This window comes from Myxine glutinosa, chromosome 10 (assembly GCF_964187855.1).
Source record: "Myxine glutinosa chromosome 10, kmMyxGlut1.1, whole genome shotgun sequence".
Classification (NCBI taxonomy): Eukaryota; Metazoa; Chordata; class Myxini; order Myxiniformes; family Myxinidae; genus Myxine; species Myxine glutinosa.
In genome coordinates, this window is record NC_136270.1 from 88,619,086 (window position 1) to 88,763,264 (window position 144,179).

The 144,179-nt window shown below is 45.4% G+C and overlaps 4 protein-coding genes across 7 annotated transcripts in view; 2 read left to right on the forward strand and 2 right to left on the reverse strand.

Moving 5' to 3' along the window:
* Window positions 1-13,966, forward strand: part of LOC137434004 (LIM and SH3 domain protein 1) — a 24,920-nt gene extending 10,954 nt beyond the window's left edge. For both annotated transcript variants that reach the window (XM_078785848.1, XM_068126585.2), the window contains 4 exons: window positions 1,117-1,224; window positions 6,051-6,186; window positions 6,499-6,569; window positions 12,657-13,966. In XM_078785848.1, the coding sequence (XP_078641974.1) occupies window positions 1,117-1,224; window positions 6,051-6,186; window positions 6,499-6,569; window positions 12,657-12,830 (489 nt within the window). In that variant the 3' untranslated portion in view covers window positions 12,831-13,966. The remainder of the gene's footprint in view (window positions 1-1,116; window positions 1,225-6,050; window positions 6,187-6,498; window positions 6,570-12,656) is intronic.
* Window positions 13,967-32,492: 18,526 nt separating this feature from the next.
* On the forward strand, window positions 32,493-113,548 carry NSUN6 (NOP2/Sun RNA methyltransferase 6). Of its 3 annotated transcripts, none has more exons than XM_068126583.2 (11): window positions 32,493-32,560; window positions 33,558-33,674; window positions 39,451-39,539; window positions 67,552-67,661; window positions 68,104-68,260; window positions 69,375-69,453; window positions 70,360-70,479; window positions 86,901-87,060; window positions 101,128-101,273; window positions 104,561-104,686; window positions 113,230-113,548. In XM_068126583.2, exons 2-11 carry the CDS (start codon window positions 33,558-33,560, stop codon window positions 113,443-113,445), a joined length of 1,320 nt encoding a protein of 439 aa, XP_067982684.1. In that variant the 5' UTR covers window positions 32,493-32,560; the 3' UTR covers window positions 113,446-113,548. The 3 variants fall into 3 exon arrangements, with proteins under 3 accessions (XP_067982684.1, XP_067982682.1, XP_067982683.1); XM_068126581.2 differs by lacking the exon at window positions 32,493-32,560 and adding an exon at window positions 33,139-33,285; XM_068126582.2 differs by lacking the exon at window positions 32,493-32,560 and adding an exon at window positions 33,178-33,469.
* Window positions 42,026-44,037, reverse strand: LOC144894113 (uncharacterized). The gene is made up of 3 exons (XM_078786198.1): window positions 43,990-44,037; window positions 43,140-43,754; window positions 42,026-43,001 (listed from the first exon to the last, which is right to left on the reverse strand). The coding sequence occupies exons 1-3, from the start codon at window positions 44,035-44,037 to the stop codon at window positions 42,153-42,155; spliced, it is 1,512 nt and encodes a 503-aa protein (XP_078642324.1). The 3' UTR covers window positions 42,026-42,152.
* Window positions 113,549-118,832: 5,284 nt separating the features above from the next.
* LOC137434002 (vasoactive intestinal polypeptide receptor 2) overlaps window positions 118,833-144,179 on the reverse strand; it is a 156,202-nt gene continuing 130,855 nt past the window's right edge. The window contains exons 7-14 of the mRNA XM_078785849.1: window positions 139,656-139,806; window positions 138,275-138,335; window positions 134,732-134,804; window positions 133,115-133,206; window positions 127,260-127,377; window positions 127,129-127,170; window positions 122,009-122,661; window positions 118,833-119,271 (exon numbers count right to left, since the gene is read on the reverse strand). Of these exons, the coding sequence (XP_078641975.1) occupies window positions 122,530-122,661; window positions 127,129-127,170; window positions 127,260-127,377; window positions 133,115-133,206; window positions 134,732-134,804; window positions 138,275-138,335; window positions 139,656-139,806 (669 nt within the window). The 3' untranslated portion in view covers window positions 118,833-119,271; window positions 122,009-122,529. The remainder of the gene's footprint in view (window positions 119,272-122,008; window positions 122,662-127,128; window positions 127,171-127,259; window positions 127,378-133,114; window positions 133,207-134,731; window positions 134,805-138,274; window positions 138,336-139,655; window positions 139,807-144,179) is intronic.

Genomic DNA, 144,179 nt, shown 5'->3' on the forward strand with positions numbered 1-144,179 from the left:
CTCCACTTCTCCCGTTTGTGGAACTGCCTTCCGGATGTGGTTCAGTCTCCCTCTTCTCTTGCAGGACTTCAAGTTTGCAGTATACCAGCATGTCATGCCATCCCCCATCCCTACCCACAATCTTTGCAACCGCCATTTACCCTTCACAACCCACCACTGCTATTTGCAGAGTACTGTGTTTATTCCCATTCTCTCTCTCTCTCCTTTTCTTGCTTGCTCATCACCCTGTTTTTGTCCAACAGTGGGCATGCTAGAACCCTGGTGTTGGGCTAGCGGCTAGGGTGCCAGCTTAGGATCCTAGGATCCTGGGTTCGAATCCCGGTCGATCGCTGAATTAACGCCAGGGGGGTTGACTCAGCCTGTCATCCTTCCGAGGTCGGCTAATTGAGGACCAGTTCACTGGTAATTCCCTGTTTGTCGTTAAAGGCGGCAAAAAGGGTTGGCGTCAGGAAGGGCATCCGGCCGTAAAACATTGCTTCAAAAAGGGGACCGAAAAACAACAACAACCACGGTTCCCGAAAAAGGCCAACCCCCGCTTGCGGGGAAAAATGGCCTCTAAAGGTGGTTTTTTTTTTTTAGTGGGCATGCTGCCTCCACCATGAGATTGTTGCTTTTTTAAATCTTCTATCACCTCACTCTTTCATAAGGCCAGATATTGTATTTAAAAATGAATACATAAAACAGCTGCCATTTTCCAAAGACGAGTTGCAGAATGTTGATGGGATTTTTATTTATTTATTTATTTTTTGCTCACCCTCACCAAATCTTCAGCATTGTTGTATGTTCCTCAATCAATCTATTGCACTGTGCAACACCAGAACAGAAGCTGATAGTTAAATGAATTCCAGATGAGACAAATCAGACGAGTCATTTTGGTTGATATGTTTCTAACATTGTTTGAAAGCACTGAGAAAAACGGATGAAAATTTTAATGCATCCCAATAAAACGTATATTAGTGGTGTGTCGTTGTTGGGTTGTGGTTTTATTGTCATGTGGGTTTTGTGCAACTTTTGGGAACTGAAGCACCGAAAAATGTTATTTTGAACTATTTTACCCATGTCATATGGTCAGTGAGTGTGAGCTAACTACTTGCCTGCAATTGTTGTACATACCAGGTAAAGTACAAGGAGCAATTTGAGAAGGAAAGAGGAAAATGTTCCAATGCCATAAGTGAGACTCCAGAGATGGAGAGGATGAAGAAGGTCCAGGAACAAATCAGTAATGTAAGTTGTTGCGAATGAAAGATGTAAATGTAGCCTTGTGTTGTTTATGTCAAGTATCATGTGGGCATCGACTTAAATTTGAGTACGGTGAGGACACCTTGTCCGGTGAGGACAAGATGCAGTAGGTTCATATCTAGCTGAAGGAGTAGCTGTTTTTAAAGATTTATTTTGGATTTTGTCACTATAGGATTGCTGATCCTATAGTGACAAAACGGAATTTTATTGGAAAAACGAAGGTGATGGCAAGGGGTAAAGCATGTGGTGAGGTGGAAAGAACTGGGTAATGGCCATGTGTTGTGTGCAGGAAGGGTGTCGGAGTGAACTCCATTCAATGTACAATGTGCGCTGAGTGGGTTCATCAAAAATGTAGTGGTCTGAGAGGGTCATTAACCAGTGTGGCAGCTACATTCAAGTGTAAGGTGTGCACAGAGGGAGCTGCAAATGGAGGAAATGTTGAGTTGGATCTTGGAGACGTGAAAACATTTTGTGTTTTTTGTGAAATGTGAAAACATTTTGCTACCTAGGAGACGTGCTGAATGGAGAAGGTGGATCAGACTCCAACGGTTGCTAGAGTGAGATGTGCATGGAAGAAGTTTCGGGAACTGAGTGGCGTGCTGACGAGGAGGGGAGTGTCGTTGAAGCTGAACGGAAAGGTGTATGCTGCATGTGTGAGAAGTGTTATGATTTATGGGAGCGAGACATGGGTAATGAACGTAGAGCAGCAACGAAACCTGGAAAGGGTGGAAATGTGAATGCTTCGGTGGATGGATGTGTGGAGTATCGTTGAGAGAGAGAGAGGAAGACAAATGATGAATTGCAAAAGATGATGGGAATAGAGCCTGTGATGGATGCTGTGAAGAGAAACAGGTTGAGATGGTTTGGTCATGTCTTGAGGAAGGATGAAAGTGACTGGTTGAGAATAGTGATGGAAATGAATGTAGAAGGAAGTAGAGGACGGGGAAGACCGAGAAAGACTTTGCTAAAGGTGGTGGAAGAAGAAATGCGGGCAAGGGGGTTAACTAGGGGAGATGCAGAAAATAGGGGACTGTTGTTGAGTTGACTTGTTGAGAAAAACACCAAGTTGACTGTGCAGGGTAATTATTCGATGAATACCATCTGGTTTTTTGTTTTTTTTAGGATCGTGTTGAGGCTCATGGAGAAGCTAGAGCAGAATGGATCAGGACGTAGCAGAACAAAACGAACAGTAGAAAGAGAGGGGGCAGAAATGCACCTATGATAGGGCTGAGGGACAAAATGGAGAGAGACTTGTATAAATAATGGATGTGGGGAAGAATCAGAGCAAGGGGAGAACACGGGGTGAACAACATTGATACAGCCGCAGACTCTCAATCACATATGTGAAAGGATAAACTGGAAACTCGGAATGAGTTGGGCTTGAGAAAAGGAGGGGGTGGTTTAAAGTGGGTAGAAAAGATAATGTGGGGAGGGTGTTCTGAGATGGTGGTGAACAGCTCTATTGAAGCATGGAAGGACGAATGAGATTTAAATGACCACAGGTGGGAAAAATGGGAATAAGAGTAGCGAGTCAGGATTTTGGGTGTATCACCAGAAGGAGATTAGTGGCGCACCACAATCACCGTGAAGAGATTTGGGAAGATACACTACATGACCAAAAGTATGCGGACACACCTAATTAGTGGATTCGGCTGTTTCAGCCACACCCATTGCTGACAGGTATATATAATCAAGCACACAGCCATGCAATCTCCATAGACAAACATTGGCAGTAGAATGGGCCAAACTGAAGAGCTCAGTGACTTTCAACGTGGCACGTTCATGGGATGCCACCTTTCCAAGAAGTCAGTTAGTCAAATTTCTGCCCTGCTAGAGTTGCCCCGGTCAACTGCAAGTGCTGTTATTGTGAAGTAGAAATGTCTCGGAGCAACAACAGCTCAGCTGCGAAGTGGTAGGCCATACAAGCTCACAGAACGGGACTGCCGAGTGCATCAGGCCCGCAAGGGTACCCCCCGCTCTAGCAGGGAAAATGGCCTTAAAATGCCTGTTGTTGTTGTTGTTGTGGTTGTTGTTTAGGGTCACTATAGGTTATCGGCAAGAAAGCCGGCAAGGAAAGCAAAATCGGCTTCTGGGTTTAAATGTAACGATGAGGAAACGAGAATGGGCCGATGAGGGGTTTAACTGTACTGTTTAAAAAAAAATTAACAGAAGAAACTTGGAACCCTCAACGGACCCCGGGCCCCGAGGCAGCAAACCCCCCACCCCGCCCTCTTAACCCTCCTCAACACCCCTGCCCAATTTCCCTGCAATTGGTTTCTTTTAAAGGAGGCGGGAGGTACGAAAGGGGTGATAGGAAATGTGGTGTTGAGTTTTGGATATAGATGGCACATCAGGTTTGCTGATATGTTATCTACTGGGAGGATGAAAATGTATGGTTGAAAGAAAATCTCCAATTTTGGAACTTTTATCAGAGGGAAGAGAATATAAAGAAATAGCACTTTCTTTTTGGCAGGGTTTTTATTTTATATTTTTCTAATCTAATCTCATTTTGTCTTCTGTCTCCTGTTCATCGTTTATAAATAGGCTTGGTACAATTCGATTTTTATTTTATTTTATAATTTTTACAGATAAAACTGATTTATTTTTGACCAATGATTTTCATTTTTATTGATTTACTTTTTCAGGATCACATAAAAATTGCAGTGCGAATACTTCTCTTATTATTGCCATTTCACCACCCACAAAAATACATAACTGCATACAGTAAACCCTCGTCCAACGTGGGTCTTCGCGATGCGGATTTGTTTATACGTTTGGGAATACATTAGATGCTTGTCTCTCGAACGTGCATAAAACTTAATTACACGAGTTTGAATGTGGCGCTGTGACCACATCATGCGCAGAGGTGACATCTCCCACCATCTTCTCCCACCTGTGCTATTTTCAGTTTGCATAACACAGTGGTCGAGTGAACTCATGCACAGGAGATTTATTTGACTGTTATTTAGTCGCATACAGTATGGGACCGGAACGTCAAGCCTCCAAGTGGCACTGGAGTGAAGAAATCCCATAATGTTGTGACATAAGCAGAGGAAATTGTGATTATAGACAAGTTGTGTTGCATCGGTCAGCTATGAGTGCAGCTTCAGTCGCCCATGGGTATCATGTGAACGAGTCCACCATTCGTTCAAGTGAAGATTAAATCCACACTAGTGTGAACGCTTCCACGCCTGTAAGTGCACAGGTGTTTCACGTTCCCAGGAGAAATCTTCTCATTGAAAAGATGGAGAGGTTATTGCTTATTGAGTGTGTGGATCAATTGAACAACAAGGGTTCGGTGGATGACGGTGTGCCAATGTGAGAGCAGAGCACGTAACCTATATGAACACGTGATCGCCATTGAAGGTTCAAGAAATGTTAGATGATCTTCTGGCCTCAAACAATTGAATTCCCCACCCTACAAATTGTGTGCGTGTGTGTGTTCATGTTCGTGTTCCACGGCCACATTCCCCTATCCCCATTTATCCCATAAGGTATTAAGCTTGTGCAACATGGTTTTGCCGAACGTGCCGTTTTCTAGGAACGTAATTAACCCCGGTGTTGGACGAGGGTTTACTGTATGCTCTCTCTCAACCCCATGTACACACTGTACACTGAATGAACTGCCATAGAGATGCCTGTATTCTATAAAGACAGATGCAAGTACCTGATTCACACATTGCATTTTTTAATACATTGTTGGACCTATAATAAGTTGTTGACCATAATTTTATTGCATACCCTTTCTACAAATTAATCCATTTAACAATGGAATTGGTTTTTTTGTCGGTCTATGAGTGTGATCTGTGATCAGTAATCGATGTGTATTGACATTTACCATTGGAAAATTGAATCCTGCTAAGCCTGTTTCTAAAGTGAATGAATCCAATCAAAGTGGATGGTATTACTTGCTTTATTTTCTCATCTGGCTGCATTAGACATGCTTTCACAACTGATGTCATGTGAAATTCAATCGCGTAAAGTGTCTTTCAGAGGAACGGTCTTTGAGACTAATATCTCGAAAATCAAGAATCAGAGGAACTGTCTTTGAGACTCATGTCTCAAAAATCAAGAATCACAGGAATGGTCTTTGAGAATCATGTCTCAAAAATCAAGAATCACAGGAATGGTCTTTGAGAATCATGTCTCAAAAATCAAGAATCACAGGAATGGTCTTTGAGACTAATGTCTCAAAAATCAAGAATCACAGGAATGGTCTTTGAGACTAATGTCTCAAAAATCAAGAATCACAGGAATGGTCTTTGAGACTAATATCTCAAAAATCAAGAATCGGAGGAACGGTCTTTGAGACTAATATCTCAAAAATCAAGAATCACAGGAATGGTCTTTGAGACTAATATCTCAAAAATCAAGAATCATAGGAATGGTCTTTGAGACTAATATCTCAAAAATCAAGAATCACAGGAATGGTCTTTGAGACTAATATCTCAAAAATCAAGAATCAGAGGAACGGTCTTTGAGACTAATATCGTTAAAATCAAGAATTTTTTTAACCTAAATAAACGTTTCATTTTTGCAATGGCAGGGAAAATTAATCTAAAAACATTCCTTACCAGAATGCTACAACAAGTCTTTGAGAAATAAGTGCTCTTGTCTAACAGATAGACATTTTAAACAAATTCTGTGGAGCTGGTGAATGAAACCAAATATGCATATCTTTTTTGGTGATGGGGTTCAACACTGTCCAACATTCTCTGCTTTGGATTCTTTCATTTGATTTTTTTTTTTTCTTATATGGAAATGTAACATTCATGCTTTGAGCAATAGTAAACACTGCCATATATGCACAGATAAAATACCATGAAGACTTTGAAAAAAGCAAGAAGAAGCTTGGAGGGTTGTCCTTAGATGATCCTAGTATGGACAGTATGCACGGTTACCAGCATTCAAGAGATAGTGCTGGGTATGACAAGGTTCAGGACTCTGGTGAGTTCTTCCAACTTTGCAATGCTGTTTTTGTGAAAAAACTGTTTGCATTTCAGGTTTAGATGCCCATGCATGGTTGTTCATGTGCTCTCCTTTTGTCTTCCTTTCCTTATCAATTGTGCCTTGTTTAGGTATCCTCGTTAACTGAGTAAGCTTGTTTTCGGGTGCATTTTGTTAACTAGGTGCATGAGTACACGTCACAAATAGCTGCATGGCATGCATCTTCACACGTGTGCTGTGTTGCACAATTTTGATGCCTTGTACTTTTATCAGTAATGACGTGTGTGACTTGTGCTGATGTGTGCCAATCAGGGTATTATCAAGGAGAGCCACACCACCACATCCCAACTTCACCTGTACGACAGCAAGCTTCAACTCCAAAGGTGTGGCCCATACAATTTTAACGAAGTGCAGCCTGCATTGTGATGTAGTCTTTCTGGCTGTGAACTGAATGGCAGAAGAAAGATGTTGGTTAGCAGCAGCTGTCCTTGGGTTGAGGATATGAATTGTATACGCACTTGTAGTTGAATAATAACTATTTAGCCTGGCTCAGAAGAAGCAAAAATAATTGGACGAGGACTATCAATTTTGATTTTTCCTTTCAGAAGGTACCGTAGTTCCACTTTGGAAATTGTCACCCTCAGTCATTTTTCCTTCTTCCTCCTTGATGAAGACTCGTTTCTCCACTTCTGGCTGAGCAAAATGACCCATTTGCTGCACCCTCCTTTTGACCCTGCGCTTGCGAAGCAAAACTCGAGATTAAGCAATGTACAATATTCCTGTATGACCGTACAAAAATCAAGGATGCATCCGTACATATGTACGTATGTTTTACATGCGTACGTGCGTGTCTGCATTTATTATGTCATTTTCTTGGCAACCGTTGATGTGATTGACGCAAAGGCTTCACCAGAGGAGTGCCGCCTCCTGTATATATATTTTAGTCATAATTATGCTGTCATAGGCCACGTGGTGCTGTTGTGGCCAAAAAATATTGGCACCCATGCACTTTTTTCAAATGCACAATTTCTTCCAGAAAATTGTTGAAATTAAAATAAATCTTTTGGTGTCCGTATATGTATTTCTTTGGTTTGCAGTGGAACAAAACAAAAAAAGCTGAAAAGATTACTAAATCTTAGCTTATTCCACAAGGAAATCCTAAAATGGCCTGGACAATATTATTGACACCTTTTAGAAGTTGCTAGAATGGCCTCTAAAGGTGGTTTTTAGAAGTTGCTAGAAATAATTATATTTCAAGCAGGTGATTCTCCTTTACTTTGGAATTGAACTCATGTGGTGAGTTGCAGGTGCCTGCAATATAAAAATCACTCGTTCAACCAGTTTGAATAGAGGAAAGGAAGCATTCTGCTGTTTTGTGCTACTGTGTGTACTGCAATGAGCATGGAGAAAAGAAAGAAAACAAGAGAATTGTCTGAGGAGATCAGACACAAGATTGTAGCCAAGCATGGACAATCTCAAGGCTACAAGTCCATCTCCAGATACCATGATGTTCCTGTGTCCACCGTACGCAATGTTATCAGGAAGTTTAAGGCCCATGACACTGTAGCCAACCTCCCTGGACGTGGCCGCAAGAGAAAACGTGATCGAAGTTTGCAGACAAGGATTGTTCGAGTGGTGGAGAAAGCACCTCGATCACTTGCCAAACAGATTCAAGCTGACCTTCAGACAAAAGGTACGACAGTTTCAACTCGCACCATCTGTCACCAACTCAATGAAAGGGGGTTCTATGGTTAGAGACCCAGGAGGACCCCACTGCTGAGAGAAAGACAAAAGAAAGCTGACTCGAGTTTTCGAAAACACACCTGAACAAGCCAAAATCCTTCTGGGAGAATTCCTGTGGACAGATGAGACCAAATTAGAGCTTTTTGGTAAAACACATAATCTCTATGTTTATAGAAAACAAAATGAAGCCTTCAAAAAAAATAACACCTTCCCTACAGTTAAACATGAAGGAGCTTGAGTGATGTTTTGGGGTTGCTGTGCTGACTGGCACTGAGTACCTTGAATGTGTGCATGGCCTCATGAAATCAGGAGATTACCAAGGCATTTTGGAGCACAATGTTGAACCCAGTGTCAGAAAGCTGGGTCTCGGTCGAAGGTCATGGGTCTTGCAGAAGGACAATGACCCCAAACACACTTCAAAAAGCACCCAGGAATAGTTCAAGACAAAACGCTGGACTGTTCTGAAGTGGCCAGCAATGAGTCAAGATCTAAATCCCATTGAACACCTGTGGGGAGATCTGAAAACAGCAATTGGGAGAAGGCACCCTTCAAATCTGGGATAACTGGAGCAGTTTGCACAAGAATAGAGATGTAGGAAGCTCATTCATGGCTTTAGGAAGAGCTTGACTGCAGTTATTTTGTCCAAAGGCTGTGTGTGCTACCAAATATGAAGTCTCGGGTGTCAATAATTTTATCAATGCCATTTCTTTTTATTTTCTGATTTTAAAAGGATGTATTCAGTTTTGAATCAAAAACAAAGGTTCTGTAATATTAACAGTGATATCAAGAATTGTGGAGATCAAATACTTTTTTGTCAATTTCAACTTATTTTTAGAGAAAATTGTGTTATTTGAAAAAGTACAAGGGTGACAATATTTTTGGCCACGACTGTATGGATGCCATAGACTGTATGGATGCCATCTTGGAAAAAATTTGCACCTCTTTATCTCCGAAACCACTCGATGGAAAAAAAATTGAAACGTGGCTCATTGCGAAGTACTCTCCATGGGGAATAAGATATGTTAATGATGATGGCATCAGTGCCTTCGTTATAACGTCATTATTCGACAAGTATAACACTTGATCTGGTCAGTATGAAAAAAAAATTATCTAACTGTTGCTCTGATGGACATGAAATTTTCACCATACAAGCGCCTTCTCCTGTATAATTTTTTTAAAATAATTATGACGGCATAGGTCACGTGGTACAGGCACCATCCTGGAAAAAAACGTTGCACCACTATATCTCCGAAACCGCTCCATGGAAACAAAAATTAAACAAATGGGAATAAGTTCCGCATACATGGGAATAAATTCTGCATGCATGGGAATAATTTTCATAAACAATAAAGCATGGGAATAAGTGTTAACGAGGACGTACGTCATTGGTGCCTTATTTATGACGTCAGAATTCAAAAAGTACAACGCTTCGTCCAATCGGTTTGAAATTTATTGTGTGAACTACGCAACAATTATATTAGAGAATGTAAATGTATGATGTCATCCGTCACGTGGTCTGGTAGCCATATTGGATGAAAGGGTGGGGGAAGCCTTTTTTTATTTTCTTGTTGAGTTGACTTGTTGAGAAAAACACCAAGTTGACTGTGCAGGGTAAGTATTTGATGAATACCATCGTTTTTTAAATTTATTTAGGATAGTGTCGAGGCTCATGGAGAAGCTAGAGCAGAATGGATCAGGACGTAGCAGTACAAAAGGAACAGTAGAAAGACGGGGCAGAAACGTACCTATGAATATACCTTAGCATATAGAGGAAGAGAGAGTTGGGATGGGTGATTGCCTGCTCACCTGTCAAGAGTCAAGAGACTGCTCCTTGCCAGACTGTACAACACACTGCTAAGAGCTGGGAGCAGAGGGGAAGTCGCAGTCAGAGAGGTACTCCTGAACGAGGTACTCCAGAGGGTTGACACTGTTACTGAACGTGAAGGGGAGTTGATGGTTGTGTGCAGGCAAACTGGACTGGACGTCGCAGGAGGGGTGAAATTAATGGTTGTTGAAGGCACGGAGGAAAGTCGTGCTGTAGCTTTGGGGGAGGAAGAGGACAGCGACTGACGATGCACCAAGCATTTGTGAGTTACACAGGTTTGGGAAGGAAACCGTGTGAAGAAGAGGCAAAGGAATAGATTGTGATGAAGAACACCTGGGTATTCCTGTCAGAGAAATAAGAAAAGTTTGGCATTTTAAAATGTTATTCAAAACTTTTTTAAGTTAGAAGCAAATTCATTCAATTAAAAGGAATGGTACTTCAATCGGGAGGTATTGAGAAAGGAAGACAAGAAGAATGAACAAAGGAAGGAAATTCTGGCAGAAAGAGTTCATGATTTATTGGAGTGAAATTTTTTTTTTTTTGAAGTGAGTAGGATGAGATGAAGTTGAGGCGAGTGATTGGACAACACGTGAGATAAAGAAAGTGGAACAAGGCTTGCAGCATCAGAGCAGAGGTAGAATTTGCATGTGCACTAGCGAGGCCTTGGCTAGTAGGCCAGACAGTCACATGGACACAAGTTCGACAATCCACCACAACAAGTTATGGTTAAATCAGAAAATTGGACATAAAACTCCAACAGCAACACAGGGACGAAAATATGACAGAAAGACACGATGGATCTGTTCTGGAAAACTTAGCTTTGATGAACTGGAAGCAGGCACTGCATTAACCAACGTCCAACGTGCTCAGACCCAGAGCTGGAAGCAGGCACTGCATGTGCCAACGTCCAACGCGCTCAGACCCAGAACTGCAAGCGGGCACTGGAATGAGCCAACGTCCAATGCACTTAGACCCAGAACTGGAAGCGGGCACTGCATGAGCCAATGACCAACATACTCAGACCCAGAACTGGAAGCAGGCACTGCATTAACCAACGTCCAATGCGCTCAGACCCAGAGCTGGAAGCAGGCACTACATGAGCCAACGACCAACACACTCAGACCCAGAACTGGAAGCAGGCACTGCATGTGCCAACGTCCAACGCGCTCAGACCCAGAACTGGAAGCGGGCACTGCATGAGCCAACGACCAACATGCTCAGACCAAGAACTGGAAGCAGGCACTTCATTAACCAACGTCCAACACACTCAGACCCAGAGCTGGAAGCAGGCACTGCATGTGCCAACGTCCAATGCACTTAGACCCAGAACTGGAAGCGGGCACTGCATGAGCCAACGTCCAATGCGCTCAGACCCAGAGCTGGAAGTGACTTGTTCGAAGCAACCGTTTGTAAATATGCCCAATCTGGACTGCTCCTTGCCAAACTGTTTCAATAACCAGGAGAGCTCCCTCACTGTTTTTTGTTTATTTTACCATTAATACCAGCCAGTCCGAAGATTACTGTGACTTTTAAAAGTACAATACTATTATTTCTACAACTATTACTACGAACAAGCCTGTGGGCCTTAGCCCGACTATTGGTTCACGAGTTATCAAGTGACCACTATATTCGTCCTGTGTGTTGTCTGTGTGTGTATCTTTTCTGTCCGCATCATAACTACCCGATGATATCCGATGTTGATGAAACTTGGGTGGGAGGTTGATATCTGTTTCAATAACCAAGATCTAGTTGTGTCCTGCCTAGAGTGGGCGTATTGCGCCCATTGTGGGCGGAGCCCTGCCCGAAAAAGATGTCTTTTTAGGGGGTAATCGAGTTCAAGCTACATCTTCTCCGATGGGTTTGGTGGAATCTGACAGGGGTTTCGATATTTGGTTAGGCCAATGACATGTGTCTAGCCCCACAGAGCTCAATTTTTCATTTTTCATTTTCTTTTTTTTCTTTTTTCATTTCATTTTTCACCGAATTTTCGGTATTGTGTAGCTAACTAACCTCATAACTGATTATACATTATTTTCTATCTCATTTCAAGGTCAGTAACCTTCGTTTTGACATTTCCGTGCCTGGCCTGTCCGGGCCTGTTTCGGTTATAGTCCGTCCTTTGTCATTGAATACCGCTTGCTCATGAACCATCGTCGTCTCCTGACTTGTTATTTTATTTTATTTTTTTTATTGATTATTATTACTACTTGTAATACAACTACGACTAAGTCTTACTTAATGGCCCTAATTCCAACTCATCACTTATTGTAGGATCGGCCACATGAGTTCTTTCAGCAAAGCCCTCTATCCAGAGCATCCTCGTTTGCCTTTTTGGGGTTATCTCCCACTTTAGTTACTACCTAATGCTTTTCCTGTGTAAGACATACCTGTCCTTCCCCTTTTTTAATCTCCTCCTCTTTAATGGTCACAATTATTCCCACGTTATTATGGGATTGACCGGTGGAAGATTGGCCCAAGTCTTTCACGAACTGGCTCGCCAGGCCTGCCGTTTGACTAAAGTTTGGGCAAGAATTTGGGATTTGGTCATTGTGCTGACGATAGCTCACTTACTCTTCACGGAAGACACAGTGAGATCTGTAACATCCACCAACTAATGTTGACAGGATGCCCGTTTAACGTAAATCTGAGGGACGGCACACAGATTGATGAATCTCCCTGCCTATGAAACACAGGGGTGACAGTTTATAGCTGGCCCAAGATTCAAACGCAAACTAGACAGCTTAGAGGTGAGTGTACATAATCTCAAGGCCTTCCTGCCAACCCCTTTTTTTAACCCTTACCAGTAATAAATTCAACTTGGATGTTGTTGATGCTAAAATATTACTTTTGTTTCCTGTGCTTCTTCAATTCTGTGCTGTGTTGTTTTGTTTGTCATCTCCAGAACCTCTACCAGGCTCTTTATGATTACGATGCTGCAGACAGAGATGAAGTGTCCTTCAGGGTAGGCGATGTGATCATGGAAGTGACAGCAATCGATCAGGGTTGGATGTATGGAACGGTACAGAGGACCATGCAGATGGGAATGCTGCCTGCAAACTATGTCGAGCCTGTGTAGGGAGTTTTCTGTAGTTTTATTTGTTACACATCTGCTGAAAGACAAAAAAACCGCCTCAACATTGTGCTTTAATCCACCTCAACTATTCCACTGTTTGTCCATTCTTCATAGAATTCTCTCATTAGTTGTGCAAAGGTGCATTTTTTTGTTTGTTTTTTTTTTGTTCACGTAATCACTTAAGATACTTAACATTCTTGTATTAAATACTAAAACGTATAGATAATAGTCTTTGATTTCTGTTGCTTGTACTCACTATGCGAAAAATATATAAGATGCATTATTATGCAAAATTGTGCGCCATTTAGTTATCGCAAACCTGTTGCTAAGAACCTTTTGCCGGTTTGTATGTGTGCATTGGCTCCTGGAAAAGTTGAACATGGTAGCAACAACTGGTGTGGGAATGTCACTCAGGCTAAACATGACACTGGTTTGCAGTATTTTAGCAAGAGGGTAGCGATGCTCGTGCATCGGGCCAATTGTCGAAGAAACAAGACTGAGCATTTAAGAATGCAGACCCGTGCCGGGGTATATAAATTAAAGTAGATGTGAGATTGAACCATTTATCTTGGTGTATACACATCCCTGGTGTTGGGCTAGCGGCTCGGGTGCCGGCTTAGGATCCTAGGATCCTGGGTTCGAATCCCGGTCGATTGTCGATTGCTGAATTAACGCCAGGGGGGTTGACTCAGCCTGTCATCCTTCCGAGGTCGGCTAATTTGAGTACCAGTTCACTGGTAATTCCCTGTTTGTCGTTAAAGGCGGCAAAAAGGGTTGGCGTCAGGAAGGGCATCCGGCCGTAAAACATTGCTTCAAAAAGGGGACCGAAAAACAACAACAACCACGGTGCCCGAAAAAGGCCAACCCCCGCCTTGCGGGGAAAAATGGCCTCTAAAGGTGGTTTTTTTATACACATCCACACACACTCGTAGAGCCTCTCCCTGTGCTTATGAAAGGGGTGAGATTAATAACAGATCTGCTGATGGTTGCCATGCAAACGCCACAGCCAGCCATTGCCTTACTTACAGTGCTGGCCCAATGGAGTTGTTTTGTTGCAGTATTTTTTTTTCTTCAAATCTTTCAGTCATGTGCTTTGTTTTGGATGGTGATGTCGAATTAATAAAGTGGGTGAAAATGGTTCTAATTGTACAATTGTATTACCTTCTACCATTGATGATATGTAAATTGCTGATTGATTATATTTTCTATCACTTGCTGCTTCTTCGTTTCCATCTCGATGCGTTGCTCTCAAAGTTGGGTGTTGGGTGGCCTGTTTGGCATTTCCTTTTGAGCACATGATGTTGGGATCCCAAATGTTTATTTGCCCCTTAGTCACTGTGGAAGAAATATAATGGATTACCCTTTACTGTGTGCCAATGGCTGCTTTATGGAGCACGCTCCGATATTCAGTGTCCATGTAGCTGGTACTTGGAATCGGTGTTTCAACCACTTGGATTTTGTGCATACAAGTACTTTTTTTTTGGCATAAAGTACAAAAGGTGCACACAAGTAACTTTAACACAAGAGACCATTTGGCTCATCTTGCCTATGATGTATCACACCCTATTTATCCAATCTATTTGTTTAATGACTCTTGCGGAGAGAGAGCAGGGGAGGTGTGGGGAGGAGAATGGAGAGACAGGACATCACCTTGTGATATATACAGGGTTAAAAGCAAACTGTAAATGGAATAAGAAAGCATGATTTAAAAAGTTTTTGTAATTGTTCATGTTAATATATTTTCATTTCAGATGCTGAAACTGATTGAAAATGGTGACAGTTGAAGAAAAGGCTGACTGTGTTATGGATAGCAGAAGTCAATTACAGCTGTGAGAAGCAAATTCACTGCTCAATACAGGAAAGATGCACCACATAGGAACTACATTAGCAATTGTATGAAAAAAAAAAAATTGGACTAGTGAATGACAAATCATGATCTAGGAGGCCTCGCATCAGCATGGAGACTGGTCGTCATCCAGGAAGCATTTGAACGGAGTCCACAAAAGGTGAACTAAAAGTCACGTCATCAAATTCAAATTGCATGAACACGTTTACCAGATTCAGGTAGTTCAAATGTTACAGGAAGATGGACTACCATGTAAGGTTGGATTTTTGTGAACAGACCAAATCAAAAATCCACAATTCCCCTGGGTTTCTTGATGCGTTGACATTTTCCACATCAGTGGCAAAATCAATCTCCACAATTGTCGCATTTTAAGGGGCAGATATACCTCAAGTGTCTGACAACATGAAAGAGATTGAATGAGAGCCAAATATCTGTCTGGTGTGCCCTGAGGGTCATGCGTCTTCCTGTTCTGTTTCTTTTTGAATAAGTAACAGTCAATGGTGAAGAATCACTTTAAAAATTCTACTAGCTGGATCTGGATCCGAATCTTCAAAATTGAATCGATTCTTCCTTGTCACACACAATCTGTCCACAAAGTTTCGTCCAAATCCATCCATAACTTTTTGAAATATCCCGCTATGTATCGTTTTTTGCCCTTTCTCCCAATGGTGAAGAATCACTTTTTAAAATTCTCGTAGCCGAATCCGGATCTTCACCAAAATCTAATAATTTCGTCCTTGTCACATTTCATCTCTGCCAAGTTTTGTCCTAAAACGTCCACAACTTAAGATATTTTGTTCACAGACAAACAGACAGGGGTGAAAACATAACCTGCATCCACCTTTGGTGGCAGAGGTAATTACCAAACCTTTGTTTTTGATTCAGAACTTAATATATCCTTTTAAATCAGAAAAAAAAGAAATGGCATTGACAAAATTATTGACACCCTCGACTTAATATTTGGTAGCACAGCCTTTCGACAAAATAACTGCAGTCAAGTGCTTCCTATAGCCATGAATGAGATTCCTCCACCTCTCTACTGACAGTTTGGCCCACTCCGCTTGTGCAAACTGCTCCAGTTCTCCCATATTTAAAGGTTTCCTTCTCCCAACTGCTGTTTTCAGATCTTCCCACAGGTGTTCAATGGGATTTAGATCTGGACTCATTGCTGGCCACTTCAGAACAGTCCAGCGTTTTCTCTTGAACCATTCCTGGGTGCTTTTTGAAGTGTGTTTGGGGTCATTGTCCTGCTGCAAGACCCATGACATTTGATGGAGACCCAGCTTTCTGACACTGGGTTCCACATTGTGCTCCAAAATGCCTTGGTAATCTCATGATTTCATGATGCCATGCACACATTCAAGGTACTCGGTGCCAGAGGCAGCACAGCAATCCCAAAACATCACTGAACTTCTTTCATGTTGGACACTAGGGAAGGTGTTATTTTCTTCAAAAGCTTCATTTTGTTTTCTGTAAACATAGAGATGATGTGCTTTACCAAAAAAGCTCTGATTTGGTCTCATCTGTCCACAGGACATTCTCCCAGAAGGATTTTTGGCTTGTTCAGGTGTGTTTTGGCAAACTCCAGTCAGGCTTTCTTATGTGTCTCTCTCAGCAGTGGGCTCCTCCTGTGTCTCCCACCATAGAAGCCCCTTGAAGCAGGTTTTCTCTTGTGGCCACGTCCAGAGAGGTTGGCTACAGTGTCATGGATCTTAAACTTCCTGATAACATTGTGTATGGTGGACGCAAGAACATCATGGTATCTGGAGGTGGACTTGTAGCCTTGAGATTGTCCATGCTTGGCTACAATCTTGTGCATGACCTCCTCAGACAATTCTCTGGTATTCTTTCTTTTCTCCATGCTCATTGCGGTACGCACAGTGACACAAAACAGCAGAATGACTCCTTTTCTCGATTCAAACTGGTTGAATGAGTGGTTTTTATATTGCATGTACCTGCAACTCACCACAGGTGAGTTCAATTCTAAAGTAAAGGAGAATCACCTGCTTGAAATCTAATTATTTCTAACAACTTCTAAAAGGTTCCAATAATATTGTCCGGGCCATTTTAGGATTTCTGTGTGGAATAAGCTAATATTTAGTCATTTTTCAGCTTTTTTTGTTTTGTTCCATTGCAAACCAAATAAATACATATGTGGATACCAAAATATTTTTAATTTCAACAATTTTCTGGAAGAAATGGTGAATTATTTGAAAAAAGTGCAAGGGTGCCAATATTTTTGGCCACGACTATGTATGTGTAAGGCCTTGCTCTACAGCATAGGGGTGGATGACCAGGTCAAAATCACTTTTTTTTTTTTTCAAACACAGTGGTCAGTTTTGACAACAGGTGACAAAATTGACCATTGTATTCAAACAAATTTTTATTATAATCAGAGTGACAAGAGATTTCCAAATTGGAGACATATGTGGAGATGGTGGTATTTGTAAGTAGTTTGTAGCTTGATATAGTTTGGGAATTATATGATGATACATAGAGATTCTGGAAACAAAAATGTATTTTTCTCTGAATTACATAAACATCTGGTCAACATCATCTGGGCATCTGGTCATAAACATCAAATCTGTTTCTGGTGTTTGTTCCCCCTCCATCCCTTCCCTTACCTCAAATGGCTACACAGCTGACACTGCACGTGAGAAAGCCGAAAGTCTCAACTCTGTGTTTGCCTCAAAATCTTGTGTCCCAAACCCATCTCTCTCTGTTCCCACCTTACCCAGTCGAACCCAGCTGCTCCTGGACTCTGTGTCCTTCTCTCCTGACAAGGTGGAGAAGTTTCTGTCAAACCTTGACTGATTCTGAAACTGGACCAGACAGCATCAGCCCACGAATCCTAAAATCCTGCTCTGCCGCTCGATCTCACCCTCTCTCTTTTGTCTTCGCCCTCTTTTGCTCAAGTTCATCTGCCATCATCTTGGAAATCAGCAAACATTACCGCTTTACACAAAAAGGTGCAAAAACAGATCCTTGCAACTACAGACCAATCAGCCTGCTCCAAATTATCAGCAAAGTCATGGAATCCATCATTGCTTCAGATATCAAATCCTTCCTCTTCTCCAATGGCTTGATCTCTGATCATCAATTTGGAATCAGACCAGGTCATTCTACTCTGGACATGCTGCTTCTGCTGTCTCAACAATGGATGGAGGTCCTCAATGCCAAACAGGAAATCAGAGCTGTCTCCCTTGACATATCGCGTGCCTTCGATACGGTCTGGCACTCAGCTCTGTTCACAAAACTCTCCTCCGATGGTATCCATGGAAATCGCCACGCATGGCTTGCGGACTTCCTCTTCGGTTTTAGTCGATGTGTGGCCCTGAATGGATTTCTCTCATCTCCCCTTCCTGTTCAGACTGGAGTTCCCCAAGGCAGTGTTCTGGGCCCTGTGCTTTTTCTGGTCTTCATCAATGATCTCTCTGACTCAGAGAGGATTTTCCAATCTCTTTCCTGATGACTCCACTCTCTGCTGCTCCATTCCTCATCCCTCAGATCGGCAGTGTGCAGCCACCTCGCTCTCTGCAGACCTGGACAAAATCAGACTGGTCAAACAAGTGGAACATGTCTTTCAATCCTGACAAATCTCACACTCTCACTATGTCTCTCCGAAAAGACCGACTGGACAACCCTCCCATCTACTTTCTCAACAATCCTCTCCAAGAGGTTCTGTCTCGAGCTTTTGGGTCTCACTATCTGCCATGATCTTTACTGGGAAAACCAGATTTCCAAGCTGGCCTCCAAAGCCAGTCGCCGACTGGGCATCCTCCGTCGTGCAAAGTCCTTCCTTGGCACACCTGAGCTCCTCACCACATACAAGGCTTTCATCCGCAGCTCAATGGAATACTGTTCTCTCCTCTGGGCCGGTGCTCCTGCCTCACACCTAGCTCGGCTTCACGCTGTTGAAACCAAAGCTTTCAGAATCATTTGAATCTCCCGCGATGAAGTTAACTCCAAGGGCCTTTCACTCACTCACCTCAGGCAGGTTGGTGGTCTTTGTCTTCTACCGACTCCTCTCCGGCCTAGCTCTCTGTGCTCTGTCCCCCAAATATTCCTACAGGTCGCACAAGATCTGCCAGCAACCCTCTTATGGTTAAACTGCCAAAATCAAGACTCTATGCTCACCTTCACTCTTTCATTCCTCTTTTTTCCCGCCTCTGGAACAAACTCCCTCACTCTCTTCAATCCCACTCCTCCCTCCAGGTCTTTAAAACAGCTGTTCACCACCATCTCTTATCATCCCCCATCCAAAATCTTGATCTTTTCTACCCCCGCTAATTCACCCCAGATCCACTCTTTTGAAATTCCAACTTCTTTCCTGGAAGTCCTTGCAGTGTCCATGCCTTTTATACCTCTTCCACCACGCCTCCTCCCCCCAAGCTCCTCCCACAGATCTCTCGATGTCCCTGCTCTCAAATGTTGTGTTTGTATCCTTCCCCCTCTCTCCCCATCTTGTCTACCGGTCCCCTTATTATATGGTTTATGTGTCTGTTTGACTTTTTGTTTGATTAATGTTAGCTCTTTCACGAGCCTCGATCTTGTATACAAAAAAAAAACATGGAACGTTATAATTTTTGCCAAATTGGAATGATTTATTAAATGTTAACACATCAACAGTTTGGGAACATTTATATTAAAGTGTAGAAAATTAAATTTCTCTTTACTGGCAACGAATTAGATAAGAGTGGAAGAGATATCAATAACCTGAAAATGACACTGTTCTGTCAATACCGGTATTGTGGTGATGTTGATGTTCCGAATCACCTATGACAGACGGTACTATGTGACTATGTCACACCCTTTGTTGCCTCGGCCACTGTCACTGAATGCCTGGTTATTTAGTCCACAATCTGTCCAGACAGATTGCAACAAGTTTCAGCATTAGAGCCGCATGCTGGAGTGCATACCTATCTCGATACATAGCACTAGCAGTTAGCTCAATGGTGCCTGGTCTGACATCCACAGGAGCTTCTCTCAATATAGGCCTTTGGAATTGGTGGGATTTGAGTGCACATTATGGCCAGCCAAGTTGGACCCGTTGACCAACCTCCACACACGGATGGATCCTCAGTGACCACAACTGGAATACTTGATTGTAGCCAAATTTTGGCTTGGTAGTTTGGCCAGTGTAACTGGAGTGAGTCATCTGTTGGGGGATTGTTGTTGAGGGATCGGAGTCATCTGTTTATCATTTCAAAAGATTTCTTGCCTTTGGCAAACACATCACACCTACCCTTGTTCACACCCATAAATGGATCTGGTGCATTATATAAGCGACAAACGAACTCCTCTATCTGTTCAAAGCTTCGATCTTGACCTTGGAGTCTATCCATCTGGCAGGTGTGGATGCTCAACATACACTTTTAAAGCTGCCTTTTCCTGCCAGATACACCGGTCGCCATCTAGCATAGTTTGTTTGATCGTACGCTATCCATGGAAGCATTGCTGCCAAAGCATCCAAATGAAGCTGCCAGTTTCTTCTCTCCATTTGTTCTAATAGTAAGGGAAACATATGAAAATCTGTTAACTAAATTGTTACCAAAAAATTTCTTCACCAATATGTTTGTAAAGGTGTGTAATAACATGTGTTAAAATGTTGAAGGTCAACTCCCGTGGGAAACCCAGAAAAAAGCTGTTGAATTCGGGTACCGAAAAATTATTTTCGAGAATTTTTATTTTTTTTAATCGGCCCTTAAGTAACTTATGAGGGGTCAAATAAGGGTTTTTCATGATTCTGAGTTGATTGTTAACATTTATATTTCACCACAGACACTCCTTTGTGGAAAAATAATTTCTAAATATATCTCATTTTCTACTTTGCAGGACATGGAGTCTAGCAATATGGATGAAGACGTTACTCCACCTGTGCTCAATTGCTTCATCTGTGCACGCTCGGATACACCAGCTGAAAGGCTCATACAGGCAACTCCAAAGGGATACTCAACTTTATTGAAACAAGCAGAAACTGTCGAAAATGTTACTGTTGTGGAACGTATGAAGGAGGCTCAAAAGGAAGGAAAACTGAGGTACCACCAGAAGTGTAAAAATGATCTGTACAACAACTTTGTTGCAACCACCAAGAAGTCAGCTCAAGCATCAAAGGCAGAGAAAGAGTCATCAAAGTTGAAGAGAAGACGCACTACTTGTGAGTTCAGTTCATCAACTGGCTGCAGTTCTAGAAGATCACAGTCAGTTGACCTCCTGTATAAGGATGTATGCATTCTTTGCAACCAACCAGCCCAGCTCTACAAAAATAATCCAGCACAAGCTAGAAAGAAATAGAGTGCCAGATAATTTGACTGCAGATACACTGAAGGCAAGCTTGCTGAAGACAGCACGGAGTCGCGGGGATGACTGGGGCACTGAAGTCACTGGACGCCTGGAAGGGATCAACGACTTGGTAGCAGAAGAAACACTGTACCATTTGCGATGCAAACTTATGTTTGCGAGAGGTTACAGTTTGTCCAAGACTGATGAGGAAGGAAAAAGGAAGAGAGGACAGAGGAGTATTGATGAGGAGCGAGAGGCAGTTTTTATTGAATTCTGCGAATGGTTAGACTCAGAATTAGAGCATGGGGTAATGAACATGGACCAAGTCCATGAAAAGCTGCAGGAGTTTGATCAGTCACCAGAGAAGAGCCTTTCTTATTCAAAGCATTGGCTAAAGATAAAACTTCTAGAGAAATACGAAGACACCTTGTATTTCACAACACAGGAAAGAAGGGCAGATGTACTCTGTCTCAAAGATGGCACCGACAATATTCTGCGAGAGCATCATGCTAATCTTGACCATGGAGATGAGAAGACTCAGATCATAAAGACGGCACTCAAGTTCATATCCAATGATATTGCCTTGATTGATTTAGGTCCAAAGTCATACCCCACCACACACAGTATGACTGACATCGATAGTCAGCTGACACTTGTTCCTGCAAGCCTTCAGATGTTCTTGAGACCGATTGTCAAGACAGACGAAAGAGTTGCCGTTTGGGGGCAGAATTTTATTAAGGCCTGTCGACCTCGGTCTGGAGTATTGCCACACCAAATGGGGCTTGCCATACAACTTGATCATAGATTTGGGTCAAAATGGATGCTCAACAAGTTCTGGGATACACTGAGTCTTACACGGAGACACAAAACTACAAATACTGCTTCCTTAATAGTAGGAGTGGAGATGATGTTCCAGATACTTCTGGCACTCTTGACACCATTGTGGAGGAAACCGATGAACAGATCAATGATGAGGTTGCGGTTGATGCTGCGCTTGAGGATCAATCAGTGATGACAGCCAAAGTGCCAGCCAGTGAAAGTGAATTGTCAAGTAATGATCAGGTGGTCTTTATGGAGGTTGGGGAAACAAACAATGCAGTCACTCAGTTTGTTGGAGACAATATAGATTTAAACATTGTCTCTATTCACGGAAACACTCCCTTTCACTCAATGGGTTGGATCGAATGGGTTGCAAGAAGAATGGGGTCACGTGCATCTCGGCCTGTGGAGTCTGTAATGGCATTACATGCAGAAACTGCAGTCATGATGTTGTTGAGTCTGAAGAAGACATAGACAATGACTGTTGAAACTTCTGACATTGTGAATGAGAAATAACTCGAGTATTATATATGTATGTGAAATAAAAGCTACTTTGTGTGTAAATGTAAAAATGAAAATATAAATGTTAACAATCAACTCAGAATCATGAAAAACCCTTATTTGACCCCTCATAAGTTATTTAAGGGCCGATTTAAAAAAATAAAAATTCTCGAAAATAATTTTTTGGTACCCGAATTCAACAGCTTTTTTTCTGGGTTTCCCACGGGAGTTGAACTTCAACATTTTAACACATGTTATTACACACCTTTACAAACATATTGGTGAAGAAATTTTTTGGTAACAATTTAGTTAACAGATTTGTGAAATATCTCATAAAATGCCCTTACTATAAAGGGATTTGCGAGTGGTTCGTGAAGATGTCTCGCCAGATTTTTCACCACCATCACATGTTATTGATTTGGAACTGTTTCTTTCTCAGTCTGATCAAGCGATTTGCAGAAGTCAAGTTACCGTAACAAGTGTTCTGAAAAATGGACACAGGTTGACTCCCATTGTATTTCAGAAATATTCATCAGATGTTCCAGAAGAACTGCTGAATCAGTGTCTCCTCATTTTCTTCTCGTCTCAATAACTTTTATAGAAATTCGAGCTTTTCATGCAGATGAACCAATCCTTAGGGTTTTCCCTACCTTTTTGCCCTGACAAAACAGGCAGAGGGTGAGATCTAACCAATATGTATACCGCTTCCGCTTCGACACCTTTACCTGCTTCACTCCAGGGCAGCAGTGGCGGATTAACCAATGGGCATCCTGGGCACGTGCCCAGGGCCCCGAGATTGAGGGGAAAATATATTTGCTATTAAGTATTAAAATGTTCAATAACCAGATCCACCACTATAATATTGTTGCGGTTCTCTACGCCGCCCTACTTCCCCTTACAGTCTTTTATGGGCTTGGCGGAACCGAGACTTGAGACGTCCATCTCGGACACACGCGGAGTAGGGTTTCGGGACCACTTCTCGCTCATACCTAATTCCCCGCGCTGCCCTGGGAGCGAGGAAACAAGCCTCGCACGAACCACGTGTGGTTTGAGTACGCCGAGCGGATTGCGTACACGTGGTCCGCGCAGTTATCTAGAGGTTGGAACCCGATTAGAGCGGTTGTGCTCGTGCCACGCTTAGTCAAATGAGGAAACCACAGGAACGATCGAATCAGGAAGAAAGGAAGAACAAAGGGTTTAATTATTTCCCACACGTATATACAAGGTTCAGGGACGCAGAGACACAGAGTAGCCTTAAACAGTCGTAACTAAATTCCCAGACAACAGGCCCGTCTCACTCTCACACAAGGAATTGCAGATGGGTAGGTGTTCCCCACGCGTCGATGTGGTCGTCCAGAGATGGTCCACATCCGGCTCTCCACGGCCCCGGCACGTCCCACGAAGATGGTGGCAGGTGAAGGCAGGGACTCTTGACGCGTCTCCCGAACAAAGCAGATGATGGGGCGGAACAGCAAAGGGCGGACTTTAGCGCGGCTGGCGATTACTCAGCCGTTCTCATTCACGCGTCTCAAAATGCACTGTATTCGGTTTATAAGCGCGTCTGGCTGCGCCCGCGTATATGTACAGTTCTCACACACGGCCAACTCCTCTTTCCATACACTCCGAGCTGGTTAGCGTGCGCGTTCTCGTGCAAGTTCTTTATAACGATCCTCTCTCGCGAGTCCTCAAGTTCATCAACTGCCACGAGTCCTTTGCATCGGTGTTCCCGTGCTAGTCCTATGTTCAACAGCTTTCACCGCTCATCAAATCCTGTTTGCCGTAAGTCCTCTCTCTTTGCTGCAGTCCTGTTGAGGGCTTTGCGCAGCGGGTCTTATAGCTACGCCCCCCGAACCTTCAGGAACTCACTCGACCCTTCTCACCATGCCCTGTGATGCAACGCCGCCGTCACCACCTCCGAGCTCTGATTGGCGGCTCGTGCTTACCGTCATCGCTTCTGCCGCTCTGCCTCGGTCCTCCTGACCTTCCCAGCCTGCCTCGTGTTAACTCGCCAAAAATGAACCAACGTTAACGCAAAAGGGATTGAGGCTACGGACGTAGGATTGTCGGTGACAGTAGGGCCTATTTTCTCCTGGCTCTTACTCAACGCAGAACTAACGATGGAAAGGAACTAAGCTTACAAATACTAAGACATAGGTATACTATCGCGAGGCTACATGTTGCTTGTGTGACTAACTATGGGGGGCAAATTTAACCTTTATTCGACTCACTTGACAGACTCAAAACCGCAACAATATGAAACGCTTCATTTTATATCCGTCAATCGCTTATCGCGCCAGCATACGGTAGCTCATCATTCATTTAAAAATGACAGGTTGTTGTGCCACCTGATTCGATATACCAATCGATCAGGGAAGGGATTCAACATGTATTGAATAGCAGACACTCAATAACGTCAATCGCGGGCAGAGCACAGATAATATATCCGACATGGTATCCACTCACCACAGCTCTATGATATGGAGGAACAACCGGCCGGTGAGAGTGTGTTTGCTGATGAGGCAATACGGCCGCCATATTGGGACTCCCAACGGTGGAAAGTTGCATAATAAGCAACGTGGAAAAAAATCACAGAACAGCATATTTTTAAATAAAGTGTGAGTTTTAATTTTTATAGGGCTTTTCATGTTGTGGTGATTACCCAGAGCATGTTTTTAAATAAAGTGTGAGTTTTAATTTTTATAGGGCTTTTCATGTTGTGGTGATTACCCAGAGCATGTTTTTAAATAACGTGAGTTTTAATTTTTATAGGACTTTTCATGTTGTGGTGATTACCCAGAGCATGTTTTTAAATAAAGTGTGAGTTTTAATTTTTATAGGGCTTTTCATGTTGTGGTGATTACCCAGAGCATGTTTTTAAATAAAGTGTGAGTTTTAATTTTTATACGGCTTTTCATGTTGTGGTGATTACCCAGAGCATGTTTTCAAATAAAGTGTGAGTTTTAATTTTTATAGGGCTTTTCATGTTGTGGTGATTACCCAGAGCATGTTTTTAAATAAAGTGTGAGTTTTAATTTTTATAGGGCTTTTCATGTTGTGGTGATTACCCAGAGCATGTTTTTAAATAAAGTGTGAGTGTTAATATTGTTACGGTCCACGGATAAGATGTTGTTTGCCGAGCGGAGGCGCGGAGGCGCCGCGGCCGAACAGTTTTTCCCGACTCACCCGATCCCCTGAACGTTGGCCAGATCGCGCCACAGCTATTCAATGAGGGAAAAGACAAAGACGACACGGATGTGAAGAAGAGGAAGACGAAGGCAAAAAGGTTTGAAATACGATTACTATTTATTACTATTTACAGGCTCAAAGAAACCAAGGAGAAGGAAAGATAAGAAAATAATATAGACAGAGGGACGGACCAGAAGGACACAGTGAAAATCGCTAGCTTATCGATGCAGTCTTAATTAATTACCCAGGGACAAAACAAACAGAACAAACTCACGTACACCAAAAGGATGGAAAGGCAGGACTGGCGGGAGGTGGATGGCTGGAGGGAGAGGAAGGTCTGGAGCTGGCTGGAGCTTGATCCCACACGGGACGTCGGGCTGGACCTCGACGGCCGCCGATGCCACCGATCCTGTCGTGTGCGCGGGGTAACGGGTCGGAGCTGCTTGGTGGAGCCAAGCCAACGCTGCTGGTGGGGGGTCTGGCGTGACGGGTTCTCTCTCCCTCTCTCACTAACTCCAGGACTCTTTCTCTCTTGCTTAATCCAATCACTCCTCACCACCGCCAACTCAACGCAACCACTGACCACCACTGACGACCAACCCCCGCTCTGACCAAAACCACACAACTCAGCTCTCTCCAACTTCTTGCGCGCGCGCCTTTATAGCGCCTCCGGCGATTAAGCCGCCGGCCTTCAGGACACGCCCATTGGTGTGCTCACCTTGGCCCTGGTTGGTCGCGTGACCCTCTGGCTCCGCCCTTGATGACGACGGGCGGGCACGCCTTTCTTCCCCGACCCGGGCACATGTTCAATGGTGGTTTTGGAGCGAAAACAACCCACAGCTGTAACAAACTGGCAAACTGCCCAGTGCAGTTGGCAATGGAGACTTGGAGGGGATGTAGCTGGAAATTGAGGCTTGGCAATGGAAGTTTTGGGAGTGGGAATGGGGAATGAAAGGAATCTATCTATTTCACTTGGTGCAATGGAGTGTCATTTTAATGGAAGACAAGGCCTTACCCTGATACACATAATAAGGAAATAAACTACTGAACAAGGGTATTATAGTGTCCTTCAATGTATGCTTTATGGAATTAACTACCGGAACGCCCTTTGACCTTTATACACACTGGAGCAAGGAGGGCTCAGACTAAAGCATATTTCACAACAATTTACTATATAATACAACACAATCAAAAAAATACAATCCTCATATCCGCAACAATATTTTCTTATTGGGCTTTTCATGTTGTGGTGATTACCCAGAGCATGTTTTTAAATAAAGTGAGTTTTAATTTTTATAGGGCTTTTCATGTTGTGGTGATTAACCAGAGCATGTTTTTAAATAAAGTGAGTTTTAATTTTTATAGGGCTTTTCATGTTGTGGTGATTACCCAGAGCATGTTTTTAAATAAAGTGTGAGTTTTAATTTTTATAGGGCTTTTCATGTTGTGGTGATTAACCAGAGCATGTTTTTAAATAAAGTGAGTTTTAATTTTTATAGGGCTTTTCATGTTGTGGTGATTAACCAGAGCATGTTTTTAAATAAAGTGAGTTTTAATTTTTATAGGGCTTTTCATGTTGTGGTGATTAACCAGAGCATGTTTTTAAATAAAGTGTGAGTTTTAATTTTTATAGGACTTTTCATGTTGTGGTGATTAACCAGAGCATGTTTTTAAATAAAGTGTGAGTTTTAATTTTTATAGGGCTTTTCATGTTGTGGTGATTAACCAGAGCATGTTTTTAAATAAAGTGAGTTTTAATTTTTATAGGGCTTTTCATGTTGTGCTGATTACCCAGAGCATGTTTTTAAATAAAGTGTGAGTGTTAATATTTTCTTATTGGGCTTTTCATGGTGTGGTGATTACCAACATGGCAGCCGATGACTTCAGTGTTTTCAGCAAACCAATGATCCAGTTATATTTAGATGTGTGAATCCACTTCATATCCAGACGTGTACAATCAAGTCATTATTTACCACTTTATAATCATCATTGGCCAATTTTTTTATGGTAATCAATTGCAGTCAGATTTTATAATTGGCCCAGCACTTGACAGACTCAAAACCGCAACAATATGAAACGCTTCATTTTATATCCGTCAATCGCTTATCGCGCAAGCATACGGTAGCTCATCATTCATTTAAAAATGACAGGTTGTTGTGCCACCTGATTCGATATACCAATCGATCAGGGAAGGGATTCAACATGTATTGAATAGCAGACACTCAATAACGTCAATCGCGGGCAGAGCACAGATAATATATCCGACATGGTATCCACTCACCACAGCTCTATGATATGGAGGAACAACCGGCCGATGAGAGTGTGTTTGCTGATGAGGCAATACGGCCGCCATATTGGGACTCCCAACGGTGGAAAGTTGCATAATAAGCAACGTGGAAAAAAATCACAGAACAGCATATTTTTAAATAAAGTGTGAGTTTTAATTTTTATAGGGCTTTTCATGTTGTGGTGATTACCCAGAGCATGTTTTTAAATAAAGTGTGAGTTTTAATTTTTATAGGACTTTTCATGTTGTGGTGATTACCCAGAGCATGTTTTTAAATAAAGTGTGAGTTTTAATTTTTATAGGGCTTTTCATGTTGTGGTGATTACCCAGAGCATGTTTTTAAATAAAGTGAGTTTTAATTTTTATAGGACTTTTCATGTTGTGGTGATTACCCAGAGCATGTTTTTAAATAAAGTGAGTTTTAATTTTTATAGGGCTTTTCATGTTGTGGTGATTACCCAGAGCATGTTTTTAAATAAAGTGAGTTTTAATTTTTATAGGGCTTTTCATGTTGTGGTGATTACCCAGAGCATGTTTTTAAATAAAGTGAGTTTTAATTTTTATAGGGCTTTTCATGTTGTGGTGATTACCCAGAGCATGTTTTTAAATAAAGTGAGTTTTAATTTTTATAGGACTTTTCATGTTGTGGTGATTACCCAGAGCATGTTTTTAAATAAAGTGAGTTTTAATTTTTATAGGGCTTTTCATGTTGTGGTGATTACCCAGAGCATGTTTTTAAATAAAGTGAGTTTTAATTTTTATAGGACTTTTCATGTTGTGGTGATTACCCAGAGCATGTTTTTAAATAAAGTGAGTTTTAATTTTTATAGGGCTTTTCATGTTGTGGTGATTAACCAGAGCATGTTTTTAAATAAAGTGTGAGTTTTAATTTTTATAGGACTTTTCATGTTGTGGTGATTACCCAGAGCATGTTTTTAAATAAAGTGTGAGTTTTAATTTTTATAGGACTTTTCATGTTGTGGTGATTACCCAGAGCATGTTTTTAAATAAAGTGAGTTTTAATTTTTATAGGACTTTTCATGTTGTGGTGATTACCCAGAGCATGTTTTTAAATAAAGTGTGAGTTTTAATTTTTATAGGACTTTTCATGTTGTGGTGATTACCCAGAGCATGTTTTTAAATAAAGTGTGAGTTTTAATTTTTATAGGGCTTTTCATGTTGTGGTGATTACCCAGAGCATGTTTTTAAATAAAGTGAGTTTTAATTTTTATAGGACTTTTCATGTTGTGGTGATTACCCAGAGCATGTTTTTAAATAAAGTGAGTTTTCATTTTTATAGGGCTTTTCATGTTGTGGTGATTAACCAGAGCATGTTTTTAAATAAAGTGTGAGTTTTAATTTTTATAGGACTTTTCATGTTGTGGTGATTACCCAGAGCATGTTTTTAAATAAAGTGAGTTTTAATTTTTATAGGACTTTTCATGTTGTGGTGATTACCCAGAGCATGTTTTTAAATAAAGTGTGAGTTTTAATTTTTATAGGGCTTTTCATGTTGTGGTGATTACCCAGAGCATGTTTTTAAATAAAGTGAGTTTTAATTTTTATAGGACTTTTCATGTTGTGGTGATTACCCAGAGCATGTTTTTAAATAAAGTGAGTTTTAATTTTTATAGGGCTTTTCATGTTGTGGTGATTACCCAGAGCATGTTTTTAAATAAAGTGAGTTTTAATTTTTATAGGGCTTTTCATGTTGTGGTGATTACCCAGAGCATGTTTTTAAATAAAGTGAGTTTTAATTTTTATAGGACTTTTCATGTTGTGGTGATTACCCAGAGCATGTTTTTAAATAAAGTGTGAGTTTTAATTTTTATAGGACTTTTCATGTTGTGGTGATTACCCAGAGCATGTTTTTAAATAAAGTGTGAGTTTTAATTTTTATAGGACTTTTCATGTTGTGGTGATTACCCAGAGCATGTTTTTAAATAAAGTGAGTTTTAATTTTTATAGGACTTTTCATGTTGTGGTGATTACCCAGAGCATGTTTTCAAATAAAGTGTGAGTTTTAATTTTTATAGGACTTTTCATGTTGTGGTGATTACCCAGAGCATGTTTTTAAATAAAGTGAGTTTTAATTTTTATAGGACTTTTCATGTTGTGGTGATTACCCAGAGCATGTTTTTAAATAAAGTGAGTTTTAATTTTTATAGGGCTTTTCATGTTGTGGTGATTACCCAGAGCATGTTTTCAAATAAAGTGTGAGTTTTAATTTTTATAGGACTTTTCATGTTGTGGTGATTACCCAGAGCATGTTTTTAAATAAAGTGAGTTTTAATTTTTATAGGACTTTTCATGTTGTGGTGATTACCCAGAGCATGTTTTCAAATAAAGTGTGAGTTTTAATTTTTATAGGGCTTTTCATGTTGTGGTGATTACCCAGAGCATGTTTTCAAATAAAGTGTGAGTTTTAATTTTTATAGGACTTTTCATGTTGTGGTGGATTACCCAGAGCATGTTTTTAAATAAAGTGTGAGTGTTAATATTGTTACGGTCCACGGATAAGTATTAACAGACAGTATTAACAGACAAAGCAATCACAAGTATGTCGGCAAAAAACAAACATTTTATAAACTCATGTTCTAATATGCAAATGACTTGCAACGTCATTGGTCAGATGCCAGTTTCCGTTAGAATCCACAAGCATTTAAAAAACATAGGGGCAATACCCCTGGCGCTCACCTGGCAGAATAAACAGTATACTGCACCGACTAAAGGTATTTTAAACCAATTTCAATGGTTGTTGGAAGACAGGGCAGCATGTAGAATCATACTAACATAATCATAACACTTTAAACAAACAAAGAAAAAAACACCTATTTTGGGGGGCAACCCCCTCCCACCCCGTATACCTCCTCAGACCCTAATTTTTCGAATGCCTTGAACAAACATTGGTACATCACGGGTGATGAAGGTTGTGGTGAAGTTTCATTGAAATTGCGTGTGTCGTTTCTGAGAAGAAAGCAAATACGTATTATGGGAGGCAACCCCCCTGCAAACCCCCAAAGGGGCAGATTTTTTAAAATGCTTTGAACAAGCTTTGGTACATCATGGGTGGTGAAGGTTGTGGTCCAGTTTCATCGAAATGGTGTGTGTAGTTTCAGAGGAAAAAGCAAGTTCCTATTTTGGGGGGTCAAACCTGGACCCACTTTGACCCCAGTAAACACCCTTCGACCGTAAAAAAATTTATGCCGTTAACAAACTTTAGTCACATCATAACAACAAATTGTGCCAAATTCGGTCGCAATCCCATCAGCGGTTTAGGAGAAGAAGTTGCAAATGTTTAAACTATAGAGGAATATTTTAAGGAGAAAGAGAAACGACAAACGATGGTGACAGCTTTGCGTTCGACAAACATGGCTGCTGGATCACCGACATCAAAAAAAGCAAGGACCAATGAGGTGGTGGACAGACAATACCTGCCAAACCATAACATGTGGTGGATGGTCTTGTACTACTTCAACATAATGTGGATTAGCATCACTCCAGAAGTAAACATTGTGTGGAGATAACTCAGGTAAACAGCACACTCATCACTAAACATAACCTTTGACCTTTTTGGAATTGTATCAAAGTGCTGCAGCATTCTGTCACGAGCTGTCAACCTTTTTTCATGATCTGCATCTGATAATTCACAATTGATAGTTGGTTTATATGGTTTCATATGAAGGTCTTCTTTCATTGTGTGACGTAACGATGAATAGGAAACACCCAAATGGGTACCGGCTTTCCAAAACGCTCCTTGAAGTCTTCTTGCACCTGTTTCATCATCCTGATTGTGTTTCTCCTCTTGTGGTACCACACCACTGCTATGAGCCACTCTTCCACCGTAAATGGACTGGTGTCCGCCATATTGGTTTAATGTATTATTTGTATTATCTGAAAAAAGAAAACAATATAAAACGTGTTATAAACAAATGTTGTATGAGCAGCTACAACCGTGGCCTTAGACTTATGACTCATCCTGGAGGTATTAATGCATTTTTATGCATGTGTGTTTTTGGGGATGATGTGACCTAAATTGTTTTTTGTGCCCAGGACCCAGAAAATCTTAATCTGCCTCTGCAGAGCGGCCATCTTCTGTAGGGCTATCTTCTATTCAATGTGAATCTCTGAAGATGAAAAGGTATTGTTAACGTGTTTAATTGAACATAAACGTTCAGGAATAGAGAATTATTCAGATTTGTCCACTTGTTATGTTGGGGACACTTCATTCCTTTCCTGAAATTAACACTTTTAACTTTGAAAAGTGAAATCGAGAAAAATAGGATTTTGCCTTTCAAATTCCTACACACAAGAGATGTGCTCAATCTAATGCGGCTACAGCACAGACATTTTTTTTTTTAAGCATGCGAATTGTAGATGAAATGGTGATTGAAAATAAAAAATTGTCATTTTTGACCATATATGGTGAAAACTTATACTCAGTCCAAAAATATGCAAATTTGAGCTCGGCACCCACTGCAGTTGTGTAGTTAAAGTGTACATTACCATGTAGCTCAGCATGGTATTCCGAAGATATTTGGCATGGTTGGCAGCTTCTAACAAAAAATGCCATGCTACATGCTTTTTTGGCCCGTTGGCCTGGCCGGCTGCAAAGCGAGCGCTCGACGTAACGGTTGATATGGAACACGTGGCTTGGCAAGCGATAGCAAGCTTATTGGTAACCAGCAAAAAGCCCGTCGAATATGATGGGTTGGAGCAGTTTATTCGACGGTGCAGCCTCGTGAGCGTGTCAAAGTATGAAGCCTTGGCCTAGTGTCAGGTGACCTCATTACCTCCGCTTCGCCAACAAAGGTGGATGGAGGTTATGTTTTCACTCCTGTCTGTTTCGTTTGTTTGTGAACAAAATATCTCAAAAATTTGTGGACGGGTTCGGACGAAATTTGGCGGAGATGTAGCGTATGAGACAAGGACGAAATGATTAGATTTTGATGAAGATCCGGATTCGGATCCGGCTACGAGAATTTTTAAAGTGATTCTTCACCATTGGGAGATATGGAGGTATGCTCTCTACTGTCGTACTGAGTGACGTGCTGGTGTCTACTTTATGCTTTCTCCATATGAATGTACATACTTGATTCATCGCCTATCGACTATCGCCTATAAATGTCACGTTTGCAGCTATATTTCTTGAAATTAAATATTGTTCACTATGACATACGATTTTAGTTTATTGTACTTTATAATATATCCTGTAAAACGTGAGATTTTACGTCGGTCAAATGTGGCGCTGTAGGCGGCGGTTTCCAATAAGCGGTGTTTTCTAAATGGCCCTGTTTAGATTCTAGTTTAGCGTGACGTCACCGTCTTGATCCGATTCGGAAATTAAATTTAAACTAACGTACGTAATTTGAATATTATTTATGTTTAACAGAAATAATTGTTAAAATAGTATTTAAAACTACCACCTGAGACAGGACAGGACGGACAGTGTGGTTATGGCGCTTTCTTTGTCGTCGCAGTTTCTACTACAGCCATCCGTGAAACAGCGTTTGCAGGAGCAATTTCCTAGTCCAGAGGTGAAATCACAGGACATTTGTCATGTGTATAGATTGATTTGTTTACAGATCTACTGGAATCTTAATGTACTGCGCTCCTATAAATAACTGGCGATTCTTTTAAATTATGAGCCAGTCCTTAATGAAGACCACTCTGGTGCTCAACCTCATACCTGGTTGTCCTCTTACCATCTCTGCTCTGCAGGTTGTCATCATTATTTGTGATTTGGATTATTCCAACTAGGTATAGTTTATATACAGTATATATATTTTGATGGTTTGTTTTACTGTAGATGCTCGAGGCATTACTATGTACGTTGCCACTACCTCCTTCAATGACTTGTGTGCGGGTAGCTGCAGGACACACACACTGCCAAGCTGCTGCCACTTTGCAGGAACACCTGCGCCAGGTAACAACATGGCCATCCTATTTCATTTCTATACAGAAGCTAAGACTCATGAAAGAGCTTGATCGCATGAGCTGGAATGGCATTTACACTGATAATATGCAATATCGTATTTAAACAACTGTGGAGCAACTTTAATGAGAATTTAGATGTTTTATATAATTATGGGGACAACATGATAGAGTGGAGGTCCACCACCCAGGTCAAAAATCCCATAGAGACCAGTAGGACAATTATTTGGGTCTCTATTGGAAATCTCGGTTTCTTTTGCTTTGTACAGGAACCACTAAAGTTTCCAGTAAAGATCAAACCAGATTCCGTTGAAACCAATAGAAACCATTAGATGCAACTGGTCTGAAACCCATATAAATCAATAGGAACCTTTAAGTTCAACTGTTCCTGTAGAAACCATTAGAGTTAATTGGTCTGAAAACCCATAGACCAACCAATATCATTTAATTCTATTTTGGTATGACCGAGTTGTTTTGGACAGAGGAACTGGGTCTGATTCCTGATCTGGGAATGAACTTTTCCCACATATGTCGATTGGTTATTTTCATTCCTGTTCATTTATATATTGGTCCCCATTTGGTCCCATTGACCTACCGGTTTTATTTTGGTATTTTCTACTGGTCCGGTATTTCACTTTCCTTACTCTTCACACTCTTCCCAGTTTAATAGATCCTACTGGTCCAATCTCCTATGGAATTTGCCCTTTTGGTTTTCTATGAGATTTTCGACCTGGGCATGCTGAAGGAATGAAGGGAAGAGTGTGATTGGACCAGATTCTGGGAGACAATGCTCTTGGTGAGAGAAAACTGTGACAAGTGGAAAGATTGTATTTGGGGAGAGGAACAATCAAGGTGCGGCCTTATGTTCCATTGGGATGAAAAGGATAAGTGAAGTGAACAATCAAGGTTCTGGCAGGAATTTTTTTGCGCAGCAATAGTGTATGGTGCTCATATTTGAACTATCTAGCCTGGGGTCATTTCCCAACAAGAGTATAAACTTTCATCCTGGTGTTTTACAGCTAACTATAAATGGTCACACTGGTGTCACTGTGGCGGACACGAAAGCCCACTGGCGTGGTGACATCATTCCGCGCACCAAGTGGGCGGCGGCCACGCCCCAGGGGTAGGCGTGGCCTGAGGATATACACGGGGCGCGCAGCCCGGAGCGCGCTAGTGTTACAGTGAGCTCCTGAAATAAAGACGCTTATAAGTTACCGCTTGTCCGCTTCCTCCTTGCTCGCAAGCAGCGCGCGTAACGCCACGCTTTACTGGTGACCCTCGACGTTGGATCTGCTGGAGCGATCCTTCCACACACGACGCCATTGCCATGGCCAACTTCATCAAACTTCCCGAATTTTGGGAGGCCCAGGCCGAAGTCTGGTTCGTCCAAGCCGAAGCCCAATTTCAGCTTCGGCGCCTCACCGGCGACGACACGCGCTACTGCCACGTCGTCGCCTCCCTCGGGCCCGGCACGGCCGCTCGAGTTGTGTCCGTCCTTCGCCACCCACCGGACGGCCACAAGTACGAGGCACTCAAGCGGCTACTCCTAGCCACGTTCGGCCTCACGGACGACGCACGGGCCGACCGCCTCCTGGATCTCCCCGAGCTCGGCGACACGCGCCCGTCGGTCCGAATGGACCATATGCTGTCACTGTTGGGCGACGAAGCCCCCGGTTCTCTATTCCGGGCGCTTTTCCGTCGCCAACTTCCAGCGCAGGTTCGCCTCGCGTTGGCCGGGACCGTGCTAACGGAACCCCGAGCATTGGCAGCCGAGGCAGACAGGTACTTTACGGCCGTCACGGACCTCGAGGCTGATGCTGCTGATGATGCTGATCCACAGCATCAGCTTACACAGCATACGCAGCATGCTGATACGCACCTCGTGACCGCCGCCACGCCCCGCCCACCGCCGCGGCGAAAACCGCCACCGCGGGGAAACCCGCCAACTCCACCGGCCTGGCGGAGCCAGCCGCGCTCCTCCAGCTCCACCACCTGGTGCTGGTTCCACGCCAAGTTCGGCCACGAGGCTCGGCAGTGTCATCCGCCATGCTCCTTCAACAGGTCGGGAAACGCCCGGGCCGGCGCTCAATAGTGGCGATGAGCGCCGGCCGTTCGAGCAGCCTGCTGTTCAAAACGGACACCTTATCCGGGCGCCGTTACCTGTGCGACACGGGAGCGCAGGTGAGTGTCGTTCCCGCCGGTACGTCAGACAAGCACGCCGCGGGCGGGGGCACCGCGCTGCTTGCCGCGAACGGGACGCCCATCCGTACGTACGGAAAACGCTGCCTCTCTCTGCGGTTCGGAGGGCAGGTTTTCCGATGGACGTTCGTCACCGCCGACGTGCCCATGGCACTGCTTGGCGCGGACTTCTTGTGCGCTAATGGGCTCCTGGTCGACGTAAAGCGCAGACGTCTTGTCCAGGCCGAGACGTTCAGCTCGCTCGCTTGTGTGCTGCCCAGCTCGTCGAGCAGCTCAACGAGCGGCTTGCCAAGCGGGTTGGTTCCGGCCACGTTGATCTGTATGCTTCCGGCAGCGGACGCATTCACCCGCCTCCTCGCCGGCTTCCCGGCCCTCACGCGGCCCACCTTCTCGGCGGGGGCCATCAAGCACGGGGTGGCCCATCACATCCCCACCGTCGGGCCACCGGTCTATGCCCGGGCACGCCGCCTCGAGCCGACGAAGCTGGCGGTGGCAAAAGCGGAGTTCGCTACCCTGGAGCGACTCGGCATCGTTCGGCGCTCGGAGAGTGCTTGGGCGTCGCCGCTGCACATCGTGCCGAAGCCCGGCGGGGGATGGCGACCGTGCGGGGACTATCGCCGTCTCAATGACGCCACCACTCCCGACCGCTACCCCGTCCCCCACATTCAGGACTTTTCCGCCTGTTTGGCGGGCATGTCCTTATTCTCAAAGGTGGACCTCATACGCGGCTACCATCAGGTCCCCGTCAGGCCGGAGGACGTCCCGAAGACGGCGGTCATCACGCCATTCGGACTCTTCGAGTTCCTGCGGATGCCCTTCGGTCTGAAGAATGCGGCTCAGGCGTTCCAGCGACTGATGGACAGCGTCCTGCGCGACTTGGATTTTGTCTACGTCTACCTGGACGATATCCTCGTCGCCAGCGCGTCCCGCGAAGAGCACCTACGCCACCTCCGCACGCTCTTCGAACGCCTGGGGCAGCATGGCCTGATTGTGAACCCCGCAAAGTGCCGGTTCGGCGTCGCCGTAATCGATTTTCTGGGGCACCGTGTCACCAGGCACGGAGCCGTCCCCCTGCCGGCCAAGGTGGAGGCGGTGAAGGGGTTTCCGCGCCCCCACACGATCAGAGGGCTGCAGGAGTTCCTGGGCATGGTGAACTTTTACCATCGGTTCCTGCCCCGTATCGCCCAGCTCCTGCGCCCCCTGCACGAAGCTCTCCGAGGTAAGCCGGGCAAAGGCGACGTTACCTGGACCGAGCAGATGGACACGGCGTTCACGGGCGCGAAGCTCGCCTTGGCTAACGCCACCATGCTCGCGCACCCGGCGCCCGATGCACCGATCGCCCTCACCACCGACGCCTCGGACTACGCGGTGGGCGCGGTGCACGAGCAATGGGTGCGTGGAGCTTGGCAACCGCTGGCGTTCTTTAGCCGGCAGCTTCGCCCGCCCGAACGCCGTTACAGTACCTTCGACCGCGAGTTGCTCGGGCTTCACTTGGCGGTCAGGCACTTCCGCCATCTGCTCGAGGGCCGTGCGTTCACGGCCTTCGTCGACCACAAGCCGCTGATCTTCGCGATGGGCAAGGTCACCGAGCCGTGGTCGGCCCGGCAGCAGCGTCGCCTCTCGGCCGTGTCCGAGTACACGACGGACATCCGGCACGTCGCGGGGAAGGACAACCCGGTGGCGGATTGCCTTTCCCGGGCCGTCGCCCACGCAGTCCATCTCGGCATCGACTATGCCCGGATGGCAGCGGACCAGGCCGCTGACCCCGACGTCCAGGCCTTGCGGACCGCCGTCACGGGCCTCCGCGTCACCGAGGTGCCATTCGACGGCGCGGGCGCGGCCTTCTTGTGCGACGTCTCCCTCGGGCGGCCTCGCCCCATCGTGCCCGCGGGCTGGCAGCGCCAGGTGTTTGACGCCATCCACGGCCTGTCCCACCCGGGCGCGAGGGCCTCCCAAAGGTTGATCGCCGACAAGTTCGTCTGGCATGGCCTCCGGAAGGCGGTCCGCGGCTGGGCCAGGACGTGCCTCGCGTGCCAGCGCGCCAAGGTGCACCGGCACCCCCAGGCCCGGTTGGCCCCGTTCACGGTGCCGGAACGCCGGTTTGACCACGTCCACGTGGACTTGGTGGGACCTCTGCCCCCCTCGCGGGGTTTCACCCACGTCCTCACCATGGTGGACCGCACCACCCGGTGGCCGGAGGCCGTGCCCTTGGTGTCGACGACGGCGGCGGACGTCGCGCAGGCTTTCATCGCCACCTGGGTCGCCCGGTTCGGCGCCCCCTCAGACATCTCGTCCGACCGCGGCACCCAGTTCACCTCGGAGCTCTGGGGGCGGTCGCGCAGGGGCTCGGGGTCCGGCTGCACCGAACCACGGCCTACCACCCCCAGGCTAACGGCCTGTGTGAGCGATTTCACCGCTCATTGAAGGCCGTGCTCCGGGCCACCCTCCGCGACGGCGGCTGGGTCGACAGGCTCCCCTGGGTCCTGCTGGGCCTCCGGACGGCGCCCAAGGAGGACCTGCGCGCATCCGCGGCGGAGTTGGTCTTCGGGCAACCGCTGCGGGTGCCGGGCGAGTTCCTCCCCGACTCCACGGCACCATGGTCCGCGGCACAGCAGCGCTCCGCTCTGCAAGAGACCGCCCAGAGGTTCGCCCCGGTGCCAACGGCATGCCACGGGCACCCACCGACGCACGTCGCCCCGGAGCTTCGCACGGCGGAGTACGTCTTCGTCCGCCACGATGCCCACCGGACACCACTGCGGCCCCCGTACGACGGGCCTTTCCGCGTGCTGGAGACCGGGGCGAAGCACTTCACCCTGGATATCGGCGGTACTCCTGACCGCGTTTCTGTAGACCGCCTCAAGCCGGCCCACCTCGACGTGGACCATTCACCGCCAGTGGCCCGACCCCCGCGTCGGGGCCGCCCCCCTGCGGGCGGACCCCCAGCACCGCCCAGCCACGCCGCCCCCCGGTCCTACACCCATCCCAGGGGCAGCCAGGGGCATCCCACCTGGCATCCCTGCACCCCGGACGCCGCCGATCGCCAGGGGGCTGGTGGCCTCATCCGTCATCCGTCTGCCCCGCAAACTGGCCCTCCAGGTGCGTGGGAATTCTGGGGGGGGCGCGTGTGGCGGACACGAAAGCCCACTGGCGTGGTGACATCATTCCGCGCACCAAGTGGGCGGCAGCCACGCCCGAGGGGTAGGCGTGGCCTGAGGATATACACGGGGCGCGCAGCCCGGAGCGCGCTAGTGTTACAGTGAGCTCCTGAAATAAAGACGCTTATAAGTTACCGCTTGTGCGCTTCCTCCTTGCTCGCAAGCAGCGCGCGTAACGCCGCGCTTTATCACCATGATAAAGTAAGTGTGTGCAATATCACCCTTATTAAAGAAATTAGAAACCACGTTAAAATAATTTGATGGCATTTAAAAGATACTGGTACCGCTGGTACCGCTTTGCGGGGAAAAATGGCCTCTAAAGGTGTTTTTTTTTTTTTTTAAGATACATTTGAGAAAACAGAATCTATTCACATTTTCTACCACACAAAATGAGTCAATGAATTTTGTGTGCAGTCTGCAGCTTTTGATAATGCACGGGATTGTGCAACGATGGACCACCCACAACTTCCCGATGTCCTCCTTGTTCCTGTTCTTGGGCCGAGGTAGGTTGTGCAATATGTTTGCTACTCCCTGATGACATCTATCCACCGGCCAACTTCCACTACTGTCTTAAGTTGTGCCGGTTGAGGAACCATGGTAAACTTTACAAGCAGCTAAGCAACAAATGAAATGCCAAAGTACCTGGATTGGTCAGGTGGCAATGGAAGAGTGAATGGAGGTAAGGTTAGCAAGAATTTGAATAATATTGCTGGCAATAAGGTAGCATGAGATGCTGGTAAACTCCTCTCTTGAAGGATTTGATAAAACAGCATGATTGGACCGACTCAGGAAGGCAATTCTACAGTTGAGAGAGAACTGGATTGAAGAAGTGGAATTGAGTGGAAACACCTCGATTTAGAGACGGTGATAAAGGTTTGGTTTGACAAGGTAGCCTAGAGGTACGTACCCTCATCTCGAAGCTGTCTAACCTGGGAATGAATCCCAACCCAGCTATAAACTGTCATCATGGTGGTTCACAGGCAAGGTGATTCATCAGTATGTGCCATCCCTCAGATGGATGTTAAACTGTGTGTCCCATTTTCTGATATTAGGTGGTTGACCAGCCTGGTGTTGACTTAACGTTAAGGTGCTTGGCATAAGATCTTAGGCTTAGGTTCTTGAGTTTGAGCCCTTGTCGTGCTGTTGAAATAACAGCAGATGGGTTGACTCAGCCTGTCATCCCTCTGAGGTCGGCAAAATGAGTACCAGCTCACTGGTAACAGGGGCACTGCATCAGCAGCACAGGTGCGCTTCTAGAAATGATGCAACCTGCAGCCACTGGCTGCATTATGAAACAACAAGAAGTTGGTGGACGTTAGAGATCTCAGAGTGTCCTTCGCAAAGAGGAGGTGAGCTATCGCCGGCACCCTGGCTAAATCACAAATTCCTGCACACTCAGTCGAGTGTCCTGCATCAGAGTGGTGACATATTTCGGATTGTAACCCTAGCCAATGAAATTCATTTGGGAAAACCGGCACTGTATGGAGCATGGTGATAATGATGATGATAAAAAAATTTGTGTCAAACGTCAGGCCCGGCTAGCCAGTTCCTGAAAGAGTTGGACCACAAACCTTCCCTGGCTGACCTTATAGGAAGGTGGGAATAATTGTGGTCGTAAAGAATAAGAAGAACAAGAAGTAGTAGTAGTCATCGTAGTGGTCGTAGAAAAAAAGGAAAGTTACATTGAATGCACCAGAGTGTATAAGATAGAGTATAATTTAATCATATTCTGGCAAAAAAAACTTTTTTAAACCTCCTGCCACATTTTTACGGCATAGCCCATCGGGCAGAGCCGTCTAGAACAGTGTTTGTCCGTCTGTATGTGTGTATATATGTATGTATGTCCCCTCAAACGTATACCAATTAGAGCTGAGAATCTAGTCACATGACAGGGTGATGTGATTACGTCTGATGTCATTACGGTGGTGTGGCAGCTGACTCTCCACACTCCGCCATTTTAATATACTAGGGCATGCCCGTACTATATATATATCTAAAATTATATCCCCCCCCCTCTATTTACATGAAATGGTTTGGTCCATTCGCAAAGCCAAAGCGAACGGCTTGCGAGTACGGTGACAATCCCCCCCCCTCTATTTACATGAAATGGTTTGGTCCATTCGCAAAGCCAAAGTGAACGGCTTGCGAGTACGGTAGAACCCCCCCCCCCCCCCCCCCTCTATTTACATGAAATGGTTTGGTCCATTCGCAAAGCCAAAGCGAACGGCGAACGGCTAAATCGCCATAGCTCGGTAACTACTTGTCCGATTAATATGAAACCTTGAAAAGGCACATCCTCAGGTCCCCAGCAATATACCTGGCAAGTTTCAAGTATATCGGACCCGTGGTTGTCGAGAAACAGCGGTCACAGACACACAGACACACAGACACACACACATACACACACACATACACACAGAGATTACTGGAATTATAGATAGATATGCCGTTCAAGCAGAACACATTGTCGAACCCATCATATATATAACAATCGCCATGCTCTGCCTTTAGGCTGGTTAATTTTTTTTTCCTGTTTATCATCACTTTTTTTCAAAAAAGTGGGTAGGGAGGGAGGGGTTTTTTTTTGTTTTTTTTCAGAGTGAAATTTTAATTATAGTCTAGTAGGAAGACTAGGTCCCCCTGCACCCCCCGGAGATATACTTCTAATCAGTGTTTCTAGATTGGAAAAAATGTGTAGAAAATGACTAGCTATGGCCCCAAGCTGAAAAAATGTCCCACATACCATTTTTATGCAAATTACTGCTGCCATTATCAAAAAAACGATTTTTGACATATCTCAGCCAATATTGCAGATAATTGAAAAATGAAGGTGTCTAGACCCATGTTTTGAAGGGCATAGATCATGATAGAACTATTCATAACATGATTACATGTGTCTATGGTATACTAGTATGCTAATTAGTGCTTTATTTACAAAATAATCACAGTTTTACGAAATAATAGACTCATATTAAGGTCCGTCTACACAGACGTTAACACAAAGTTTTATTTTTCTAAATATTACAACTGTCAAAATAGTCCTAGCACTCAATGTGACCACTCTTCTCTTGCTTGTTTTAGATAAACATCATTAGCATTAGTGATTCTACACTGAGTCAGTCATCATCATTTTCATCGAAATCGTCAGAGTCAAACTCTTCTTCTCCTTCCTCTTCCTCCTCCTCTTCGTGCTCTCCTGTGTTCAGAAGATCCACCAGTGAGGTTGGTAGGATGGGACCACTGGACCACATTGGTTTCAACAGTCCTTCATCAGTCCTTATCCATCCTTGCTCCTCATAAGGTTTTGGCTTTTCGATGATAGGTTGATCGGCTCTTTTGTACAATGCTACGCGGTGGTTCACACGCTGGATGTGCGGCTTCAGGGCAGACTGGCATGGAGGAAGGCGAGCCAGATCAACCTTGGACTTGGATGTGAGGGTCTTGTCCTCTCCCACCATTTTTCGTAGCAGCTTGGCACGGACAATGTCCACTGATGACTCGCGACTCTGGCCGTACATCACACAGGTGAATTTTTCTAACTGCCTCTCCACCTCAGGGTTGGCATCCCAGTTGTCACCCAGTTCACCGAATGCCCTGTGAAACCTGGGATTCTTCTCCAGCTTTTTCAAGGGCCCGACTTTTCCCTTCCCTTTGAAGGCACTGGTGCAGTCTTCTCCGCTGAACACATAGTACCCCAGGAGAGTGGCACAGTAGTCCTCTCCCAGGGATTCTGCCAGCTCAGAGACGTTGACAAGTTGGCGATGCTTCCCTGACCCTGTATCCAGGTACACCGTCAGCTTGATGTTGTGGGCATGGTGGAGCAGGATCAGGAGGATGTCTGTGTCCGGTGTTCTGACTACAGCGTTCTTGTATCCGATGGTAGCAGCATGATGGAGGTACAGAACCACCCTGGTATCAGTCTCTTCCTGGTTGCTGTAGATCGTGGGGAGTTCACGTACCTCGACCTGAAACACAAAAAGGCACCGCATTTCAATCACCAGTCACTGCCAGTTTCAGATCTAGACAAACATCACAGGTAATCACCTTTTTTTCAGGAAAAATTACAAATTGAATCGCCATTCACGAAGGGCTTTCAATTTTACCTTGCCATTCGTTGAGGCAAGTTGGTGGGCCTTCCCCTCCACGATCAGCACAGCCATCTCTGTTCTCTCCAGCCTGGTAGCTGCCTCTTGTCCACTCCACACTTTCAGAAGAAGCTGGCACATCTGCTTTTTGTTGTCGTCATTTGCAAGGAACATTTTGAAGTCATATGGCTTCCTGGTTGCTGGTCCAGCCAGAATGATCTTCTCTGAGCTGCCCCGCCTCAGCCTTTCCTGCGCTTTGATTGACTCAGGATGGTAACTGTCAGTGGAGAACAGAAAGTGCTGCTTGGCCACCATCTGATCAAGCACCTGCAAGCATATCTCACCACATGTTGGGGGAAGGTTGGCAAGGGTATGCAGCAGCGCCATTCCATCCTGGATGAACAGGGCATCCTTGGGGTATTGCAGATCTTGTGGTGTGGTGTCCTCTAAAAGGTAGTGCAGAATGGAGGCTTTGTTGGTTTTGCAGAAGAACCCATCTGGTGTCCCAAGGCTAGGAGGCACTGGCATCAGGCAGTACTTCATGAGTTCTCCCAGGTCTAATGGCTCATCTTGACTCTGAGACTTGACAAGGAGCAGGAATGCAAGGTTGCTTTGCTCCTGATACTGGATGACCTGGAATGATAAATGGTGATTGGTTGATATGTACTACAGGAAGGACTACAGGTGAAAATTATTCATGTGCTATAAATTGGCATATTTACAATCTTTACATTGTTCATTGATGTGCACTGTCTTTAATAAACAAATTTGGAGTTCAATCTTGTATCTCAATATAGCATGTACAGGACGCCATTTAAAAATACAACATAAAATACAAAAGCACTTGGGTATTGGATTACATCCTTACCTTGCCCTGTGAGGATGTTAGTGTGATCTTCTTGTTACTAGCCTCCATGGTCTTGAGTTTCTTTCTCTTGATTGGGTTGAAGAAGCTCTCTGAGTTGAATGCCTTTTCATGGGCGGCTGACATGCAAGCCTGCTCCTTTGGTGCTTCGGCTCTGTGAATCGCACGCTCATAGTTGTAGAATGCTGTGCGGAAAGCTTTAAAACATGACGGATGGTGTTTGGCCTCACATGCAAAGAGGTCTTTGTTTTTCACCTTTCGATGGAGTCGATAGAGACCCATTTTCTCAGCCCGTGTTTCGATTTGCTCCCATGCATTTTCTTTGTTTTTAAAGGATGGGAAGGTTGTAGGCCTCTCAGTATTGCGATGAGCATCTTTGGTCTCAACTTTCTCACAAAATATACACTCTGGCGGGAAGATGGGTTCAGCAGAACCTCCTGGTTTACGAGGAGAGTGATGCCATGATGAGGTTGATGGCCCTGGTTCTGTATCATCTCCCAGACGATGAAAGTGGCGGACAAAGTGCTTATAACACTTGCTGTGATATCCTACTCTTTCTAGGTCATCAGGAAGAGTTGCCGGGATCTGATCACATACTGATTGCATACGACATGGGGAGTCATGCGGTTGGTTGAGACGTCTATCCCGGATCTTTTGAAGCAGTTGCAGTTTTTCTGAAGCAGATCCTTTAATTTTACGGAGGGGCGTGAAATCCCCATGATCAGACATGGATGGTACATGAAGGATGCATGTAGGAGGAGAGCTTTGGGCTGCAGGTTCTACACTCCGTTTTCTTTTGGGCATGCTTGCTGTCGATGTCTACCATCACTGTTAAATGACAAATAAGAAATCACGAATGATGTTAAAAGTGCCTGTGAAAGGAGGCTCTGAGTTTTCAGTGAGGTAACAGAGGTTCTGAGTCATGTTCTACACTAGGGTACTTTTTAGCTGACTAAACCATGTTTAGTGGCATCAAAAGTGCTAATAGCTAAAACATCTAAATTCTTCCACACTAACGTTAGCTATCTAGGCCAATGAAACATTGTGCTAAGTTACTGTAGCTAGCTCAGCTGTCGTGCCTCTTTCTGGTTCAATTCATATACAGAAGTCAACAGATATGTCTCATGTTTGGCATTAACAAAAGTTTAAGTTACACCGACATTAGGAACATACTGTACATAGATGAGGCTAGCTTTAACGTTAGCTAACATGGTGCTAGCTGGCTCAGCTGTTATTCTGCCTGTTTATGATTTCATGCAGAAACTGAAGTCAAGAGTGTGAGTAACATTATAGTTAGCATCTTACCTGGCTAGATTGGAGGATGAATACCAAGAACAACACACAGATGGAATGGAAGACTGAACTTTCAACTGAGGTATTCAATAACATCAACGTTACCAATTGATACGAGCGCGCGACATTACCAATTGATACGAGCGCGCGAGCGCACATGTTACATGGATGGAAATGTAAAATGGCAGCTATAGCAGCACTAATTTGGATCTCTAGTCTGTCATTTCTGCACTGTGATTGGATAACATAAAAAAATATGTTTGGGAGTTAACAGCAGGAGTTGGTAGATTTTACGTGGGCTGGGTGAGAAACCTTTAAATAAGCAAGTGAAAATCTCTCGCAATACAAAGTCAATGGTGGGAAGAAAAGTTGAGTGGTACCAATGTTACTGCCAATGTCCCGCCCCTATGCAAGACTCAGGAGCATCTTGTTGACATTTAACCTTGAAAATACCTGGGTTTAGACCCCTTATGTACCATGTTAAGTTATCTGCAGTATTAACGTATCCTTATCATTTGTAAAACTGATTATTTTGTAATTACAGCATTAATATGCATACTAGTATACCATAGACACATGTAATCATGTTATGAATAGTTCTATCATGATCTATGCCCTTCAAAACATGGGTCTAGACACCTTCATTTTTCAATTATCTGCAATATTGGCTGAGATATGTCAAAAATCGTTTTTTTGATAATGGCAGCAGTAATTTGCATAAAAATGGTATGTGGGACATTTTTTCAGCTTGGGGCCATAGCTAGTCATTTTCTACACATTTTTTCCAATCTAGAAACACTGATTAGAAGTATATCTCCGGGGGGTGCAGGGGGACCTAGTCTTCCTACTAGACATGAGCCAAGGGGGTTGGTCGGTACCATACAGATGGAGTAAGGCTCATTGTGATTTTTAGCAAGATATATGTCCCTAGATATGAAAAAAAAGTGATAGCAGTGTATAACTTCGGCCATCTCTGTGTTATCACCCGAAATATTATTATACGCCTGCTTTGCTTCGCCAAAAAATGTGATATTTGCTAAAATTGGAATAAATATGTTTTTAAGGACCACAGAGTGCCAATAATTTGCATACTGGATGCCAACTAATATAGTAATAGAAATATAGAACATTTGTGGGGGTTATTTATCAAAATATTGATATAATGACAAAAAATATGTTAAATTTAGTGAAAAAGTGGTCGAAATCGCTTCGAGTTCAGAATTCACATTGTACATTTTTGTCAATATTTCAAAAATGAAAACTCCCAGAGTAACATTTGACCCCTCAAAATCTTCGCAAGGAACCACTGCATTGGAATATATCATTACTTTGTAATATGGTGGTTGTTTGGGGCACATATTTTGGCAAAGTTCAAAATATGTTCAACCATACCCCCTAATTTTGATATTTTGGAACGAAACATAGCTTTTGAACATTTTAGGTTTATTCGTCTACTACTTTTGGTATCTCAGTGTAATTTTTGGTATTAGCTAGTATCCTAAAGTAGGTTTGTAACATCAGCTACATTATATTTCACAATGTATGCAAACTTGCTCCACACTCTAGGTTTATCATGATCTCTCGAACAAATACGATCTCGATCTCGATCTCGGCACTCGGTGGTCCTTAAAAACATATTTATTCCAATTTTAGCAAATATCACATTTTTTGGCGAAGCGAAGCAGGCGTATAATAATATTTCGGGTGATAACACAGAGATGGCCGAGAGTTATACACTGCTATCACTTTTTTTTCATATCTAGGGACATATATCTTGCTAAAAATCACAATGAGCCTTACTCCATCTGTATGGTACCGACCGGTCAATTTGGGGGGTCTGGCTCATAGCCTAAATGGATTATTCAACGCACAATATGTTTTTTTCTTAAATATACTTGATCGGACATACATGATGAATCATGTTATGATTTCTAAACTAGTAAACCTTCGTATGTACGCATTGATACGATTCAAATAAAGAAAATAAAGAAACCTATGTCACATTGAGTTCTGTTTACTTTTAATATTTGCTGATTTAGGAGTCGCGGAAGGCGAGAGAACGAGGCCATTCGTAGGGTTCGAAGATGGTTTATTGTAACAGCAAGATCCAGCACACTAAACTCGAACGGAAGTCAGCACGCTTATATAAAGCCAAAAGCCCTCTTCGGAGGGCGTGGCTCCGGCAACCGCACGTGCGTCACGTCCGCACAACCACAAGTCCAACAGGCCCGTGCACGTGTATTATGCCCAAATAAGGTAATCACATAAGGTAACCGCCACATGTGGTTACCTGCACATAAGGTAACCGCCACACTGATACATATAACAATGGTAGTCCAAAACGTCGGCTTTTAAGAATAATGTCCGGTTGCCATGTATCTATCAGCAGCTATTGCCATAGCATTCATACATATTTGACTGGAATTCCTCGCCACGAAATATCACTTCATGGTACCGATACATGCATATTGAGCAGTTTGGTAGAAATGGAAGAGGACATTAACTACATCAAAAGGATGTCTGGTTCGCGTTTATACATCTATATATCAGCAGCTACTGCTATTATAGCACTCATAGATGTATCTATATATCAGCAGCTACTGCTATTATAGCACTCATAGATGTATCTATCTATCAGCAGCTACTGCTATTATAGCACTCATAGATGTATCTATCTATCAGCAGCTACTGCTATTATAGCACTCATAGATGTATCTATCTATCAGCAGCGACTGCTATTATAGCACTCATACATGTTGAGTGGAGTTCAACACCAAGAGAATGTTGGTTGCCGTTTATTCATGTATCTATCATCACCTACTACTACATGTAGTGCAGCGCTCGTTTCATTTTTGACTAGAAATCCACAGCAATAATTATCACGTAAGGCTCTCCCGTTTGCCGATGATATTTGGCTTCTCCTTCAGAATACCAACTACTTCTTGAACTTCCGAGTGGGCCGCTTCTCGGCAGTACGACTCTTACTGCAGGTACTGCATATAGGATATGACTCATCTGTGGTACTCAGCTCCTCAAGACAGCCACAGAAATAGCACACATCTTCATAGCCAGCCGTGTAGTATGGCTTCTCTGTCGCATCGTTGCATGTGAGATTGGCTTTGGCGTAGACATTATTGAAGACGTTTGCCTCATTGGTCTCCTGCAGATCGGCGAAGTTCGACCACATGTAACTTGGCTCAGACAGTACGCGAGCACATACAAAATTCGAACCTGTTCCACTGAGCGGGAACGGATTTTACTGACTTCGCGAGCAAAAAAATAAAATAAATTTTTTAGGGGCGGACGACTTTTATGGGGCGGGCGTCGATGATTAACAGGAATTTTTTTTTAACCAGCCTTACGTTTTTCATTCAGTGTGAAACAAACAAACCAATTGTTAAAATTATCATCAAATATCGAAAGCATCAGCGTTACGTCTCTTCCAACAATCCTGTACGTATAGGCCTTAGGCGTTATGACTCATCTTCATTTTCGTAATAATCTATATTATATTAGCTGTAGGTGATTCTGGCTGTCTGTCTGTCTGTCCGGGGGTGTGGCTTACTCCGTTTAGAGAGTAGCTCTACCAATTCTGGGAGAGGCTTCATAAACAAATATCCACCATTTTATTAACTCTCATAGCTTTGAGGCCTGTTTAGTTAGGCCCGTGCTGTCTTGCTCTCTCTCACAGTTTTATTTCAACTCTAATTCGATATATCCTTTCATTTTTCACAGTCGCTAACATAGTTTTAGACTCGGTGGAAAAAAAATGGTAAGAAAATTCGATGAAAGTTTCTGTTTATAGAATGAAATGAATTCTCCTAGGCCTGTAATTTCAAGGCCATTGAGTCTCTCTCACGCCTTTATCTCCAATCTAACTCACCATCTGATTTAATTTGTATCGATGGTTTTAGACTCAGCAATAATTGAGAACATTCATGCACACACGGGAAAATGCAGAGATATATTTTTAAAAATCGCGCCACAATGTATCATACACCGCCTAAAATAACAGACGGGGAAAATGTCGACATATATTAAAAATTCGCTTTTTCTTTTCCATTAAGATATATTACTTTTACGTTTGAAGACAGTCGTCACAAAAACATCAACATTGATGCCGACATATATTTCTTCGTTCTTATTTCATTCAACATTATTATCCGGAAGTAAAGGTTCACGTTTTCATTTCACGTGTGCACGTACAATTTAAAGAAGATTATTTGAAATCTTTGATTTAAAAAACGTCATTTTGTATTCTGCAACGAAAAGAGTAACATTGGTTTTCCCGGGAGAGATAGGTGTTATGTGATGTTCTTATACACCACCCAAAAGACGTGTGTGTGTGTGTGTGTGTGTGTGTGTGTGTGTGTGTGTGTGTGTGTGTGTGTGTGTGTGTGTGTGTGTGTGTGTGTGTGTGTGTGTGTGTGTGTGTGCGTGTGTGCAAGCACATGCATTCACATGTTATCAGAAGTAAATATATTGTGTAGATTACATCATATTGTGGATCTGATAAAGTGCCTGTAACCATTTTGTAAAATTGAATTTGCAGCAACTAAATGAAGATGTCCAAATGTCACACGTCCATGCCCGTGGGATTCCCACGGGTGACCCCACTAGTAATAATAATAATATAGTAAATATAACCATAACACTTAATTTAATCCCAATGTCATGAATGGAAGGTTAATGAATTGAAGCGGTGTATGGTTCATGATCAATGATGAGCATTGTTCGGCACTAATATTAATAACCGAGGAAGTAAGGAATTAACCTCGGCTTTTTGATAGTAATATCATTTTCGAAATAATGATAATGTAATGTTAATATTATAGTAAATCGAATCGTAACATTAATCCCTTCGTAGTGACTGCAAACTTACTGGAAGTTAAAATATATCATGTTCTGCTTATTAAAGAAGCGGCAGTTTTGTGTCCGTTACGTCATTACGTCTATGATGTCATTATGATGGCTGCTCCACCGATCGATATTTAAATTTACAAGTAGGCCTACACCCGCTCACTGTTTCAGACGCTCGTATAAAAGGACACGGAGCCGTTAGTAGTTCGAGCAATCCATGTTCCGCGTCCGGCACTCCCGGCCCGGAGGTGACTCCGGAAGTACATGTGCACAGTACACTGGGCGGTGTTATCAACACAAGCTAACACCTGTAACATCTCCCTTTTTTAACATTACTAATATCATGTGATGCAATCTATTCTACCAAAATTTCGAAAAGAGATGTAAACTGGTATCACAACATAACAATATTCTGGCTAAATTATAACATAGGATTATGCCAGGAGCTGAACATTTCCACCAATCAATGACATCAAATCAATAACTAAATGTCCTTGCTGTTACTTGTAACAGTTCACAGATCAAGTCTGTTTGGGGGTTTTGACAGTCTTCCACTGCGGGAGAAAACAGGGCTCCTGTGTGAGAGAGGCTCTTTGACCATCGCCGGTGTTGAGGGTGTGCTGCAGGTCCTCCCTGCTGGTGTGCTCACTCTCACCAAATTCTTCTTAGCATTGCAGCCCTCAGGCTCAATGGAAGTTTTGTCTTCACTTTGCACATCCGGTCTTGTGATGCTCTGGTTGTGCCTTTCCTCTGCTAGCAAATCTGAGGGCTGTCCATAACAGGGAGGTGGTGCTGACTCAGCTACTCTCAGGTCCACGCGATTGCGGCGATACAGGGCACCCTCCACATCCACGAGATAGGAGCGTGGGGCAACCTGTTGCACGCAGGTTCCTATTTTCCAGCGACCAGTTCGGTCTCCAGGCAGTGGTTTCATACGGATGCACTCACCAACTTTTAGTTCAGGTAAGTCTCTGGCTGACCTGTCATAGCCGAGCTTGGATATCTGCTTTTTTTTGACGCAGTTTCTCCAAAACACCTGGCACCACACAAGGCTCGAGCAACTTGTCGGTCACAGGTAAAGGTGTTTTCAGCCTTCTTGACATCAAGCGCTGCGCTGGGCTGCTGTCCATGCCCTCAGTTGGTGTGTTCCTCCACTGGAGTATGGCCTTCCAGGGGTCATTGCCATCACATGTAGCTTTCTTGCACAGGTTCTTTACGATTTTGACGGCAGACTCAGCTTTGCCATTGGCTTTTGGGTGTCGTGGAGAGGATGTGAGATGCTCGAATTCCCATTCGATGGTAAAGCGTCTAAATTGCTCGCCTGCAAATTGAGGCCCATTGTCAGAGATTACACGGTCCGGTTGACCGTGACGTGCGAATTGTGCCTTGCATCGCCGGATTGTTGTCTCAGCAGACAGGTCTGGGAGCAGCTCAATTTCCCAGAAGTCAGAATAGTGATCAACCATCAGAAGGAAGTCTTTCCCAAAGTACTTGAATAAGTCCATGCTGATGATCTGCCAGGGCCGTGTGGGCAACTCGTGCGACATCATCGTCTCCTTTTGCTGCTCATGTGCATATTCATTGCACACGGAACATTTACTGACAAAGTCTTTGATCTCTGCTTGCATGTTTGGCCAGAAGAGAGTATCGCGTGCTTGCCTGTAGCATGCTTCCCCTCCAATGTGGCTGGAGTGGATTCGTGCCAGCATCTCTGGGCGCAAAGACTTCGGTATGATAACTCTCTGACCTTTCAACAGCACACCATTCTGCACACTGATTTCATCTCTGCATAGCCAATAATCTCTAACAGCAAGAGATGTCTCCTCTCTCTGGTCAGGCCACCCGGCCAAGACAACAGCTTTTAGTGCTTGCAGGTATTCGTCTCTGTCTGTGTGCTGTCTGATCTGAAGCAGGCGTCGATCAGTGACGTTCAGGTAATCTACCCTATTGATCTGCTCCACATCATACTGCTCCTGCTGCATGCTACAAACTGTGTGTCGCTCATGTTCCACATTGGAAGTACTGACCGCTGCTGTTGCCCTGCTGAGCATGTCGCTGATATACATTTTAGGCCCAGGCTTGTACACAACCCTGAGGCTGTAGTTCTGGAGTGTGAGCAGCATGCTCTGGAGTCGCTTAGGTGCGCTTCGGAGAGGCTTGCTGAAAATGGCAATGAGCGGCTTGTGATCAGTCTCTGCCGTGATCACTTCCCGGCCATACAGATAGTGATGGAAGCGTTGACAGGCAAACACTATGCTCAGGCATTCTTTTTCGATTTGTGCATAGTTTTGTTCCGTCAGCGTTAGCGCCCTTGATGCAAATGCAACCGGTTGTCCCTCTTGCATGAGACAGCACCCCAGTCCATTTTGGCTTGAGTCACTTTGTATAGTGATTGGCTTTGAGATGTCATAGTACCTCAATACAGGCATCATGGTGACCAGGCGCTTTATTTCCTGCACTGCAGCATCGTGTTTCGGTAGCCAATGCCATATCGCATCCTTGTCCAGCAGTCTCCTCAATGGCTCACAAACCTCAGAAAGGTGTGGCATGAATTTGGCAAGGTAGGTCACAAAGCCAATGAAACGCTGGACCGCCTTCCCACCTGTGGGTGTGACATTTCCAGAATGGCTCTCACCTTTTCAGGATCAGCCGTCAGGCCATTTGAAGACAGTACATGTCCATGGAAACGCACCTTTGCTACCTTGAACTGCAGCTTCTTCAGGCCAAGTCTTAGTTTAACGTGCCTGCAGCGGTCCATCAGCGCCAGTAACTTTGCATCATGGTCATTATCTGCCTCGTCATCTGTATCCCCGCAGCCAACAATGAGGATGTCATCTGCAATGGGCTCTACTCCATCTAGCCCAGCCAATAGCTCATGCTGCTTGCGTTGGTACACCTCTGGTGCTACGGAGACTCCAAAAGGCAGTTTGAGCCACCGTTTCCTGCCCCAGGGAGTCCAAAATGTTGTCATGTAACTGCTCTTCTCGTCTAGCTTGCATTGTAAAAAGGCATCACGTGCATCTACCAGTGTGAATACCCGTGCCTTTGGTAATTTGTATAAGACATCTTCAAGTGTTGGCATGAGGTAGTGAGATCTTCGCAGTGCTTGGTTCAAAAACTTTGGATCTATGCAAATTCTCAGCTTCTCAGGCTTTTTTACTCTGACCATGTTACTTATCCAGTCTGTCGGATCGGTCACAGTGGTAATGTGCCCATCTGCCTCATGTCTGTCCAGCTGTGCCTTCACGGCGGACTTCATGGCCACGGGTACATTGCGTGGAGAGCACTGGACTGGACGGATTTTGGCGTCCAGTTCAAAATGTATTTCTCCTGGAACTGACTATTGGCCCATTGAAAACATCGTTGTACATGCTTATGAGCTGTTGTTTGGTCAAAGGCCCAGTTAGGTGGTGCTCCATTTTGTGCAGTTCAGCAGGGACAGTGAAGTGCATCAGTCCCAAGCGTTCACATGTGGAGCCTGACAACAGGGGTTTCTGACTGACCTCCACAATTTCAAACTCAAGCTTGTGTGTTCGTCCACGTATTACACACTTTGTCTTGAAAAGTCCCAGTGACTTCAACAACTCGCCAGAATACAACTTCAGTCTCGTGTTACTTGGTAAGAGTCGCGCTTTCGGTGCGAGATTCATCTTGTCTTTACAGCTCATTACGTTGCACGTTGCCCCAGAGTCAAGCTGGCATTGCTGTAACTTGGTATGCAGTTGTAGTGTGATGAACCATTTTTTCCGTCTCGACCTCAAAGCACCGATGCACTCCCTTGTGTAAATGAAATTGCCACTGTTATCATCTTCCTCTTCAGATTCAGTATTTTCCACCTTGTGCAGCTGCCCTGCTGCAGGCCTTCTCGTGCTCTTAAAGCATACTTTGGCAAAGTGATTAGCCGTGCCACATAACCTGCATGCCTTACCATAGGCTGGACAGTGTTATCGTCCTCGTCTGTGTGCATTGCCACAGTATTTACATGTAGCCCGGTCGTCTGTCGACATGCTGGGAGGGGGGGTCGTTTTGCCTTGTCGTTTTTGGAGGGCCGGTCCTGCTGCACTGTTGCCTCGCTGTGACATTGACACTGTCGATCAGTGGCTTTGCCTGCTCCATTGTTTTCATCCGCATGTCCGTGAGCTCCGCTGCCCGGCATGTCTCGATGGCTGTGTTCAGGGTTAAATCCCGTTCCCTCAGGAGGCGACGGCGTGTACTCTCATTAGCAATGCCGAGAACGATTTTGTCTCTAATCAGCTCGTCCTTCAATAAGCCATATTCACAAGATGCCGCTTTCTCTCTGAGACGCATAACAAAATTGTCAATCGATTCTCCCTCTTCTTGCTTACAGCTGCCGAACATGTATCGTTCAAAAATCACGTTTCTTGCCGGCTTGAAGTACGTCTCCAACGCAATTAGTATGGCCGACACGTCTTTCTCCTGCTCGGCTGTGAGATGCAAGTTGTGCTTATAAATATGACGACATTCGCTGCCCATCACCATTCTCAGTTGCCGCTTGCACTTCCTCTGGCTTCTCATTCAGACCGGTTGTGAGTAGATAATCCTCAAATTCTGCTCTAAAATTGTCCCAATTACTGCTCCAGTCACCACTCATTTTCATCGTGTCCGGGGGTGGAATGTTGGCAGCCATGTTGATCAAGGCCTATGCCCGAGGCGTTTCAGCACAGCACGTTGCGGCGGGAGATCACAGTTATTCACTCACTTTTGTACACGCGGTGGTGCTTGAAGGAGTCCGTTATGGGGTAACTTGCATCAAGCCACTTCTGTCACCATGTTTCAGACGCTCGTATAAAAGGACACGGAGCCGTTAGTAGTTCGAGCAATCCATGTTCCACGTCCGGCACTCCCGGCCCAGAGGTGACTCCGGAAGTACATGTGCACAGTACACTGGGCAGTGTTATCAACACAAGCTAACACCTGTAACACTCACTATGGGAGCTGCAGAAAGGGCCATTCCTCTTTGGGGTATATAGATTACAGTCGATGTATGGTCGGGTCTCAAGAACATTGGGTGTGTGTTCATTTACCAAGTTTCTTGTGGAGAGATCACCAAGTTCTTTAAGCATTCGAGCAAGCCCTGCATTCAAAACCGTTAAGGAACGGCTGGCTTGGCAAGTGCTAGCTAGCTGCTTGGTAAATGAGCACACCTCCAAACCTTGTGGGGCATATAGATTACAGTGGATCTTCGCTCAATTCTGCAAGTAAAACGTACCTCGTGGATGTCGAGATTCCTCCAAATTTCTTTGTTTAATGTTATAAACAGCATTAGTGACTGTTTGAAAAGCTAATAATATGTGTTTGTGGTTTATAATATTTTACAAGCCCGGCTACGCCACTGTTAAACTTTTGGTCTTGTTTTTACCTGTGACATGTTGCAGGTCTACAATGGAGTTGTGGTGTTGTTGTTGTTGTTGGGGGTTGATTTTTGAAATGTGCACCCATTGGTAGAACAGCACCCGGACTACACCCACATATATCTCTTAACTCCACCCAGCATAGCACAGAGACGAAATGATATGGCCGCCGCCATCATGGTTTTCGAGTGGGCCGAACACATTAGGCCCCTAGGCCTCTGCTGATTAATACACTGCCCGGGTTTGTAATCTGGTAAAGGGTTGGTCAAGCCCGTCGGAACGCACTCAGAATGCAGGTGCATCAGAACACACTGTAATCAAGCGTTACGTTACGTTACACGATGAAGCGTTAAGTTATTCAAATTACTAAAAAATAGCGTTATATAATTTTTGAATGGCCCCATATCGGCGTTAATCAATCCATGAACGTGTGACGGATTAGCTCAGTCTGATATAACCGTGGGGCAGGTTGATTATGGATGAGCAGTGTCGAGTTAATTATTTAATAGCGCATTAAATGCACGTTTTTCAATCGGCCCGTTAACAGAATTTGTCACAGTTTGTGACCACAGTGCGATAACTCTTTATATTTTGAAAGTCTATACTTGCTTACTTTCTACTACCTCTGCCCCGTTACCCCCCCCCCCCCCACACCACCCCACCCCCTCACCCCACCCCTCCCCCTCACCCCATTCCTCCCCCCCTCACCGCACCCCGCCCTCCCCCCCCTCACCGCACCCCCCCCCCCCCCCCTCTATCTCCCTCTTCTCAGCATAGTAAAATGTGAGTACGTCTATTAAGTACATAATGTAACATAATTTATTAACCCTTTGAACCCTAGTGTCGGTTTACCAGCTGCCATTCAAACATCCATATACTCTGACCGGCCACCACAAACAAGCAAGCCTTGGGGAAAAAATTTTACTTGCGAAAATCGAATATTTTTGATCATGTATATTGGTTGGTCTTGTGTGTTATTCTGTCTGTTTGTCTGTCTGTCAGTCATCTACAGGTCACAATTTTCAACCGATTTTCACAAAACTTCACCAAACGATTGCGTTGGTCATAAGCAAGAAGCCTATTCTTTTTGGGGGCAAAAGGTCAATAGGTCAACAGAGGCCAAAGGTCATCAACTTTGTCAACTTTCTAAAATCTTCAATTTGCATCCAATTAACTTTGAATCTGAATAGGATTTGCATATCTGGTCACTGAATTCAATCACCAACTATTTTTGAGGTCAACATAGGCCCAATTTCTAAAATCCTCAATTTTCATCCGAATGATCAACATTTTTAGAGGATTTGCATATATGGTCACTGAATTCAACCGTCAACAAAGGCCAAAAGGTCAACATAGGCCTGATTTCTAAAATTCTCAAATTTCATCCAATTAACTTGAAATTTGAAGAGGATTTGCATATCTGGTCACTTAATTCAACCCCCAACTATTTTTGAGGTCAACATAGGCCAAAAGGTCAACATAGGCCGAATTTCTAAAATCCTCAATTTTCATCTGATTGACTTGAAAATTTAAGAGGATTTGCATACCAGGTCACTGAATTCAAGCACCAATTCTTTTTGAGGTCATCATAGGTCAACAACTTATTTTAGGGATTTCGCAATATCATGCTATGCACGACATCTTTCTTTTTTATTTATTTTCATGGTCTAAGGCTCGTAATGGAGCTCATTTATACATGGTCTAAGGCTATTTTTTTCTTGTTTACAAACATACCATGACCAACCTCCTGAGAAATTAGGGTCTCCGTTATATTACACCTAATCTTTGATCTGCGTCACCGCTAATTGCCCAGGAAGTGCGAGTGCGAGTGTGGCTTTGATGGAATTCTTATTCATCGGAAAACCACGCAATAGCTGCTGGTTTTACTGGCAGCACCCCAAAGTAGAGTGAATGAATATGAATGATCGTTTTTAAGGCCATTTTCCCCGCAAGAGCGGGGGTTAGCCTTGCGGGCCCCATGACAATCATGGTTCCCTGTTTGAGGCAATGATTTTATGGCCGGATGCCCTTCCTGACGCCAACCCTTGGTCACGCTCTTACAATGCGCAGGGATACGGTGTACCTATTCTAAACTGGGGTACACACCGTGATCATTCATCCCAACAAGCTGGTACTCAAATTTGCCGACCTCGGAAGGATGACAGGCTGAGTCAACCCCCCTGGCACTAATTCAGCGATCGACCGGGATTCGAACCCAGGATCCTAGGATCCCAAGCCTGCACCCTAACCGCTAAGCCAACACCAAGCTTTTGGCAATAAACTCAAAAAGATGAAAGTAAGACAGTCTATGATTCAAAATATCATGTATTTGTAATTACAGGGCGAGAAAAACATTTCTGCACATAGAAAACCAATATAAAACAAATTTCAACTTTTCAGTATTTTTCTCCAGGGATCCCATGGTGAGGAGCCAAAAGTCCAAGGAGCTCAGGGTTGAAAATGTTAAAATTATCACCAAATTTTATGCTTATCCAAAGTGTGGTTAAACAGCCAGTTATACTATATCTCCATGTTTGCAAAGCTTGAGAGTTGAGACCAATCTTTTCCATTGTCACGTCGTAAGGAACAATTGCTATGACATATTGAATTTGCTTGTTTTTTTGTTTTTTTTTTTTCCTTTTTTGCTGCACAAGAACGAGTCTCATGAAAGAGTGGAAATCCAGGAGCATTTCAATAGAGTGGGAAGGTTTTATGATGCTGCACTTGACCAGTCACTAAGCAAATTCCATTCAGCCTATAGTGGGGATTACAGAGGCCTGTGAAATGCTTTGTCGAACTTGTTAGATACTGAGCTTGAGCTGGCTTGCTGAACTCTTCACCACCGTGGGTGCTAAAGTGGTGGAACTCGCCATTATAGCCAATAATTTTGGTGCTATAATGGCGGAAATCCCCACTATAGTCCAATTTCTCGTTTACCTAAGGCATGCAACATCCGCATGAGAAGATCTGGTCATCAATAGGCGTTTTCTTGTTCGTTGAATCCATCCGTTGTTGACAGTTCAGTTTTATTGCATTCAAGTGAGTCACTGTTGATTATACGGCCATATGAGGTTGTCTGCAATGACTGGTAGATGTTGTGCCAACAGAAGGCGTACCACACGCTACTCCATCAGATATGTATTGCTTTAACATCAGTTAGCAGCACAAGTATCTCTGCGAACAATCTTCACCTCATACCTCATACAAATTTTCCAGTTCAAAATAAAGGTTATATCACTTTATTTCCTTTTTCCGTTTCACCATTATCTGAGCGATACTGTCAGCATGATTCGATGTTCAAAACCTGCACCATTTGGCAATTATGATTCCAGGATGCTTTGCTGCAAAGTGAATGCTGGAACTCTGTTTGAGAAAGAGACCGATCACTTATGTGGTCTAAAATCAAGTGTGGACCACCTCCTTCTGGCGTCTTGGTAACACCTACACTATTGTGCGTAGGAGGTGGGCAATATCATAAAATGACCCTGCTCCGTACGTAGCATCATTGCCACTCTTGCAGTGAGCCTTAGTAGATCTTGACCAAGGCTGTCATCCAGTTGCAGTTGATCTGCCTTTTCACACAGCGTTAGTGGGCAGAGTGCAGATGAGATGTTGTTTGATCATCCAAACGATGACAGATGTGGGCTTGAGATGGAAAGTACATCGATGGAGACGTTCGGACCATTGTGTCCAAGTGGTCCATAGCCCATGCCAGAAACAACCAGCGGAGTCATGGAGGCCCAGTGTAGAAAAGGCAAGGACATCCGCTTACAACCCCACACTGGTCAGCAGTCCCATTCAGGACTTGGTTCCTTGGCAGTCGATGGAGTAATGACATCCAGTCCAAGCATCCGGTAGGAGTTGCAGGTAACATGTTGTCATGCCAATGGGAGAAACGCCCTTGACTGTTGACATAAATTCCCATTTGGCTGCTGCAGCGACCGGATGTTCCAGGCACTAAACTGAAGCAGGTGGTCACTTTTAGCTCATGCATAACAGTGTGGTTCAGACTAATGGTCACATGAGTTCCCCGTGGTGATGGTGAACATAATTTCTCCAAATCTTCCAGAGGCTGGTACTTTTGCCATACTTCGGAGGGAGGTGTATGCCAAAATTAACCCCGTCTTTGGCCAGATTTACTACTCATAGCTCTTCCCAAAGCAGTTATCACTTAATTTCTTTAAATGTGAGCTGGTCTCTTTCAGATTCAGATAATGCATTCAGCCATATCTGAATCTGCTCTCAACACACTCTGAAACAGGTAGAGTGAGTACACCTTAACATTAAGTTACCATGCTCTAACTGATCATGTTTATCTTATTACAGCTTCATATTCAACAGTTTGCTGTTTTCCTTTAAAACATTCAAAGATTATATTTTCATATATATCACAAAGACATAAGGTCCAAAATCAGATGTATATTTAAAACAGGACTATAAATAGCTTTTAACGTGCTCTCAGGTTGACATTTTGAGAAGAAAATAAAGTCAGTCCTTTACAATTTTGGGTTTGTTTATAATGACAAAACACCAGATGTTTAACAGCTCAGATATCTCTAACCTTCTGATTCATTATTTGACAATTTAAAATTATGTGGTCCTCGTAATACAAGTCAACGAGGAACTAAATCACTATCTTAACTTATATATCAACAATTTTCCTGTTATTATTACTAAACAGGTATAAAAATGAGTACTTCATATATCTCACAAATGCTTAACTCATGCATTTAAAATATGGATGATCAAAAATTCATTTAATAATAGGTAAATATGGTTAAAATCACAAACAGGACTACCTAGCCCCAATCAACTATACATGATCTATTTATTTATTAGTATTTACACAGGACTGCAAATGAGAGATATGTATGTCTTTCCATCACAAAGGCAACTCTTGAGTCAACCGGAGTCTGAGTTATACTCTTAAATTCCTTTAAATGTAATATATATATATATGCGCATCCTTAACCCTTTGAGTACGGATGACGTCCAGTGCCGCAACCCGTGAAAAAGTTTTGTGCCCGGATGACGTTGCTACACGTCATCGACTACACCTTTAAATAGATCGTCAGTACGTGGTTGCATTCCCGTACCAAAATGCCAAATTAATCCCGTGCCGGGGGTATTTTTATCATAAATAAATCCCGTACTCAAAGGGTTAATAATATAATTAATCCTTTTTCTACAAGATTCTTATACTACAGCATAGTATTGTTAAGATTCATCAAATAACTGAACTATTTCTATCTCATTAACAATACATCGGAGTTTGTTGTCATGATAATGCATTTTATCAATTAAGAGGACGAGGGACAGGTTTAAATTGGAATGCCTGTTTACCTAGAAGAAGTTTACCTAGAAGTAACTCGCTTACCTAGAAGTTTTATATACTTATACAAGCTAAGAGAGGAGGCAGGGGAGGATTAACTTTTTTTAGGACATTAGGTTTGATGGTTTTTTTTGTTCCTGACAGGACAATCAATGGGTATGGCTCTGGGCCTCTCACTTTCACATCACAGACGGATTGGTGGTCCCTGTCTTCTACCACCTCCGTTCTGGTCTTGCACCCTCTGCCCTATTGCTGCTTTGTCCCCTTCCCCGTCCCCCTCTCCCCCACTCCAGGTTTCTGCAGGGCGTATGCTGTCTACCAGTAACCCCCTTCTGGTGAAACTCCCAAAATCAAGAATCACTGCTCACCTCCACTCATTTGTTCCTCTCCCCCCCTGCCCCCCTCCCCATACTCCCGCCTTCCTCTTGCCACTTCCCACTTTTTCTCATCTGGAGAATATCTCGGGCACCTTTTGAGCTAGGAAGCTGATATTTGGACAAGACGGTGATCAAATAATTTGTCTATAAAGTGTATTTTTGATTTATTGATTAATGGATTAATTATTTTATTTTCGATAAATTAATTAATTACTTTTCAAAAAGTTACATATTCGGATGAAACAGTGGTGGTTTAGGTATGGTATTGGCCAATTCATTAAGAAATTAAATATTTTGTGATTATTATTTATTTATTTTAATTACACAATCAATTAATCAATCAATTATTGGTTCTCTCAATTTTTGTCATACCGCCTGATGCCTTATTGTTTGTTTGTCTGTTTGTCTGTCTGTTTGTGAACAGGTCATCTCAAAATGTTATTGATGGATTCCAACAAAATTTGGTTGAGAGGTTGGGGATATGGCATCGACAAAATGATTAGATTTTGGTAAAGATCCGGATGGGGATCTAAGCATTTTTAAGTGATTCGTCACCATTGAAAGATAGGAAAAACATGATATAGAGCACGATATCGCAAAAAAGTTGTTGATGGATTCGGACAAAACTTGGTGGACATGTTGGGTGTGTGATGAGGAAGAATTGATTCAATTTTGGGGAAGATTTGAATCTGGATCAGAGACTTTTTAAATTATTAAGTGATTCTTCACCAATGTGTGATAGGGCCAAAAAGGATATACAGGATGATATTTCAAAAAGTTGTTCATGACTTTGGACAAAACTTGGTGGTTGAGTTGGGTAAGTGACAAGAACAAGCCGATTAGATTTTGATTCAGGTCCGAATCCAGATCTGGCCCATACAAAACGTAAACTATTCAGCCTGGCGGTGATATACCCTCAACTCAGTGCCGTTATAGTTACCTCCGCCACCAAAGGTTTTCTCAACAATCCTCTCGAAGAAGTTCTGTCACTCAAGCTTTTGGGCCTCACTATCTGCCATGATCTTTCCTGGTAAAATCACATTTCCAAGCTGGCCTCCAAAGCCAGTCGCCAACTGGGCATCTTCCGTCGAGTGAAGTCCTTCCTTGGCACACTTGAGCTCCTCACCACATACAAAGCTTTCATCCGCAGCTCAATGGAATACTTCTCTCCACTCTGGGCCAGTGCTCCTGCCTCACACCTAGCTTTGCTTCACGCTGATGAAACCAAAGCTTTCAGAATCATTGGAATTTCCCGCGATGAAGCTAATTCCGAGGGCCTTTCACTCACTCACCGCAGGCAGGTTGGTGGGCTTTCTTTCTTCAACCGACTCCTCTCCGGCCTAGCTCCCCCAGCTCTGTCTGTGCTCTGTCCCCCAAATATTCCTACAGGTCGCACAAGATCTGCCAGCAACCCTCTTCTGGTGAAACTGCCAAAATCAAAACTCTCTGCTCACCTTCACTCTTTCATTCCTCTTTTCTCCCGCCTCTGGAACAAACCCCCTCACTCTCTTCAATCCCACTCCATCCTCCAGGTCTTTAAAACAGCTGTTCACCACCATCTCTTATCGTCCCCCATACAAAACCTTGATCTTTTCTACCCCCATTAATTACACCCCAGATCCACTTTTTTGAAATACCGACTTCTTTCCTTGAAGTCCTAGCAGTGGCCATGTGTTTTATACTCCCCTCCCTTCCCATGCCTCTTCCCCCCAAGCCCTCTCCCTCCCACAGATGTCCCGATGTCCCTGTTCTCTACTGTTGTACTTGTGTGCTTCCCTCTCTCTCTCCCCATCTTGTCTCCCGCTCCCTTTATTTGTGTTTTTTATGTGTCCGTGTGTTTTTTTTGTGATTAATGTTAGCTCTTACACTAGCCTTGATATTGTATACAATTAAATATAAAAATAATAGAAACATCCGCTCCCTTCAGGAGTAGCCTTGGGTGATAGTGAGGGGTAGATGGTGCAAATATATTTAGTGTCATGGCTAATAATTGCCATCATTTTGTGCTATGACTAATAATCCCCCCTGTCTGCAGCAGGGGCTAGTAAACCACTTGCAGTGTGGCAAGTATGCAGGCGAAAATCGTAAGCCGATTAATTATTTTCTTTCTTTTCTTTTTTATTTGTGCCCATCTTGGTACACCCAAGGTCACCAGCATATACCACCTGGGAGTATCACTGTACACCAACACGTATGCAAACTTTGGTGGAGATTGGCCCAGCCCATTGTTTCTTTTCTATTATTTTCAGACGAACACACACACACCATACCTAAACACTTACAGAAAATTTCCTTATTTAATATTGTAGTATACCATTGATTCAGATAAATTTATATTGATAGTTCAATGACGCAATATTCATCACGGTCACACTCTGAATGTCAGATGGAAAGCTGTATTTTGGTTCTTCCTCTGCTTCATCAATGGTCATATGATCGGTATCAAATCCTCCTCAAGCCATTAAATCTGGTCACTATCTTTCTGAAGCTTACAGTCATTCCCTGTAGGGTTGTACATGAACCTGCACTACAAGTCTTCAGTCTCCGTGTCTCCATGTTTTTGCCATAAACAGCCCTGGTTGCTGTATTAGGCCATCTGGAGTTGCAAATCCCTTATCCGGAACTTATTCTGTCAACTGTCTGTATACTTTAAACAATATTGTCGTGTGACTACCCTGTGTGGTGAACACCGCAGGGTGACACAGATGACCAAACGAGCTTAACACTTCGAGGGGTTCAGTCAAAATATACCTGAGAATACGCGTTGGGGGGAAGAGACCAAAGAGCGCTTACCTTCACGGATCCCACCGGCAGTCTTCAAACCTGGATAAATGAACTCGAACAACACGAAAGTAAAATGTACAAAAATACCGGATATATTAAAGAAAATGCCGGTAACAAAGAAAAATGCACAATAAATGAAACTATATTCCTAAATGGGAGCTACCCCATACAGACCCGAATACAAACAATGGGATAAAATAACTGAAAGTAATACGTGTTATTTGTGGGCGCTTAGCTCAAATCGGCTGGTGTATCTCGTCAGGAATCGTCAAAGATCGTTTGAGGCCTTGGCGGGAAACGCACGTTCGTTGGCGTGAAGTAGGTCTCCCGCGCAAAGCGAACGAGCAGGCGTGCAGCTCGCTCCTCCAGCCATGCTTGCCCTCACAATCTCTGCACGGAAACCGCAGCTCTCCATCCGCAGTTCCACCTCCTCACGACCACTAACAAGATCTCAGAACACGGCCGTTCGCGATGAATCCTTTTTGCGCAAGAGAGCAAAAATGCAAAACTGTTCGCGGTGGGATCCAAAATCAGAAGGAGCGAGAAGGACATCGATGCTGAGAGAGATAAAATGTCGATGCCGAGAAAAAGCTTTTCGCGACCGTTCACCAACAAAGTCCGGACCTAAGAGATAATAGAAGATGTCGGCACACAACCGTTCACCACCAGTTCCAAAACGAGAAGGGCAAGAGGACGTCGATGCTGAGAGCCAAAATGCGACCATTTGCTATTGGATCCAGAATCAGAAGAAGCGAGAAGACGTCCGCACACGACCGTCCACCACCAGACCCAAAACGAGAATAGAAATGTCCGCCATTCCACCTATTTTGTACGCGCGCCGCGTGGCTCTGACGTCATCCGTGCCTGCTTCCCATCCGTGCCAATCCCATAGTCCCATCTTACCAGTCCTTGTAGCAATCAAATCACTGACCAATCACTGCTCTTCGGGGCATGGCTCATGACCCTGCCTGTGCCTGTCTGCTCACCAAGTCGGTGTTATCCACGGTAGTGCCCGATGCCTGGCTTCTGGTTGGTTTTTAATTAGTCTGGTTAATGTCCGATTTCTTGCTAGGTGTCTGGAGTGTGGTGTCATAAGGAACACAGGAAAAGATTACAGAGGCAATTACAAACAAGGAATTAATTACCCTCAATCCCTCGCTAATTAACAAGCCACACCCCTTTGATGGCGACGAAGATACAAGCTTACCCGACATCCGGTCTACACAAATTCTCTACTTATGATACATCGAGGTTTCTTCTTCTTCACGACAGTCAGAGCACACTAATCTATACACGCTACTTGGACTAAGGTATCCCTACCCCCCACAAACGTAACAATATGGTAGCCAACACTGTGTCTAAAATGATTCAATATGTCTATGACAGTTCTACTATGAGTTATCCCGTCCCCTGCACAGCATTTTTCATTTTGTATTTTTTTTAAATTGTTTTCGTTATTTTGAGCATACGGAAGAAGAAGAACACATCTGAATACAAACGGACCTCCTCAATTGAGGGTCAAAGTTTTCCGATACTAATCTTGACCAGTCCCTAAGCAAATTCCATTCAGCCTGCTTTGTGATAGAAGAGGTCTATGATATTGTTGCGGCTCTCTAACGTCGGCCTCCCCCTTATCAAGGGGGGATTGATCCCCTTGTCTTGTTACTAGCCGACGCGATCTCGGGGCTATCACGTTCCTTCCGGTCGGTGTTAAATCGGGTTGTAAGCCGAATTAGTCTTATTACCTAAGTACTAACACCGGCCGTGAAGCAAGGAAATAACCCCACCCGAATCATGGCGTTAGTGGACACGCCGAGCGAAGCGAGCCGCGATTCGGGCCGTTAACGGGAACTAATCCGATTGGAGCGGTTCTTAATCGTGCCACGCTTACCCAATGGAGAAATCACTAAGACGGTCGAATTAAGAGGAAAAACAGGATTAACAAGGAATTTATTTACAATTGTATGGGAAGGACGAGAAGTACACACTTTGTACAAAGAAGAGGAAGAAAAGCAATGTACAGGGAAGAGGAAGAAGCAGATACACAGGGCAGCCTTATACAGTCTTATACTTATCCCTGGACACGGGCCCGTTCGCACTCAGACTCAGGCTCAGACTCAGACTCACACGGGGTTGTAGATGGTCGGGTTGAGGGTCCACCGATGGCGTCCACAGCTCGCTCCGGTCCCCGACTCGTACCACGAAGCCGATGGTGATGGTCGACGGCAGGCAAGATCGCCGCGTGTCGGTGGCGCGGATCGGACAATTACACTGGGGGGGATCGGTAAGCTGGCGATTATACTGCGTACGTAATAGTTGTACCGGCGCCTTTATACGCGCTCCCGGTATCGCTCGGTACAATGCGCCACTGCCACAATGATGTCACAAAAGCGCCTTTCCCAATTCTTTGGCACTGCCGTATGCACGCGAGTCCTTGGACAGTCTTTCAATAGCACGTAAGTTCTCTTGGTAAAACGCAATCGTGCAAGTCCTTCTCAATACTCGAGCGCCTGCCTCTCCCTTCTCATAACTCGTTCAACAGAGGACCCCGGCTCATAACTCGTTCACAACCCAAGCGCCTCTCCCATCATAACTCGCAAGCGTCTCTCCCGTCTCGTAACTTAGGTGGGGGCCTCGCGCAAAGGGTTTTATTGCCACGCCCAGTGAACCCTCTGGAATCTCTAGCCACACCCCGTCAGGCGATGTCGCTTTCGCCATGATTGGTTGTTGGGGTCTTACCGGCTCCGCCCTTGATGGCTGCCTGGCGTGGCCACACCCCCACCCTGGCGTTCCGCCCCCTTTTCGGGCCTTACCTCGTGGCATTTGGCTGGTTTGAGCGAGCAACTGGCAGCTAACGCTGCCGGCCCAACGCGTAACAAACTGTGAGGTGCAATGGGGTGCAGACTGGATAGTGCTCAATGGAGTCGATTGGAGGGAGGGCTGCAAAATGAACGGGGCCTACTCTTATTTGTTTTATACAATGCAGATGCAACTATTGGAAATGGCCATATCTCACATATACTAAGAAATAACTAATGTTCTAAGGTGACCTACGTGTTGCATGTGGCCTAACTATGGGGTGCAACCTTTAACCTTTAATGATGTTACCTGTGTGGGTTCTCAAAACCGCAACAATATGCTCATCTGGCATGCTCAACTCTTCACCATCATGAGCCTGAATTACTTGGCTTCAAAAGAATTGCAGCATTTACAGTGTATTCACACACTAATTGCCTTTTTTGTTCTATAAAAAAAAAAATTCCCCCCAAAAAAATTCCACTTTGACAAATGACTACACATTATATGTGTAGATCAGTGACAAAAATCTCAATTTAACCAATTTTTAATTCAGGCTGTAACACAACAAAATGTGAAAAAGTCAAGGGATGTGAATACTTTCTGAAAGCACTATATGTGATGAGTATGATTACTATTGATACCAATAATGGTCTGAATTTGGGTACAATTGACAATGTATTATTTGGTTTTTTTTGCTGAAATATTTTGAGGGTATTTTGTCCTTTGTCCTTTGTCCTTTGGTGTGCAGACAAGAGGTTCGACCAGCTGCACAAGAGGTGATTGTTGGTGCGGGTTGTGGCTATGCTGTGATGCGCGGAGCCCATGTGTTTGCACCTGGTGTAATTTCGGCTCCAAAAGGTAATGCATGGGTACATCTAGTTGCAAATTTACTTTTGATGTATAAATAATCCATTTTGCTAATTTGGTACCCTGGCCTCATGAAGTAATTTTGAGGTCATTGTCCACATGCTAATTGTGCTGAGAGCTGCATAAGAGTAGACAAGCTATAACAATGGAGTTCGATCTTGTGCCATCTCCAAATGGCAATAGCAAAGGTTGCAGTGGTCTATCATGGCTGCCTTTCCAACAGCGTCACATGCCACTGCATCAACATATTGTGTTGCTTCAGGTATTTTATTTGATGGGATCCCATTGAGGGATAGGGTTGTCGATATACGATCCCATTTTATCACAGTAAGTGGCTTGTCCTGATAAGACTTGCAGGTTATAAGTATATTATTTGTTGAACAACCACAAGTCTGAGTTCACATTCCCCATGCCTTTCCATCGATGTGTACAGACATGCGCCAAGGTGAACTGATGTCAGTGTATCTGGACATACTGGGAAAGTGTCGCCGAGGGGCTCTGCAACCTTTCAATGGCCCCAAAATGTTTGTGGGGAATGGGCTGGTGCAACGGAGTCGCTGCGAGCTGTTTGCAGGAAATAAGAGAGGGAGGTACATGTTCAGGGGACACTTGAGTCGCATTCATGAGAACTTTTCGTTTAATTCCCACAATGGCTGAACATGCAGGAGTATCACAAAAGCAACAGGTATAGTTACAGAGAGTCTACAGTGTGTCTGTATTGACTGAGTGAATGTTGCTTTGTGGCTGCATCAGTTTGTCCATTTTACATCGCTTATCATTTATTCCATTACATTGTTCCTGCTGTTAGATGAGGCTGCAGTGGAATGGTTAGACATGAAAATAAGAACTTAGTCCAATTCACAAGTCGTTACAAATGTTAACTAGAATGAGCAATGAAAGATTACATACCCTCACCCGCACTTGTTTTGCGTGGTTTTATCGTACTATTTTATAGACGTACTCAAATTCTAATTGTATCGTACATACTTTATAGACATTCTCACATTCTAATTGTAAATACTTTATAGATGTACTCGCATTCTAATTGTACAGACGTTATAAACATAATCTGTTGAAAAAAGATAACGTGTATGACTGGCTACCACTAGGTGGCGTTTGTGGCCTACATCAGCACATTTGTGTGCGAACAGACAGCCAAGCGGTCCCAAATGCAATACTGTCTCCTCTGACGAGGATAATTTGGAATTATCTTTTTTTGGCTAAAATACTGATAACATTTTTTTTTTTTTTGTGATAAGGGGCCATCTACATATTATATGTGCAAAGATTGGTTGAAGTTGCGACGTCTTTCCCCATCCCTCTGCCGTCCCCCAACCCACGTTTCCTCCAGTTATGCATTTCATACACCCCTTCCACCTCTTCCTTGAACACTCCCATATCCTAACTTCAAACGTACTTAATCCCTCCACTCTAACCCAGACTTTTTGTTCCCTTCCTTCTGTTTCTCAAATTAAGTTTCTCCACTTACCACCACTTGCAACATCTGCAGCACTTGTTGAGAGATGACTCATTAAATCAGGTCCTATGGATTTGTTCCACCTTTTTCCCATAAGGCACTGTACTTTTTTCCCCAAGGTTCCTTCCACGCTAAGTTAGGTTTGTGGCATTCTGAAACTGCTGTATATATAGTGTTTTCACCATTATTGGTTGAGAAGGGACCATTTTTTGTTGCATGCTGTGCAGTGGGATTGCTGTGAAAATGACGGAGCCCCTCTATGCCAGCCTGTGCCTTGATCAGCTTCCTGACTGGCTCTTTCCACAGGTGATGCACACAAATATCAATGATGCAATAAGCCAGCTGGAGTAGTCTTGCCTTGAAAGAGTTAAGTTGTGAACCAGAAATTGCATTGCCATATTGAAGTATCAATTTATATTTTATTATTTACCAGCAGCAGTACCCGGCGTTGCCTGGTGATGTTCCAATCCTGTTGACATTTTGAAGAAATCAATTTGTTTTGGTCTTTTTTTTTCTATTCGCTGACTTGCACCCAATTAGGAAAATTTATATTTAATATGATATTACACCCCCCCACCCCACACACACACACACACACACACACACTAATCGGGGATAATTTAATGTTACCTTTCATATAGCTACAAGAAAGCTCAGGCACTATAAAGCGGTTTTCAAAAAATCAAAAAAAAAAAAAAACTTTTTTGTTTGTTTGTTTGTTTTTTGGTCTAAACACTCCCTGGTGCTCACTGATGAACCTCTGAAAGTTTGATGAATATCCGTTCAGCCATCACTGAGAAAAATGGTGACACACACACAAACAGATCGAGAGACGGCTCTCTTATAGTATAGATAACTGCAAAAGGACTCAAATTTTCCATTCATTTGGCCATACATTGTTATTGGAAACAGGGTATTGCGTCACATGGTACAGCATCTGAACTCATTCTTACCCACATGCTTTGTTTGTCCATCTGTTTTGTCCCTCGGCCTAGCTGTTGGTGTGTCCCCTCTATATTTTCTGCTGTTCTTTTTTTTTTCTTTTCATCCTGATCTGTTCTGTGTGCTTACCTCTCCACGAGCCTTCATTTTGTGTTAAAAAAAAAAAAAGAAGCCTTCGACATGTTTGTTTACTTTGAGATAATTCTCATTTACATTTGGCAGTGTACTTCCTTGAATGGTGTGAACCATTGCCTCCTTTCCTTCTTGCAGAACTTACCTTCAGTAGTGGTGGGGCATGTGCTGAACCCACAACCTGGGGAACGTATCCTTGATATGTGTGCTGCACCTGGAGGGAAGACAACACACCTGGCAAATCTGATGCAAGATCGAGTAAAGTACCGCATTTTCCACTGTATTAACCGTACCCCTGTTTTTCACCCTAAAAAAAAATGTTCCCGGCGAAGCTTGATGATTTAGGACTGGAAGTGCGTAGTGTTATCAGCGCCGTCATCGGACACATGTTGGGAGAAGTTTGTGCGGCGTTGAACCGACAGATCATGGTGTGCTATAAACGTGTAGGCCCACGACGGGCTGGTCGTGAAGTCCCCAATGTCATCCTCCTTGGCTAAGCTTCTCGCAAGTGTTGTAAATGAAAAATGTGTAAATTCAAACTGATTTCCCATTATAAGAGGCAGAGGTTAGGGTGAGTGCTGCCTCAATCCTCATCTTATTGTCCGATTTGTACTGTTAATGGTTTATTTTATTTAAATTATAATGTTTAAGAGACACCTGGCATTCCTTCTCCAGCAGTAGAAGGTCCTTATTTGAGAGCTCCTCCCGGTACGAGCCAGCAACTCCTCGACATCACACTCCTCCACCTCATCAAAGCCGACATTGTTGGCCATTTCGACGATGTTAGGTCATGTTTTCAACACATTATTATTACCACTGCCACTATAGGTGGATGGAGGTTATGTTTTCACGTCTGTCGGTCTGTCTGTCCGTTTGTTTGTCCATTTGTTTGTGAACAAAGTATCTCAAAAAGCTATGGACGGATTTGGACGAAATTTGGCAGAGATGTAGCGTATGTTACAAGGACGAAATGGTTAGATTTTGGTGAAGATCCGGATTCTGATCCGGCTACTAGAATTTTTATAGTGATTCTTCACCATTGAGAGATAGCGTCAAAAACGATACATAGCAGGATATCTCAAAAAGTTGCGGACGGATTTGGACGAAACTTGGTGGACCGTTTGGGTGTCTGACAAGGACGATTCGATTCGATTTTGGTGAAGATCTGAATATGGATTCGGATATGAGGATTATTTAATTTTTAAGTGATTCTTCACCATTGGAAGATAGGGCCAAAAACTATACATAGCAGGATATCTCAAAAAGTTTTGGATGGATTTGGACGAAACTTGTTGGACAGGTTGTGTGTGTTACAAGGACAATTCGATTCGATTTTGGTGAAAATCCGGATCCAGCTAGTAGAATATTTTTAAGTGATTCTTCACCATTGAGTGATATGGCCAACCAGGTGGAGGTATGCTCTCTACTGAGTGCCGTTCTAGTTCTCGTGGAATCCTTAAAGCCTTGAACAAATTGAGGGCAAAGTTTGTCCCATACACCATTAATAGGAACAGATGACTTCCCTCCAACACTCCTCAACATTACATAGAGCATCCCTTATTGTAAAGGTATTCCAGAATTCCATTAGTCATCTGATCATCATCAGTTGATTTCACCTGCAAATAATTATCAGGTTTACAAATGTTCTTCGGAGATAATACACCTTGAATGTAGCAATCGCTACCTGGTCCTCGTATCACCTGTACGATCACCTCTTTCATGCCGTCCTAAAGCATCCATTTTGACTTCAATAGTGATGGCCTTCCTCTGTGGTTCCTTCGTGTTTTTGTGATTTGCTCCATTTACCAAACTTGCTACTCCACGGACGGTTTCCAGTCATAATTGCAAGGGTTACGCTTATTACAGCAGCACAAATCACGTGCAAAATGGGAAACACATCACTACATGCACGATGCTAAGATGGAGGATATCCGGAAACTGAGGGACGGAAAGCGAGGGTGAGGGAAGGCAATCCAGCCGGAATCCAGGTGATATAGCGAACACATTTTCATGTTGTTCAGTGCAAAAATGTAATCACAGCGTTACTCACGCGCTCGAGTCATGTGATTCCAAAAAATGGTATAAATGACAGGCGCGCACTACTCCAAAAATGAGCAAAGAAAACACACGTAAAATGCGAATATACCAAACTTGAACTAGAACGTACGCCATTAACAGTGTGGTGACGTCACATGCCAGGAAATGTTCGTGTTTCTTCAATTTAAATCGTATGTTTTTTTTTTTTTAAGGAGCATTAAATTGTATACATTGTGGCGGACACAAAAGCCCACTGGCGTGGTGACATCATTCCGTGCACCAAGTGGGCGGTGGCCACGCCCGAGGGGTAGGCGTGGCCTCATGATATACACCGGGCGCGCAGCCCGGAGCGCGCCAGTGTTACAGTGAGCTCCTGAAATAAAGACGCTTATAAGTTACCGCTTGTCCGCTTCCTCCTTGCTCGCAAGCAGCGCGCGTAACGCCGCGCATTACTGGCGACCCCCTCGACGTTGGATCTGCCGGAGAGATCCTTCCACACGCGACGCCATTGCCATGGCCAACTTCATCAAACTTCCCGAATTTTGGGAGGCTCAGGCCGAAGTCTGGTTCGTCCAGGCTGAAGCCCAATTTCAGCTTCGGCGCCTCACCGGCGATGACACGCGCTATTGCCACGTCGTCGCCTCCCTCGGGCCCGGCACGGCCGCTCGAGTTGTGTCCGTCCTTCGCCACCCACCGGACGGCCACAAGTACGAGGCACTCAAGCGGCTACTCCTAGCCACGTTCGGCCTCACGGACGACGCACGGGCCGACCGCCTCCTGGATCTCCCCGAGCTCGGTGACACGCGCCCGTCGGTCCGAATGGACCATATGCTGTCACTGTTGGGCGACGAAGCCCCCGGTTCTCTATTCCGGGCACTTTTCCGTCGCCAACTTCCAGCGCAGGTTCGCCTCGCGTTGGCCGGGACCGGGCTAACGGAACCCCGAGCATTGGCAGCCGAGGCGGACAAGTACTTCGCCGCTTCGGACACGCGGGCGAGAGTCGGCGTGGCCGTCACGGCCCTCGTGGCTGATGCTGCTGATGCTGCTGCTGATGCTGCTGATCCACAGCATCAGCTTATACAGCATACGCAGCATGCTGATACGCACCTCGTGACCGCCGCCACGCCCCGCCCACCGCCGCGGCGAAAACCGCCACCGTGGGGAAACCCGCCAACTCCACCGGCCTGGCGGAGCCAGCCGCGCTCCTCCAGCTCCACCACCTGGTGCTGGTTCCACGCCAAGTTCGGCCACGAAGCTCGGCAGTGTCATCCGCCATGCTCCTTCAACAGGTCGGGAAACGCCCGGGCTGGCGCTCAATAGTGGCGATGAGCGCCGGCCGTTCGAGCAGCCTGCTGTTCATAACGGACACCTTCTCCGGGCGCCGTTACCTGTGCGACATGGGAGCGCAGGTGAGTGTCGTTCCCGCCGGCACGTCAGACAAGCACGCCGCCGCGGGTGGGGGCCCCGCGCTGCTTGCCGCGAACGGGACGCCCATCCGTACGTATGGAAAACGCTGCCTCTCTCTGTGGTTCGGAGGGCAGGTTTTCCGATGGACGTTCGTCACCGCCGACGTGCCCATGGCACTGCTTGGCGCGGACTTCCTGTGCGCTAATGGGCTCCTGGTCGACGTCAAGCGCAGACGCCTTGTCCAGGCCGAGACGTTCAGCTCGCTCGCTTGTGCATTGCCCAGCTCAACGAGCGGCTTGCCAAGCGGCTTGCCGAACGGTTCGGTTCCGGCCACGTTGGTCTGTACGCTTCCGGCAGCGGACGCATTCACCCGCCTCCTCGCCGGCTTCCCGGCCCTCACGCGGCCCACCTTCTCGGCGGGGGCCGTCAAGCACGGGGTGGCCCATCACATCCCCACCGTCGGGCCACCGGTCTACGCCCGGGCACGCCGCCTCGAGCCGACGAAGCTGGCGGTGGCAAAAGCGGTGTTCGCTACCCTGGAGCGACTCGGCATCGTTCGGCGCTCAGAGAGCGCTTGGGCGTCGCCGCTGCACATCGTGCCGAAGCCCGGCGGGGGATGGCGACCGTGCGGGGACTATCGCCGTCTCAATGACGCCACGACTCCCGACCGCTACCCCGTCCCCCACATTCAGGACTTTTCCGCCCGTTTGGCGGGCATGTCCTTCTTCTCGAAGGTGGACCTCATACGCGGCTACCATCAGGTCCCCGTCAGGCCGGAGGATGTCCCGAAGACGGCGGTCATCACGCCATTCGGACTCTTCGAGTTCCTGCGCATGCCCTTCGGTCTGAAGAATGTGGCTCAGGCGTTCCAGCGACTGATGGACAGCGTCCTGCGTGACTTGGATTTTGTCTACGTCTACCTGGACGATATCCTCGTCGCCAGCGCGTCCCGCGAAGAGCACCTACGCCACCTCCGCACGCTCTTCGAACGCCTGGGCCAGCATGGCCTGATTGTGAACCCCGCAAAGTGCCGGTTCGGCACCACCATAATCGATTTTCTGGGGCACCGTGTCACCAGGCACGGAGTCGTCCCCCTGCCGGCCAAGGTGGAGGCGGTGAAGGGTTTCCGCGCCCCCGCCCGATCAGAGGGCTGCAGGAGTTCCTGGGCATGGAGAACTTTTACCATCGGTTCCTGCCCCGTATCGCCCAGCTCCTGCGCCCCCTGCACGAAGCTCTCTGAGGTAAGCCGGGCAAAGGCGACGTTACCTGGACCGAGCAGATGGACACGGCGTTCACGGGCGCGAAGCTCGCCTTGGCTAACGCCACCATGCTCGCGCACCCGGCGCCCGATGCACCGATCGCCCTCACCACCGATGCCTCGGACTACGCGGTGGGCGCGGTGCACGAGCAATGGGTGCGTGGAGCTTGGCAACCGCTGGCGTTCTTTAGCCGGCAGCTTCGCCCGCCCGAACGCCGTTACAGTACCTTCGACCGCGAGTTGCTCGGGCTTCACTTGGCGGTCAGGCACTTCCGCCATCTGCTCGACGGCCGTGCGTTCACTGCCTTCGTCGACCACAAGCCGCTGATCTTCGCGATGGGCAAGGTCACCGAGCCGTGGTCGGCCCGGCAGCAGCGTCACCTCTCGGCCGTGTCTGAGTACACGACGGACATCCAGCACGTCGCGGGGAAGGACAACCCGGTGGCGGATTGCCTTTCCCGGGCCGTCGCCCACGCAGTCCACCTCGGCATCGACTATGCCCGGATGGCAGCGGACCAGGCCGCTGACCCCGACGTCCAGGCCTTGCGGACCGCCATCACGGGCCTCCGCGTCACCGAGGTGGCGTTCGACGGCGCGGGCGCGGCCCTCTTGTGCGACGTCTCCCTCGGGCGTCCTCGCCCCATCGTGCCCGCGGGCTGGCAGCGCCAGGTGTTTGACGCCATCCACGGTCTGTCCCACCCGGGCGCGAGGGCCTCCCAAAGGCTGATCGCCGACAAGTTCATCTGGCATGGCCTCCGGAAGGCCGTCCGCAGCTGGGCCAGGACGTGCCTCGCGTGCCAGCGCGCCAAGGTGCACCGGCACACCCAGGCCCCGTTGGCCCCGTTCACGGTGCCGGAACGCCGGTTTGACCACGTCCACGTGGACCTGGTGGGACCTCTGCCCCCCTCGCGGGGTTTCACCTACGTCCTCACCATGGTGGACCGCACCACCCGGTGGCCGGAGGCCATGCCCTTGGCGTCGACAACGGCGGCCGATGTCGCGCAGGCTTTCATCGCCACCTGGGTCGCCGGTTCGGCGCCCCCTCAGACATCTCGTCCGACCTCGGCCCCCAGTTCACCTCGGAGCTCTGGGGGGCGGTCGCGCAGGGGCTCGGGGTCCGGCTGCACCGAACCACGGCCTACCACCCCTAGGCTAACGGCCTGTGTGAGCGATTTCACCGCTCATTGAAGGCCGCGCTCCGGGCCACCCTCCGCGATGGCGGCTGGGTCGACAGGCTCCCCTGGGTCCTGCTGGGCCTCCGGACGGTGCCCAAGGAGGACCTGCGCGCATCCTCGGCGGAGTTGGTCTTCGGGCAACCGCTGCGGGTGCCGGGCGAGTTCCTCCCCGACTCCACGGCACCATGGTCCGCGGCACAGCAGCGCTCCGCTCTGCAAGAGACCGCCCAGAGGTTCGCCCCGGTGCCAACGGCACGCCACGGGCACCCACCGACGCACGTCGCCCCGGAGCTTCGCACGGCGGAGTACGTCTTCGTCCGCCACGATGCCCACCGGACACCACTGCGGCCCCCGTACGACGGGCCTTTCCGCGTGCTGGAGACCGGGGCCAAGCACTTCACCCTGGACATCGGCGGTACTCCTGACCGCGTTTCGGTAGACCGCCTCAAGCCGGCCCACCTCGACGTGGACCATCCACCGCCAGTGGCCCGACCCCCACGTCGGGGCCGCCCCCCTGCGGGCGGACCCCCGGCACCGCCCAGCCCCGCCGCCACGCCGCCCCCCGGTCCTGCACCCATCCCAGGGGCAGCCAGGGGCATCCCACCTGGCATCCCTGCACCCCGGACGCCGCCGATCGCCAGGGGGCGCTTCGGCCGGGTCATTCGTCTGCCCCGCAAACTGGCCCTCCAGGTGCGCGGGAATTCTGGGGGGGCGCGTGTGGCGGACACAAAAACCCACTGGCGTGGTGACATCATTCCGCGCACCAAGTGGGCGGTGGCCACGCCCGAGGGGTAGGCGTGGCCTCATGATATACATCGGGTGCGCAGCCCGGAGCGCGCCAGTGTTACAGTGAGCTCCTGAAATAAAGACGCTTATAAGTTACCGCTTGTCCGCTTCCTCCTTGCTCGCAAGCAGCGCGCGTAACGCCGCGCATTAACATATTCTTTATTTCTTTATTTAAACGTATCGTAAGGTGTACACCTTTAAAAAAATCTATCTTGGTCATTATTATGGGCCCCTTCAGATTGTGGGCCTGTTACCGAGGCGCCTTTGGAGCCATTGTAAACCCGGTCCTGGAGACCAGGTGGGTATTCCCGTCGAGCTTTCCTCACTTCTGTTTGTCAATCAATCAGAATTGACAGGAACCCGATGATATGTCGGGGGTACCGTGCATGACTCAACAGGTAAAAATGTGCAACCAAGATTGCTTGACATATAGTTTTGCATAATTTTGAAAGCTCTAAATGTTTCCCGATATGTATAATATAGATCTATTGGAATATAATTGAAATTCAGCATTGATTGTTTTTAAGACCGATTTTTTTTCTATATCTGTGTATTAACCGCACCCCCAACTTTTAACTTTTCTGCCAATAAAAAAAGCGCGGTTAATACACCGGAAAATATGGTACTCTAGCTTGAGACGACCAATGCATTCTATATCAGCCATTTAGTAAACATGATGCGACTTGAAAACTATTATAATGGGACAGAGAGAGCATTTAGTAATGAGATGCCATGCCAAGGTGCATATATTACAGTAAATCTCACTCTTATGCCAAATCTCACTCTCTTACTATGTCTCTCCGAAAAGATCGACTGGACAACCCTCCCATCTACTTTCTCAACAATCCTCTCCAAGAAGTTCTGTCACTCAAGCTTTTGGGTCTCACTATCTGCCATGATCTTTCTTGGGAAAACCACATTTCCAAGCTGGCCTCCAAAGCCAGTCGCCGACTGGGCATCCTCCGTCGTGCGAAGTCCTTCCTCGGCACACCTGAGCTCCTCACCACATACAAGGCTTTCATCCGCAGCTCAATGGAATACTGTTCTCCCCTATGGGCTGGTGCTCCTGCCTCACACCTGGCTCGGCTTCACGCTGTTGAATCCAAAGCTTTCAAAATCATTGGAATCTCCCGCGATGAAGCTATCTCTGAGGGCCTTTCACTCACTCACCGCAGGCAGGTAGGTGGTCTTTCTGTCTTCTACCGACTCCTCTCCGGCCTTGCACCCCCAGCTCTCTCTGTGCTCTGTCCCCCAAATATTCCTACAGGTCGCACAAGATCTGCCAGCAACCCTCTGATGGTTAAACTGCCGAAATCTCGGCTCTCTGCTCACCTTCACTCTTTCATTCCTCTTTTCTCCCGCCTGTGGAACAAACTCCCACACTCCCTTCAATCCCTCTCCTCCCTCCAGGTCTTTAAAACAGCTGTTCACCACCATCTCTTATCTTCCCCCATCCATAACCTTGATCTTTTCTACCCCCACTAATTCACCCCAGATCCACCTTGTTTGAAATTCCAACTTATTTCCTGGAAATCCTGGCAGTGTCCATATGTTTATACCTCTCCCACCCCCCCCCCCCCTTCACATGCCTCCCCCCCTTCACATGCCTCCCCCCCAAAGCCCTCTCCCTCCCACAGATCTCTCCATGTCTCCATGTCTCTCGGTCCCTGCTCTCAAATGTTGTGTTTGTGTCCTTCCCCCTCTCTCCCCATCTTGTCTACCGCTCCCGATGTTATTTGTTTTATGTGTCTGTTTGTCTTTCTGTGTGATTAATGTTCGCTCTTTCACGAGCCTCGATCTTGTATACAAAAAAAAAAAAAAAAAAAAAAGCGCGGTGTTACGCGCGCTGCTTGTAAGCAAGGAGGAATAGAAGCGGACAACGCGGTAATTTGTAAGAGTCTTTATTCAAGAGCTCACTGTAACACTGAGCTGCTCAGGGCTGCGCGCCCCGTGTATATCGTGAGGCCACGCCTCTCTCCCGGGCGTGGTCCACCCCCACTTGGTGTGCGGGGTGATGTCACCACGTCAGTGCTTTCGTGTCCGCCACACGCGCCCCCCCAGAATCCCCGCGCACCTGAAGGGTCAGTTTGCGGGGCAAACGGATGACCCGGCCGAAGCGCCCCCTGGCGACTGGCGGCGTCTGGGATGCAGGGATGCCATCTGGGATGCCTCCCGCTGCCCCTGGGATGGGTGCAGGACCGGGGGGCGGCGTGGCGGTGGAGCTGGGCGGTGCCGGGGGTCCGCCCGCAGGGGGGCGGCCCCGACGCGAGGGTCGGGCCACTGACAGTGGATGGTCCACGTCGAGGTGGGCCGGCTTGAGGCGGTCCACAGAAACGCGGTCAGGAGTACTGCCGATGTCCAGGGTGAAGTGCTTCACCCCGGTCTCCAGCACGCGGAAAGGCCCGTCGTACGGGGGCCGCAGTGGTGTCCGGTGGGCATCGTGGCGGACGAAGACGTACTCCGCCGTGCGAAGCTCCGGGGCGACGTGCGTCGGTGGGTGCCCGTGGTGTGCCGTTGGCACCGGGGCGAACCTCTTGGCGGTCTCCTGCAGAGCGGAGCGCTGCTGTGCCGCGGACCATGGTGCCGTGGAGTCGGGGAGGAACTCGCCCGGCACCCGCAGCGGTTGCCCGAAGACCAACTCCGCCGTGGATGCGCGCAGGTCCTCCTTGGGCACCGTCCGGAGGCCCAGCAGGACCCAGGGGAGCCTGTCGACCCAGCCGCCGTCACGGAGGGTGGCCCGGAGCGCGGCCTTCAATGAGCGGTGAAATCGCTCACACAGGCCGTTAGCCTGGGGGTGGTAGGCCGTGGTTCGGTGCAGCCGGACCCCGAGCCCCTGCGCGACCGCCCCCCAGAGCTCCGAGGTGAACTGGGGGCCGTGGTCGGACGAGATGTCTGAGGGGGCGCCGAACCAGGCGACCCAGGTGGCGATGAAAGCCTGCGCGACGTCCGCCGCCATCGTCGACGCCAAGGGCACGGCCTCCGGCCACCGGGTGGTGCGGTCCACCATGGTGAGGACGTGGGTGAAACCCCGCGAGGGGGGCAGAGGTCCCAACAGGTCCACGTGGACGTGGTCAAACCGGCGTTCCGGCACCGTAAACGGGGCCAACGGGGCCTGGGTGTGCCGGTGCACCTTGGCGCGCTGGCACGCGAGGCATGTCCTGGCCCAGCCGCAGACGGCCTTCCGGAGGCCATGCCAGACGAATTTGTCGGCGATCAACCTTTGGGAGGCCCTCGCGCCCGGGTGGGACAGGCCGTGGATGGCGTCAAACACCTGGCGCTGCCAGCCCGCGGGCACGATGGGGCGAGGCCGCCCGAGGGAGACGTCGCACAAGAGGGCCACGCCCGCGCCGTCGAACGGCACCTCGGTGACGCGGAGGCCCGTGACGGCGGTCCACAAGGCCTGGACGTCGGGGTCAGCGGCCTGGTCCGCTGCCATCGGGGCATAGTCGATGCCGAGGTGGACTGCGTGGGCGACGGCCCGGGAAAGGCAATCCGCCACCGGGTTGTCCTTCCCCGCGACGTGCCGGATGTCCGTCGTGTACTTGGACACGGCCGAGAGGTGACGCTGCTGCCGGGCCGACCACGGCTCGGTGACCTTGCCCATCGCGAAGATCAGCGGCTTGTGGTCGACGAAGGCCGTGAACGCACGGCCCTCGAGCAGATGGCGGAAGTGCCTGACCGCCAAGTGAAGCCCGAGCAACTCGCGGTCGAAGGTACTGTAACGGCGTTCGGGCGGGCGAAGCTGCCGGCTAAAGAATGCCAGCGGTTGCCAAGCTCCACGCACCCATTGCTCGTGCACCGCACCCACCGCGTAGTCCGAGGCGTCGGTGGTGAGGGCGATCGGTGCATCGGGCGCCGGGTGCGCGAGCATGGTGGCGTTAGCCAAGGCGAGCTTCGCGCCCGTGAACGCCGCGTCCATCTGCTCGGTCCAGGTAACGTCGCCTTTGCCCGGCTTACCTCGGAGAGCTTCGTGCAGGGGGCGCAGGAGCTGGGCGATACGGGGCAGGAACCGATGGTAAAAGTTCACCATGCCCAGGAACTCCTGCAGCCCCCTGATCGTGCGGGGGCACGGAAACCCCTTCACCGCCTCCACCTTGGCCGGCAGGGGGATGGCTCCGTGCCTGGTGACGCGGTGCCCCAGAAAATCGATTTCGGCGACGCCGAACCGGCACTTTGCGGGGTTCACAATCAGGCCATGCTGGCCCAGGCGTTCGAAGAGCGTGCGGAGGTGGTGTAGGTGCTCTTCGCGGGACGCGCTGGCGACGAGGATATCGTCCAGGTAGACGTATAGAAAATCCAAGTCGCGCAGGACGCTGTCCATCAGCCGCTGGAACGCCTGAGCCGCATTCTTCAGACCGAAGGGCATCCGCAGGAATTCGAAGAGTCCGAACGGCGTGATGACCGCCGTCTTCGGGACGTCCTCCGGCCTGACGGGGACCTGATGGTAGCCGCGTATGAGGTCCACCTTCGAGAAGAAGGACATGCCCGCCAAACGGGCGGCAAAGTCCTGAATGTGGGGGACGGGGTAGCGGTCGGGAGTGGTGGCGTCATTGAGACGGCGGTAGTCCCCGCACGGTCACCATCCCCCGCCGGGCTTCGGCACGATGTGCAGCGGCGACGCCCAAGCACTCTCCGAGCGCCGAACGATGCCGAGTCGCTCCAGGGTAGCGAACTCCGCTTTTGCTACCGCCAGCTTCGTCGGCTCAAGGCGGCGTGCCCGGGCGTAGACCGGTGGCCCGACGGTGGGGATGTGATGGGCCACCCCGTGCTTGACGGCCCCTGCCGAGAAGGTGGGCCGCGTGAGGGCCGGGAAGCCGGCGAGGAGGCGGGTGAATTCGTCCGCTGCCGGAAGCATACAGATCAACGTGGCCGGAACCGAACCGTTCGGCAAGCCCCTTGGCAAGCCGCTCGGTGAGCCGCTCAGTGAGCTGCTCGACGAGCTGGGCAGCGCACAAGCGAGCGAGCTGAACGTCTCGGCCTGGACAAGACGTCTGTGCTTTACGTCGACCAGGAGCCCATTGGCGCACAGGAAGTCCGCGCCAAGCAATGCCATGGGCACGTCAGCGGTGACGAACGACCATCGGAAAACCTGCCCTCCGAACCGCAGAGAGAGGCAGCGTTTTCCGTACGTACAGATGGGCGTCCCGTTCGCGGCAAGCAGCGCGGGGCCCCCGCCCGCGGCGTGCTTGTCCAACGTACCGGCAGGAACGACACTCACCTGCGCTCCCGTGTCGCACAGGTAACGGCGCCCGGATAAGGTGTCCGTTATGAACAGCAGGCTACTCGAACGGCCGGCGCTCATTGCCACTATCGAGCGCCGGCCCGGGCGTTTCCCGACCTGTTGAAGGAGCATGGCGGATGACACTGTCGAGCCTCGTGGCCGAACTTGGCGTGGAACCAGCACCAGGTGGTGGAGCTGGAGGAGAGCGGCTGGCTCTGCCAGGCCGGTGGAGCCGGCGGTTTTCCCCGCGGTGGCGGTTTTCACCGCGGCGGTGGGCGGGGCGTGGCGGCGGCCACGAGGTGCGTATCAGCATGCTGTGTAAGCTGATGCTGTGAATCAGCATCAGCCTCGGGATCCACGAGGTGGGCAGCAGCATCAGCCTTGAGGTCCGCGACGGCCGCACCGACTCTCGCCCGCGTGTCCGAAGCCGCGAAGTACCTGTCCGCCTCGGCGGCCAATGCTCGGGGTTCCGTTAGCACAGTCCCGGCCAACTCGAGGCGTACCTGTGCTGGAAGTTGGCGACGGAAAAGCGCCCGGAATAGAGAACCAGGGGCTTCGTCGCCCAACAGCGACAGCATATGGTCCATTCGGACCGACGGGCGCGTGTCGCCGAGCTCGGGGAGATCCAGGAGGCGGTCGGCCCGTACGTCCTCCGTGAGGCCGAACGTGGCTAGGAGCAGCCGCTTGAGTGCCTCGTACTTGTGGCCGTCCGGTGGGTGGCGAAGGACAGACACAACTCGAGCGGCCGTGCCGGGCCCGAGGGAGGCGACAACGTGGCAATAGCGCATGTCGTCGCCGGTGAGGCGCCGAAGCTGAAACTGGGCTTCGGCTTGGACGAACCAAACTTCGGCCTGGGCCTCCCAAAATTCGGGAAGTTTAACCGACATCGCGTTGTTGGCCATGGCAATGGCGTCGTGTTTGGAAGGATCGCTACGGCAGATCCAACGTCGAGGTCACCAGTAAAGCGCGGTATTACGCGCGCTGCTTGTAAGCAAGGAGGAAGCAGACAACGCGGTAATTTGTAAGTCTTTATTCAAGAGCTCACTGTAACACTGAGCTGCTCAGGGCTGCGCGCCCCGTGTATATCGTGAGGCCACGCCTCTCTACCGGGCGTGGCCCACCCCCACTTGGTGTGCGGGTGTGATGTCACCACGTCAGTGCTTTCGTGTCCGCCACAACAGCATGCTTGGGAACCAGTGCGAGAAAACTCACGCACTGACACACAGCACCATATATCTGTGATATGTTGCTTGTTTTGTGCTCAACATCTCCTGGTTTGGCAAAGGGTAAACACGTTTTTGTGGGGGTAGGTTTTGGTAGAAAGTTTTGGTTTCCGAGTTGCACGTATTAAAGTAGGCCACCTGGAGGCGCTATATTAGAGGCTGTCTTTCTGCCTACGTACACACACACACGTATATATACGTACACACACACACACACACACACACACACACATTAACGGAGTTGGATGCTTTGAGAAACGGTAGGTCTCCGTTCCATCTCCTGAGGCCCAGCCACATGTGGGGATAGGATGCAAAAATACACACACACACACACACACACACACACACACACACACACACACACACACACACACACACACACACACACAATCGTGGATACATCGAGACCTGGGAGGGCTCCGTTGCACCTTCTGAAACCCGCATTTGGAGATAACCGACGACACACCGCATATATAGGGTTGGCCATTTAACTATTCCCGGTTTTGAACCCCTGTAATTATGTTGCTAAGAAACGAAATCGAACAAAATATTTCCGGGAAATAGGTACATATTTCAAGTTTTTGGGGTAAAAATTTTATTATCGAGTTCAGAATTGCACAAAATTAGTTATGAATTACGACGTGATTTCCATCATTTTCAAGCATTGTGTGCATCCTTTCGCGATACTCCAAGACCATCTTCTGTCACATTGCGACTGCAGTTTCTCCAAAAGCTGCTTGAATTCGCACTTTCAGGTCTTGAATGGTCGCTGGTTGTGTTGCGTAAACCTTGCCCTTCCGAAAGCACCACTGTGGTACTATTAAAAATTGGGGGCACTAATTGTAGAAACAAACCATACGACAGCAATAAGCCTTCCCCTATGCTATTGGGGGTGGCTTATTTAAAATGCATGCTGCATCTGTATGGTGTTTGTTTTTCTGAGTAAGATGAATGTTAGAGTATGTTCCATAATGCTATGACCTGTCAATCTGGAACACACATATTCTCACTTTGTCTCTGGAAAGATTGCTTAACAAACCCACTGTGAGCTACCCTTGATTAATGGACTCGTGTTGAGATTACACCAGCAACCATAGACTGGTCTAGGGTTCACCAGAAAAGCTTCAGGATATCGCTTTCCTTCTCCTAACTTTATATGCCTAACTTTCTTGATTTATTGTACAACATTTTATATGTAGTAAACCCTATTAATGGTTATTACACAAATGGATAATAATAATAATAATAATAATAATGTATATATTTGTAATGTGCACATATCCACCCTACAGGGTGCTCAAGGTGCCAACAGAATTACACATATCATCATAACACATAAGAAAAGCTGAAACAACATTCATCTTACATTAGCCAAAAAATAATAAAGTAAATCATAGTAGTTAAAAAACAGTCAGTTGTAGAATGGACCCAGAGTGGTACACAGCAAAGGCACAATGAGGTGTAGCAAAAAAAAAAAATACAAAAGACTAGCTGTACCAGGCCACTCTGTAGAATTCAACTAAACCGAAAGATGGCCATTGAGGCCGTGGCAATGACCGTTTCCCCGACCTTCAGCTTAGACCACACAGTATTTGTGCCGAATGGTCGGAATTGTGCCTCATTTACATAGCATAATGCTCGTAATTGTTCATTATTTACGTAGCATAACGCTCGTAATTGTGCCTCATTTATGTAGCATAATGCTCATAATTGTGGCCCATTTACATAGCATAATGCTCGTAATTGTTCCTCATTTACGTAGCATAACGCTCGTAATTGTGCCTCATTTATGTAGCATAATGCTCATAATTGTGGCTGATTCATGTAGCATAATGCTCATAATTGTGCCTCAGGCCCCATAATATGGCCTCATAATTGTTCCCCCTCAGGAAGGGCATCCGGCCATAAAAACATTGCCTCAAACAGGGAACCATGATTGTCATGGGGCCCGCAAGGCTAACCCCCGCTCTAGCGGGGAAAAATGGCCTCAAAACGATCATTCATTCATTCATTTACGTAGCGTAATGCTCGTAATTGTTCCTCATTTACATGGCATAATGCTCGTAATTGTTCCTCATTTACGTAGCATAACGCTCGTAATTGTGCCTCATTTATGTAGCATAATGCTCATAATTGTGGCTCATTTACATAGCATAATGCTCATAATTGTGCCTCATTTACATAGCATAATGCTCGTAATTGTGCCTCATTTATGTAGCAAGCTCGTAGTTGTGCCTCATTTACATAGCATAATGCTCATAATTGTACCTCATTTAAATTTATATAATGCTCGTAATTGTACCTCATTTACGTAGCATAATGCTCGTAATTGTGTCATTTACGTAGCATAATGCTCGTAATTGTTCCTCATTTATGTAGCGTAATGCTTGTAATTGTGCTCATTTATGTCATAATGCTCGTAATTGTTCCTCATTTACATAGCATAATGCTCGTAATTGTGCCTTATTTATGTAGCATAACGCTCGTAATTGTGCCTCATTTATGTAGCAAGCTCGTAATTGTGCCTCATTTATGTAGCAAGCTCGTAATTGTGCCTCATTTACGTAGCATAATGCTCATAATTGTACCTCATTTACATGGCATGATGCTCGTAATTGTACCTCATTTACGTAGCATAATGCTCGTAATTGTCCCTCATTTATGTAGCAAGCTCGTAATTGTGCCTCAATTACGTAGCATAATGCTGATAATTGTGTCTCATTTACGTATCATAATGCTCGTAATTGTTCCTCATTTATGTAGCGTAATGCTTGTAATTGTGCTCATTTATGTGTCATAATGCTCATAATTGTGCCTCATTTACGTAGCATAATGCTCGTAATTGTGCCTTATTTATGTAGCATAATGCTCGTAATTGTGCCTTATTTATGTAGCATAATGCTCGTAATTGTGCCTTATTTATGTAGCATAATGCTCGTAATTGTTCCTCAATTATGTAGCATAATGCTCGTAATTGTGCCTTATTTATGTAGCATAATGCTCGTAATTGTGCCTTATTTATGTAGCATAATGTTCGTAATTGTGCCTTATTTATGTAGCATAATGTTCGTAATTGTTCGTCATTTACGTAGCATGCTCGCAATTTTCCCTCATTTATGTAGCATAATGCTCGTAATTGTTCCTCAATTATGTAGCATAATGCTCGTAATTATGCCTTATTTATGTAGCATAATGCTCGTAATTGTGCCTTATTTATGTAGCATAATGCTCGTAATTGTTCGTCATTTACGTAGCATGCTCGCAATTGTGCCTCATTTATGTAGCATAATGCTCGTAATTGTTCCTCAATTATGTAGCATCATGCTCGTAATTGTTCCTCATTTACATAGCATAATGCTCGTAATTGTCCCTCATTTACGTAGCATGCTCGTAATTGTCCCTCATTTACGTAGCATGCTCGTAATTGTGCCTCATTTACTAAAATGCTGTAGCAAAAATCTAATGCAGACTCAAGGAAGGTGAGGACATTACTGGCCTTTTTCGATTTTCTGCCATTTTGCTGAGGAGAGCATCTACCCTGACCATGTGTTGCTGTGGGATGTGATTTTCAGGGTGAGATTATTGCCTTAGACAAAATCTCAAGGAAGGTGGAGCGGCTTCTCAAGCTTGCCGAGGCTCAACGACTTACATGCATCAAGGCCTATTGCTGTGATTCAACCCGCGTGCTTAAAGAGGATGGCGTTTGTGGTGACGATGAAACAAAGGACGCAGGTGAGGAACAGTTATAACTTTTAGAGGAATTTGAGAGTATTAATCGTGTATCCATTTATTTTTTGCAAAGTGGAATCCAAAGTCAACAACTGGGATTTTCTAAAGGTTTATATATGGTTAGTTTTGTTAGTTAGTTACATTTTTGGTCATAACTACGAGCTTCAGCAACAGGTGGGATGACTTTCATGCAAAAGGCTTGAACCATTTGTGATGGTGTTTGCAAGAAACAAGAAAGCTTTGCCGGCAGTGTTTATTGATGAAGAAAATCAGAGTATATAATCGTATGAACCTGTGATAGTAGATTCTAAATGAAATTAGATCTTGTACCTTGCAAAAGGAAACTAGAACGAGCAAATTAAGATTCCATACCTTTGCCCAAACTTGTTTTGTGTGGTTTTATAGCACGTATTTTATAGACGTACAGTACTCACATTCTCATTATACATATTTTATAGAGGTACTCTCATTCTAATTGTACATCCACTATATAAGAGAGCCGTTGATCCGTCTGTGTGTTGCCATTTTTCTCAGAGATGGTTGAACAGATCTTCGTCAAACTTTCAGAGGTTCATCAGTGAGTGCCTGGGAGTGTTTTAGGCCAAACAAAAGTTTGTTTTTTTTAGTTTAAAAAAAAATTGATTTATAATGTCTGAGCCTTTTTGATTAATGACAGTTATATGCAAGTACACATTCGCATAAATAAATACAAAACATTCACCATACATTTGAACACAAATACTCAAAAATTTTGGAACCGGTCGAAGTTGGTGGTAAGGCTTCTTCTTCTTCTTCCTGAACGTCATCATACTTAACTCAGAAACTTTATCAACGGTAAATTCACCAGCACATATTCAATGAAAAGGTAAAATGATGTTTTGACATTTGTGATGGATTCTGATTTGGATGAATTTGCTTTTCCATTATAAATTTGCACTCATTTCAAATATGTTGATGTTTCTTTTTCGCTTGAGCAACGCCGGGTACTCCAGCTATAAACGCTTATGTACTTTACTCGGGGTACAAATACAAATACAACTTTGTCTGCGGGGTAACATAGGCGAATAGGCCACGGCCTCAGGTGGAGGTGTGGGGGACCGGGAGAGGGACGTAAATTCTCGATGTAAATATGTACCATGTACACCTGGTGTTGGTGGCAGAGGGTATTACAATTTTTTTTTACCTGGGCAACACTGAGGTTAAAGCACTCTTTGCATGGGTACACTTTTCCTCCTTCTCTTCCCCTCCCCCCTCCCCTACCCCTCCCCTCCCGGCAACACCAGGTACTCCTGGTAGTATTTTATAGAGGTACTCTCGTTCTAATTGTACTTCCTTTATAGATGTACTCGCATTATAATTACTAGGGCATGCCCGTACTATATATATATCTAAAATTATATCCCCCCCCCTATTTACATGAAATGGTTTGGTCCAAAGCGAACGGCTTGCGAGTGGTGACAATCCCCCCCCTCTATTTACATGCAATGGTTCGGTCCAAAGCGAACGGCTTCCGGAGTTTGGTAAAGAAATCGCCATCGCGTACACAAACGCGCAGGAAAGCGAATGAATCGCAAATTCGTTTTTATTAGTTGTAAAACATAATGCCCAATTATTCAATTAGCGCCAACGTATTTTGGCTGTTTGCAATTTAATCGCAAGGCAAAGTAGAAAGAGAAGAGGGAAAAAAAGAAAAGCCTTGCCTTGCTGCAAACAGCTGCTGCAAACAACAACAACAGGGAAGGCTGCACTGTCCGGAAGTTGGCATATCGCAGTTACGATTATTTTAGTGTTAATGGCCAATTATTCAATTAGCGCCAACGTATTTTGGCTGTTTGCAATTTAATCGCAAGGAAAAGTAGAAAGAGAAGAGGGAAAAAAAGAAAAGCCTTGCATTAACGCATTAACGCTTGCATTGCATTAACGGTTCGGCACACGTGATAGCTCGCTGCTCTCTGATTGGTTGAAGCGTTTTTTGGACATAGCTCGGTAGGTACTTGTCCGATTAATTTCAAACCTTGAAAAGGCACATCCTCGGGTCCCCAGCAATATACCTGGCAAGTTTAAAGTATATCGGACCCGTGGTTGTCGAGAAACAGCGGTCACAGACACACAGACACACAGACAGACACACAGAGATTACTGGAATTATAGATAGATACATACTGTTACGGCCCGCAGATAATGATGTTGGTTTGCCGAGCGGATGGCACCGCGGCCTAACAGTTACCCCGATTAACCCGATCCCCGAACGTTGGCCGGATCGCGCCACAGATATTCAATATGGAAAAGACAAAAGCGACACGGATGTGAAGAAGAAGAAGAAGAAGAGAAAAAAAAGTTGGCAATACCACTAAATTTATTCCTATTATTTACATGCTCAAAGTAACCAAGGAAGATCTCGCGAGATCTTGGAGACGGCGGCAGGGATTTTCGAAGCTCCACACGGTCTCCACGTTTTTCGAAGTTAAGTCTGTTCACAATTGTATTTTGTCGAAACTGTATTTATCTTTCGGTGTGTGAAGTTATTGTGTGCAACTTTGGTTGTTTCTCGGTGTTTATCTTGCATAAATTGATCGTCTGTTTGCCGTGTCGCGAGCAAGGCCTTGTACAGTGTGCACTGTACAACCTTGAGGCTTTGTTTTTCTCTCAGCGGTCCGTCGTTTGTGATCCAATAACTTTCGTTCTCTGTATTCCCAGGCTTTTCACCCATAGCCTACTTCCTTGTGTAAATCTCAACTCAAAAAAAAAACAAAAAAAAAAAAAAAACATTTCCTTCTCTGTTCTCATTCGTTTATTCATTCGTATTCGTTCGTTCGTTCTTCGACCACGTGTTTCTCCCCCATTTCCCCAGATAGTTTTCACTCATTAACCTTCAATGTTTACACTTTCCCCTCAAGTTATGTATTCCGTCATATTTTATAACACCTTTTTCTTCTTCTTCTTTAAAAGGCTGCTTTCGACTTGCTCACCAAATCAATTCATCCCAAAAAAAATATCCATCTCCTATAGTGCCTTTTTTCTACATTCCCTAAACTCTCCTGCACTCCATCCTCCATCCAGCGTCCTTAAACGTATTTTTAACTCGAAGGTCACAAGAAACTCATTTTGCAATAAATGTTCGTTTCCCATAAATCGTACACTTTCAAAAATCCAATCTCACCCCTCCCCTCCAAATCTTCCCCATAACCCCTCCCCTCCAAATCTTCCCCATCACCCCTCCCCTCCAAATCTTCCCCATCACCCATCCCTTTCAAATCTCCCCCCTTGCCCCCTCCCTCCTAAACTACCCCCTCACCCCTCCCCGCCAAGACGCCCCCTCGCCCCTCCCCTCCTAGACTCCTGCCTCACCCCTCCCCTCCAAATCTCCCCCATATCCCATCCCTTTCAAATCCCTCCCCTTGTCCCTTCCCTCCCAAACTCCCCCCTCACCCCTCCCCTTCAAATCTCCCCACCCTCATTGCTTCTCAATTTTCCCCCGCTCACTCCCCCTCCTCAAAGCGTCCTCCCCGCTTCTTCCCCCTTCAAACTCTCACCTCCATCTCCCCCAACCTTCTGCCTCGCTCTTCCCCCTCCTCAAATAACACCTCATTGTGGCTCACCCAATCACCATCAAACCTTTTGTCCGCCCCATCCTTCCCTTTCTCCAAGCTATTCTGAAATCTCTGACACACCTTCAACAGCTCTCCCTACCACTTCCACCTCTTCCACATCTTACCCTACCCCTCCTCCCCCCTGTTCTGTATCTGATGCTCCCCCTTCCTCTTCATTAACGGTATGGACCTCAAACATCCGGGGCCTTCGTTCAAACTTAACTGATCTCTCCATACAGGTTGCTTCTGTCAAACCAGACGTGATCTGCTTAACAGAAACTTTCCTCCTTTATGATGTCTCTGATTCCATAGTATCTCTCCCGGGCTACTCCCTCCTCCGGTATGATAGACCTGAGCCTCGTCCTGGAGGCGGGGTTGCTATCTTTATCAAAAACTCTCTTCCTCACTCGCCCTGCACTGCACTCTCTCCACCTCACCCCCAGGAATACCTCTGGCTACGGCTTCCCCTTCGCTCCCACCTCTTGTTCATATGTGTGTTGTACCGTCCACCAAACAGTGATGACTCCATCTACATCTCGCTGTCTGATGATATGGACCAACTTCTATCTACTCATCCCAACTCTCTCTTCCTCATATGTGGTGATTTCAACTGTCATCATGCCAGTTGGCTGGGTGTGGGTACCTCTCTCACCAGCCATGGCTCCTCAGCAAAGGACTTCTGCGACTCACTGGGACTGACACAATCTGTCAATTTCCCGACCCGGATCTCAGTCAACGGAACATCTTCTCTTCTGGACTTGGTTATGACTAACTTCCCTGAAAATGTCTGCTGCTCTTCTTCTGCTCCGATCGGATCATCTGATCATGTCCTTGTTAAAGTGGACATCTCTCTGACCATCCTCAGGGAGCCTGCTCAGCGTCGACGAGTCTGGCATTTCACTCAGGCCAACTGGCACGGTCTTCAAGCAGCCATCAATCATCTGGACTGGTCTCCCATCTCTACCACCTCTGACATCAACTCATCCTGGGAATTCTTCCAAAGTAAATTGCTCTCTCTCATGCACATATTTATCCCATCTCGTCTTCAGTTGTCATACCCTTCCTCCCGTCCATGGTACACGGAATCTTGTGGTGAGGCTGTTGCCCAGAAACAACTTGCCTTCGTCTCCTGGAAAGCAAATCCAACGGAAGGAAATCTCATTTCCTTTCACAAAGCCCGAAACAAGTGTGTGTCCACCCTCAGGAGAGCCAGGAAACAATATCTCTCCGTTCTCAAGACCGAACTCTCTTATCTGTCTCCCTCTTCCAAATCCTGGTGGCGTCTGGTCAAATCCGTTTCTGGTGTTTGTTCCCCCTCCATCCCCTCCCTTACCTCAAACGGCTACACAGCTGACTCCGCACGTGAAAAAGCTGAATGCCTCAACTCTGTGTTTGCCTCTAAATCTTGTGTCCCAAACCCATCCCTCTCTGTACCCACCATACCCAGTCGTACCCTGCTGCTCCTGGACTCCGTGTCCTTTCCTCCTGACAAGGTGGAAAAGTTTCTGTCAACCCTCGACTCTGATTCTGCAACTGGACCCGACGGCATCAGCCCACGGGTCCTAAAATCCTGCTCTGCTGCTCTATCTCACCCTCTCTCTGTTCTCTTCACCCTCTCTTTTGCTCAAGGTCAACTGCCATCTGCTTGGAAATCAGCCAACATCACCGCTTTGCACAAAAAAGGTGCAAAAACAGATCCTAGCAACTACAGACCAATCAGCCTTCTCCCAATTATCAGCAAAGTCATGGAATCCATCATTGCTTCTGATATGAAATCTTTCCTCTTCTCCAATGGCTTGATCTCTGATCATCAATTTGGTTTCAGACCAGGTCACTCTACTCTGGACATGCTGCTTCTGCTGTCTCAACAATGGATGGAGGTCCTCAATGCCAAACAGGAAATTAGAGCTGTCTCCCTCGACATATCACGTGCCTTCGACACGGTCTGGCACCCCGCTCTGCTCACCAAACTCTCCTCCTTTGGTATCCATGGAAATCTCCACGCATGGTTGGCGAACTTCCTCTCTAGTCGTCGTCAACGTGTGGCCCTGAATGGGTTTCTCTCATCTCCTCTTCCTGTTCAGGCTGGAGTTCCCCAAGGCAGTGTTCTGGGCCCCGTGCTTTTTCTGGTCTTCATCAATGATCTCTCTGACTCTCTCGAAAATCCTCTCTATCTCTTTGCTGATGACTCCACTCTCTGCCGCTCCATTCCTCTTCCCTCAGATCGGCAGTCTGCTGCCTCCTCACTCTCTGAAGACCTGGACAAAATCACAGACTGGTCAAACAAGTGGAACATGTCTTTCAATCCTGACAAATCTCACACTCTTACTATGTCTCTCCGAAAAGATCGACTGGACAACCCTCCCATCTACTTTCTCAACAATCCTCTCCAAGAAGTTCTGTCGCTCAAGATTTTGGGTCTCACTATCTGCCATGATCTTTCTTGGGAAAACCACATTTCCAAGCTGGCCTCCAAAGCCAGTCGCCGACTGGGCATCCTCCGTCGTGCGAAGTCCTTCCTCGGCACACCTGAGCTCCTCACCACATACAAGGCTTTCATCCGCAGCTCAATGGAATACTGTTCTCCCCTATGGGCCGGTGCTCCTGCCTCACACCTAGCTCGGCTTCACGCTGTTGAAACCAAAGCTTTCAGAATTATTGGAATCTCCCGCGATGAAGCTATCTCTGAGGGCCTTTCACTCACTCACCGCAGGCAGGTAGGTGGTCTTTCTGTCTTCTACCGACTCCTCTCCGGCCTTGCACCCCCAGCTCTCTCTGTGCTCTGTCCCCCAAATATTCCTACAGGTCGCACAAGATCTGCCAGCAACCCTCTGATGGTTAAACTGCCGAAATCTCGGCTCTCCGCTCACCTTCACTCTTTCATTCCTCTTTTCTCCCGCCTCTGGAACAAACTCCCTCACTCCCTTCAATCCCACTCCTCCCTCCAGGTCTTTAAAACAGGTAATTAAATACCCAGGGACAAAACAAACAGAACAAACTCACGTACACCAAAAGGATGGAAAGGCAGGAGGTGGATGGCTGGAGGGAGAGGAAAGTCCAATGGGTCCTGCAGCATGATCGGCGCGTTTGGCAGCCGCCGTTCCTTCGCGGCCCTGCTCAAAACCGCCGTCCAGGCCCCAAGCGGCTGTTGAGTGTTGTTGCTGCTGTGGCCGCCGCTGCTGCTGCTGCTGTGGACGTCGCGTGCTTTGCCAGGACTACAACAGGCTTTGTGCTTCCCTGGATGATGATCTCCTTAATGTTCTCTATGTTCTTTTGCTCACATGCCAGCCTCGGACTCTGTTCGGAAAAGCACCAGCTCAGGAACAAACATCGGCCCACTTGATCAGCCGTTGCTGTGTACAAAGCTTCCTTGGGTGATCTCAATGTACTCTTGTCAAAGCTCATCTGCTTGGGGAGCGTCCCGCGGCGGGTTATATAGGCCCCGCCCCTCAACCTTCGCGAACCTCCTTGATGTTTCTCTCCACACCCTCTCCAAGTCCAACCCCTTGTTCGTGGTTGGTTGAGTGGGGCTGACTCACTCCTCCCCTCTATGACGAGGTGGGGACCCGCCTTTCTTCCCCGATCCGAGCACATGTTCAATGGTGGTTTTGGAGGGGATGTAATTTGCAATCGAGGCTTGGCAATGATGAAAGGGGAAATGGAGGTTTCGGGAATGGGAATGATGAATGAAGGGAATCTATCTATTTCACTTGGTGCAATGGAGTGTCATCTTAATGGGAGACAAGGCCTTACCCTAATACACATAATAAAGATATAACTATCAACCAGGGGGAAATCTATGATTGGCTAACGTGTATGCTTTATGGAATTAACGACGGGAACACCCTTTGACCTTTATACAACACTGGAGGCAGGAGGGTCCAGAATAAAGCATATTTCACAACAATTTACTATATAATACAACACAATAAAAAAACACAATCCTCATATCCGCAACACTGCACCCTCCTCCTCTTAGGCACGTCCCGGGCCTACAACTTTAACTTAGTGTGACACGTAGGTGTAGTTCCCTCTACTTTTAACCTGACCCTGAGTGCGACAGTTTTAAAACATAAACAAATATGTCCCGCTGCTCCATTGCACCCTACCTAACAGACTCACGCCCACAGCTAACCGAATTGCGGAATGGTCTTCAAACTATACACTGACGGTGGGGAGCATTATTTACAATGGCTTTACTTTATTTACAAAACGTAACCCAGGACCTGTGATTGTTCTTTTGGGGGGGAGAGACAGTCTGCTCTGCATCGATGCACCATCGATGCACCATGAAAGCACCCAAAATGCACCAACACACCCACAAGCACCAATCGGTGCACAGTCATCACTGTTCATCAATAAAAATAAAAACAACAACCCCTAACCCTGCAGGTGGTCTCTTGCTCTTCGGCTCCCTCTGCTGGCTATTGCTCTCTTCCAGATGTTGTCATTTTTTTTGCTGGCGGCCTATTTGCAATAAAACTTGCCCAAACGTGTCCATTTTTGTTTTATTTATGGCCCACAGGGGGCCGACTAGTGTGGTTCACCTGTGGGGCATCGGTGCCCTGTGATCAAGGTCCGCCAGCAAGATTTCGGGCCTTCATGGCCGGTTCCAGCAGAGGGGCCATGCCCCAACCCATGGGGTCCATAAGTGGTGCTCGGCCACAGACATGTGGTCCATAATGTGGTGCATCGATGCAGACAGCTGGTTCTGGGAGTTCCGGGCGCACAATGGCGGACTCACGCACGCCCCCTCGGCGCCCAGTGGCGCACAGGTCCTCATGTGGGAGACAAAAGGGGGGACAGACAGATGAGCGAGGGGTAAGGTCACAAGGGTACACATCAATAAGGCAATGCAAGGTGAAGTGCGTACGGAGAGCGAAGTGAGAAAGCTCGTCCCTACCGTACGTCACCCCCCCTGTCACCTACACCACCCTTGCCCTTACCCCATATGTACAACAACCTACACCTTTACAAATTCGTCGCTAATGTCACGTCTTCCCCATATTTCCCCTATACCAAATTCGTTCCCACAATCCCTCTAACCAAAATTTGCCATCACCCAATTCATCATCAATCCTCATAAGGAGGAAGAGATGGAACATCAAAGCACAATGTCACACCCACGTCATGATGCGTCTCACAATCCAAACATCTGCACAATAAAAATAATAAAACATGGCATGGCGCGGAGTTACATCACCTCGGGTGAGTGGATGTAGATGGTGTGAGGAGACTTCAATCCTAACTATCCTCTAAATGACTTTAACACACTTTACACTACCCGGGGTCTTTCCCTGCCAAACCATTGGCAATCTTACTCTATGTGGTTTTAAAAACCAAATTCCCATTGACCAAACTGTGGTGCTTCTCAATTTGGGGTCTCACTCCCCTGATTCATCTCCCGGTGCCCTTGCACAATTTCTGGGCTGGGTCGTGCAGCTCTCCCAGCAGGTCTACCCACCTGCACACCTCCACCACTGCAGTTGCCACCCGAGCTTACCTGCTCCTTACCTAACCTATCTAACTGGGGAAGGCCCTTCCTGGCTCTGTCACCCCTCGGTGCCCTCTGGCACTGGGCTACCCGGGTCCGTCCTCCGGATCCTCGGGCCCCATCCACAACAACTCTACCGGCTCCCAGAGCCCACCTGCGGCCTCACCTGGCCGACATCCTCACAGTGGTGGAGTGCCCAAACCAACTACACACACTAACAGGCTACACGCCCAGCCATTTCCACAACACTAATGCACCCATCCAAATACCATTCTTTCACCCGCACCACAGATGCCAATATCCAACCACAATTTACCTATACCCTCTACCTAACACTTACACTACCCTCCCCGGGTATTCGTGATGGGGGTCCATCCTTCCCCCATTCACACCTTCGCACCATCCACTCCACTCCACAGTTTCCCCCATACTCACTCCACGACCATCCATTCCAATACTCCATTTATTCCACACTCAATGTATTCCACACTCCATGTCGTTGCACACCTGTGCAATCACACCTGGTGCCACCTGCACCCTACTTCCTTCCTGGACCATTCGGTCAATACAACACACATCACCATCACCATCACTCAAACACTGCTCCATACACCTGTTCAGTTGCACACCTGTGCAATCACACCTGTTCACCATACACACGGCATCATCTAATCTACCTGGTGCCCTGCTAACTTAGTGCTCCCCGTCTTCCCTTTAAACTAAGCACATACCACGTCATTATCATCCACACTAACCTACCTGCGTCCCCACTACCGGTATCATTGTCACTAACTAATCTTAACGTTACCTATTGTCATCTTCTCTAGATCCCTACACATTATCCAAACCCTCCCGGGCTAGTTTTCACTGCCATAAACCCCATAAGTCTAGTGCTCCTTTGCCCCCGCTGTGAGGGATGACAGAGTTGCCATCCCACCACATCGGGTATCTTCCACTATAAATTTTGAACACCAAATTCCAGCCAATCAAAAATTTGCCAATCACTACCCATCATCTGCCAATCATCACTCTGCCAATCCTTTGCCAATCATCAAATTTTGTTTTTCTAATTTCGGGTCCAAAACACTATCCGTATCATCATCATCACAGTCCGCTTTATCTGAGCCTCGGTGCGTCGTCACATCATTAAAACTCAGCTTCGCAAAGCCGAGCAATGAATTCGGGTGGTTTGGTCGCCTTGGTTGGATCCGTCCGGCATTCACGACTCTGGGGAGGAGGCATGCTCGGGCCGAGGTTCCACGCATCATCGCGGCTCGGTACCTTGCGGTCCCAGGCCCGATGGCTGAGGCTCGCCCGGGCGGAACCCCGTCCCCACGAGGGGGCACCGTCCGCTTCCTCCCACTCGCCCTTGAACCGGACCGGTCGCCTCGCCCGACAAGGCCCGGACTCGACCGTGCAGGGCGGGGCCAAGCCCGAATCGGCAACGACGCTTCGAAGAGAAGCGACGCAGTATCGATCCGCGCCAGGCCTGGCATCCAACAAAGCGCACCGCGCCCCGAGTGCTCGCATCGGCTATCCGTCGCCCTAAACGCTACCCCATTCAACGTCGATGCTTTACTTGCAGGCTCACACCACGCGACCCGTTCCACACTCACAAAGCCCGGCGTTCCAACGCCTCCAGTGCATCCCCCACACTCCGTCCATTCCACCACCGCACTCCCTGTTACACACCACACCTCTCGCGCACACTCGCCGTTCGCACACTCCCTTAACACACCTCGCGCACCGTCTTGCGCACTCTCCCCACTCGGTACGTACTCCGTACCACTCACCATGGGCGTGCTCTCTTGCATCCACCCACTACCGCGCTCCGATGTGCTCCCTCGCACTCGCGCTACCACCAACTCAGGTGTGCTTCCTCGCACACGTTCCACCACCACCTTACTCTCCGTGTCACACTCACCCTCGCACGTACACTCCGTATTGCTCTCACTCGCTGTGTCACACTCCGTACACCCCGACGTGCATTCTCGCTCGCACTCGGTATCACTCTCGCGCTTCGTAACACGCACACCCCTTGACGCACACTTCGTATTGCTCTCACTCCCTGTGTCACACTCCGTACACCCCGACGTGCATTCTCGCTCGCACTCGGTATCACACTCGCGCTTCGTAACACGCTCACCCCTTGACACACTTTTTTTTCACACGCGTGCCATTTCCACTCACACGGGACCCTTCACCAACGCCCGGGTGCCATATTGACCCCAATCGCGCGACAATTCTTTTGTCGCCAAACATCCTTCTACAAAATCTACCCGCACAATATACAGCACGACTTACCTGGGGGATCCTTTTCTCCACGCGCACCTGCAAACTTCCATTTGGATTAGCAAGTACATCATCATGATTTGAGCAGGGACTTTGTACATATTCCATCTTTACCTCCCGCCGCGAGTGGTTTTCTAAGTCCCCGGTCTCTTCAATTTCAATGCCCACTACCACTTTTTCTTTACTCACCTCGACGACCGTTGGCTTTAATAAAATTCCCTCTACCTCATCGGTCGCCGGCTTTTCCAAACCCCGTGTCGCGATTTCTACCCCCGTCATTGTACCCGTGCTTTTCTCCGCTTCGCTCAACCAGCGCTTCTCGACCCGCGTTACCTCCTCGTGCACCCCTGGGACCTGCTCGCCCACCATGCGATCCATGGTCTCCCCACATTTTTGCATGCGGTCACCCATTCTGTCCGCAATTTTGCCGATTCGCTCCATTTTGCTTCCTAGCCTCTCAAATTTAGCTTCTAGCCGTTCCCCCATTCTGTTTTCCAATCCTCCGATTTGGTTTCCCAATTGCTCACTATTCTTGTCCATAAGGGCCTTCATTTGCATCATAAAAAGGTTCAAATCCACCGGTGGCGCTGCTACGGTCGCGGGCGCGGTCGCCGTAGCCATGTGCGAGGCGTCATTTTGCGCGCCTGAAACATCCTCAACCACCTCCTCATTGCCCTCCTCCACATACATTTTCCCCAGGTCCTGGGTCGATTCTACCCCGTCTATCTCTCCCACCGACATCCCGTCGCCTTGACCAGCCATGGCGCGATTTCAAAATTCGGGTTTTGTAAAACAAAACAAATTTCGGCCGCTCCAAATTTTGACCAAATTTTTTATAGATGTTTTAAAAATTTGGTTCGGGCCTCGTATCCCACTCCTGGCACCAATTGTTACGGCCCGCGGATAAGGATGTTGGTTTGCCGAGCGGATGGCACCGCGGCCTAACAGTTACCCCGATTAACCCGATCCCCGAACGTTGGCCGGATCGCGCCACAGATATTCAATATGGAAAAGACAAAAGCGACACGGATGTGAAGAAGAAGAAGAAGAGAAAAAAAAGTTGGCAATACTACTAAATTTATTCCTATTATTTACATGCTCAAAGTAACCAAGGAAGAAGGAAAGATAAGAAAATAATTTACAGAAGATTTTAGAGACAGTGCCAACGCTAGCTTATACGAGCTTAATTAAATACCCAGGGACAAAACAAACAGAACAAACTCACGTACACCAAAAGGATGGAAAGGCAGGAGGTGGATGGCTGGAGGGAGAGGAAAGTCCAAGGGGTCCTGCAGCACGATCGGCGCGTTTGGCAGCTGCCGTTCCTTCGCGGCCCTGCTCAAAACCGCCGTCCAGGCCCCAAGCGGCTGTTGAGTGTTGTTGCTGCTGTGGCCGCCGCTGCTGCTGCTGCTGTGGACGTCGCGTGCTTTGCCAGGACTACAACAGGCTTTGTGCTTCCCTGGATGATGATCTCCTTAATGTTCTCTATGTTCTTTTGCTCACATGCCAGCCTCGGACTCTGTTCGGAAAAGCACCAGCTCAGGAACAAACATCGGCCCACTTGATCAGCCGTTGCTGTGTACAAAGCTTCCTTAGGTGATCTCAATGTACTCTTGTCAAAGCTCATCTGCTTGGGGAGCGTCCCGCGGCGGGTTATATAGGCCCCGCCCCTCAACCTTCGCGAACCTCCTTGATGTTTCTCTCCACACCCTCTCCAAGTCCAACCCCTTGTTCGTGGTTGGTTGAGTGGGGCTGACTCACTCCTCCCCTCTATGACGAGGTGGGGACCCGCCTTTCTTCCCCGATCCGAGCACATGTTCAACGGTGGTTTTGGAGGGGATGTAATTTGCAATCGAGGCTTGGCAATGATGAAAGGGGAAATGGAGGTTTTGGGAATGGGAATGATGAATGAAGGGAATCTATCTATTTCACTTGGTGCAATGGAGTGTCATCTTAATGGGAGACAAGGCCTTACCCTAATACACATAATAAAGATATAACTATCAACCAGGGGGAAATCTATGATTGGCTAACGTGTATGCTTTATGGAATTAACTACGGGAACGCCCTTTGACCTTTATACAACACTGGAGGCAGGAGGGTCCAGAATAAAGCATATTTCACAACAATTTACTATATAATACAACACAATAAAAAAAACACAATCCTCATATCCGCAACAATACTTTGTAGACGTACTCACATTCTAATAGTACATACTTTGTGCACATACACACATTATAATTTAACATACTTTATAGAGGTACTCAGTTGAAAAAAAGATGTGTACTACTGGCTACCACTAGTTGGTGTTTGTTGTCGACGTTAGCACATTCTGTACAGACAAACAGACCCAAATGCAATACCCTATTCATTGCAAGAGTAACCAAGGCATTGTTTACCGGCACAATGGCTAAGCTCTAACTTCCTGCCTTGATCAATTGAAAGGTGTGAATGTGTGGGGAAGGAGATGGTGGTGGGTAGGATGGAGGGGTGGCCACTGCATGAACAGCGTAGCCACGCCCACAAAAATGATACAAAACTCCATCTAGGTCCTGGAGTTGCAGAAACTTGAATGGATGTACCTGCAAGTATGCTTTGCATGTCTTGAATTATTTTAAAACTTGTATGCATCTTTAATATTGCTTCAGGGGAGTGGAATGCGGCCTTTTTGACCTTTTGTGTGTTGCACAGTGCCATCATTCTCAAGGGAATACTTTGACCGTGCTCTGCTGGACGCTCCATGCAGTGGCCTTGGGCAAAGGCCTCGCATGTCATGGATGGGAAGCCTTGCAGAGCTGGACTCTTATTCTTTACTTCAACGCAAGCTCATAAAAACGGTCATAAAGTTCATCAAGTTTTCTTGTTGCAGAACTTAAATACCTGAATTGTTGTGAATCCTTACCTTAAACTTAAAGAGCATGGCTTGTTCTAATCGAATTGTTAGATACGGTAGGCTAATCAAATTGGTTGTGACATTGCTGGCCACATTTTTGACTTCTTTGCCACAATTAAATGCATTACTCTCACCCTTCATTACACTGGATTCACTGTCGTGACAGGAGGGTGTTGAGGTATTGCATTTACCTTTGAGCTGTTTATTATGGGTTTGATTCTCGGCTCTCACAATAAGCTTTCGGATTGGTGTCGGATTAGGCAGAGCGTTGTATGACAGTATTCCGTCCCTCCAAGTGACATTAAACTTGGTGTCCCGTCTGTTAACATTAGCTGGCGGACGTTAAATATCCTGTGGTGTCATTTTGATGAAGAGTCGGTGAGTTATTGCCAACATAGCCAATTTCCAGAAATGTAGCCTCAGCCTACAGGGGGGACTGATTCAGCTGCATCGCTGTACTCCCGAGCAATGATGCAAATCACGTGCTGCATATGAGAGTGTTTTTGCTCAGTCATTAAACAACAATTACAGTCGGTCATTGCTCAGCTTGACACTGTGGAAACCAAGGCCTCCAAGATTATTGGAATCTCCCATGATGAAGCTTAGTCTATGGGCCTATCACCTCGCCATCACAGACAGGTCGGTGGTCTCTCTGTCTTCTACCGTCTCCTTTCTGGTCTTGCACCCTCTGCTCTTTCCATGCTTTGTCCCCCCAAGTTTCTGCAAGGCACACACGGTCCACCATCAACCCCCTTCTGGTGAAACTACGTAAATTCAGGAACATTGCTCACCTCCACATCATCTTCAATCTCATTCTTGCCTCCAGGTCTTCAAGACAGCTGTTCACCACCATCTCAGATCGTCCCCATTCCAAAACTATTATATTTTCTACCCTCATTAAGCCCCCCCTAAACCCCACACCAATCCATCCTCTGTCCTGAGAGTTTCCATATTGTCCACTCCATGCATCCTCTCCTGCCCCCCCGCCCCCCTATTCTTCCCCACACTCAGTTTGCCTCCCTCTATCTTGGCCTTCAACACCACTGTTGATGTTTCCCTCCTCTCTCTACTGTTCCTTTTGTCCTGTTACGTCCTGATCCGTTCAGTGTAGTCGCCCTTCCACGAGCCTCGACTATGTATACAAAAAATGACTCATTTTGAAATGGAAATGACACAAAATGGGAATAACTCATTTTGATGGGAGGATCAGGGGTGAAATTCCAGTCCCTGGACATTTAACCCCGAAGAGATCAAGTGACTAAAAAGGACCAGATAAAGAAAAGAGGGAAGACAAAGAAGTGTGACCAAACTAAACTTTATCTTTTCCTTGAAAATTTATGCATCTAACTCGATCCCGTTTTGTTGCTCCCAGCCCACCCACCTCCGCTCATTCCCCTTTCCTCAAACATTTTGTTCCCTGAACACTCTGAATGTCAATGTTTGTCAGAATCATAACTGTAAGCTTTGCCACAATATAATGAATGAACCACAGCTGGCCCAAAGTACTTATCCATGTCAATTTTTTTTAATATTCAGAATTTCATAGTTTGAGAAGTTTTATGAACTAATCTATCTAATGATTGAAAGCATTCAAAATGAAAAACTTTCAAAACTTCTTTCCTGCTCCCCATTAATTTTCATTACACTTCAGGAAGTGATAACATTAAAACTTACAACAACAACAACAACAACAACAACAACAGGCATTTTAAGGCCATTTTCCCTGCAAGAGCGGGGGTTAGCCTTGCGGTCCCCATGACAATCTTCTCCATTTTGCCCGATTTTCTGCATCTCACCTTGTTAACCCTCTTGCCCGCATTTCTTCTTCGACCATCTTTAGCCAAGTCTTTCTCGGTCTTCCCCGTCCTCTACTTCCTTCTACATTCATTTCCATCACTCCTCTCAACCAGTCACTTTAATCCTTCCTCAACACATGACCAAACCATCTCAAACTGTTTCTCTTCACAGCATCCATAACAGGCTCTATTCCCATCATCTTTCGCAATTCATCATTTGTCTTCCTCTCTCTCAGCGATACTCCACACATCCACCGAGCCATTCGCATTTCCACCCTTTCCAGCATTCGTTGCTGCTCTACGTTCATTACCCATGTCTCGCTCCCATAAATCATAACACTTCTCACACATGCAGCAAACACCTTTCCCTTCAGCTCAACGACACTCCCCTCCGCATCAGCACGCCACTCAGTTCCCAAAACTTCTTCCATGCACATCTCACTCCAGCAACCGTTGCCGAGTCTGATCCACCTTCTCCATTCAGCATGTCTCCGAGGTAGCAAAATGTTTTCACACTTTCCAGCTTCACGCCGTCTCCAAGATCCAACTCAACATTTCCTCCATCTGCAGCTCCCTCTGTGCACACCTTACACTTGAATGTAGCTGCCACACTGGTTAATGACCCTCTCAGACCACTACATTTTTGATGAACCCACTCAGCGCACATTGTACATTGAATGGAGTTCACTCCGACCCCCTTCCTGCACACAGCACATGGCCACTTCCCAGTACTTTCCACCTCACCACATGCTTTACCACTTGCCATCACCTTCACCTTTCCGATATTCACCTTCAGACCTTTTGTCTCCATACATTCCTTCCACTTGTTCATCTTTTCCTTCAGTCCATCCATACTTTCCGCAATCAACACCAGATCATCTGCATACAACAACTCCCACGGTAAACCCTCCTTTACGTTCTGAGCCAGCACCTCCATCACAGCTACAAATAGTAGTGGACTTAGTACCAATCCCTGATGCACTCCCACCTTCACCTCAAACTCACCACTGTTCCCGTCCTTCGTCCTTACAGCTGTGCGCGCTCTTTTGTACATTGCCATCAATACTCTGATCAACCATTCCTCCACTCCTAACTTCCTCAATGCCTAGGTCACTACTTCACGTGAACCGTATCGAATGCTTTCTCCAGATCAGCAAACCCAAGAAATGAATTACGATATGTGCAAACTTTAAACCTTAAAACTTGTTTTTTCTTATGTGGCGTTATTGTCCTGACATTGGCAGGCAGGCGAGATAAACTTCCAAGTTTCTGCTGATTTCCACATTTCCTGAATGTCTCATTTCCAATATATCTTTAAAAATCTTAAAACGTATGATATGTCCAAATCTGTGCATTTATTTCCTTCTGGTGCTTCAAGATAAAAGTTGGACGGTGTGCAAGAAAGTCCTTGGGAAATACCTTTGTGTGTGTGTAGGCAGTGAAGCTATTGCGTCCAGGAGGGACGTTGGTGTACAGCACATGTACTGTGACGTTGGCAGAAAATGAAGAGCAGGTCGCATGGGCTCTTAAGCACTTCCCAGAACTTCAGCTCGTACCACAGGTGAGGAATGGTGAGATGTTCAGAGGAGCTGGTAGAGAATTACAAGGAGGTGTTTTTTGTAGGACGTTGCAGGGTTGAATGCGGGGTGTGTATAAGTGATGGTGACACTTTTAGCCATTCCCTGTGCCTTGTTGATGGTCATAGTAATTGATGGGATGAAATGGCATTGCTACTGCACAGGGTGGAGAAATTAGCAGAAAGAAGGTGAGATCTAAAGTGGGTCAGCGAGAACACGGTAGTGAAAGTCTTAGATGGACAATCCAACATCCTCTGCTACACTATTATATGATGGTTTTAGTCTGATGTGACTGCTATGTGATTGAACATGTTACCAGGAATGTCTGATGTAAGCATACGATTGTTGAGCTATCCTCTAGCATTGCCTGCAAGCTTCCTGATTTGGCAGATGGTTTCTCTTGTTTTTTCTTATGTGGCGTTATTGTCCTGACATTGGCAGGCGAGATAAACTTCCAAGTTTCTGCTGATTTCCACATTTCTTGAATGTCTCATTTCCAAAATTTGCTAAAATACATGGCAATGTGATACGAATTGCGATACAGGCTTTGTGTATCACATTATTTTGACATTTGTTTTGTGATACTTCCATTAGTCTCTGGGAAACATGAGAATTATAAAAGCATTCCTGTCTTAAATTCCTCCACCGTTTGGCAATTGTATAACGCGATTTGTAATTATCAAATTTGGCATTGCATTGGCATGAGTCACCATGGTGTCGAGATGCTTTTAGTTAGTGTATATGAGTGTGTGAGGTGCTGCGCTGAGCGAGTGAGCATGCGTGGCTTTCGCCTTTCTGAACACCGCTTTTTATCGCCAGTTCTGCAATTGGCAAAACAAATATATCTTTGCGCAGCATCATTTATCAATATGAACATAATTACCATGTATCTATAAAACTATGTTGTAAAAGGATACATCGATTTTGAGAGATGCAGTTAGTACATATGAGAGAATTGTAGTATGGAAGCCATGGAAACCATGTATCAACGATCACCTCAACATGCCAAAACACAAGAACAGAGAGATCGCAAACAAAGGTCATCACAACCATTTCCAAACTTTCCAGCAACTGTTATGTTGATTTAATTTTCACTTGCACAATATTACAAAAATATTCTAAGTTATCATATCGTTCCCGACGTGATGCCTTATTATGCTAAAACTGGATGGACAACCTCCTTTCACACACTTCCCATTAAGTTTGAAAAATGCTACTCTCTCTCTCTCTCTCTCTCTCTGTCTGTCTGTCTGTCTCTCTGTCTGTCTCTCTCTTTCTCTTTATATATACATGGAGGAAGTTTATGGAGGCACGTCGAACGGTGTAGGTTGGTTGTGTCGTTTTTTTTTGTTATTATTATTATTTCTTATTTTGTGTATATGAGTGAGTGGGTGAGGGTGTGTGTTTTTGCATGAATTAATTTTTGGATGTTGAGTGGTGTATGTTGTAAGGGTAGGTGGTTGGTTGGTTGGTGTTGTGTGTGTGTGTATGTGTGTGTATGAATGATCTGGTGTGTTTTGTTGGTGAGTGGTGAAGGGTATAAAGGTGGGTGTTTGAGTGTTCCACCATGTTTGTTTGGTGCTGTGGATTCTGGATGCGGAGGTGTTGTTGTTGTTGTAGTCTGCATTCGCACTGGCTGGGGGTGGGGGTATGTACGCATCCAGGTGTAGTTGCTGCATGTGGATGTGTATGTGCCCCTGCTGGCCCACCTTAGCTGACCGTATCGAGGTTATATATATATAATAACCACCTTTAGAGGCCATTTTTCCCCGCAAAGCAGGGGTTGGCCTTTTTCGGGAGCCGTGGTTGTTGTTGTTTTTCGGTCCCCTTTTTGAAGCAATGTTTTGCGGCCGGATGCCCTTCCTGACGCCAACCCTTTTTGCCGCCTTTAACGACAAACAGGGAATTACCAGTGAGCTGGTACTCAATTAGCCGACCTCGGAAGGATGACAGGCTGAGTCAACCCCCCTGGCGTTAATTCAGCGATCGACCGGGATTCGAACCCAGGATCCTAGGATCCTAAGCCGGCACCCTAGCCGCTAGCCCAACACCAGGGCTATTTGCTGAAGAGCCAAATGGAGGTTGAGGGGGCCAAAACGGGATGATGCTGAGGACCTCGACTGAGGACTCGGTCAGTGCGGCACCCTTGTGACCAGGTGTGTTTTGAACTTATATATACAATTATACAGTCACGTGAAAAAGGAAGTACACCCCATGTAAAGTTTTGACTTTTTCAACATATTTCAACATACAGCTATTTGATCTTCATTTCAACAATATTGATAGATAAAGGTGATATAATATAACAAATATCATGAAACATTTACATTTTGTAGTCCATTGTATAATTTAAATAAACATAAATGCAAATTTCGCATGTGCAAAAAGTAAGTACACCCCGACATTTATCACTACTTCAAATACCTAAAATTAGAATCAGGTGCACCAGCTCAGGTGCAAATGATTAGAACATCGTTAGAGAGAATCTTGGAGGAACCTGTCTTATTTAAACCTCAGACATTTCGTTTCGTTTGCTCTTTGTTGTTGAAGTGTGCGGCGTCACCATGCCTAGATCAAAAGAGCTCCCTGAGGCCTTCAGGAAGAAGGTTATAGATGCCTACGAGTCTGGGAAGGGATTTAAAAAGATCTCCAAACAATTTGAAATCAGTCATTCGACTGTCCGGAAGATCATCTACAAGTGGAGAAGATTCCAAACAACTGCCAACTTGTTCAAGCCAGGCCGCCCCAGCAAGTTCAGCCCGAGAGCAGACCGCAAGATGCTGAAAGAAGTCTCTAAGAACCACAGAATGTCATCACGGGACCTACAGGTAGCTCTTGCCACTGTTGATGTCAAAGTGCACGATTCTACCATTAGAAAGAGGCTGCACAAATTTGATCTACATGGGAGGTGTGCCAGGAGGAAACCTTTGCTGTCCAGAAAGAACATCAGGACAAGACTAAGGTTTGCCAATGAACACCTCGGCAAAGACCAGCACGTCTGGAACAATGTGCTCTGGGCAGATGAGTCAAAGGTAGAGCTATTTGGCCACAGTACCAGAAGACATGTTTGGCGAAAACCAAAGACAGCATTTGACCACAAGAACCTGATACCAACTGTAAAGCATGGTGGTGGAAATATTATGGTTTGGGGCAGCTTTGCTGCATCAGGGCCTGGGCAGCTCACCATCATAGAATCCACTATGAATTCTTCATTGTACCAGAGGGTGCTTGAGGATAATGTGAGGCCATCTGTCGGAAAGTTGAAGCTCAACCGGAGGTGGACCATGCAACATGACAATTACCCTAAACATACCAGTAAATCCACCAAAGAATGGCTGAAAAGAAAGAAATGGAGGGTTCTGGAATGGCCAAGTCAAAGCCCGGATCTAAATCCCATCGAGATGTTGTGGGGGGATTTGAAACGAGCTGTGCATGCAAGAAACCCCTCAAACATCGCACAGCTGAAAGAATTCTGCATGGAGGAGTGGGCAAAAATTTCTCCCAGTCGATGTCAGAGACTGGTAGACAGTTATAAGAAACGCCTACTTGAGGTTGTTTCTGCCAAAGGAGGCAATACCACCTATGATGGCCAAGGGTGTACTTACTTTTTCCACATGCGAAATTTGCATTTATGTTTATTTAAATTATACAATGGACTACAAAATGTAAATGTTTCATGATATTTGTTATATTATATCACCTTTATCTATCAATATTGTTGAAATGAAGATCAAATAGCTGTATGTTGAAATATGTTGAAAAAGTCAAAACTTTACATGGGGTGTACTTACTTTTTCATGTGACTGTATGATTCACAATGAGTTATCCAACCTCTTACAATCAAACAAATACATTTTTGTTTATCTCAACGTTTCAATGAACAACACGTAGTATGTGCATCCTTTGACTTTCCTCAAGAGTGAAAAACTCCTTGATTTCCCTCCCAAATAAATGCTAATGAGGGGGTGGGCAAAATTGGATGACCAATCAGAAAGCAGTATTTCAGAGTCTCGTGCACAGCAGTCAATCCATCCTGAGGGTTAACTGACCGTTTATGCCCAAAAACTAAGATGTTCCTGACCACCAGAGGTTCGTGGGACCCATCAAAACAATCAAAATGTGTCTGTGTATTACCCTACATACTTTTTTTTTTTTTTGGGATACAAGATCGAGGCTCGTTTAAGAGCTTGCACATCAAGCACATATTAGCACATAAAACATAAACGGAGACGTAAAACAATAAAAGGAGGGGGAGACAACATTGGGAGGGAGAGGGAAGCACACAAGCACAACAGTAGAGAACAGGGACATCGGGAGATCTGTTCGAAGGGCGAGAGCTGGGGTGGAGGGGGGGGGGGGGGGAGTGGTACACGGTACAAAACAAATTGACACTACAAGGCATTTCAGGAATGAAGTCTGGGATTGAAAGATGTGGATTTGGGATGTATTAACGGGGGTATAAAGATCAAGGTTTTGGATGGGGGAATATAAGAGATGGTGGTGAACAGCTGTTTTAAAGACCTGGAGGGAGGAGTGGGATTGAAGGGAGTGCGGGAGTTTGTTCCAGAGGCAGGAAAAAAGAGGAATGAAAGAGTGAAGGTGAGCAGAGAGTCTTGATTTTGGCAGTTTCACCAGAAGAGGGATGCTGGCAGTTCTTGTGCATCCTGCAGGAATATTTGGGGGACACAGCACAGACAGAGCTGGGAGAGCAAGGCCAGAGAGGAGTAGGTAGAAGACAGAAAGACCACCAACCTGCCTGCGGTGAGAGAGTGAAAGGTCCTCAGAATCAGCTTCATCGCGGGAGATACCAATGATTCTGAAAGCTTTGGTTTCTACAGCGTGAGGCCAAGATTGGTGTGAGGCAGGGGCAGCAGCCCAGAGTGGAGAGCAGTATTCCATTGAGCTGCGGATGAAAGCCTTGTATGTGGTGGGGAGCTCAGGTGTGCCAAGGAAGGACTTCGTACAACGGAGGATGCCCAGTCGGCGACTGGCTTTGGAGGCCAGCTTGGAAATGTAGTTTTCCCAGGAAAGATCATGGCAGATAGTGAGACCCAAAAGCTTGAGTGACCGAACTTCTTGGAGAGGATTGTTGAGAAAGTAGATGGGAGGGTTTTCCAGTCCGTCTTTTCGGAGAGACATAGTGAGAGTGTGAGATTTGTCAGGATTGAAAGACATGTTCCACTTGTTTGACCAGTTTGTGATTTTGTCCAGGTCTGCAGAGAGTGAGGAGGCTGCTGTCTGCCGATCTGAGGGTTGAGATATGGAGCGGCAGAGAGTGGAGTCATCAGCAAAGAGAGAGAGGATTTTCCAGAGAGTCGGAAAGATCATTGATGAATGCCAGAAAAAGCACAGGGCCCAGAACACTGCCTTGGGGAACTCCAGCCAGAACAGGCAGGAACTGGGCCGGATTTAGGAATGGGAAAGCTGGGCAGTTGCCCAGGGGCCTCCACAACCAGGGGGCCTCCACATATGGACGATCAGAAGAAGCTGCACTCTTACTGTCTGAAAATTTCGAGTTCAGAATTTTCTTCCAGTAATTGATCAGTTTCTGAGTTCATTGGAGCAACGATTGGAAGCCTATGAGAACACCTGTTCTCTTTTCGGTTTCTTGCGTAAACTGGAATTACTGGACTGCAATGAAATCGAAGCAGCTGCAGCAAAATTGGTTGTTGAGTACAAGGATTATGTAGATCAAACACTTGGTGTTGAACTTGTGCAGTTTGCAGCCTTCCTCACTCATTTACTGGAATACGAAGATGATAAGATAGGGAGAGAACATTTCCTTTACAAACTGTTGATGGACAAGAAAGTTGCGGATACATTTCCAAATGTCGAGATGATGCTACGGATGTACTTGGTGCTCATGGTCACAAACTGTTCTGGAGAACATTCATTCAGTAAAATGAAGTTCATCAAGAACAGACTCCGTACTACAATGTGTCATGATAGGCTCAGTCACCTGGCCTTGATGAGTATTGAATGTGACATTCTCAGAGAGATTATAAATATATATATATAACCACCTTTAGAGGCCATTTTTCCCCGCAAAGCGGGGGTTGGCCTTTTTCGGGAACCGTGGTTGTTGTTGTTTTTTGGTCCCCTTTTTGAAGCAATGTTTTACGGCCGGATGCCCTTCCTGACGCCAACCCTTTTTGCCGCCTTTTACGACAAACAGGGAATTACCATTGAACTGGTACTCAATTAGCCGACCTCGGAAGGATGACAGGCTGAGTCAACCCCCCTGGCGTTAATTCAGCGATCGACCGGGATTCGAACCCAGGATCCTAGGATCCTAAGCCGGCACCCTAGCCGCTAGCCCAACACCGCTAGCCCAATCTCAGAGAGATTGACTTCGACAAATTGAACCAAGACTTTGCAAGGCTCAAGTCTCGTAAAGTGCCTGGTCTGTAAATATAGGTATTAGGTACTTTACTAGATTCTTATGATTGATCATGATTGACCTGCTTGCTTAATGCTTTTTCACTATTCAGATTCTTTATACTTGAAACATAGCAACTTCGTAGATTCTTGTAGATTGATCATGATGTTTAAAGATGTGCCTGCTTGCTTATTCAAATTCTTTATGCTTGAAACATAGGAACTAGATTCTTATATAGATTGGTCATGATGTTTATAGATGTACTTTTTTATTCAGATTCTTTGTACTTGAAAAATATACTTTATGGATGACTGTAACTATGTCTTGTCACATTTTTAGTATTCTAAGGTAGGGTGGGGTGGGCCTCCACTACTGAAGGCTGCCCAGGGGCCTCCACATGTCTAAATCCGGCCCTGGGCAGGGAGATGAGCAGTTACAACCTTGTATGGTGAGCAGGGAGATTTGAGGGAGAGGAGTGAGGGGGGAAATTTGTGGGTGAGGGGTGAGTTGGGAGTTTTGAAGAGGAGGGGTGGGTTGGGAGCTTTGAAGGAGAGGAGTGAGGGGAGAGATTTGAGGGGGAGGGGTGAGGGGAGAGATTTGAGGGGGAGGGGTGAGGGGGGAAATTTGAAAGTTTTGAATGATTAAAGAAAATTGAACATTTGTTACAGACTGGGTTTCTTGAGATATTCAAATCAGAAATCTGTTTGAGAATGTTTGAGGAGGGGTGGAATGAGTGTGAGCTTCGAGAATGAAGAAAGAAAGAATTGTACAAGATTGAAATTTTTTTTGTGATGGAAGGATTTAATGAGCGAATGGATTGCAGCCTTTTGGACAGGAAGAAAAAAAGCGAGTTGTCGTATACAAAGGAATACAACTTGGCAGGGGGGAGTTTAAACATTTTTAGAGCAAAACCAGTGGTTGAACACGTGGACACAAGCGGGGCAGGGAAGAACACGTGGACGAGCTCAGACGACACAACCTAACCCGGGGAACCGGAAACGGAAGTCAATGGTTGGCAAAACTTGGTGTGACACAATGGTTGGTAAACTTTTGAGGTCAACGGGAGAAGGGTTAACTTCAGACCCACATACACCATCCGCGAAGCCCTGAGCAAGGTCAAAGATAGAGTGGATCACAACGATCGAGCAGGTCTTGTGTACACAATTATATGCAGATGTGGGGCAGTGTACATGGGAGATACCAAAAGGATTTGACCCAACGCCTCAAAGAACACCATAAGGTGTTTGAATGCAACCCTCCTGAAAAGTTGGCCATCGCAAAGAATGGCCTCAGAGTGGGCCACACTTCAGTATGGGATGATATAAACATCCTGGCTGCAACTCTACATCATGCCAGGAGATGGATGTTGGAAGCATGGCACGCAGTGAAGTCAAACTCACCTCTGACTGAATAAACGGTAGCCTTACCACAGGCGAACACTCCATTACTGTGTAAGGGCAGTAATGACCCACAAAGAGGCTGAATACAATATATATTTAAAAAAATAACCACCTTTAGAGGCCATTTTTCCCCGCAAAGCAGGGGTTGGCCTTTTTTGGGAACCGTGGTTGTTGTTGTTTTTTGGTCCCCTTTTTGAAGCAATGTTTTACGGCCGGATGCCCTTCCTGACGCCAACCCTTTTTGCCACCTTTAACGACAAGCAGGGAATTACCAGTGAGCTGGTACTCAATTTGCCGACCTCAGAAGGATGCCAGGCTGAGTCAACCCCCCCTGGCGTTAATTCAGCGATCGACCGGGATTCGAACCCAGGATCCTAGGATCCTAAGCCGGCACCCTAGCCGCTAGCCCAACACCAGGGTCTTGGTTGAATACAATGACATGGGATAATTACTGATTGGAGTAAAGTCACCACAATGCCACCATTAACACTCCCATCATGGCTCAACATTGGTCGGTTAACCATCAGGTCACATATATATCTATATATATATAAATAAACAATATATATAAACCTCTTTCCTATTTTGCATTTCCTATCTCTTATCCCTCTTTCCTATCTTGCATTTAAAATACATAGATAGTGCCTAATGGGGTCTTTGTTAAAGTAGTATATTTTGTTTATGTTTAATTGGTTGCATGTCTTGTTCTGTTAAAGATTTTATATATTTTTTATTTTTTCCCCCCCAGGAACCCAGGCTTGGAGATAGGGGCTTCCCTGTAGCAGGCCTTGGTGAAGACCATCTCGATATGCTGCAGCGCTTCGACCCTGGCATCTTGCTTCCCCTGAATCTGCGGTCTGCTTGTCCACAATACATGTCTGGGATGCTTGATGGACAGTGGCTGAAACTGGCAAATACCGACACGATTGGGTTTTTTATTGCTAAATTTGAAAAAAAGCTCTGACGCTGGATAGTGAACTTGAGCTCGTCTTGAAATTCTTTTCAACTCTAACACTCATTTCAGCTGAACAGAAATACAATTTAATAAAAATTAATGAAGCGATAAATGGTGCCATTTGTGCAATTTTCCATGTGTCAGCATTCACCAAAGTGGACATACTACATGCATGCTTTTAGAACTTCTGCTGGTGGCATGAGCTTTGCAATCTTAATCCATTCATTGTCTCTAAGTTCTCACATTTTCCCATTGTTGTCTAGGTCTACATCAATACGCCTGTTTCAACATCCCTTACTTCTGCCCCCCTCCACCCCCCTTGCCGGCCACCTCCATCTTATCTCACTTGAACTCCATACAACCTTCACTTCCACACCCTGAGGTGGTGGATGCGTGCACACACACACACACACACACACACACTGGAGGTGGATACTTGTGAGACCTGGTAGGTCTGTGTTTCATCTCCTAAAACTCTCCCACATGTGCAGATAGCAGCCAACAACAGCAACCTTGCGCGTGCACACACACAGTCGGTGTCTTTTCTAGGGACAACCATTATTCAAATAAATATGTTTGATGTTTCACATGATCATTTCTTGTGACCATCCCGAACTTATTTACAAATTTTTGGTGGTAATTCCAATTGAAGTATGGCGACTTCCGAAGTTAAGAAAAATATTGTTGAAATTCTAATATACCTAGGAAAGCACCCTCCAGAATTGGGGAAAGCAGTTATTGCACCAATACCCAAGAAAGGAAATTTAACGCTTCCTGAAAACTCCTGTGGAATAGGTTTAACTCGAACAGCAGCAAAAATCTAGAATCGCCTCTTTAACTGAATTCGCCCTGAATTCGAAAAAGATCCTGCACCCATATCAAAATGGATTTTACCCCTTTTGATCTACATCTTCTCATGTCCTTGCTCTCAGTCGCATCATTGAAGATAACCAACAAAAAGAGGCTGCTATTATCTTCATAGACTTCTTTAAAGCCTTCAACTCTATTGACAGGAATTTACTTTTCCAAATTCTACACGCATACGACATCACCGAGTCGATTGTGAAGGCCATACAAATCAAGTATGAAGATACCTCTGTAGTGGTATTAACTACTGAAGGAGACACTGCAACTTTTCAAATCGACAATGGAGATTTGTCAAGGTGACCCGCTCACTCCTGTAACCCTGGTGTTGGGCTAGCGGCTAGGGTGCCGGCTTAGGATCCTAGGATCCTGGGTTTGTAATCCCGGTCGATCGCTGAATTAACGCCAGGGGGGTTGACTCAGCCTGTCATCCTTCCGAGGTCGGCTAATTGAGTACCAGTTCACTGGTAATTCCCTGTTTGTCGTTAAAGGCGGCAAAAAGGGTTGGCGTCAGGAAGGGCATCCGGCCGTAAAACATTGCTTCAAAAAGAGGACCAAAAAACAACAACAACCACGGTCCCCGAAAAAGGCCAACCCCCGCTTTGCGGGGAAAAATGGCCTCTAAAGGTGGTTACCCGCTCACTCCTTTCTTGTTTACCATTGCCTTGGACCATGCCCTAAGACTGCGATTGAAGACTGGGATGGTTTACTTCTCTCCCGGCATAGAAGTCAGACATCCAGTCCAGCTAATTTCTGATCTCGACTTTGCTGACGACATAGCATGCCTCTCAGACATGTTTAGCGAAGCTGAACTTCCACTTCACAAGGTTGTAACTGCTGCTTGGTCGATTGGGCTCGTACTCAATGCTGACGAGCGTTACGCCTAGGTCCCCCGTCGGTGAAGTGATGCGAGTTGACAAAGTGGAAGACGCAAGGCGGCCATCTTGGATTTTGACGTGGCGACCCAATTTTCAATAGCGTTCTTCCTTATGCCTCGATACACCCACACACCAGATTAGAAGGTGGTACTTCGCTTATTTTTCAAGATATTCCGCTCACAAGGTTCAGACATACATGGCGGTGGCCATCTTGGATTTTGACGTGGCGACCCAATTTTCAATAGGGTTCTTCGTTATGCCTCGATACACCCACACACCAGACTATAAGTTAATACTTCGCTTATTTTTCAAGATATTTCGCTCACAAGGTTCAGACATATATATGGTGGCGGCCATCTTGGATTTTGACGTGGCGACCCAATTTTCCATAGCGTTCTTCCTTGTGCCTAGAGACCCACACACCAGATTAGAAGTTGGTACTTCGCTTATTTTTCAAGATATTTCGCTCACAAGGTTCAGACATATATGGTGGCGGCCATCTTGGATTTTGACGTGGTGACCCAATTTTCAATAGCGTTCTTCCTTATGCCGAAATACACCCACACACCAGATTAGAAGTCGGTACTTCGCTTATTTTTCAAGATATTCATCTCACAAGGTTCAGACATACATGGCGGCGGCCATCTTGGATTTTGACGTGGCAACCCAATTTTCAATAGCGTTCTTCCTTATGCCTAGATACACCCACACACCAGATTAGAAGTTGGTACTTCGCTTATTTTTCAAGATATTCAGCTCACAAGGTTCAGACATACATGGCATCAGACATACATGGTGGCGGCAATCTTGGATTTTGACGTGGGTTGCACCCACACACCAAATTCGAATGCGGTCCTTCGCGTACGCACGCACGCACGGACGGAGGGGAAAACCATAGTCCCCCTTTCGCTCCGCGGTGCGACGGGGGACAAAAAGACAGCATATGTATGTCCATCCTTCCACCGAGTGTGCTCTACTTACTGTTGCCAGAAGTCTGATAGAGTGAAGGACTTTAAATATCTCGGCTCATATACCAACATGCAGCGTGACTTCGAATGCAGAAAAGCGCAGGCTTGGGCAGTAGTATGTAATGAAATACCGTAGTCGAGGTAGAATTGTATAGAGTAGCGTGCTCCGTATGCCATGAGGTCACGTCAATCTATTTAAGTCCAGATGTCCGTGTAAGCATTATGTGTCTCCATGCGAGGGATGGAGATATGTTAATTATTTAGGGCCGATGGATAATTCCCTGTGTGTCGCAAGAGGCGACTAACAGGGTTGGCGGCAGGAAGAGCATCCGGCCGTAAAACATTGCTTCAAAAAGGGGACCAAGGGGGAAAATGGGGGGAAATGGAAAAATTTGCGGGGAAAAATGGCCTCTAAAGGTGGTTCGATGGATAAATTCCCAGTGTGTAATTGCCCTTGTGATTTTTCCCTTCATTCTTATAAAGCACACTCGGCGAGCCATGCGACCGCCCATTATTAAAATAACATAATCGCCGACAGTACCCAGACACTACGACACCACCCAGCCAAAACTTCTCGATGGGCGCCAAGTGTGGCCGTGAGGCCACGCCCCGAAGGACGATTGGTTGGGACGATTCGACGGCGCTCGGTGATTGGAGTGCGGGTGATATCAAAGAGAACGTTCGAGACAGTCGGAGCAAAAAGGGAAAGCACCACCATTTTCTCTCTCTCTTGGTCTGGGCTCTGGGTACGAGCAGTCGCATTCTCTCTCTCTGTTCCTCGCACAGTAAAAGGTCTTGTGCGTTTATTTGTCTGTAGGGATCGGATAACCCCCCGTGTCGTGTCCGTCCGTGCAAATAAGACCAGGGAACTCCGTTTCCCTCGAGTGCTGAAGAGATAATACCGCGATAGTTTTGGGTAAACGCCTCGGAGTTAAAGCTTGTTTTGGTCATCTGTCACCCTGAGGTCTTCACTACAGGATAGACGCGACTATATATATATATATATATTATATATATATATACGTATATATATATATATATATATATATATATATATATATATATATATATATATATATATATATATATATATATTGTGTGTGTGTGTGCTTTTCATCATTGATTATTGTGCTTGTAAATACGTGTTTGCTTTATTTGGTAAACGGTTTGTTTACACTCTTTATTAGATTAATTTAGTGTGTAAAATTAGATAGACAGGAAGTTCTGTCTCCCCTAACCCCCGATTTGTCCATAATTTAGCCTGTGACTACTTGACGGTTCCGCTCGGCCGTACATAATAAATAAACGAGTACGCACTGAGGATATGTGCCCCAGTTGGTATCACCACCCCACCGGAAAGGTAACGCATTTGTAAAAGAGTGAGGACCCTGCTTGTTTTGGCACCATCAATTGGCGTCCGGAGTTACTGGCTAACCAAATGGGCTGCTGACTTCTCTGTGATGCGGCAGCCTGCAGGGTCAGAGTTCGGGGTCTGTCAAAGGCTTTTGAGATACTCGTATAAAGGCCTAGACCCCGAGAGCAAAGGATTCCCAGTCGTCTCTCAGAGAAGAGGCCCAGACCCAGAAAGGACATCACTGGTAGATCTTGCCTTGTGAAAGCCATATTGATGGTCAGAGCAAAGACTATGTGATTCAAGATGCTTGAGGAAATGGGAATTGAGAAGACATTCAAAGACTTTGGAAACAGTAGAAGTCAGAGCAATAGTACAGTAGATGGAAGGGTTTGAACGATCACCCTTCTTTAAAATAGGCTGTATTAACTACTAATGCATGTTACCAGGAAAGAGGGAAAGTTTAGGTTTTTTAACAAAAACGAAACAAACGAGCAAGCACGGGTGCAATTTCTGAAGCACACTCCTTCAGGACACGAGGAGGAATGCCATCTTGTCCGTACGCCTTGTTTGTGTCCAAAGAGAGTACTTTTTGACTGCATGAAAAGAGATTGTAGGGAAGGGCATAGGATTGGTCAGGGGTGCATCAGAGGGAGATGGAATGTTGGGTCATCCATTGTGGAATTGAGGAGAAAAGAGAACCACATTTAGTTGCTTTATCAGTCGGAGAGACAGCTATAGTATCATGGGTATGCCCCCCAGGTTTCGTTTGCAGTCTTCTTCCCCCGTCCACAAAATGAAGAAACAGTATCACATCCCATTACTGCCTGCAAAAATAGGACTGCATTACACTTCTCTTGTCCAAGTGAGTCTGCAATTGCACGTGGTGTTATGTACCACAAATGCTTCCCAGTGCCGAATGAAACCCAGAGTTAATAAACTTGAAGTCTATGTATCCTACACAGAGGAACACAATATCCATATCAACTGTCCGTACTACGAGACAGACTAATATTGACAGCAGCAGAAACGTGGAGCAGTATCCTGGTATCTGCTTCCTCGTGGCTGCAGGATGTGATACCAGACTTGTCAATGGACACAGATTACACAACATCATCATTTACAGTGCCAAACAGTACTTCAACCTTTGTCACATATTCTGACAAGAATAAGAATAGCTCTGCCTTGTTTTCTTCTGACCTCAAGAAACTATGTCAGTTTCCTGGAAGTGTGGCATTACCCACCTCCCGCTTACGTATGCCATGCCACCGTGTATCTCTGATGCTTTGTTTCAGATTCTTCTCAAGTTATTTGTCCCAAACAACATCAACACGATTAAGAGCTTCCACTTTTACTTTGAGATATGGGGCAAACACATCTTGGAAATACTCTCCAAATGTTTTACATTTGTGGCCTGGTGGTACGACAGCATCCCCATCAACTATTATAGCATCAGCATCTGGTGCTTTTGTTGTCAATGCAGCTTCATTTTTCAGACATTAAAGTAGATCAGACTTCTGCCCATTCTGCAGTTTTCCTCTGATTGAGAGTGCTGTGGGACATTCCTGGTTTTCGTGCCTAAATAATTCCCCCACCAAATTTCCATCCTTTGTTGTTCATCTGTGCAGTTCTTTCCAGTTGGTGTGCCAAAGCCTTTCAGTTGATGTGTTCGTGCATAACATATCATGCTTTCCATGTTCCTTTGTGCCAATGACTTCTGTAATACATTGGAGTGTATGTGTGTATGTGTACATCACCATATAACTGGACTTCTCTCAGTGATATAACCACGGAGGTATATAATATGGAGAGCCAATTGGCCACCTCGCAGCATTAGCCGCCGTGAAGCCACCGGAAATAGTCTGGCGGCCATATTGGGAAGCCGATTGTTTTGTAAACAAAGCCTGTCAAAGCAAAGGCGTGGCGCACTGATGATGCAGCTGGAGCGAATTTTAGGACCGCCGACTATTTAATTAATATAGAATACTAATATTTGAACTGATATTCGGGCTCAGAATCCCGTTCTTTAAGGAAATGGTGTTCATTAAGTTTGAAGTTGATTCTAGACGCATTTTTCCTGGGGAATCCAATGGTTTAGAGCTTGTTTGAAAAAAAAGTGCCCAAAATTACCGCTCGGTGTTCTTTATCGTTCTTCTCATGACCCAATCATCCACTAGTAGGAATAAGAATCCTGACATGTTACACCCCTGTTTAACTCCTGTCTTCACCTTGAACCATTCTGTTGTTTCACCTTGGTCGACGACCGCACATTGAAAGTCTTGGTAAAGGGCTTTTACAAGGTTCACTAATTTTCCAGGTATGCTGTATTTCTTCATTATGACCCAGACTTTCTCTGGGCAAGGAGTCGAAAGCTTTCTAGAAATCTATAAAATTGAGGTACATCGTCGTTTGCCATTCTTTGGCTTGTTCTATAATGTTCCTCAATATAAAGATCTGATTTGTTGTCATGTTATATGATGTTACTTAATTCAGTCATTATATTGTAACTAAGATGTGTATGTTTCTATTACCGAGATGCTAGAAACCAGTCACATAAATGACATGAAACGCTGTCATGTAGTTAACCCACACAATTCTTGGGTTTCGGAAGTTTTTGCTATTCATAACATACAAGACTTACATGTTGCAATGGAACGTTCAACAGGACATGGTAATTGTTACATGAATAATGGAGCGGAGATATAGACATCTCATGCAACACATCTTTTACAGTTTAAATATTTACATGAAGTGTTGGTGAACTCGCCATATCAGACAAAGGGCAACCCACTTGCAGACTTGATGTCATGTCGCATCAAGAGGCGCTTATATGCGGCAACAAACTGCCGGGCCGTTGGGTTATTCCCACTTCCACATGCAATGCGGACCGCTCCAAAGAAAAGTTCAATGTGGTCTTGGCTCATTTTGTACGTAAGCAGGTATCGCAGGGGAGATGAGGCAGGTTTGACATATGTGAAATACAAAATTGTGACACTCTCTATGCAGATCATGAAACCAATGAAGGGGGTTTTCAAACGCGTATTGGTCATAACTTGACCATTCATGTTTTTGATGTTGGACAAGTAACTGTAGGCAGTATCCAGGAATGGCAGGAAAAGTCCTTCTCGTGATGTCATGAGTGGTGCCTTGTAGTTTCGTGCCAATGGATTGCGAGAATTTAGAATGTCAAACAGTTTGTCCAATGTTTCAATGTATTGGCAGGTAGCCCCACTGCCCTGAAATTCTGATAGTTGCAAAGTGTCCCTGCAAAACCGAATTGCATCTGCCACACTAGTGCTCAATGTCTGAGCGCTGTGTCCACCTTCATGACATTGCTCTTCCACTCGATGTGTTTCCGGGAGAGCTTATTTCCCAGACGCAAGCCTTCCCTCTTCTGCAGATCAAAGAGTGCCTGGATGTATTTCCACGCGATGACTTTTTTGTTGCCATCCTCCATCATTTTCATGGATCCAAGACAGTTTCTTGCAAGTTTAAGCATGTGACATGCATCGAGTACTTCGAGTACTTCGGCTTCAGTCGGACGGTTTGACCAGTCCTGTCGAAGTCACTCTCATTGAAGTGATCACTGCACAGAACTGTGGTGCCTGGGGTGGGGTAGAAGGACTCCCTTCTCAGGGCAGATGTCCATCGGGAGCACAAGTCCTTATCCTTTGGAAACCTTGAAACAAAATACGTTGTGGTCACAAAATGTGGTTGCGGGTCAAAACCTCAGAGGGCAGTCAAAACATCCGAGTCAAAACGACTCCATATCAAAATAATATTTTGAGTTTCATATGTATAGTTAAATACAACTTCATCTGCTAATGTTTGCCATGTGTCGGACTTTCGTACCTTCCACAAGTAACCCCCATTTGCTCTTTCTGCTCACGAGTGACACAGGAGGGCATGGAAACCCTGACAGTAGTAGACTGGACAATTAAGTGAAGCTCATCACAAATTAAATCACTTGACAATGATCACGAGCTGACGAGTCAATCTCGATACTTCAATCTGAATCAATGAATGAGTCAATCAGACATCAGTCTGACATACTCACATAGCCCTAGTGAATACACAATACAGTTATATTTGAGATCTGTGTCGTATTGCACACCCTGCGCGTGGTCTAACATCATCAAATTCAAACACAGTGTTCAAACTTCATTGAAACTTAATTACCTAGCCCCACCACCGTGACCACGCCAAAAACTGAAAAAGCAGAACACCCGCGATCGCGGTTTGTCACTGACTTGTGAAATGTGCATGTGGAGGCCTTCCCTGAGGTATTTGTGCAGTCAAATGCAACACACTGTGGCATTTTGAAACAGCGCGTTCACAAATAAGACTCCTTACAGTCGGTAAGCATCCAAAATGAATCAGAAATTGTGAGATCAGCTGATTGTGAGATCAAACACGGACGCAGACACAATCGGCTTCCCAATATGGCCGCCAAGCAACTTCCGCTAGCTTCAGCCGACAGCCATCATTGGCTCTCCAGGTTTATTATATACCTCCGTGGATATAACTGGTAGGGTGGTGGTTATCAGTCTATAACCAGTGAAGGAGCTTCAAAAGCTTGGTTGGTAGGCCAAGTGACTTTTTTGTTGCTAGGCACCACAACCATATCATTGTTGTCATGTGGTACCACAACCATGCCATTTTTAAGTCCCCAAAGTTGGTTTACTCTGTGTATGTTCTCCTTGCCATTTCTAATTGGCATAAATGGCTGTTATTATGAAAAGCATGGTTGCTGGGCAATATATGGCTGATTCCTAAGGAAGATGACATTTTATGTGATGGGTACCAATCTCAAATGTTTCAGCATATTTTTCTCACTTTATACCAAAAGTTTAATGCTTCTATCAAAAAGAGAACAATTCTTACTTGTACACGAGCAGCAGGAAGTATGGGTATTCACAGACTAAAGAGGCTGATTGCCACATTCATTTTGTACTACTCGTTCTAGATATGTGAGTTACAATATCAGAGAACAGAAGAGTGTTAGAGGGCGTGGTATGTTTTCTTTCGCCAATCAAATTGTGCTGTGAGTCACCACGTGGTCTTCACTCAGGATTGAGGGTCGCTGCTGCGGTTGCATCGGTTGTCCCTGTAGCTGGCGGTTGGAAATCCAGGACCTCCAAGCCGCCTTCAACTCTGCCTGCACCTGCAGTTGTATATAAATCAGCTGATAAACATGAGATGTTTACTTGTATAATAAAATTAATTCATTAATAATTATATGTGTGGCTGCCAGACATGAAATATTGTGGAACTAGCACGCCACTCAGTAGAGCGCATACTCCCGCCGTGGGTCAAGTTGGAATAATACGTTTTGTTTAACATCCCCTCTCCCCAAAACAATAAATGAAAAAGAAAGTAGGCCCAAACTGTCAGATATAATTTATTTTGATATATCTCGGAATTAGAGGAGAAAAACATCATTTAAGAATAAGAATAAAAGCTTTAATGCAATAAAACAGAAAAAAATCTTTCCTAAAAAAATTTCCAAAAAAACTCCTGGATCCGGAATAATATCCTGAGCTTCACCAAAAACTAATCAATTCTTCCTTATCCCAAGGGCAATCATCCCACCAACTTTCATCCAAATCAGTACAGAACTTTTCCAGATATCTTGTTCACAAACACGAACATACGAACACACACACACACGGACGGACACGATCGAATGCGTTACTTCCTGGCGGGAGTAATAAACCTAAAATCGCAGAGCCAGAACCAGAATTATTTATTTGGTCTGGGAAGCCCATGCGAGGTTTCTTCTTCTTCAGCCTCTCACAACCCTGGGTGAATATGCGATCTTTTTTTTAAAAGTTGCAATTTTGCCAAATCTGTTTATTCGTTTGTTAATATACCTGAGCCATTGACAAATCTGGAACTAAGTCTTTATAAGTTTATCAAATACTGACCGCAAATGACATTCGCTGAGCTAAATGTTGATGTCTCTTCTGAGGTTAAAAAAAAAAAACAAAAAAAAAAACAGTTTTAAAGCATTAATTATACGTATCAAACGATACATTTTATGAAACGGGGAAACCTAATACACACTTTGGTGGTTTTAAAATGACAGAATATGTCTTTATTAGAAAAAAAAATGAACCTTGAAGACGACGCTGCTAACAAAATACACCGCTCTAACGCATAACCACGAGTTTAAACTACATTTACAACAAATATGAAAACTATTTTCATATCACAATGTTAAATATAGAATATATAGAAGATAATGTTTAAAAAAATGAGCCCTATCTTCCAATGGTAAAAAAATCCTTCAAAAAATTCCTGGATCGGGAATAATATCCTGAGCTTCACCAAAAACTAATCAATTCTTCCTTATCGCAAGGGCAATCATCCCACCAACTTTCATCCAAATCCGTCCAGAACTTTTCCAGATATCTTGTTCACAAACACACACACGGACACGAGTGAATACATTACTCCCTGGCGGGAGTAAGTATGGAAAAACCAAAAGTTAGAGAAACAGCTACTCCTGCACTGCCCACAACTGAATAAAGGTGTTAAAGAATGCAGGAATTTGTGATCCCAGACATTTTAGAAAAAATAGATTCATACAAAGGATAAAAGTGCAATTTCACTTAAATATGGGATGGTCTATACTGTAATAAGTAAAAACACCAGACGTTTTCATTGTCTAAGTCTTAGTACATTCACATTATCATTCATAACAATGCAAAACCTTTTCCGACCCATTGAGAATTGGGAATGAAAATGCATGAGAAATAGGAATCAAATCTTGCCTTTAATTGTCCATTCTTAGTGAGAGAGTAAGGAAATATTAAGAGGGTAAATAAGTAATCATGCGTGGGAAACTAGAACGACACTCAGTCGAGCGCACACCTCCACCAGGCTGAACAGTGTATGTTTGGTATCCCACTGATAGGCCGGATCTGGATTCAGACCTGAACCAAAATCTAATCGGCTTGTTCTTGTCACCTAACCAACTCATCCCCCAAGTTTAGTCATAACTCGTCCACAACTTTTTTATATCATGTTATGTATCACTTTTCACCCTATCTCTCAATGGTGAAGAATCACTTAAAATTAAATAATTCTCGTGTCCGAATCCATATTCAGATCTTCACTAAAATCGAATCTATTTGTCCTTGTCAGACACCCAACCTCTCCACCAAGTTTCGTCCAAATCCGTCCATAACTTTTTGAGATATCCTGTTATGTATCGTTTTTAGCTTGATCACTCAATGGTGAAGAATCACTTATATATTAAAGAATTCTCATATCCGAATCCATATTCAGATCTTCACCAAAATCTAATCATTTTGTCCTTGACACACACCCAACCTGCCCACCAAGTTTCGTCCAAATCCGTCCACAACGTTTCGAGATATCCTGCTATGTATAGTTTTTGGCCCGATCTCCCAATGGCGAAGAATTACTTTAAAAATTCTAGTAGTCGGATCCGAATCCGGATCTTCACCAAAATCTAATAATTTCGTCCTTGTCTCATACGCTACAGCTTTGCCAAATTTAGTCGGAATCCGTCCACAGCTTTATGAGATATTTTGTTCACAAATAGACAGACAGGGGTGAAAACATAACCTCCATCCACCTTTGGTGTCGGAGGTAAACATGTTTATTCTGTGCGAACAAACAAACAAACAAACAGACAAACAAACGGACACAAATGCAATACCCTCTCCTCTCGCGAGGGTCAAAAGTTACAGCCTTTACAGCCAAATCACTTGGTCGCTGTCATGTCCCAATATCAGCTTCCTAGCTCAAAAAGTGCTTGAGATATTGCCCAGATGAGAAATAAAAGAAATAAGGAAATAATAAATTGATGATAATTACATAATTACCCGGCGCTCGCCGAAGCAAAAAGCGGAGTTAAGCTATCTGGCGGTATACATGCGTATGTACGTATCTGCATATTTAAAAGTCATTTTCTCGGCATCCGTTGATCCTCTTGACCCGAAATGTTCACCATAGTATGTCTATTCATACAGAATTTTAGTGATAATTATGACATCATAGGTCACGTGGTGCCGGAGCCATCTTGTAAAACCGAAAAACTTTGGACCTCCATGTCTCCAAAACCGCTCCATGGAAAAAATTGAAACATGGCTCATTGTAAATAACTCCACATGAGGAATAAATGTTTTTAACGATGATGTCACTGGCGCCTTCATTATGACGTCATAATTTTACAAGTACAATTCTTAGTCCGATCTGTTTGAGATTGATTGAGCGTGATCTAACCAACAACTATATTGGAAAATGTACATTTATGACGTCACTGGTCACATGGTCTGGCAACCAAATTCGATCAAAGAAAAAAAACCTTAAACAAACAAAAGAGTTTGCTTTCACCAAGTTAACTGCACGAGGTACGTATTCTATGAATACTATCTGGTTAATCAATTAAATGATTCATCAAAAAAATATTATATATCGTTTTTTTCCAAAGCACATGTTCTCTATTGCGGCCAAAGTTCAGCTTTCCAGCTCAATGGATGATTAAGATTTGCCTGGACAAACAGGAAAACTTTTCTCCCACCTCTTTTTCCTTTTTTTCTTCAAGAAACTTTTTTCTCTTTTCTCCCGCCTCTGGAACAAACTCCCTCACTCTCTTCAATCCCACTCCTCCCTCCAGGTCTTTAAAACAGCTGTTCACCACCATCTCTTGTCTTCCCCCATCCAAAACCTTGATCTTTTCTACCCCCGTTAATTCACCCCAGATCCACTTTTTTGAAATTCCGACTTCTTTCCTGGAAGTCCTTGTTGTCCTTGTGTTTTATACCTCTCCCACCCCCTCCCCCCCCCCCCCCCCCTTTCCGATGCCTCCTCCCCCCAAGCCCTCTCCCTCCCACAGATCTCCCGATGTCCCTGCTCTCAATTGTCGTACTTGTGTGCTTCCCTCTCTCTCCACATCTTGTTTCCCGCTCCCTTTATCTTATGTGTTATGTGTCAGTTTGTCTTTTTGTGATTAATCTTAGCTCTTCCACGAGCCTCGATCTTGTGTGCAAAAAAAACAAAACAAACAAACAAACAAGGAAGAAAGAAAACAAACGGAGTGAAAACTGAGTGCTCCCTTTCAGGGTGCGTCATTGCCGAGCCCCCTTCGGAGCCCGGAGATGACGTCATGCAGCGCCTGTAGATGGCATCGAGGGCGGCGGAGTACAATTACCAACACTATAAGCAGCTGGGGTTTATAGGATAACTCACAAGCAGCAAGCTGTGTCGTCAATGTTTGATTACTGACCAGACTATAAATGATCAGCCTGGTGCGTCACAGGCAGTACGTCAATAAATGCATTGTCCGTCCTTTGGAAGGACGTTAAATGGTTGTCCCACTTTAAAGATCCCCTGGTGTCTCACAATATTAGGCCATTGTGTGTCAGCACCCTGTTAAAAATAATGTTTGCGAATTCCAAATTTGTGCCACCACATACACCTGTGATGGAGCACCTGTCCTCGTTTGATTCTCAGCCACAAATTGCTTTGGCAGGACCGAGAGTCCTAGAAACCGGAGTACGGTGTGGTGATCGATGGACGTGCAGGTGTGATAAGCATTTGTAGCTTGTGAACAGACACTAGTATTCAAAATATATACATTACTTGTTTGTCATCCTACCTCTGCATTGAGGAAACAGTACAAAATGGCCACCACGAAGCCCTGAAAGAGAAAAGTCGGATTTGCAAAGAGATCTCATATTTCTGACTTCTTATTTCTCGTGTTGAAATGTAGTTTGGAATAATGCACACCTGTAATGATGCGGTACAAAGTCCAAGCATGATGCGGAACCTGGTGTTGACAAAAGCAAAGATACTGAAGTCGATTCCAAGGAGTGGAATGAGCAGCAACGTCGCTTTCGCGAAACGCCTGGAAACACGACCAAATAACCACACGCTGTCATCATCGAAAATATTGTACTGTCAATGAAAGAAGAAAACAAATCTTCAAACGCCCTGGAAACGTGTAATCACATCAATCACAAAGTTTACACTAATTATTATGGAGTATCATTTACAGTTTTGTTTTTTTTGTATACATAGTCGAGGCTCGTGGAAAAGCTAGTACGACACACTGAACGGATCAGGACACAACAAGACAAACATAGGGGCAATACAAGGGGCAATGCGCGATCAGGACACAAGGGGCAATGCGTGATCAGGACACAAGGGGCAATGCGCGATCAGGACACAAGGGGCAATGCGCGATCAGGACACAAGGGGCAATGCGCGATCAGGACACAAAGGGCAATACAAGGGGCAATGCGCGATCAGGACACAAAGGGCAATACAAGGGGCAATGCGCGATCAGGACACAAGGGGCAATGCGCGATCAGGACACAAGGGGCAATGCGCGATCAGGACACAAAGGGCAATACAAGGGGAAATGCGCGATCAGGACACAAGGGGCAATGTGCGATCAGGACACAAGGGTCAATGCACGATCAGGACACAAAGGGAAATGCGCGATCAGGACACAAGGGGCAATGCGTGATCAGGACACAAGGGGCAATGCGCGATCAGGACACAAGGGGCAATGCGCGATCAGGACACAAGGGGCAATGCGCGATCAGGACACAAGGGGCAATACAAGGGGAAATGCGCGATCAAGACACAAGGGGCAATGCGCGATCAGGATACAAGGGGCAATGCGCGATCAGGACACAAGGGGCAATGCGCGATCAGGACACAAGGGGCAATGTGCGATCAGGACACGAGGGGCAATGCGCGATCAGGACACAAGGGGCAATGCGCGATCAGGACACAAGGGGCAATGCGCGATCAGGACACAAGGGGCAATGCGCGATCAGGACACAAGGGCAATGCGCGATCAGGACACAAGGGCAATGCGCGATCAGGACACGAGGGGCAATGTGCGATCAGGACACAAGGGGCAATGCGCGATCAGGACACAAGGGGCAATACCCCTGGTGCTCACCTGGTAGAATAAACAGTCTACTGCACTGACTAAAGCAAAGGTATTTAAAACCAATTTCAATGGTTTCTAGACAGGGAAGCATGTAGAATCACACGAACATAACCATGAGACTTTAAACAAATAAAACAAAAAAATACCTATTTTGGGGGGTGAAGCCCCCTCCCCCAACCCCGTATACTTCCTCAGACCCAAATTTTTCTAATGCCTTGAACAAACATTGGTACATCACAGGTGATGAAGGTTGTGGTCAAGTTTCATCGAAATTGAGTGTAGTTTCTGAGAAGAAAGCAAATACCTATTATGGGGGGCAAGCCCCTCCCCCCCAATAGACCACATTACACCCCGATTTGTTAAATGCCAGGAACAAACTTTGGTACAGCACGGGTGGTGAAGGTTGTGAAGTTTCATCGAAATAGTGTGTGTAGTTTCAGAGGAAAAAGCAAATTCCTAATTTGGGGGATCAAACCTAAATCCAATTTGACCCCGATAAACCCCATTAGACCCCAAACGGTTTAATGGCATGGACAAATTTTAGTCGCAACATAACAAATATCATTTGTGCCAAGTTTGGTCACAATCCCTTCAGCAGTTTTGGAGAAGAAGTTTCAAGTGTTTACGGACGGACGGACGGACAATGCGCCATCGCATAAGCTCCACTGAACTTGGTTCCAGGTGAGCTAAACAAAAACTGTAGAGAGAGAGAGGGAGAAATGACCAGCAAAGCTGAAGGCCAAGATGAAGACAGACTTGGACAAACAGTGGGAGTGGGGAGGAATGGGGGCCAGGAGAGGATGCATGGGGTGGACAATATGGATACAGAAGGAAACTCTCATCAGGGAAAACTGGAAATTTGGAAGGAGGATGGATTAGGGTGGGGTTAACGAGGGGAGAAAATATCATGGTTTTGGATTGGGGCCAATCTGAGATGGTGGTGAACTGCTGTCTTGAAGACCTGGAGGGAAGAGTGAGATTGAAGAGAATGTGGAAGTTGATTTCACAGGCAGGAAAAAAAGAGGAATGAATGAGTGGAGGTGAGTAAGCATGAATGAGTGGAGGTGAGTAAGCAGGTAAGGGTGTAAGTACAGGGTTATATGTGCATGCAATTATATCATGTCTTTCCTCGAGTCTTCAAACTCCTTATGATTTTGGGTTTTTTAGTATTCATGATGTTGGTATACACTGTACATGCTTGTTTCTTGAAAAAAAGAAGATTTTTCAAGTGTGTGTGGGGTGGTTCGTGTGCAGCCACCTGGCTATTGGTTGCATCATTTTTCTGTGGGCGTGTCTGCCACTGATGCAATGCCTCTCTATAACCATAACCAGTTATCTGGTACTCATTTCGCACACCTCAGAGGGATGACTGGCTGAGTCAACCCCACCTGGTGTTAATTCAACGGGATTGCGAACTCATGACATCAGGATCCCAAGCCCGTCACCCTAACCATTAGGTCAACACCAGGTATAATTTTCAAGTGTATTGGTCGATTGAGTTTATTACTTGGCAAAAAAAAACAAAAAAAAACATTTTTTGACAGGAATGTTGATCACTGGTGTGTTTGTTTGTCTGTCCGTTTTTTTTTGTTTGTTTTTTTTGTATACAGAGTCGAGGCTCGTGAAAGAGCTAACATTTATCAAACAAACAAATCAAACAAACAAGTAAACAAAGTAAACAAGACAGTAAACCCCTGTGCTGTGGTCCTGGATGTCTTTTTGTTGAATGTGTTTTAATGAATGTTTCCCCCTGTACTGTCTTTCCCTCACGGTCCCCCTGTACTGTCTTTCCCTCGCGGTCCCCCTGTACTGTGTTCCTGGATGTCTTTTTGTTGAATGTGTTTTAATGAATGTTTCCCCCTGTACTGTCTTTCCCTCGCGGTCCCCCTGTGCTACGTTCCTGGATGTCTTTTTGTTGAATGTGTTTTAATGAATGTTTCCCCCTGTACTGTCTTTCCCTCGCGGTCCCCCTGTACTGTGTTCCTGGATGTCTTTTTGTTGAATGTGTTTTAATGAATGTTTCCCCCTGCACTGTCTTTCCCTCGCGGTCCCCCTGTACTGTGTTCCTGGATGTCTTTTTGTTGAATGTGTTTTAATGAATGTTTCCCCCTGCACTGTCTTTCCCTCGCGGTCCCCCTTTACTGTCTTTCCCTCGCGGTCCCCCTGTGCTGTGTTCCTGGATGTTTTTTTGTTGAATGTGTTTTAATGAATGTTTCCCCCTGCACTGTCTTTCCCTCGCGGTCCCCCTGTGCTGTGTTCCTGGATGTTTTTTTGTTGAATGTGTTTTAATGAATGTTTCCCCCTGTACTGTCTTTCCCTCGCGGTCCCCCTGTGCTGTGTTCCTGGATGTTTTTTTGTTGAATGTGTTTTAATGAATGTTTCCCCCTGCACTGTCTTTCCCTCGCGGTCCCCCTGTACTGTCTTTCCTTCGTGGTCCCCCTGTGCTGTGTTCCTGGATGTTTTTTTGTTGAATGTGTTTTAATGAATGTTTCCCCCTGCACTGTCTTTCCCTCGCGGTCCCCCTGTACTGTGTTCCTGGATGTCTTTTTGTTGAATGTGTTTTAATGAATGTTTCCCCCTGTACTGTCTTTCCCTCGTGGTCCCCCTGTGCTGTCTTTCCCTCGTGGTTGTCAGCTCTTTCACGAGCCTCGATTCAGTATTAAAAAAAAAAATAATAATAATAATAATATATATATATATAAATGGGAGCGGTCGACAAGATGGGGAGAGAAGGGGAGGAAGCACACAAACACAACATTTGAGGGCAGGGACATCGGGAGATGTGTGGGGGGCAGAGGGCCTGGGGGGAGGCAGGATAGGTATAAAACGCAAGGACACCGTTCATTTATACATGCCTACAAGTCACAATTTTAAACCGATCTTCACAAAACTTCGTGATCCGACATGGTGGTGGAGTTTGTGGTCTGACAAAATCCTATGTATTTTTGAGGTCAAAACGTCAAAAGCTCAACATAGGCCAAAGGTCAACCACTTTTTTCAAATATTTAAAGTCCTCAATTTTCATCTGATTGACTTGAAATTTGAATAGGATTTTCATATCGGCCAACTGAATTCAACCACCAACTATTTCAACATAGGCCAAAAGATCAACAAAGGCCAAAAGGTCAACATGGGCCAAAAGGTCAACATAGGCCAAAAGGTCAGCAATCTTTTAAAATTCCTAAAATCCTCAATTTTCATCCGATTGACTTGGAATTTGAAAGCGATTTTCATATCAGCAAACAGAATTCAACCACCAACTCTTTTTTTGATCAACATAAGCCAAAAGGTCAACATAGGCCAAAGGTCAATTTTACACATTTCTAAAATCCTCAATTTTCATCCAATTGACTTGAAATTTGAATAGGATATACATATCGGCAAACTTAATTCAACCACCAACTATTTTTGAGATCAGCATAGGCCAAAAGGTCAACATAGGCCAAAGGTCAACCACTTTTTCACAAATTTCAAAAATCCTCAATTTTCATTGGATAGACTTAAAACTTGGAAGACGATTTGCATATCAGGTCATTGAATTCAAACACCAATTTATTTTTGAGGTCATAAGGATGCTCTACTGAGTACCATTCTACTTTGTTCTATTTTTCCAAGTGTCGCTCTACAAGTGATTTTTCATTTGTTTGTTTGTCTGTCTGTCAATCGCCTACAGGTCACAATTTTAAACCGAGCTTCACAAAACTTCACCAGATTGTAGAGTTGGTCATAAGGAAGAAGCCTATTGATTTTGAGGTCAAAGGTCATCTTGAGGTTAGATTTCTAAATTTTAAATCATCAATTTTCATCCGATTGCCTTGAAAATTAAATAGCGACTGCACAATGCCTCGCTGAATTGGGAAACCAACTACTTTATGGTCAAAAGGTCAAAGGTCAAACATCTAAATTCATCTATTTTCATCTGAAAAATCATCACTTTTCATCCTATTAACTTGAAAATTAAATAGCGACTGCACAATGCCTCGCTGAATTGGGAAACCAACTACTTTATGGTCAAAAGGTCAAAGGTCAAACGTCTAAAATCATCTATTTTCATCTGAAAAATCATCACTTTTCATCCTATTAACTTGAAAATTAAACAGCAATTACATAGTGCATCACGGAATTTGGAAACCAACTATTTTTGAGGTCAAAGGTCAATTCAAGGTCAAACTTCCAAAATCATCAATTTTCATGTGGAAAATCATCAATTTTAATCCGATTGACCTGAGCTTTCATTAAGAATGTCAATTTTAATCTTAATGAAATAGATAATATTGATTTATCCATGGCAACTTTTATTTTGGGAGGGGTGGATTTTTCAAGTATCGTGCTCTGCACGACGTCTTCTTGTGTTGTAATGTTGGGATGGAAATTGGGTGCAAGCAAGATTGGCAGAATTTGAATATCTAAAAAAATTTGCAAAGCCACATCCACCATCAGAGAATGACTATTCGAAAGCTTGTAACAAAACGTCTGAGAAAATTTCACTCAGCAACTTACCAGAAAGTATGAACTGATAGCACAAAGACAAAAAGTATGCTAGGCCGTTGTAATGGCAATCCTTAAACATCTTACCTTTTGGTCTAACAACCTCAGGTGAAACACTTCAATCATTTGTGCCTTTCAGAATCGAATAAAGGTCTCATTAATAAAGGTAAGTAAGACAACTGATGCTCACCTGAACCTACGAGATGTGTAGTTGCCACCAATAGGAAGCTGCAGTTTCATAATCAGCACTTTGATGATGTAAAGGAAAATGACGACATTGATCTGCAGGAAGAATTGTTCACAAAAAGTGCTCTTTTGACATCATCCTTCTCTGCAGATACTAAAAAGCTATAGTAGAGGTAGTAATGGGTGGGAAAGATGAGGATGGGAGGAGGATTTATGAAACATGTCTTTTGTACTTTTCTTATACATACAAAAGTCTTATTTTTGACAGAACATTGGAGAATTAAAATAATTAAATAGGAACAACATAAATCCTCCCACTCTGCCCTGTGCAGTCTGCTCATGGCCGGAAGGTTTGTCCTTTGCTTGTAATTTTCCCAACTACCTCTCCAGATCTGTTTGTGGACCACACCGACACATCCTGGCAATGATTGGCAGACACCAACTCTTCAACATATATGTTTGGTTTGTCTCAATCTCAATATGTTTGGTTTGGTAGGTGGTTCCTGGTGCCATGGCAATAAAAGGGTTTGTATTATTGATTGGTATTTATTTAGCAGGGCTGGCAGGATAACCGAGAGGTATGCGCACTCACGCGGAGCTGTCTACCTGCTCAGAATGTTTGAAAGTGGGTTTGAATTCTGACCAGCTACAAACGGTCACCATGCTGTTTCGCATGCAGGGTCATATAGCATCAATATGTGTGCCATCCATCAGATAGCATTGTTTTTGGTAGATGTTCGTCAAAAATCTGGTGATCAGAGGAAAGAACTAAGGAGTGAAGACCTAACCGGTACGAGCATTCAAGAATGTTCAAGGACCGTCGACCATTTCTTCTTATTCTTCTGCCAGCCATTGCACAGCACTTGTGGATGCCAACCCCGATTGTGCAGACCAGTACAATGCAGATATGTTCAAGATATTGAGTTCAAGATGCTCTTCACTCTCCCATCCCTCCTCTCTCTCCCTTCTCTTAGTATCCTCGTCAGTCTGGAGGGAGGGGCCAGGGTGTCTGGAAGTATGGAGTGGGGTGGGAGGAGGGAGGGAGGAGTGGAAGGAAAGAGGGGAATGGGTGAAAGCCCAGAGGGAGGGGTTGGCATGGGAGGGGTGGGAGGAGGGAAGGGAAGGGGTAGAGTGGGAATCCGAAGGGAGGAGAGGGTAAGGAGTGAGGTGAGAGTCCAGAGGAAGGTGGGGTGGGGTCGGGTGGGAGGTTGCAGTGGCTGTGGTGGATTGAGGGAGGGGAAGGTGTCGGAGGAGGGATCCTGCGTTGCCCAGCAATGCCGGGTACCTTTGCTCGTAATCATTAAAGCTAAGGATAATCACAATGTAGGTGACATAATGGGGTGCATGGATGATATGTGTATATGGTCCATAATAGTATGTTCAGTTAATGATGTTATTCTTTTTTCAGCATGAGTGTGCGATGTGAGACTATGTGATCTATTGAGTGGCGTTCTAGTTCGTCACGTTTTCATCACAACAAACTATCAAATGTTGGAAATTTGTTCAATAGTTTATTTTCATGCTGTATTTCAAAACTCATTGTGCACAACATCAGCCAGATGGTGCATACGCAATTGTTACTTTGACAGCACAACAATGAAGTACTAATGTACATACATACCATAATTGATACAAAAATGGGGCCATTGATGATACACCATGAAAAGTTGATTTTAAAAGAATGTATCCAGCAACTGCAAAGAGAAGAAAAATGCAAATGTTCACATGAACAAACAGGAAGGTAGTTTGATGTAAAGCTTACACGTAATCCACATCACCACTGTCGAACTCATTTACCAGGTATTTGAATCCCTACCTCTTCACATAGCTTCACTGAGGCAATTATTGGTAGACAATTAGCATTAGTAGACAATGAGCATAGGCTTTCTGTTAGGAGAGTATAGATGGAGATCAATCCACGGTAAAAATTGTATGGGTTAAAATGTTTCTGTAAAGAACTAAAATATTTTGCAAAACTAGTAATAAAGTTGAAAGATATTTCTCTGTTTCAAAATCTTGGAAAAAAAATGTTTTGTATTCAAAGCCAAGGCTCGTTGAAGAGCTTGTACAATGAACGGATCATGACGCAACAGAACAAAAGGAACAGTAGAGAGAGGGCACACCAACACCCAGATGTTTTTTGAGTGGTCCAAATAAATGAAAACCACCAGGTGACAATCTGCCCTGTATGTTGGATGAATTAGAACTTCCAAACCCATCTTACCTATAGTCGTGGTCACATTTGATATAAGAGGGTGACGATTATCTTATTGTAAAATCATGCCCTGATACAACATACCTGGCCATATGTTTGCATAACAATGATTATGATCAGCAGCATCCCCTGTAAGATCAGGGGACAGACTTTCTGCTTTGTTGCAGAGAATCAATGTAAAAAGGAAGGGTTGACAAACTTTCAACAAGAAATGATAAATCTGTGAGAGTGTGGGCATCTCGAACAGGACAATTTCAACCATCCTTAGCCATCTACAAGTTCCATTGACATGGAAGACTACAAGCAGCATAACCCCTGACCTTAAATTTAGCAGGCCATTGAAAATGCCCTCAAGTAAGAATTGAAACTGTGATGGATTGTTATATTGAACAATCATGACTCTTATGATGGTATGATAATACGAGAGTTTCAACATGACATAATCCACCCGAGAATGCTCAGCGCATGTGCGGAAACCACAGGAAATGGCAGTGTTTATGGTAATTTTTCCTCGGCTCATCCATATCTCATCGTGTGTGTGAGATAAGAAGTGTAGCCTAAAATGGCTTACAAAACTTTTAAAATAAGCCAAAAATACTTGGAAAAGTATTTTCTCAGCTCGCAGAACAGGTAACTGCTTGTACTGCACCCTCTGGACCATGTATGCCGGGGCACTGAGGGCAAAACACCTGATTAGAAAGCCACATCACCCCCAGGTAAACGATAATTAGACGGAGGACCCTGGGGAATATTGTCAACTAATTGGCGTTCACGGTTGATTAGCAACCCGTTGGATTGCGGAGTTATCCGCACTCGGTGGCCTCAGGTTTGGTAGGCCGGGGAGGAACCGAAGACCTCCTTGAAGTAAACCCCAAAACCCATGGCCGCAACAATATATTCACTGCGGCCGCTCACTTGGATTAACAGAAATTATAGGAGCTCGACACCTCTCATCCACAGATATTTCTCATATTTATGTGAGTGGGATTTGTGTTCAGTAACAGAACAATAATTATAGTTAACCATTTCGAAATTGCCACTCTATCATCTAAATGCTGAGAATTATGTTTAAAAGACTATTTGAATCACAAATTTCATACTAGCAATGGCGTGTGTTGGTAGTTTGCCACAGGTTGATGACATGCGTCTAGTGCAATGGTCTCGATCCATTGCCACTGGCTAGCATACAGCGAAGAGAGAGGCGAGTGCGCAAGTCTCTCCTGCCAGTACATAGATTCTGTATCACCAAGACTCCTGTAGTGCCTCCTCGTGGCAACACATGGTAACTAGGCACCTTGTGGACCTAGACTAATCTTCAGGGGATTTCGGAGGAACCTTGGCCCCCAGAGATGTGACATGCAGGCTCACCACCGTGGAGATAATTTTGTCCCTTGGTCAGCTTCAAGAGAAGTGTAAGGAACAGAACACACCGCTCTACCTCACTTTCATGGGTCTCACAAAAGCTTCTATGTCCACCCAAGCTTCTCAGTGCCATCATTCTTTTCATGACAACATGCACGGCACAATACAGTTTCATGGTTCCACTTCAGAAAGTTTTGAGATCAAAAGCAGAGTGAAGCGGGGCTGCATCCTGGATCCATCTCTTTTTGCTATTTTCTTCTCGGTACTTCTGAGGTACTTCTTTCCTGCAGACATGGAAGGAATCTACCTTCACACCAGGACAGATTGCAAGCTGGATAACCTGTCAAGATTAAGGGCAAGGACAAAATCATGGCATGTCCTGATCAGAGAACTTCTCTATGCAGATGATGCTGCACTTGTCACCCACATAGAAGACCAGCTCCAGAAGCTAATTGATCGTCTCTCTCATGCGTGCATGATGTTCTCTCTCACCATCAGTGTAAATAAAACTATGGTGATGGGACAAGGTGTCACAACATAGCCCTTGATTACTCTAAACAATCCTGCGCTGTAAGTAGTCAGCAAATTCAGTTATCACGGGTCTACAGTGACTAACAACCTGTCTCTGGATGACGAACTGAACGTACGCATCGGGAAGGCAGCCACCACCTTTGGTCGTCTAAAAGAGAGGGTGTGGAAGAGCAGCAAGCTGACCCTCAGAACCAAGGTGCTGATCTACAAGGCGTGCATTATTAACACCCCAGTTTATGTCTGTAAAACATTGACAACTTATAGCTGCCAAGAACGGAGACTCAACAAGTTCCATCTTCGCTGTCTATGATGCATCCTTAGCATCACATGAAAGGACTAATGCACAAATGCAGAAGTCCTTTCCCAGGTAAATCTGCCAAGTGCCCTCGCACTTAAGCAAAGACGACTTTGATGGCTTGGGCAGGGATACAAGATGGAAGATGGACGTATCCCAAAGGACGCCCTATATGGGGAGATATCTGGGGCCAAAAGACCAAAAGGGCGCCCGAAGCTGAGGTATACGGATGTCTGTAAGCGGGATATGAAAGCCCCGCAAATCAATTTTGACACTTGGGAAACTGTAGCTAACTGCAAAGGCACAACAATTATGGGCTGGAATAAGGCATCATGATGACAGTGGTTGGAACAGCTGCACAGCAGAGGCTGTCGCCACAAACAACATCATCCCGCAACTACAGGAGATGCCAACCTCGCCAGCCACTTCAGATGTAGCACCTGTGGTAGACTCTATCATTCCCAAATTGTCTTGTACAATGACCAATGGAAGTGTAAAACATGTCTGACCTCAACAGGAAGTGTTGCATATCCACCATCTTATGTAAATGACTGATTAATGACTAGCAATGGCAATTTGAAAGTGCCCTGTGAGCAGAACCTTGCCAGTGTAAACACACACAGCGCATGCACAAAAGGCCTCGTATGGATTCATACGTCAATTGAAAAGTTGTGTATCCTTAACACAGCATTTTGTATGTATTTTCATTTTCTCAGATCTCATGATTCACATGGTGCAGTGAAATGAAATGTTATACTCACCCGTTGTTATCGTACTTCAAGCGGTAAAGCAGCCAGATAGTTACAAAAAAAGCTGGAAGTCCTATCGAAGAGAACAATAATGCAGTCAGAGTGGTGGAAATTGTATATGTGATGAGTCAAAGAAAAAGGTCAAAGGTTGCACAAATTTTCTTGATATTAGGGAGGATGTGGAGTCAACTACCACTCTCAGCTAAATGTCTACCTCGTATTGTGCGTGGAAGAATATTTAGTTATCAACTGTGTTTTTTAATAGCTCGTATCGTTTCTGGGTAGTTCATCTCACTCAACTAAAAAAATATTTTAATTGCGTCTTTGTACTTTTGAAAACCTCCATAATGCATTACCTTTAATCCTTTAATTGTGTATATATATATATATATATATATATATATATATATATATATATATATATATATATATATATATATATATATATATATGTTGGAACCCATCTGTGGATCGGTCCCATCGGCCGATGGGTCTGACCCATCTGTGGATGCACGAGAAATGACAATGCAGACCCATCGGCCCTGCGCCACCTGCGGATGTGTTGTTCACCTTGAAGGAATGTGTTGACAGAATGGTGCTCTTCAATCAGGTACACAGTCATTGGAATTACATGTGGTAGGAATTTAACAGAGATGATTTTTAAATGTTTTATTTAACTTTTATTTTTTTAATTTAAATTTTATTTTTTTATTTAATTTAAATTTTATTTAATTTAATTTAATAGAAAGGAATTTAACATTCCCCTCCGCCATTATCAGAAGAACACCTAATGTTTTGTATGAATGTTGAGTATGTTATGTAAAGCTTTACTAAAACTGCCATGTATCTGTTAATTACAAAATGTATTGACAAAATGTATAAATAGATGGGTAGAAATAGATAATAAAACATTTAAAAATCATCTCTGTTAAATTCCTACCACATGTAATTCCAATGACTGTGTACCTGATTGAAGAGCACCATTCTGTCAACACATTCCTTCAAGGTGAACAACACATCCGCAGATGGCGCAGACCCATCGGCCGATGGGTCTGCATTGTCATTTCTCGTGCATCCACAGATGGGTCAGACCCATCGGCCGATGGGACCGATCCACAGATGGGTTCCAACATATATATATATATATATATATATATATATATATATATATATATATATATATCTGTAGAAAATAGGGCAAAATGGAGATGATTGTCATGGGGCCCGCAAAGCTAACCCCCACTCTAGCAGGGAAAATGGCCTTAAAATGCCTGTTGTGGTTGTTGTTATTTATATATATTATATATATATATATATATATATATATATATATGTACTAGTGGTAAGTGTTGCTGTTTAGTGAACTAAGTAGAGTGAAAAAGATACTGCTTACCCCAACCTAGGAGGACGTAGCACAAAAAGCATTCTTTTGCGGTGAAAGGGAATGAGAGAAGTATTTGCAGGTAGATTGCTTCTACAAGCATCCAAGTAAAGTTAGCCATAACGCAGTAATGTAAGAACACCATGAATGACCTGCACCACACCTGGAGAGAAGATGCGGTGATGGAAAGGTATCACTGTTACGAGTATGCACCACGTGTGGGTGTTGGAGTGTGGGGGCATTGGTGAAAAAGGAAAATTTAACATTTTCATCATATACTATATCTCAAGGGTAGGAATGTTGAAGGACATTGACATAAGTGGTTAAAGCAATATGAACATCCTGGGTTATACTCAAGAGAAAGGGGTGTGGGAGTTCATACATTTAAAATGAAAACAGTTAAGATGCTGCTTACATATTACATTTGCATGAGTGGTGGGATGATTCAAATGAGAAGAAAAGTCAATAATTTCGTCTTTATGTAGATTTATTATGTTAGTGAGCCTAAAGGTAAGAGAACACGATGTGAAAATTGCAAAACAAATATACATCTAAATATTTTGCTGTACATATTGTAGCGTCGCTAAAGAGGACTCGACACGCTGAAGCAATATGCTTCGCAAATGGCCGAATTAAAGGGAATTGTGCTCGAGCAGATAGTATGGCTTCCCCTGGTCGGAATCCAAATCCCGCCGGTCTCGTAAAACAAACGTTTAAACAAATTATATCTTCCACAGGGATTAAACAAACCAGGCCGAAACAGTTTGCGCATGTCAAAATGGCGGTAATCATGCAACATGTAACTTTAATAATTGACAGGTTTATTTATGATAAGCTGCCCCCTGGTGATAACCTTTTGATTTCTTTCTTGTTATGAGCTTTTGAATGTCCACTAGTGATAACCTTTTGAAGGCTCTCTTTAAGCCTTAGACTTCCCCATTGTGACATGTTTTAGACGTCACATCCGTGATAAACTTTAGACTGCCACATTGTGAGAAGCTTTAGGGGTCACAATCGTGATAAGATTTAGATTGCCATCTTGTGAGAAGCTTTTGACGTCACAATCGTGATGAGATTTGGACTGCCACCGTGTGAGAAGCTTTAGACGTCACAATCATGATGAGATTTAGACTGCCTACTTCTGAGAAGCTTTAGAAGTCACAATCATGATAAGATTTAGACTGCCACCTTGTGAGAAGCTTCAGACGTCACAATCATGATAAGATTTAGACTGCCACCTTGTGAGAAGCTTTAGACGTCACAATCATGATAAGATTTAGACTGCCACCTTGTGAGAAGCTTTAGACGTCACAATCATGATAAGATTTAGATTGCCATCTTGTGAGAAGCTTTAGACGTCACAATCATGATGAGATTTAGACTGCCACCTTGTGAGAAGCTTTAGACGTCACAATCATGATAAGATTTAGACTGCCTACTTGTGAGAAGCTTTAGACGTCACAATCGTGATAAGATTTAGACTGCCATCTTGTGAGAAGCTTTAGACGTCACAATCATGATGAGATTTAGACTGCCTACTTGTGAGAAGCTTTAGACCGTTGGTTCTCAACCTACTTACCATCGTGGACCACACTTGCAGATTCCCATGTTCTATGTGGGACGCAGTATATATCAATATATAAATGTTGTGTATATTTTATCTGCCAGTAATTTAATAAAAATCAATAATCTGTAATAACTTTCATTTCTACACTGTCAATGTCTCCCAAGCACATTTCAAATGAGCAAACTAAGTCCAGGTATATTAACTGTTGAAATAGATCTGGTTTGCTGCTTACATTCGTGGGAGAACGATCTGGTTTGCTGCTTACATTCATGGGAGATTGATCTGGTTTGCTCCTTACATTCATGAGATTGATCTGGTTTGCTGCTTACATTCGTGGGAGATTGATCTGGTTTGCTGCTTACATTCATGGGAGATTGATCTGGTTTGCTGCTTACATTCATGGGAGATTGATCTGGTTTGCTGCTTACATTCGTGGGAGATTGATCTGGTTTGCTGCTTACATTAGTGGGACATTGATCTGGTTTGCTGCTTACATTAGTGGGACATTGATCTGGTTTGCTGCTTACATTTGTTACGTGCTCCTCCCCAAACCCTGGTCACGGTGTACCTCCGAGCCCCTAAAGGAGTCACGGCAGAAAGATGTCATAATGTGTGTCAATGACCAATGGTGAAACCACACCAACCAATTGTTACCAAAAAACAAGTATTGTATTAAGGTCACACAAGAATAACAGCACAAGTACAATATGTTTCAATTGCACCACAAAAATACCATATAATTCCTATGATGGTACCATCAGTTTCTTATTCAATAACTCACTGTGCTCCACGTGAGCGAAAAGAACATTCCCAAAGTCACTGTCCCGGCACCAAGCCAAAGTCGATCCACGCTCCGGTGATCGCAAGAAAAATGTCATATCGAGGCCAGAATCCAGGTCGGCTGACAGTCAACGCTGCCAAAGAGGCGCAAAGGTGCACCCAAAAGGCGACTGGGAAATCACACCTTCGGGTATGAACGTTCAACGGCTCCCAAACGGAGAACCACAAATTCCCACTCGAAATCCACGTTACACATGCAAACCAGGCTAACGGCTGGGTGCGGTGAAATGGCTGGAGCGAGGTGAAAAGACTGGAGCGATGCGAAATGGCGGGCGGGCCCGTAATGGAGGCGTCTCCAACAACGATTCTCTTCGGAATCAACCGCAAAACCCGTCACGCAGGTTTATCTGTCCCTGTGATCACGACTCTGTCACAGGAATCCCTTTCCCGGGAAAAACAAAGTTCGCTCGTGACCCACGTTCGCCAGCATCTCCCCGAGACCTCAAAGTAGCTTGGCTTTTTTCTCGACCTCCTTGCTCCGCTTTTCGCTTCCTCCTCTTCTTCCGGTTTCTCCCGATCCGGTTTCCGGTTTCTTTTAAAACACTAATTTTTTACCTTTTGAAAACAGTTATCTCCATTTCACTTAAACTATAACAATAATAGTACATGGAACCAAAAATGCTTACAGTGGATGAAAACCACAACGACAGAAGTGACGAATCCGTAACAACATTCATGGGAGATTTATCTGGTTTGCTGCTTACATTCGTGGGAGATTGATCTGGTTTGCTGCTTACATTTGTGGGAGGTTGACAATTCCCTTTATCCTTCAGTGGCAGAGGTAATAAATCTGAAATAAGCATTTTAAATTTTAACAAGTATCGTAATGCCTCAATCCCAATGAAAGAACTGTAATTCTTCAAATATATGATTAAAATGACTCGTACATACTTCAGGCCATTTCATCATCGGCATATTATTTCTGAACCTGTTTTGACATGAGAGATGCATGCACTAGTAAGTAGAATACCACTCGGTAGAGAGTATACCTCTGCCTGGCTGAACGGTTTACATTTATACTCCCAGAGCTTGGGGGTTTTATTTGAGTTTTATTTACCAAAAGGTCTGAGGGTTGTTTCTCGGGTAGAAATATCTGTAGAATTCAAAAATCCATTCCTGACAAAAATCTACTTGGACGTTTTTCCACACATTTGCTCTTGATGTGGGGGGTACCCCCTCCCCCCCAACTGCAATATCACGATTTTGCATCACATAATATTTCAGCTTTATACAGCTTTGTCTTGGAAAGGTGTAAAACTGTACTGATACATACAAATAAGGCATCATATGAACAAGTGTCATCTCCTGGGTCATTTTCTATGCTGGGCTGCCCGCTGTTCACAATATAATAGGATTGATAAGGCTATTTGTGACTACACCTCAATTTTGTTGGTGATGCTCTTGAAAAATGTGTTTTAGCTACTGTGATGAAATATGATGTAATGTCTCGAGCTGAGTGAAGAGACGATCCGAGCGAAGGGATGACCTTGAGAGAGCTTATATAAGCTGTGTCCATTCGGTGCGCTATCGGGTGGCAGTCTGTATCCCAGCGCTGTGGACTACTGAGATTTAACAGGTACGTAAATGCTTGCTTGCAGGAAACAAGAAGGAGATGTATGCTTGATTGCTTTCTTTGTGGAACTAATAATCTGCATTCTTGTGTTGTAGGATGAGTAGAGATATAGTTCAATAAACCCTCATTTATTGGAAGAGATCTGAGTTTTATTTCACAACAGCTACTTTTCTATTTGTCTAGAATGCACATACTCAACATAAATGGTGATTATGGTAAATTATAATGATGTAGAATCTTTGCATTTTACTGATGGGAGGCATCTACAGCGACATCAAATATGAAGCAGATTCACCCCCAAATTTTCAGATTGATTGTTTGTATGGTAATAACATACACTACAGTCATATAAATACAACCATGTGTTTTACTGATGCTTAGGTGATGTTATGGGTGATCGAACATATTTAATATTGAATTTTCTTTCCAGTCCAGCAGATAATTAAGGCTGAAAGTAGAATGTTGTTGGTGGTGGTTATACGATATAATACCATGTTTTCTGTCTATTGCAGAGTACTGTATAGTGTACATCCTTCCCAGAGTACACCATGACATC

Bases quoted from the DNA above. Each gene is read 5' to 3' on its own strand.
- LOC144894113 (XM_078786198.1), bottom strand. From the start codon at position 44,037: ATGGAGGCTAGTAACAAGAAGATCACACTAACATCCTCACAGGGCAAG. The intron at 43,755-43,989 runs GTAAGGATGTAA...TTATCATTCCAG, and splicing joins TAACATCCTCACAGGGCAAG to GTCATCCAGTATCAGGAGCA. The intron at 43,002-43,139 runs GTAAAATTGAAA...TTTGTGTTTCAG, and splicing joins TTGCCTCAACGAATGGCAAG to GTCGAGGTACGTGAACTCCC.
- NSUN6 (XM_068126581.2), top strand. From the start codon at position 33,205: ATGGCGCTTTCTTTGTCGTCGCAGTTTCTACTACAGCCATCCGTGAAA. The intron at 87,061-101,127 runs GTGAGGAACAGT...TGTGTTGCACAG, and splicing joins CGATGAAACAAAGGACGCAG to TGCCATCATTCTCAAGGGAA. The intron at 104,687-113,229 runs GTGAGGAATGGT...TTTCCCCCCCAG, and splicing joins AACTTCAGCTCGTACCACAG to GAACCCAGGCTTGGAGATAG.